The sequence below is a fragment of the Odocoileus virginianus genome, chromosome 14 (assembly GCF_023699985.2).
Source record: "Odocoileus virginianus isolate 20LAN1187 ecotype Illinois chromosome 14, Ovbor_1.2, whole genome shotgun sequence".
NCBI classification, from domain to species: domain Eukaryota; kingdom Metazoa; phylum Chordata; class Mammalia; order Artiodactyla; family Cervidae; genus Odocoileus; species Odocoileus virginianus.
In genome coordinates this window covers 57,387,470-57,531,648 of record NC_069687.1, presented here as the reverse complement: position 1 = coordinate 57,531,648, position 144,179 = coordinate 57,387,470, and the positions used below count along the sequence as shown (strand labels likewise).

The following is a 144,179-nucleotide window of genomic DNA, read 5'->3' as shown; positions in this document are numbered from 1 at the left end:
CCAATAAACTCAATGTAATGAAATATTAAAAAAAATTTGTTTTAAGATATTAAAAATCGTGAGGACTTCCCTGGTGGTCTAGTGGATAGGAATCTGCCTGCCAATGTAGGGTACACCAGTTGGTATTCCTGGTCTGGGAGGATCCTGCATGCCTTAGGACAGCTGAGACCATGTGCCACAACTACTGAGCCTGAACTTCAGAGTCTCTGAGTCCCAGCAAGAGAAGCCACAGCAACGAGAAGGCCATGCACTGCAATGAAGAGGAGTCCCTTGCTTGCTGCAACTAGAGAAAAATCTCCTGCAGCAACGAAGACCCAGTGCAGCCAAAATAAGTCAATAAATTAATAGAATTTTTCTGATACATTTTAGATATTAACCCTTATTAGGGCACATAGAGCTGCCTTCTTCTCTTTAATGGCTGCAAGTATTCTGTTGAATGGATGTACTATAATTTACTTATCAGTCCTCTCTTGATGGATATCAAGGTTGTTTCCATTCTTAGGAGTATTGCTATGAAAAATATAGTACATATGTTTTTGTTTTTTTGTGCAAGAGTACCTAGCATGGGTTGGCAAGCCACAGCCTGTGGGCCAAATTCAAAGTGCCATTTGTCTTTGTAAGTAAAGTTTTGTTGGAACATAGCCACACCCATTTGTTTTCATAATGTCTGCGGCTGCTTTCATGCTACAAGAGCTGAGTGATAGCAGCCGTGATACCTGGTCCTTTAAAGACAAGGTCTGCTCAGCTCTGATCTGTAAGATAAATTCCTATTGGTGAAATTGCTGGATCGAGGGTTTTGCGTTCACACTTGATAGTTCGTAATCCAAGTCTCTTCGTAAAGGTTGTTCTGGTTTACTCCCCACCATCAGCACGCTTTCCCATGTTCACACCAAGGCAGTTCATCGAATTTTTTCATCTTTGCCAATCTGGTATGTAGAAAACAATATTTCTTTTGATTTGTTTTGCACTTCTCTGATTTTGAGTGAAATTAAGCATCTTTTTATGGTTGGAGGAGGGAGGAGCTTATGAGGGAAAGAGAAACCAATGTGAAGTAAATGATCAGCCTCAATTCTTACGTGAGCAACAGAAATTACCCCACTGGACGAATCCAGCAGAGACCCCACTGCTACTGCCCTCCTGGGAGTCTCCACGGCTCTCAGATACTTCCTTTTATTCTGACCAGAAATAATCATTTTGAGCAGCACCTGCTTCTTAGCATTGCTATGTTCTGGGTTTATTACCACATACACTGTGAGTAGGTGCTAGGTGGGAAAAGCAAGTTCTGGTTTCTGTCTTGGGATAGTGGAATTTACACTGTAGGAAATTCCTACCTGCAGTAAGGAAGGTGAGGGTCTTTGAACGGTGTGGGTGAGCTGCAAATAAACACCCCCAACAAGTGCTACCCTGGGGGCACAGAGGGGGCCCCTATCAATGGGAGGGGCAGAGAGGAAATGCTTCTCTTCCCCTTGGTGGTTTAGGCTGTACTGTCCTTGGGAACGTATGAATATTGATTGCTACTTCCCATGTGGCATAGTGGTAAAGAATTTACCTGCAATGTAGGAGACGTGGGTTTGATCCCTGGATTGGGAAAATCTTCTGGAGGTAAAAATGGCAACCCACTCTAGTACTCTTGCCTGGGACAGAGTAGCCTGGCCGGCTACAGCCCATGGAGTTGCAAAGAGTCAGACAGGACCAAACACGTGCACGGGTCTCTGAGAGCTTGGGATCCAGCAGCTTCTTACCAGATTCCCGAGTAGCATCTACTCGTGTTGGTGAGGAGGCAAGTGGTCAAGTCCAGAGATTCTCGGGTTCAAGTGAAGTCTTTGTAGGTCCTGGTTTTTCTCCTGTTTAGAATGGAGATTTTTTTCTTGATCTGGTATTAAAGAGGCTGGTGCTGTGGGGATTGAGGGATAGAAAGGTTAGGAGCCAGCTGAGTCTTTATAGTTTGTCAAATTGAAATATAAATTGTTCTGAGAATAAAACTTTCTTCTCCAAAGATAGCAAGGTTCTAAAGTTTTGTAGCTAATGAAGTTGAAGAAAGACTCCTCAGCCACCAATTAGAAACGGATCATCCTCAACTTCCAGTGGGGTTACATCCCGGTGAACCCATCATAAGTTGAAAACATCATTTGTTGACAATGCATTTTCAACAGTACAGCTTATTCTAGCCTACCTTGAATGAGTTTAGAACACTTCCATTAGCCTATAGTTGGGCAGAATCCTCTAATCTCTCTTACGTGTGTATGCACGCTGTCGCTTCAGTTGTGTCTGACTCTTTGTGACCCCACGGACTATAGCCCTTTAGGCTCCCATGTCCATGGACATCGTCCAGGCAAGAATACTGGAGTGGGTTGCCATGCCCAACTCCAGGTGATCTTCCCCAGCGGGGGATTGAACCCGAGTCTCTTACGTCTCCTGCATCGGCAGGTGGGTTCTTCACTACTAGTGCCACCTGGGAAGCCCAACCTCTCTTATAATAAAGTGTTAAATATCTGATGTAATTTATCGAATAAAGTACTGTACTGAAAGTGAGAAACGGAATGGTTTTATGGGTACAGAATGATTGTAAGTGTGTTGATTCTGATCAGGTGGCTGACTGGAAGCTGAGTTTGCTGCCACTGTCCAGCATTAGAGAGAGCATTGGGTCATATATAGCTAGCCTGGGCAAAGATTAAAATTAGACACTCCAAGCACGAATTCTACTGAATGGTGTATCACTTTCTCACCATTGTAAAGTCAAAAAATCTTAAGTCAGGGACCGTTTGTGCTTAAAGTGTGGTAAGTTGGTAATTGCATTTAGACATGTAAAAATTAGATTTTTAAGTTTTCAGAGAGGAACTGTTGGAAATGACTGTGCTGGAAATGTGCTATATTAATTATAGTAAATCCTCTGAATGGATTAGCATGTGGCTGTTAAAAGAATGCAGCAGATTCATATGTACAGGTGTGGAATCTCTTTCAAGATATTGATAAATGGAAAAGTCAAGGTAAGGGATGGTGAGTGAGTGCCTTGAGTCCGGGTTTTTGAAAGCAAAGACTGAGACAGGGATTCTTGGGCTTTTAGGGGGCATTGCTCCCAGGGGCAGGAGGGCTGGGGTAGGGCAGGAAAAAATGGGGATGATCTCAGTGGATATCAGCTTTAGCCTGATCTCATGTGGGGCCCTGGAGCATGAATTGCACCAGAGTCAACCAGTCATTGCTTGCCCTGTGTTGGCTGGGCATGATGAAGTGTGGGGGTGGGGAGGAAGATTCCCTGTAGAAGGGTGCAACTGAGAGTCATCAGCGGCCAACACGGACAGAAGGTGGGGAATGGATGCACCGGCTGGACAGGGCACCTGGACAGAGCTCCAGCAGCTCCCACTGCAGAAGGCCCGCTGCCATTGGAGGGAAAGCATAGATACCCACACACACACCACTGTACACGCTTGGGAACCGTAAGAGCACAGGCTCTTATCCTGGAGCCTAGAGACCCCTAAAGGCTTCCTGGATAGAATCATATTTCAATGTAATTGGTTTCCTTTGTAATTGTCTGCACTTCATTTTACTTACTTCCAAACATTACTCTGAAATGGTCATCCACAGTGTTGAGTAGATAGCTAAGGAGTCTATGGCACTATTTGCCTTCTTGAGGTGGCAGACAGACAGATACTAGGGAGCTGGAATCAGGAGTGGGAGAGAGATGTCCTATTCTTCTTCTTCTTCTTCTTTTTTTTTTTTTTTTTAATTTTTGGCCATGCTGCGTGGCATGTGGGAATTTAGTTCCCCAACCAGGGATCAAACCTGAGCCCTCTGCCTCGGAAGCGTCGAGTCCCAACCACTGGACCACCACGGAAGTCCCAGAGATTTCCTATTCTTTATATTCCTTTATGTACTATTGGAATTTTTGTGATGTGTGTGGATTATATTTTAATAAGACAAAACAGAAAATGTAGCTTAAAAAATTACCTACTGCTCTAAAGAACTGGGGAAGAAAGAAAAAGAGCAGATATGGGAGAAAGTACCCCTCAAATGAAGCCAGTTTATTCTAGGTTCTCTTTTTACTCTCATTTTCTGGGTTGCTTTTTCTGTTTTATACTGTTTCTCTGATTGCTAGATTTCCTCTTCAGAAAGTCATGTCATTCCTTTATCTCTAACACCTGCATTTAATCTTGAAGCTGTTTCTGTGCACTTGATGGAACCCTGCATAGTTATCTTTTACTAATTTTTGCCCAACTCTTAATCAAATGATAACTAAAATGAAAAATCATGTCTTAGCATCTCTGCATATGTTTACAAAAGAGACTAGTCTGCACGATATTTTCGTGGGTCAAAAGCATGCTTTTAGGTGAAAATATTTCTGTAATGAGAAAAAAATGGGGGGGGTGTTTCATATTTAAGATTCGTTGAGGTTTTTAAATAATCAGATTGAAGGCCATTAGATGACTCCTTTTCACAATATATTTCTCAAATCTCAAGATTTACTCAATTCTGCCTCTCAGGATTTGAAAATGAATGTGCACTCTCCACCACTTTTGTTGCTGAGGGAGCGCGCATCTGCCCTGGAAAACCTTCCCGTGGAGCGTTGTCGGCAGAGATAAATGAGTGAGAGCGGTCCTGAAATAACAGGGCAATTTGGCTTTAGGGTGACATCATCTTTTTGTTGTTCTGTCTGCAGCAGTAAGTTCAGCTTAGCTGGAGAATGAATTACAAGGAGCGTGCACTGGCAAGGCGGAGGAATAAAACGTAACAAATGGAAAATAAAATTAAAAAGAAGGTAGCTTTGCATATACCTATCCATAGATTTATTTTTTTTCTTGTGTGAGGTTTTGATTTAATTACCACATTATAATTTGCCCTCATTTTGGATTATGTGGAAAGATGCAAAGCTTCTTCTTTTCGGCTGCGCTGGGTCCTCGTGGCTTTGTGAGGGCGTTCTCCAGTTGTGGCGAGCTGGTGCCCCTCTTCCCTGCAGGGCTTTGGGCCTCTTTTTGCGGGGCGGCCTCCTCCGTTGCGGTTGCGGAGCAGAAGCTCTAGAGGGCGGACTCAGTGGTTGTGACGCGAAAGGGGAGCTGCACCCGCCCTCGCCCGCATGCATGTGGAATCTTTGCGAATCAGGGATACAATCCTGTTCCCTCTGTTGGCAGGCAGACTCCCATCCGCTGCGCCAGCCGGGAAGTCCGAAGGCTTCTTTCTTACTGGCTGGTTTGCTCTGTATACACGTGGAGCACCAGAGTATAAAGAGGGACGCTGGAATGGATTTCAGTCCTTACGGGGCATGTGAAATGCTGTTGCTAAAATGCCTTAATCAGTTTATCCACTCACTGTGAGTCCACATGCCTCACCGGAACACTTGAAGAGTTTGCTGGGTTTTATTTGAGCACCGAGAGAAGAATGTCACCATCCTTGTTGGTGAACCCCAGGCACAGTTTGTTTCTGGGGAGAAGCAGTCAGTATGTGATGGGGTATGGGTTCTTTGCTGGGAGCTGGGTCAGGATTGCCGTTTTGTTTCTTTTTAAGTAACACCGTTGCTGAGATAGAATTCAAATACCAAAATATTGTTTCTGTTCCCTAAATTTCAAAGTCTCCCTATCGTCTCATATCTTTTTGTCCTCTAATGTTCATGGGCATCAGATAAGTTTGGACAAAGGCATTGATGATGGCTTTGAGGAATAAATATTGCAGACGGATCAAATTAAAAAATGAAATTTCAAAGCTGGATTAAGAGTCATGGAAAAAAAGGAGAAGCAGAAATGAAGGAAAAAGAGAATTACAGCATTAAAACGAGCAGTTGATTATTGAAAGGAAAATCTGTTGTTTGAGTAAAGACCAAACGGTTTTCTTTGTTGGTTTCTCACATGGCTGTCTTTTTTGAACAGCATGTCCCAAGATCTAGAAACCAGAAGGAACTTAAACTTTAATTAGCAGTAATGAAAATTTACTAAACATCAGGAACAAATTTACTAGGCAATTTCATTTCCAACGTGTGCTGGCATATATCATAGGTAAAATGTTTTCAGAAATATCATTTTTAACATAGGACCCTGTTTGCAGAGTTATTTTTGTGGCTTAGGGAACAAGTGGTTCATTGAAACAGAACTTTGCTTATATGGTTTCAAAGAATTCTATGATATGAAAAATCCTGTGGAACAGATGGGGATCAGAAGTCCCTGAACACAGAACGGGCATATTTGGTAATGAAAATACACTTTTGGTGTAGCATTATATATTATGTTCTCCTGCAAGGAACTCAGGCAGGAGGAAAAAGAGGAATTAGGAATAATACATCATAGGTGAATAGGTTCTATGCTTTCCAAAATACTCAGACTCCACCAAAGCCCAGTAGCAGGTACTATTTTCATTTTGTTGGTGAGAAACATGCGTTTAAGAAAGATGTGTTATTGGGTATTCCCTGGTGGTTCAGTGGTTAGGATGCCAAGCTTTCATTGCTGTGGGCTGGGTTGATCTCTGGTTGGGAACCTAAGATCCCACAAGTGCATGCGTGGCCCCCAAAAAACCCCCCAAAACTGTTACAAAGTGACAGAAACTCCAACTCAAGCTGGCTTAAACAATGAAAGATATATGTCTTTCTCTGTGTGTGTGTGTCTCTGTTTTGGCTCACAGAATTGAAAAGTCCAGAATAGGAATTAGCTTTCAATGTTTTTTGAAAGAAACATTCAGTTGATACCATGAGAGTCCAATTTCTCTTGACAGTTCCCAGTTCTTTCTTTCTAGAATATTGTTTTCTTCTAAGACTGTTCCCTGGTTAGGTGACAAAATGGTTGTTAATAGCTCTAAGGTTTCACTCTCAGCTTTAAATCCAGCTAGACAAAACAGAGTACCTCCTTCTCAAGAGTCCCAACAGAAGTCTAGACATTGTATCTCATTGGCTCTAATTGCATCACATGTACATCCCTGAGCCATGGAACAGGGAAGAACAAACCTGACTTCACACTGGTTCTGTTTCCTTTCCTTTAACCTTTGTATTCTACTATTTCTGCTGAAAGTTTAGATTGTTGCCTACAGGGCTTCCCTGGTGGTCTAGTGTTTAGGAGTTCATCTGCCAATGCAGGGGACATGAGTTTGATCCCTAACCTGGGATGATCTCACATGCCTCAGAGCAACTATTGAGCCCCTCACCTCTACCCTCAGAGCCTGAGAGCCTCTGCTAGTGAGCCAGGTGCTGCAAATATTGAAGCGTGCATATCTGGGAGCCCATGCTCTGAAATGGGGGAGTTTGCTGTGGTGAGAAACCCGAGCATTGCATCAGAGTGTTCCCCACTCACCGCAGCTGGAGGGGGCCTGCGCGCATCACTGAAGATCCAGTTTAAAAATAATCAATAAATCAATCTTTTAAGAAAATGTTGCCTATAGCCTAAAATATACAGAAGAGTCCATTCTCAAGGCTCTGACCTTTTAAGGTATAGCATTTTCCCATTAATATAGAGATTAAAAAGTTGCAGAACAGAGAATAACATTTGTCTTGTTGAGGGTTAATAGGAATAGTATGACCAGACCTATGTGGACAGTTGCAAGAATAAAGTATTCCTGCAAAATTCTTATGGGTGTTTGCAACAACCAACCACACTCCTTCCCCTTTTAGTATAAAAGAAGTCTGAATTCTAACTCAGGTATGATGGTTCTTTGGGACACTAGGTCCACCATCTTCTTGGACTGCTGACTTTCTGTTGTTGCCCCAACAACTTGTCTCTTGATTTATTGACCTGTTGTGCAGTGAGCAGTATGAGGTTGGACTTGGTAACAGCAAAAAGGCTGTTGTCCTCTGATTAGCCAGCCTGGAGACAATAACTCATGAACTGAATACATGGGGAGGGGGTAGGGATGGTCCTCTAGAGGTGAAGGGGGACATTCGCTCTCCTTCTCTCATTTTATTGAGATATAATTGGTATGTAACAATTATCAAGTTTTCTCTAGTGCAGTCTGTTAAATAGCTCCAAAGAGATACCATTCACATTATTTTCTCTGTGAATGTTGCCCCACAGAGTTGTGAAACTTGGAGAGCATGCTGATTGAGAGTTAATCTGATACTGACTTGATTTTTTAATTTTTGGCAACCAGTGTCTAGACTTTTTGAAGGTAAGGGTTATATTTTGATGCTTTTTTGTGTCCTTATACACAGTGTTTAACATGATGATTTTCCTTTAATCAAATTTCAGGAAATACTTAATTGAGTTATTAAAATAGCTTTCCTGGTGTGATTATTAAATTAACTTGTATACTGTTATGGGAACAGCTGGATACTGATTCCTTATCCACCACTGGAGATGGGGCTGTAGAATTCATTTTTATAAAGCTCTCCAGGTGGTTCTCTTCAGAGCATTTAAAAATTTTTGTCTCCACCTTATCTTCGATAAAGGAGGCAAGAATATACAATGGAGAAAAGACAACCTCTTTAACAAGTGCTGCTGGGAAAACTGGTCAACCACTTGTAAAAGAATGAAACTAGAACACTTTCTAACACCATACTCAAAAATAAACTCAAAACGGATTAAAGATCTAAATGTAAGACCAGAAACTATAAAATTCTTAGAGGAGAACATAGGCAAAACACTCTCTGACATAAATCACAGCAAGATCCTCTATGACCCACCTCCCAGAATATTGGAAATAAAAGCAAAAATAAACAAATGGGACCTAATTAAACTTACAAAGTTTTTGCACAACAAAGGAAACTATAAGCAAGATGAAAAGACAGCCCTCAGAATGGGAGAAAATAATAGCAAACAAAGCAACAAAGGATTAATCTCAAAAATATACAAGCAACTCCTGCAGCTCAATTCCAGAAAAATAAATGACCCAATCAATAAAATGGGCCAAAGAACTAAACAGACATTTCTCCAAAGAAGACATACAGATGGCTAACAAACACATGAAAAGATGCTCAACATCACTCATTATCAGAGAAATGCAAATCAAAACCACAATGAGGTTCCATTTCATGCCAGTCAGAATGGCTGCTATCCAAAAGTCTACAAGCAATAAATGCTGGAGAGGGTGTGGAGAAAAGGGAACCCTCTTACACTTTTGGTGGGAATGCAAACTAGTACAGGCATTATGGAGAACAGTGTGGAGATTCCTTAAAAAACTGGAAATAGAACTGCCATATGACCCAGCAATCCCACTTCTGGGCATACACACTGAGGAAACCAGAATTGACAGAGACACATGCACCCCAATGTTCATCGCAGCACTGTTTATAATTGCCAGGACATGGAAGCAACCTAGATGCCCATCAGCAGACGAATGGATAAGGGAGCTGTGGTACATGTACACCATGGAATATTACTCAGCCATTAAAAAGAATTCATTTGAATCAGTTCTAATGAGGTGGATGAAACTGGAGCCCATTTACAGAGTGAAGTAAGCAAAAAAGAAAAACACCAATACAGTATACTAACACATATATATGGAATTTAGAAAGATGGTAATGATAACCCTGTATGCAAGATAGAAAAAGAGTCACAGATGTATAGAACAGACTTTTGGACTCTGTGGGAGAAGGTGAGGGTGGGATGATCTGAGAGAATAGCATTGAAACATGTATATTATCAATTGTGAAACAGATCACCAGTCCAGGTTGGATGCATGAGACAAGTGCTTGGGGCTGGTGCACTGGGAAGACCCAGAGGGATGGGATGGGGAGAGAGGTGGGAGGGGTTCCAGGATGGGGAACACATGTAAATCCATGGCTGATTCATGTCAATGTATAGCAAAACCCACTACAATATTGTAAAGTAATTAGCCTCCAACTAATATAAATAAATGAAAAAAATTTTTTTGTCTCAGTATTTCTGCATGTGAATATCAGAAAGCAGGTCGATTGACATAAAATTCTTCAATGTACCCCCCCCCCAAAAAAAAAAGCCAAGGAAGTGATGTTAAAGTTAAGGCCCATTAGAAATCTCTGTAGAATATACTGTATTATGTATGGACTATGCAATACTATAATATAGAATATAATACAACTATACAAACTAAGAATGAGGAAAATCAACAAGAATTAAAATGAAAGAGAAAGACTTTGGCTAATCATTATGTTTTGGTTAGGTAACCAAAAATTCCTGCATAATGAATGACTTCAAAACTGAGTGATTTAAAATGACAACCATTTATTATCTTTTCTTGTATGGATTGCCTGGGCTAAGCTGAGTGTTCTCTCAGACCTGCACGATGTGACAGCAGTCCTCCATGCAGCTCTGCATTCACCTGGAAGTTTGGCTGGAGCTGGAACATCTGAGATGTCTCTTGTGGTTGAAAGCCCAGCTCCTTGCGCTCTCTCTTTGTCCAGTAGTCTAGCCCTAACTTCTTTACAGCATGATGCCTGGCTTCTCAGGGAAGGATACAGAAGATGCCAGTTCTCTTACCGGGGCTGAGATGTCCCAGGATGATACTTCTACATCTATTGAACAAGTCAAGTGACAGGGCAAGCTAGGGAGAGGAGGAGAGGAAATAGACTCCACCCCTCGGCGTAAGGTGTGTGTACAGGGAGGGATACTATCTACTACACATACTCACAGTCACATCTGGCATGCACAGTAAGAAGTAGCTATACCTTTGGGACATCTAAACTTAAGTCTAAAAACAACTACAGGAGAAGTCCCTGGTGCTCCAGTGGTTGGTGCTGTCACTGCTATGATCCCAGGTTTGGTCCCCTGATTGGGGAACTAAAGATCCTGCAAGGTTAGTTTTTTGGCTGTATAGTGCCACCAAAAAAAGACCCAAACAAAGCAAATCAAAAAAGCCAAAAATGACTACAGGATCCATATGATGGAATATTCAGCAATGAAAGGAATGGAATACTGATACATGCTACAGTATGGATAAACCTCAAAAACATCATGCTGAATGAAAGAAGCTAGACACAAAAAACCACATATTGTATGATTATATATTGGATGATTCCATTTTTACAAAATGTCCAGAAAAGGCAACTCCAAGGAGACAAAAAGTAGTCAGTGGTTGCCTGGAGATGGAGGTAAGAACAGGGATTAACTGTCAGTGTGGGGGGACTTTCCTCGTGGTCCAGTGGCTGATACTCTGTGCTCCCAATGCGGGGGACCTGGGTTTGATCCCTGGTCAGGGAACTAGATCCCACATGCTGCTACTAATAGTTTGCATGCCAAAACTAAAAGTCCTGCATGCCACAACTGAAAGATCACATATGCGGCAACGAAGATCAAAGATCCTGAGTGCCTCAACTAAGACCCAGTGCAGTCAGATATTAGAAAATCATCAATGGTCATGAGAAATCTTACTGGGCTGATAAAAATGCTTTAAAACTAGATTATGGGGTGTGTGTGCACATGTGTGCACACACGTGTGTGCTCATGTGTGCTCAGTCGTGTGTGCTCATGTGTGCTCAGTCGTGTTTGACTCTTTGCAACCCCATGGACTGTAACCCACCAGGCTCCTCTGTCCAAGGGATTTCCCAGGTAAGAATACTGTAGTGGGCTGCCATTTCCATCTCCAAGGGATCTTCCAACCCATGGATTGTACTAGCGTCTCTTGTGCCTCCTGCATTGGCAGGCAGATTCTTTACCACGGGTGCCACCTGGGAAGCCTAGATTATGATGAGGGTTACACAATTGAGTAAATTTATTAAAAATCACTGAATTGTACATTAGGAGGATATATAAATTATGTTTCAATAAAACTGTTAAGAAAATACAGGATGGTGGTCTTTAACTCAAGAGAAATATTCCTGAAGGCCTTGAACAATCAAAATCTTCACAATTTAAGACCAATTTTTCCATGGGAATAAGTACAAAGTGGAGGGGATGTATTTGCAAAGTGTAAACCCCCACATCTATGAAGGCCTATTTTTGCTTGAACTGCTTTTTGTTTCTTGGTCTTTAGTCTTTTACACAGTTCTCTCTTCTAATTTCACAGTAGGGCATATCAAGGTTGTTATCTTGATTGCCTCCATAGCTTTTTATCACACTTAACTCCTGGTCCCAAGCTACTGATTTTCCAGTGTGTTTTTCAGTAGTAGATCCATCACTTAAATGAACCTCTGGATGACACTGTTTTTACAAAGATTTTCATCTTAACAACTTTCAAAAAAATTATTTTTAATTGGAGAATAATTGCTTTACAATATTGTGTTGGTTTCTGCTGTACATCAACATGAGTCAGTCATAGGTATACATGTCCTCCCTTCCTCTTGAACCTTCCTCCCACCTCCCACCCCATCCCACCCCTCTAGGTTGTTGTGGAGCACTGGTCTGAGCTCCCTGCATCATACAACACATTCCCACTGGCTATCTATTTTGCATATGATAATGTATATGTTTCCATGCTACTCTCTCAGTTCATCCCACTTTCTCCTCTCCTTCCCCTACTGTGTCCACGAGTCTGTTCTCTATGTCTGCATCTCCACTGCTGCCCTACAAATAGGTTCATCAGAACCATTTTTCTGGGTTCCATATATTTGTGTTAATATACAATGTTTGTTTTTTGCTTTCTGATCTACTTCACTCTGTATAATAGGCGTCAGGTTCAGTCATTAGAACTGACTCAAATGTGTTCCTTTTTATGGCTGAATACTATTCCACTGTATATAAGTACCACAGCTTCTTTATCCATTCATCTGTTGATAGACATCGAGGTTGCTTCCACGTCATAGCTATTGTAAATAGTGCTGCAAAGAACACTGGGGTACATTTATCTTTTTCAATTACGGTTTTATCAGGATACATGCCCAGTAGTGGGATTATTGGGTCACATGATAATTTTTGGGCTTCAGCAGTGGCTCTGTGGTAAAGAACCTGCCTGCGATACAGGAGCTGCAGGAGACATTGGTTTGATCCATGGGTTGAGAAGATCCCCTGGAGGAGGTCATGGCAACTCACTCCAGTATTCTTGCCTGGAGAATCCCATGGACAGAGGAGCCTGGTGGGCTACAACCCATACAGTCACAAAGAATTGTATATGACTGAAGCGACTTAGCACGCTTCACTCATGGTAGTTTCATTCCTAGTTTTTTAAGGAATCTCTATACTGTTCTCCATAGTATCAGTTTGCATTCCCACCAACAGTGCAACAGTCCCTTTTCTCCACACTCTCTCCAGCGTTCATTGTTTGTAGATTTTTTGATGATGGCCAACCAGTTTGAAATGATACCTCATTGTAGTTTTGACTCGCATTTCTCTAAAAACGATCAATGTTCAGCACCTTTTCTTGTGTTTACTAGCCATTTCTATGTCTTCTTTAGAGAAATGTCTGTTTAGGTCTTTTACCCACTTTTTGAGTGGGTTGTTTGTTTTTCTAGTATTGAGCTGCATGAGCTGCTTGCCTATTTTGGAGATTAATCCTTTGTCAGCACAGTCAGATTTGAAATGAGAGCACAATGGCTACTGAAACCACTGGTGGAAGTTTAGATGTCCGTGGATACTAGTGCCTGCTGGTCAAAGATGGCAGTTGTTTCTGATAACCAGTTAAAGGGACATCTTCCTATGGCATTAATAAAACCACAGTTTGTGAGTCAATCAGCCTGCCCATCTTGAAATTTTGCAAGTTTTAACAAATTTTACATTTAATGAGATACACATTGTTTTAAATTTTACTCACAAAGAGGTCCTGTATTATTGTTTATGTATCTGCACTACTTGAAATAGTTCAAATGCACATGAGATGCAAATACATCATTATAGAGTTGATAACAGTGAGAACTTGCCAGCCTGCCTGCCACCCTCATCCCTTGTTATTGACATGGGAAAACCTCAACATTCAGCATGCACATTCCAGATGGCTCATGAGCCCTTAGTATCTGCTGCTATTCAATTTGTAAGGAGTTTGTGTTCCATGAATGTGCCTTAGGTTTCAGGTTAGATGCAATAATCCTAAATACCAAGTGAAATTCTGTCTGATCCATTCAGCCTCTGGAATTTGTCGGAAACTTCAAAATTGGCCTGGGTTTTCTACAAGGATTTATGAATCTGGGCCGAATTTGAGGTTCATAAATAGAGCCAGCCAGGGTTGCTTTTGTCTGGAACTTCAAAAGAAGTGTTTTGCACATTTCTTTATATACACATCAAGCAAACTGCCACTGTCTGCTGTATTTATGTTTTGCTCTTTCAAAATGATGGAGCTACCCATTTTAGGTCGTATTTTTTCACTGATGTTATGGGTTGATTTGTGTCTCTCTCCCCTCACTCCCAAGGTATATGTTGAAGTTCTGACCCCCTGAACCTCAGAATGTGAGACTGGAGATAGGGTTTACGGAGATAATCAAAGAATAATTAAAATGAGGTCATTAGTTGTTTGTTGTTGTTGTTGTTCAGTCACCCAGTCATGTCTGACTCTTTGCAACTCTGCCAGGCTACCCTGTCCTTCACCATCTCCCAGAGTTTGCTAAAATTCATGTCCATTGAGTTGGTGATGCCACCCAACCATCTCATCCTCTGCTGCCCCCTTCTCCTTTTGCCTTCAACCTTTCCTACCATCAGGGTCTTTTTCAGTGTCAGCTCTTTGCATCAAGTGGCCAAAGTATTGGAGCTTCACAGCATCAGTCCTTCCAATGAATATTCAGGCTTGTTTGATTGGTTTGATCTCCTTGCAGTCCAAGGGGCTCTCAAGCGTCTTCTCCAGCACCACAGTTCAAAAGCATCAATTCTTCGGCGCTCAGCCTTCTTTATGGTCCAACTCTCACATCCATGCATGACTACTGGAAAAACCATAGCTTGGACTTGACTAAATTGGACAGTTAAGTCCTAACATTTAACCTTGACTACTTTGTCAGCAAAGTCAAGTCTCCGCTTTTATTTATTTTTGTCTCTGCTTCTTAATACACTGTCTAGGTTTGTCATCGCTTTCCTCCCAAGGAACAAGTGTATTTTAATTTCGTGGCTGTAGTCACTGTCTGTAGTGATTTTGGAACCTGAGAAAACAAAATCTGTCACTGTTTTCACTATTCCCCTTCTATTTGCCATAAAGTGATGGGACTGGATGCCATGATCTTCATTTTTTGTATGTTGAATTTTAAGCCAGTTTTTTCACTCTCTCTTTTCACCCTCCTCAAGATTCTCTTTGGTTCCTCTTCACTTTCCTAATTCAATATGACTCATGTCCTTATAATAAGGGGGAATTTGAACACAGAGATATGCACACAAGGAGAACATCATGTGAACATCAAGGCAGAGGTTGGGGTGATACATCTACAAGATAAGGAACCCCAAAGATTGTCTGCAAACCCCAGAAGCCAGGGTAGAGGACTGGGACAGATTCTTCCTCATAGCTAGCAGAAGGAACGAACCCTGCTGACTCCTTTGGTCTCTGTATGGTCAGGGCACTCAAGATGGCTGCTCTCTTACACTCTGCCAGCGCCCCCTGTCTGACCAGTGCCTGCTTCACCTATATCTTATTCACCAGTCTGACCTTTCTACATATTTGCCTCAGGCCCCAGCTGGTGACTGTTCTCACCAAAGGGGCAGTGAGGGAGCAAGCCCCCTCGTGGGATTCCCTGGTAACTAATGAGCCCACCTGAGGCCAATTCCTCTGTGACTGGCAATCCCCTTGCACTCCCAGCAGACAGCCGCCATGTCCTGCTTGCCCTCGGCGGCCCTCAGCGGCACACAGCGGATGTCACTCCAAGACCTTGCTTCAGACATGTAAGATCCGCCCCCATCCATTAAACTTCTGTTACTGACTTTGGGTTCTTTCCTCCATCCTAAAGCCGGGCAGGCACAGGCCTTGCAGGGACGCAGCCCAGCAGCCGGCGGGGCAGCTGGAGATGGAGGAAACCGCCCTGAACGCTGAGATGTCGGGAGTACAGGGCAGGGAGTGGAAAGCTGTGGGAGCTGACCGCCAGCAGGGGGCCCGAACACTGTGGGTATAACACCAGCGTGGCCGTCCCCTGACACGCGGGGCCTGGCAGTTGTGGAGGTGATCCTGAAAGTTGCGGGGAAAATCCTCTGTTGGCTCTCCACTGGTTTGCGGGGTCCTGTGGTGGTTGTCCTTGCTGACTGGGGGCTGCCAAGAGATCTGAAGAACAATGGCCCCTAAGGACTTTGTTATGGTATCCGAGTGAGCCTCCTGTCATTGGTTAAGCTAAGCTCTCTAGAAGGAATTGGTATTTCTCTTGTGCCTTTGAGATGAGAGTCTATGGTAGCTGGGTTCCAAAAGCAGGTATCCCGACAGAAGCAGGGATTTATGAACTAAACTTGAAAGTACATAGTGTCACCTCCGTTAGTCATAAGTTCTCCCAGATTCAAGCAAAGGAACCCAGACCCCCCCCATATCATGAAGTAAAGAGAGTTAAAAATCACAGGGAAGGTATGTAGCATGGGGCTACTGTTATGACTAGTTTTGAAAACCAAAACCTTTTTTCAAGGGCCTTAAAATAAAGCACCATTTATCTGTGATTGCTCTCAGTTCAGAGAAGGCAATGGCACCCCACTCCAGTGCTCTTGCCTGGAAAATCCCATGGACGGAGGAGCCTGGTGGGCTGCAGACCATGGGGTCGCTAAGAGTCAGACACGACTGAGCGACTTCACTTTCATTTTTCACTTTCATGCGTTGGAGAAGGCAATGGCAACCCACTCCAGTGTTCTTGCCTGGAGAATCCCAGGGACGGGGGAGCCTGGTGGGCTGCCGTCTATGGGGTCGCACAGAGTCGGACACGACTGCAGCGACCGAGCAGCAGCAGCAGCTCTCAGTTTGCTTTTTATACCCTTTCTGAATAAATGTACTTAAAAATATAACTGCATCTCTCTCTTCTTTAATCTACGTTTAAAAATGTAGCTTATTTGTTGTATTTTACCACTAGTGAGTAGTTAAAGAATGAAGTAATCCTTGTTTTACCATCAACTTTTTGACCTTAAGTTTCCTCATCTGTAATAACAATCTGCTTTTGTTGGGATGTTGTAAGAGTTAAATAAATTAATGCAAGTAAAACAATTAGTATGATGCCTGCTTCATGGTGAGCACTCCATATACAATAACTGTTACTGCTTTCATCATCGTAGTCAAGGTATAAGTGGCCTATATAATTTTTTTTTTCCCACAGCAGATATAAGGGGTATCTTGCTTTGATTAAAGAACACTCATTATTGTATTGTTTTAAAATTTCAAATAACCTTAAAGAAAGATGTGGGATAATAAAAAGCTGGTAAAAGAGGTTGGTAGAATGAATTTAACTGGATTTGAGGAATAGTATGTTGAATTGGTGTCAATGAAGTTTTTGAAAAACCCAAATGGAAAGGAAGGCCAGTGGATCTTAAATTGAGAAAATGGGCTTTGGAAGAGTTGATTTTATTTTGAAATGCTCAGTGGTGTCACCTAGGACCCCCATTTCCATTGCGCTAACTCATCTCTTGAAGATTCAGGTGAACTTGGCTCAGACACACCAGCCCCCTTCCCGTGACTCTTCGCATGTCCTGCTTCTTATTAGCCTGGCTCCCTCGTCTCCACTCACATGTCTTTCCAGGGCCATCTATATTTTATCTTTTATATTCTCTTGGAGAAAAACATTGCTTTTTCCAGCTTTTACAAGAAATGGAATCCCACAGAAGACATTTATCACAATTCTTATAGGTCTATTAAAGGCTGGGACTTGTAAAGTTTCACACTGTGAAGCATTTAAGCCCTTATTCTCTGGCTTCCTCATCACCCCTCACTATTTATTAGGTGCAAGGATGGACTCTAGTTTCCAGATCCTCCCAGACTTGGTTAGCCCCCTAGGAGGCATGGCTCAATGTACCAGCTAGAGTAAGTAATAATAAAAAATCAAATAGAATTTGGGAGAAACAAAATAAGATCTTCATATATATGAAACTCAAGAAGACTCTTGAGAGTCCCTTGGACAGCAAGGAAATCAAACCAGTCATTCCTAAAGGAAATCAACCCTGAATATTCATTGGAAGCACTGATGCTGAAGTTCTGATACTTTGGCCACCTGATGCAAAGAGTCAGCCCATTGGAAAAGATCTTGATGCTGGGAAAGACTGAGGGCAAAAGGAGAAGTGGGCCTCAGAGGATGAGATGGTTGGATGACATCACTGACTCAACGGACATGAGTTTGCGCAAATACTGAGATAGTGGAGGACAGGGAAGCCTGGCGTGCTGCAGTTCATGGGATCACAAAGAGTTAGACACAACTTAGCAACTGAGCAGCAACAATGCATTGTTTTAACTGGGGAAATGCAGTTTGACTGGAGGATGCTAAGATAGGCTGTATGTATATTACTTTCGCATTTTATCTTGACACCAGCCCTGCGAAGTGAGTGCTATTATTATGTCCCATTTTACAGATGTGGGAACTGAAGCACAAATCTAGCAGCCAAAGTTACTTGAAGTTGTGGTGTCTTAACTATGGAAACATCACCTTTATTATTCTGTTTTATGTTATTCATAACTCTGTAAGTTCTTTCCCACTCTTAGGCTAAGAAATTTTCAGGCTTCAGTTGCTTTAAAGGAGAGTTGTATATATTCTGTGATCTTCAGGACTCTTTCTCAGCTTTTGGGGAGGTACCTATGAGCCCCTCTATTGAGAAGTTAGTTTTCTCCTAATGTTGCCTTTTTAAAGTGCTTTTCATATACTTACTTAAAATATTTTAATAGAGAAATCAACAATGTGTAAGAGTTATAAATGAATCAATATACCATAAAAGATGTTCATTAGGAAGATAGGACTGCCCTAGTTTTTTGGCAATTATTTTATGATATTTCTGATTAATGACTTCATCTGGGCCATTTCAGTGTTCAGTGGTCTTCATTTGTTAGTGTTGATTATAGGATGCTATGCCTCGTTGGAATCTGAGTCTTTTTGACCAACAAATGTGTATTAAAATCAATACAAATGTCATTAGCATCCCAATATCATGAGAAATAATATAACCATTTCTCATGCATTCAGTTTATTAAAATTTGCTAAAGTGTGAAATATGTAGGACAAGTAATGATGTTTTAATCTTTCACCAAGGTAACAATTGAAAGCTGATTGATTCCATTCAGTAATTATAAAATCAGAATGATGGAAGATTGTAATCAAGAAGGATTCATTCTCCTACTTTGTCACTCCTCCATGCAAGATAAAATTCTCATTTGCATCATCTCTTTTATCTGAAAAGAAATCAAACTTCTATTTGCTTCACTAAATCCAGGAGATAGATAATAGCTTTCCTAACTCTGGAGGGGATGACGAGGCGGCTGCTGCCTACTAATAGGAGAGAGGATGGGACAGTCCTTCTTTAAGGCTAGATTGTCTCAGTGAGAAGGGCCAACTCTGATGGGATCTAAATATTCAAGCAGTTACATTCTTCCAACTTCAGCATGACTTACCAAGTGAGATAGGGGCTTTTCTATTGTGGTCTGGCTCTTTCTATCTTCTTTAAGACAACCCTGGGGGAATGTAGTTGGATAAACGTTTTAGGATTGCAGTCAATTCACTTGGTTTGTAGAGCATCAGAGGTTGGGGAGTGAGGCCTTCTTTTGTTCTCAAAAGGCTGGCATGCGTCCTAATTTCCTTGTCTTTGAACGTGGTTGTCTGTGATCCTGGTGTCTGCCCAAAGTTGCCTTTCTCTCTCAAGGAGCCTGATCTGTGTAAGAACTTGCATTCTTGTTAGAAAGTCTTTTTCCTAGTCGACTCAAACAGATGCCCATCTGTTCTTTGGACATTCCAGTTCCCACTCTACTAGCCACACTGATTAAACATCTATAGGATCTGATTATATAGAGTTTAGAAGTGTGTAATGCATCTCAGAAATTAATCAGGAAATATTTCCATTTTCAGAGGACTTGGAGGCTGTAAATACTGTAACATAGTTGAGGATGGGAAATCTGGGGCCAAGAATCCTTTTAGAGTTCAGTGAGTAAGGAGAGAACATTGGGGGTAATTCAGCTCTTTGCTATGCAAATATCTACTTTTGTTGTTTTGTTGCAGGTACTGACCTTCCAGCAGATTTTCTGTGGGAAGTAGAGCACCGTGGAAAGATGCCAGGCAGACCTGAATTTGAATCTCAGGTCTAATGGTTACCAGCCACGGGCTCTCTCATTTGTGAGCTTAGAAAAACACTGCTTGTTTTTCAGGGTTGTCCTGTGAATTAGATATATTTTGTGTCTATTATGGTGCCTGATATACTGTAAGGGCTAAATATATGGAACATCATGTTGTTTTTGTCCAGTTGCTAAGTCATGTCTGATTCTCTGTGATCCCATGGACTACAGCATGCCAGGCTTCCCTGGCTTTCACCATCTCCCAGATCCTGCTCAAACTCATGTACATTGACTCGGTGATGCCATCCAACCATTTCATCCTCTGTCGTCCCCTTCTTCTCCTGCCTTCAATCTTTCCCAGTATCAGGGTCTTTTCTAATGAGTTGGCTCTTCCTATCAGGTGGCCAAAGTATTGGAGCTTCAGCTTCAGTCCCTCCAATGAATATTCAGGATTGATTTCCTTTAGGACTGACTGGTTTGATCTCCTTGTAGTCCAAGGGACTCTCAAGAGCCTTCTTGAACACCACAGTTCAAAAGCATCAATTCCTCGGTGCTCAGCTTTCTGAGATTGTAACCTCAGGATCTCAGAATGTTCAACTCTCACATCCATATATGACTACTGGAAAAAACACAACTTTGACTATATGGACCTTTGTCGGCAAAGTAATATTTCTGCTTTTTAATACGCTGTCTAGGTTTGTCATAGCTTTTCTTCCAAGGAGCAAGTGTCTTTTCTATAGTGATTTTGGAGCCCAAGAAAATAAAGTCTGTCACTGTTTCCATTGTTTCCCCATCTATTTGCCATGAAGTGATGGGACTGGATGCCGTGATCTTAGTTTTTTGAATGTTGAGTTTTAAGCCAGCTTTTTCACTCTCCTCTTTCACCTTCATCAAGAGGCTCATTAGTTTCTCTTCACTATCTGCTGTAGGGGTGGTGTCATCTGCTTATCTGAGGTTCTTGATATTTCTCCCAGCAATCTTGATTCCAGTTTGTGCCTCTTCCAGCCTGGCATTTCACATGATGTACTCTGCATGTAAGTTAAGTAAGCAGGGTGACAGTATACAGCCTTGACATACTCCTTTCCCAATTTGGAACCAGTCTATTGTTCCATGTCCAGTTCTAACTGTTGCTTCTTGATCTGCATACAGATTTCTCAGAAGGTAGGTCAGGTGGTCTAGTATCCCCATCTCTTTCAGAATTTTCCACAGTTTATTGTGATCCACACAGTCAAGGGCTTTAGTGTAGTCAATGAAGCAAAAATAGATGTTTTTCTGGAATTCTCTTGCTTTTACTATGATCCAGCAGATGTTGGCAATTTGATCTCTGGTTCCTCTGCCTTTTCTAAATCCAGCTTGAACATCTGGAAGTTCTCAGTTCATGCACTGTTGTAGCCTAGCTTGGAGAATTTTGAGCATTACTTTGTAGGCATATGAAATGAGCGCAACTATGTGGCAGTTTGAACATTCTTTGGCATTGCCTTTCTTTGGGATTGGAATGAAAACCGACTAGTGGAACATTGTAGGGAGGATTATTATTGACAAATTTCAAAAAGTAAAAATTGATGGCCACAGAAGCCAGATAATTTACTTTGAGGATCCATGACAAACTGAGATAGTGCTCAAACTATGGATATAGCTGTTTTAAACTCTGTGGGGGTACAGACTTCTCAGAATACTGGACAAAGTTTAAGATTTAAGAACACAGGGCCAGTGACTCTACTTTCTCCAGCAGCCAAGAAATGGCTTTGATGATGAACATATTATTGAACCAGAACTGCTTGGCATTGGAACTCATTTCCTTAGATGGAGGTAGATCAATTGTTCTTGTAAGTTCTAAAACCGCGATGTCAGCCCCAAATTTAGAAGGGCACTAGTTCAGCAAAAATTTGGTGGTTTTCTTACCCTTGGTAGGACCCTTGCTTGCTTGGAGTATGTCTGTAGCTCTATAGGGGAAAGAGAAAAGCTAGACCAAAACACAGCATCTACAGCTATTGCGGGGGAAACTTCCTTTCCGTTAAGGGTTCTTGGCTAAAACAATTTGAAAGGTAAAGCCGGTGTGTCTGAGGGGCTCCCTGCTGCTCCAAACCCTGTGGAAACACTGTCGCCCTCAGCCCAGGAGTTCTCATCCTGGCCTCACATTAGAATCACCAGGGGAGTGTTTAAAGAGGAAAGACTGATGCCTGCATTCCTCTATTAGACCAATTAAATGAAAAATTTTAGGAAAGGGGCCCAAACAGCCATTTTTATTTTTATTTTTATTTATATTTTTCCATTTATTTTTATTAGTTGGAGGCTAATTACTTTACATCATTGCAGTGGTTTCTGTCATACATTGAAATGAACTAGCCATGGATTTACATGTATTCCCCATCCTGGTCCCCCCCTCCCACTTCCCTCTCCACCCGATCCCTCTGGGTCTTCCCAGTGCACCAGGCCCGAGCACTTGTCTCATGCACCCAACCTGGGCTGGTGATCTCAAACAGCCATTTTTAAAAACAACCTCTCTAGGGGATTTGAATGTCCTCTGGTTGAAGATCACTGCTCGCCTAGAACTCTCAGTACTAATCATGCCATAAAATCTCATCTGCTTCCATGGAGGGGCAGCAGCAAATAGAAGGGTGAATAAGACCTAAAACAGCCTGTGTATTTGCTTCGGTATTTGGTTGAGGGCATTGATCCGAGAAATAGGTCTTTTGCTAACATCACCTGGAATAGAGAGCTTATTGTTTTTTCAACCGTTAAAACCCCATAGGAGGTGAAGTGATAGGTTCTGGGAATGAGATGTCGAGATGTGTCATTCTAAATGCTGAGATTTTAGGAAATGCTCTTCTCAGAGCGCCTCCCCTGGGCCTGATGGTTTGGCAGCTTTACATCCAGCACTTAGCTGCCCATCCCACCGGGATCCTCTCTCTGAGCTCAGAATGCCGAAAAGGGCTTTATTGACAAAGGCAGCACTTAAAACCAGTCCTACAGTGAGCTGCTCATCATCCCCACCAAGGTGAGGACCCTGGCAGGTAGGCACCTATCGCACAGGTATTAGCTGAGGCAGTGGACTGGAGGAATCACAATTAGAGAGTGGTTGGACCAGAGGAATTCAAGAGATGTTGTCAGGTTGCTCCTCTTAGTGGGGAGACTGGGGCCCAGAGGGGTAACCCCAGACAGGCACGCAGGGCTAGGCAGTGAGTTACAAAGAGCAGATCTTCATACCCAAGTTAGGACTGTCTCCATCTTATCATCGACTGTTCTTCCCACCTTCTTTATTCTGTTGTCTTTCTGGCCTTCTCTTTCTCTTTCCCTAGCTTTTTATTTGATTATTTTTTCTTTTTCTCTCTATTCCATCTGTATCATTCAGGGTTCTCCAGAGAAACAGATCCAATAAGATATATAAGGAAATACACAGTGTCTTTGATACGGACTTGGGTACTGCTTACCACTGTTTTGTCATCATGTGATGGCTGAAGACAGCATCCTTAAACTGCAGCCCCCACATGAGACTTTTGTACTTTCCTCTGACCGACCCAGAGGTATCCTTTTTAAGTTTTATTTGTTAACATTTATAATGACATATAATGCAAGGTAAATGGAAATGTTCATTGTGATCATAAAATATAAATATATATCTCACTTCAAGTATTCAGGCAGAGAGGGAATTTAAGCTTGCTCTGCCCTTTTGCACTGTCTGTGCCCTCAATGGATTGGATGGTACCTGCCTACGTGACAACGGCTTTCTGCTTACTCAGTTTACTAACTCAAATGCTCATCTCTTCCTGAAACACCCTCATAGACACACCCAGGTAATAATGCCTAACCAGACATCCAGGCATCTTGGGGCCTAGTCAAACTAATATGTAAAATTAACCATGACACCATCTTCTCCTATTTCCTCCGTTTTTCTTTGTGATTTTATTGTCTTGGGTCTTTATGTCTTTAAGCCTGTGTTTTGCCCTGACAGAGGCCCTCAGGCTGGGAAAGATCATTAATTCTTAGACTCAAACACTATCTGTTTCAGTGAATAAAATGACTGTTAAAGTTTGGGATCTGTTGTTCCAAAGTACAAAGAGTTAGGTCAAAAATTAATGGAGAAGTCAATAGAAAGGAAACCCAAAGCTAAACACCTCTGAACTCCATCGATGCTATAAGATGGAGGGGGAGTGAGGCTGGTGCTCTCAAAACTCTTCATAGATGGGAACAGATGATTTTGGACAACTAGGGTGTAGTGTGAAAACTCACTTGAAGAAAACTTCTTGTGGCATCTCAGCAGGAGAACATTTTTAATATCAGTGGGATGGTTATTGCCTGCTTGGTTGGAATTTTTGTTTTCTGCATCATTCTGTTTGAAATCATGAGGATTTGACCAGAGGGTATTTCTTTGCATTTGCAGGACATTTTGTACTTGGGATAATACCTTCTCCCCAAACATTTTAGGATGTCAAAATGTATTAAAGTGATGTGTGTTTTTCATTTAGATCTTACCAGACCAATTCCTATAAAAGCAAAAAAAAAAAAAAAAAAAAAAAAAAACCCGAAAAAAAAAAACAAAAAAAACAAAGGATAAAATGTAGACGTGAATGTATTTTTGTTCAATTTCTTTTCTGTTTTTCTAACTTTCCTGGAGTGAGTTGATTATCATAAAATTCTCTAGAGAGCCAAAGTTGGTGTTCTGGTTTAGGGAAAATGATACCTCTTAAAGGTCTTGTTGACAGGATATAGTGGACATTAGTTTTTATTTGGTGCTTGGCATCTATTCACCCTTTGTTCTATATGCCTATTTCACTTTGTCTCATATTCAAATCCTGCTCTTATATAGGAGTCACTTCTTTCTCATGCTCAGATCATGTACTTAAATGAAGCTGGTCTTACTCTCAGCTCCAGGGATAGACCATAAGACCCAGGCTTAAGCCACTGTGCACACAGCATTCTCCTGCATGTAACTATTGGTTTGAGATTGGCGTGTGACCTTGGTAGCCAATGACACTATTGAGATAGGAGCATGCACTGTTTTTGCATTTGAACTTGAAAGGTTATGGACTGTAACTATAATCAGTCATAAATGGAAAGCTTGAGTGCGAACCAACACAGAAGATGGAACCTGATAGGAAACAGAAAATATTTGCATATACTCAGAGGAGATTTAGACAATTGGAGAGAGCTTGGGAATAAACTGATGAAGATAAACGTGGGTAGAATAGTAACCCCCTAAACATAAATTTGAGGTTCCAACACTTGATACCTGAGAATGTAATCTTATTCAGAAATAATGTCTTTGCAGATGCAATAAAGATGTAAATTAAGGTGAGGTCATATAGGAACAGGGTAGTCCCTTAGTCTTAGATGACTGATGTCTTGATAAAAGAGGAGAAGCAATATAGAGAGACAAAGGCATATGAAGAGGAGTGTGCCATTTGATGATACAGGCATACACAGGAAAAAATGCCATGTACATCAATGTGTAGATGTTTCTGCAAGCCAAGGAATGCCAGGGTTGTTGGCAAACACCAGAAGGTAGGAAGGAGCAGAGAAGGCTGCTCCTCAGAGGCTTCAAAGGGAACATGGTCTTGCCGACACTTCGATTTCAGACTGTGAATAGTAAATTAACAGAACAGTGAGATAATAAATTTCTCTTATTATTTTTTAAAAGAATCTCCCTCCCCCAACCCCTTGAGCTGTAGGTCTCAGCAGTGGACTTATTTATTTATTTGTTGCAGTGAAAGCACAAGAGTTGTAACCCATGAACTTCCAGGGAATTCCCAGTTTCTCTTGCTTAAAGCCACCCAGACAGTGGTACTTTGTTATGGTGGCCCTATGAAATTAATGCATTGGGTGCATGCATGCTAAGTTGCTTCAGTCATGTCCGACTTTTTGCGACCCCATAGACTGCAGCCTGCCAGCCTCCATCTGTCCATGGGATTCTCCAGGCAAGGAAAATGGAGTAGGTTGCCATGCCCTCCTCCGGGGAATGAATACAATAGAAAAATGAGCAGGTGGAAAAAAGAACTTTTTTTTAAAACTCCAAGGAAAATAAAAACTTGTTTGGGAAAGGGAAAGTAAATATGGCATACCACATGACTTCAGTTCAGTCCCTCAGTCATGTCCGACTCTTTGCGACCCCATGGACTGCAGCATGCCAGGCTTCCCTGTCCATCACCAGCTCCCGGAGCCTACATGACTTGGCTGTTAAGAATTTAATAGTCATAGTACTATAAATGTTGGTTTTTAATCTTACCAAAAGTATACTGGAAAGGTATTTGTGTGGTGGGGTCTGTGTGTATATGTGCATGAAATCATCTTCCATAGTGCAAAGTCAATATAAAATGCCTGAGCTGAAATATCAAGAAGTAGCAACATACACACATCATTCAGAAATATGGAGGTAGAGAGTAAAGGATCCAGTTGAAAGACTTGAAAGTAGTTGCCTCTTAGGAGCAGGAAACAAGAGGTAGGCACTGCAGGGACTGCTGGTTTTTGGAATGAGACTTGTAGAACTATTTGACTCTTTAGGCTATGTGCACGAATAACCTTTATATGAAGAAAAACTGCTTTAAAAGGAAAGGAAAATTTGAATCTATGAAGCAAAATACTTTAGAACTAAGGAATGTGATGACCTTGGGCAAAAGTAGAAAATAATACGTGTATTTTGGGGCCTAGGGGTCCATCGATCTACATCTGTTTCCTCAGCAAGGTGGGAGGAGGGCACAGGGGAACGTCAGAGTTCTTTTACAAAGCCTTCACATCTCCCTTTGTCCTGTATTCAAATGCTGCACGTAAAAAGAAATGAGAAAGTTTGTTACCCCAAGTTTGTAATTACAGTCTGGAGCCATAAAGTTCATTTTAACAGAGGTCTTTCGTTAAAACTAAAGGAGATTCTCAAGATGAATGGCATGTATGTATATACATTTCTTGGGAGTGGGAGTTACAGGCACTTTCTTCTGCCACCGGAATTCTGAGTCAGATTTTTTTCCGACTAGTAGTTGAGAGTATTTGGCCTCTCGTAGTGATCTTAAGTGATCTTAGTGATCGTAGTGATCTTAGTGATCACTAAGGCACTCAGCTCTTGACTCCAGCCAGTCCTTAATCCTCCTGGGAGGGAAGAGTCGTCCAGCCTGCACTGCTGCTTTTCACCGTCAGAGGGCAGTAGGGCCCCAAGTGCCCAGGAAAGGAGGGGGAAAGATGCTTAGCACCTGGGGAGTGGGAGGAAGTGTCTTGCTGTGTTTGCACTTAAAGCATCCCAGTAGTTAGATATTGCCTTGGTACAAATGGTGTGTTTTCATCTAAATTTTGTGCCAATCCAAAAAGGCAGGAAGTTTGATTTTAATGCATTTGCCATGGCTATGTATGCCACTAGGACTCAGGAATTTATTAGGGAAACGAAGAGGATTGCAAGAATGTTTAGATTGGCATTTCCCCATTTTCCTACTTGTAGGATAGATTCAGTACCTATTTTGAAAGAACACGGTGTCAGCTGGAATGATGCTCTGCTTTCTTCCCTATTTTTCTAAAATAGATGTGCTTCTTACACGCATGGGTAGACCGCTTACCTCTGAATTGTATCTCAGGGACAAATCTGGCTTATTAGTCCCCTTATTTGTAAACGGCCAACCTGGTTCTCTGTGCTGTTGCTATGCTATCTTGATGGGTTGCTGTGAAAATGTGAAGATGTCTGTCAGGCAGGAAAAATTATGTAAAAATGATGTGGGTTTAGAAAATGGGATCGACAAAATGTAATAAACTCCTCCTGGGCTGAAGAGCAGAGCTGCATATGTAATGAAGTACTTTAGGATTACGTCACCTTTTATATAACATCTGGCAGTGACTTTTATTTCAGAGCTAATTTGAAGAAGCCAGGCTCTTTTCTTTTCCCCTCCCCAAGACGGCCTTTATCTGAAAGAAGAAACAAAGGACTGTTACATTTTGCATGCAAAGAAAGTCGGAGTGGCTAGATAACTCCCTTAGGGTAATGGAGAGAGGAAAAGAAATTGAAAAAGGTCAGGTGAACACAGCAGAAGGAATGAAGAGGTTTGTGTGATTCTTAGTGGAAGTGGACCAGCCTAAGCAACCAGAGAGGTAACCTGGGTGGCTCTCCCCTCCTCTCTTCCCTCCTCTGCCTCTATAGACCTGACCCAAGAGTGTTCTGGGAAGAGTCATTATCTGAAGTAAAAAACTGAGAAAATTATTGAGATCATCTAGAAAAGTCCTAAATTTCTTCCTTTGGCTTTGGAGGAAAAAAAAAGGCTTTCCTCTAAGCCAACACCTTTCTTCCCTAGTAATAGCCAGACTTTCTGAATAATAGATTATTCAGATGGTCAGCTCACCATTTATATCTGTCTATACAGACAGTGGGGGAAGGTGTTCAGTGACATTGAATGGGACTTCATTCCTTTGAAGCCAGGAACCAGGAGGGGAGAAGACCCTCTTTTCACTTCCCCTTTCTCCTCTCTCATAGCATCTCTGTGCGTGCTCTCCTCTGTACAACCTGGACCCTGCTAAGTTATATTTGTCAGTCTCATTGTATTCCTTCATCATGTTGTTTTAAAGTCTCTCATTCTTGCTTCAACCTTAGAAATGCCCTTATCTGCATTTCAAGACCATGTCTGTAATTCAGAAGAGGTGGTGTCTTTACTTTTCCACCTAATGTATTCCCAACAATGTGTTTGAAGGTCATTTGGGTGTTTGAAATTGAACAATAGATTTGCATGCTCTAGGGAAGAATTTGTTCTCAGGGAGCTAAAGAATATGATGAAATCCCTAATTATGGTTTCTGACAGAGCCACCTCCTTCAGGCCTTGGCAACCCTGTGGGTGGGTGAGAACAGGCACATGGGCTGGAGTAGGTGGCAACTGCCAGTCGCTGTGGCTTGGGGAAGTTAATCCAGGAATCTCTCCTTCCAAGACTTGGCTTTTCCTCTTGGCTCAGCCTGGAAGGGCAAGGGCTGCAGTAAGAGAATCTGGTTCTCATCCCACCTCCAAGAACAGCCACATGTGACCGCCGTAAAGTCATGAACATGGGTTTGGTAGAGCAGTGCCATGGATAGGGTTGGTCAGACGATACCCTCAGTGATGGGGATCCTCTGCGAGCTGGCAAACTTCAGGCTCTGTGGCCTGTGGTCTCTGGAGTCCTCAGTGACAGATGATGGCCCTTCACCTTGGCCATGTAGATTCGTCTCTAGTAATTGTAGGAAGAGATGCTAGGGGAGGAGATGGTTCTATTTTCTTAACTTGGACCTGGCTCCTTCTCCCAGTAGTGGTGGTTGCCTGGCATGAGATAACTATCATTTTGAGGTAATTTAGGAAAGACTGAATTTTGAGTATGAACTATTTGAAGATGTCAGTGTTTATTAGCTGATAGCGTGGTAGTCTGGTTACGTGTTGATGCATTTAATTATCTCATAATTCTGTGGGTCAGGAATTCGGGCAGTGCTTGGCTAGGTGGCTCTTCCGCTCCACCCGGCACTGACACAGGTTACTTGGTGCTCTGCAGTTGGTGGCTGGTGTGGGCTGAGGGTTCAGATTATTTTCTCCATGTGCTTGATGTCTTGACAGGAATGGCTTTGGCCCTTCTTCCCTCTCCACGTTGTTTTGGCATCTCCACCTGCTCTCCTTAGGAAGGCAATTGAACTTTTACTCAGTACCTTGCTTAGGACTCTGAAAGGAAAAGGAGGAGACAGTCAGTCTCTTAAAGACTGGACTCAGACTTGGTATGGCACCAATTCTGCTCTATCCCACTGGTCAGAGAAGTCACAGGGCAACCCAGAATCTAGAAGAGTGGAAACAGATCCTACCTCCCAAGGAGAGGTGTGTCAAGAATTTGCAGCCATTCTTGATCCACTACATGTGGGCTGCATAAATGTAGACCATGTGAAGTGGAAGAATAGGGAATACGAGGGTGAGGGGGGACTCTCCCTTGTCTTTGCTCCTTAACTAGGAATCGGTTTTCCCAAGGGAACTGGGCTCACTTGGAGAACTAAATTCACCATTTATGCTGCCACTGAGGAAAATGTACTTCTGGTGAACGAGGGCAGTACTGAGGCTTGAGTCCCCCTTTGTGCTTTTGGTTCAAAGTAAAGCGCTTGTTAAAGTGCTCAGCAACATGATTGGTAGGTGCATTGGTAAAACATCAGTGGATGTTCTGAAGGACACTTTGGAGAGGGTATTGGCAAATTTCCAAAGAAAGAGTTGGAACATTTCTCATTTTCTCCACTGTGTCACACAGCTGTGCCAATGACTAAACAGGCAATGGATTAAGCAGGTTTTGAAAACTTTTCAGATTTTTCTTTTTATATAGAGCAAAGGAGGGGGAAAAGCGAGAATTGTGTTTTTTTTTTTTTCCAGTTTGATGTAACTACTTATAATTTCCTTTGTCTATAAGTTCAATAAAAGATCTTAGCAAAAGCCTTAGTAAACAAGAAAGCAATAGTGTGATTTTCACTATTGTGGTGGTTTAGTCATAGTCATGTCTGACTCTTTGAGACCCCATGGGCTGTGGCCCACCAGACTCCTCTGTCCATGGGATTCTCCAGGCAAGAATACTGGAGTGGGTTTCCATTTCCTTCCCCAGGGGATCTTACCAACCCAGGGATCAAACCCAGGTCTCCTGCACTGCAGGCAGATTCTTTACTTACTGAGCTACGAGAGAAGCCACTGTTGTCGACATGAATCAATACTGGCAGTATGGGGTCCTCTTTCAGACACTCATTTAATGGGACTAATTATTTTATTTTATTGAAGTTCAGTTAATTTATAATGTTATATTAGTTTCAGGTGTACAGCAGACTGACTCAGTTATATACACACATACATATTTATGTTCTTTTTCAGATTCTTTTCCCTTATAGGTTATTACAAAATGTTAACTACAGTTCCCTGTGATATACAGTAGGCCTTTATTGGCTATCTGTTTTATATACACACTAGTGTATATGGGTTAATCCCAACCTCCTAATTTATAGCTAATCAATTTTTGAAAAGATATGCCAATAGTACACATTTTAAGGGAACAAAAGGGCATAGAATAAAAATCTTCCCCACATTCATATCCCTGAGTCTCCTTGAAGGCAGTCATTCTGTTTTGAATGTACTTCTAGAGAGTACAAATACTCCAACATATGTTTGTGTAATTGTAGGATATATAACTAAATACAATGGTGTTTTCCCCCTTATCAGTGGTTTTGATTTCTGAAGTTTCAGTTCCCTGTGGTCAACTGAGGTCCAAAAATATTAAATGGAAAATTCAAGAAATAAGACAATTCATAAGTTTTATGTGTTTATTTATTTTTGGCTGCCCTGGGCCTTCATTGCTGCCTGCAGGCTTTCTCTAGCTGTGGAGAGCCAGGTGACTACTCTCTAGCTGTGGCGCAGAGGCTCTCATTGCAGTGGCTTCTCTTGTTGCAGACCATGGGCCCTAGGGCTCATGGGTGCGTGGGCTTAGTTGCTCTCTGGTGTGTGGGATCTTCCCAAACCAGGGATACAGGGTTGAACCTGGGTCCCCTGCACTGGCAGCTGGTCCCTGCTGGATCACCAGAGAACTCCCAATTTGTAAGTTTTAAATTGTGCACTGTTCTGAGTAGTGTGCTGAAATCTTGCGCTATCCCCTCTGTTCCATGTGGGACGTGAATCATCGCATCCACTCTAGCAGCCATCTTGATATGAAGTAACTGTTGCTGGGTTGCAATGCTCATGTTATTTTACTTAATAATGGGCCCAGAGTGCAAGGATAGCGATGCTGGCAATTCAGGCATGCTGTAAAGCGCTTCCTTTAAGGCATTACACTTATACAATGAGATACTTTGGGGGGGAGAGAGAGAGAGAGAGAGAGAGAGAGAAAGAAAGAAAGAGTGCAGACCACATTCACATAACTTATTTCAATATGTTGTTATAATTATAACTTATTTCAATATGTTGTTAGAATAATTATATTAGTTATTGTTGTTAATCTCTTACTGTGCCTAATTTATCTTTATCATTGTTTTTATACATACATACCTATAGTATGTATGGCATGAATGTATAGGAAAAACATAGTATACAAAGGGTCTGGTATTATCTGTGGTTTCAGGCATCTGGGTGGGGGGACTTCTTTATCCTTTCCCCCCACAAACAGAAGCATGCTGTATACTGTTTTATATCTTGTTTTTTTGTGAAACAGTATGTTAAATATTGTTCCATATTAGTAAATATAAATTAACCTCTTTTTCCTAAGAGCTATGTAATATTTTGTTGCATGAACATAGTATCATATATATATGCATATGTGTGCATGGACTTATATACATATTATATGCATATGTATATATAAATTTAAACCAGTTTCCTATTGATAGATATTTATTTCCTTTTTTTTTTTAATTTATTTTTATTAGTTGGAGGCTAATTACTTTACAATATTGTAGTGGTTTTTGTCATACATTGACATGAATCAGCCATGGATTTACATGTATTCCCCATCCTGATCCCCCCTCCCACCTTCCTCTCCACCCGATTCCTCTGGGTCTTCCCAGTGCACCAGGCCCAAGCACTTGTCTCATGCATCCAGCCTGGGCTGGTGATATTGATAGATATTTAGATTGTCAATCTTATGCTATTATAAGTAACACCACAATGAATAGTCTCGGGTATGCAATAATATTAGTGCATATGTGAGACTGTATGTAGAAATGGAATTGTGGAGTGAGGGATATGGACACTGTAATTTTTATATCTGTTATCAGATGATTCTCCAGGAGTTTCTATTAATTTGTATTCCTCGACCCAGCTCTCATTTTAGATTCTGGAGATTGTCAATGGAATCTGTTCTGAGGAGGTCATAGGTGAGGAAATAGGATGCAAGATTGAACAAGGAAAGATGGACATTTGTGTTTTTATATCAGCCTCATAAAATGAGATTTCTAAATAGTTTACCAAATATTTTTGCAAAATAGCCTGACTGTCAAGCACTCCTCTCTGCTAGGAAGCCTGCCACGTGGAGTAGTGAGAAGATTGGACTTTGCGATAAGAATCTGTTTCCAGTCTGACACCGCCAGTGCTCACTGTGGGATCATGATTAAGCAATCAGCCTTTCTTTGAACTCAGTTTTCTTGTTTTTCAAGTGAGTATTTTGAGTGAATGATCTCTGAAGAATCTTTGAATCCAAAATTATTTAGTTCTATGACACTCCCTTCACTTGTTATAACAGAGGCTCTTATAGAGGAATAGCTATACAATTTGCAAGGCCTCATACAAAATGAAAATGTAGAGCCCCCTATTCAAAGATTATTAAGAATGTCAAGATATCTACAAAGGAGCGTTAAGCTAAGTGTGGGGCCCTTTAAGTGTAGGGACCTTGTGCACCTGTGCGTAAACCCATGAAACCGGTCCTGCTCCTTTAAAGACCCTGCCTCTAAATCAATGGTTTATTTCTGCTTAAGCTTTTGGTGGCAATTTGACTAAGACATGTGCTTGAGACCTCACCCCCCAACCCCGGTCATTCTTTTCTGGAAAAAGTTGCTTTGGTTCATAGCCCCTGACCAAAGAAGTACTCTAAACCATATCATGTGCGGCGGGCACCTGATGATTGGACCGGATGTAGACACCTGACTCAAAGGCAGCCAGTTCATAGGCTGGTGAGCTTGTAGGGTGGCTGACAGGCAACCCTTCTGACCAATGGGAGTTAAGTGATTATGGTGGGACATCTGAGGAATATGGAGAGGATCAGCCAGCCATATTGGGGCTTAGGATGAGAATTGGGGCAGATAGATAGAAAAGGGAGAAGCCACATGTTACCTGTGTAACTGAACCGCGAGCCCTCACGGCTTGAGGTAGCCTAAGTGAAGTTATTTCTGTCCTTTGGAAGCCAAAGAGCATAAGCACCCCAGTGTAAAGCTAGGGCATAGCTTCAGCCTGTTAATGTTTAAGCCACCTAGGGGGTGGGACTTAAGACAGTTAGAAATATGGAAATAGAACAAAAAGCTCCCAAATCCTGTTTTTCCTTCACCTGCCAGCTACTGTGTGGGAATCAGCTGGTGAGTATCCTGTGTGATATGAGGCCGATGAGGTGTGGTCTGAGCTTATTGAGAGCTGCCTTTTTGTCTTACACTGCTTCATTTATTTGTGTCATCGCCAACTTTCTTACATATCCCTAGGACTTTTTTTTTCTCAACTTCTCCTAAGTTATTCTTGACATATTGTTCTACTTCCAGTGGAGTAGCCCTAGGAAAAATGTAGCTGTCAAATGTGTAACAAGACATGCTTTTTCTTGGTATATATCTTTCTTGTTCTGTTGGGCGATGCTAATGGATCCCTGGAGTCTGCAGCAGGCTGAGGCAGGAGGTGTGCTGAATGACCTATCCAGACCTTTCTCAGCTTTGCCATGCCAAGGAGAGGGTTTCAATACAGTCCTGTCCCAACCCTTCACTGCAGAACATCTATATAATCGTTCAATGCTTTTCCCTTTCCTTCATGGTTCACTAGAGGCTGAGTTTGTTGGTCTTCAGATGAATAACCGACTAATTTGGTCTGGAATGTCATATAACATATCATTGACAGTAATTTGCTTTCTGGGATGCATTACAATCTGTGGCGGGTGGGTGCATTACTTATAATAACAGGTACCACACAGAGTGACCTGTGTGGATGAGGCGGGCATAAAGCTGCACTAGGCCAGCTGGATCTGATCCTGGGTCACTAGAATCACGGTAGCTTTGCAGCCTGGGCAAGCACGACTCAGGACTCCCACCTTCCTCCCGGGTGCCCCCCAGCAGGGCCCGGTTTAACTGTGTTTATGGGGTAGACTAGGAAAACAAACCATCAGTTGGCAATAAGTGTGGAGAAAGGGACGTTTCTGTTTGCCTTTGCATTAATGCACTTGCCTCCAATGTCCTGCCCTGAAAAGGCTCAGGTCCAGAAAGCGAAACAAAGGTGAAAAGCCTAAGGTTCTCTGTTCTTCCTTTCCTGGGCCATCAGCTATGCTTTGCCAAGACCCAGTGAATATTTTGGTGAGCGTCAGTGCAGGCTTGAGCTTGTGGGCTATCAGGGAGGTGGGAATATGCTGGAGCCCTGTGTGGGCAGGAAGGGGGAAAATGGACCTGGTTAATATTTCCAGGTTCAGATTTTGCAGTGATTTCTGGGAACCTAAGACTTTACCTCTCTCTGTTTTTTTCCCTCATAAAAGGAGATGCTAACAATGATGGTACCCTTAATGTTGAGACATAATCCCCACACAGATGACTGCAATACTTCTTGTTTCCATGACATATATTCAGGTTTTTGAACATCATAAGTTTTTTTTTTTTTATTAGTTGGAGGCTAATTACTTTACATCATTACAGTAGTTTTTGTTATACATTGAAATGAATTAGCCATGTGAACATCATAAGATTTTTAAAAATAAAATCTGTGTTTCTTTTTCATATCTATTTATTCATTTGACTGCATTGGGTCTTAGCTTCGGGACACAGGCTCTTCACTGTGGCACGTGGGATTTCTTGCTGCTGTGCCTGGCCTTTTCTCTAGCTGTGGGGTGTGGGCTCCAGAGCATGTGGGGGTCCATCATTGCTGCTGTAGGCTTGGTGCTTCACAGCATGTGGGATCCTAGTTCCCCAGCCAGGGATTGAACCTGCGTCCCTTGCACTGGAAAGTGGACTTCTAACCACTGGACCACCAGCGAAGTCCCATAATAAGGATTTTTAATCAGATTTTCTTAGTAGAAGAGTTAGTATGTGGGGAAATCAGGCTGATTGACAAGTAACTCAGAAACACTTATCTAAGTGTGTATGTGTGGGTGTGTATTATTTAAAAAATATTAAGAGGCCACAGTATTAATAGAAGAGTGGGTGGGGTGGACCAGACATTTTAAAGCATTGTCAGTAACATGCCTTCCAAGAACTACAGAAGCAACATGGTAGTAGGAGTGAGAGGAAAAGAACTCTTATGTATCTGGACCTGATTGTCCTGAGGAAGTCCAGAGGGGAAATGAATGACTAAGTCCTGCAATGGAGAGGGATTAAGGGCAACGCTACTAGCATAGTGATCTCTACTAGTAGCAGTTTGGCTTATTTTATCATTTCTGTTTCCCATTGGGTTATGAGAACATTCTCATAAACTTACAGCTTTCACAGCCCACACTAAGTTCTGAAAGCAGTACCATTTACCTTACAGCCAAATATAGACCTGTCATTGAACATTCCCCGTTTATACAAAATCATGGTTCCCTCTGCAAAATCCTCAAAGAGAACAAAATAAATAGCAAAAACAGAACACAGGGTCAAGGTCCCTCGTTTCTGTATGAGGCAGCCATGACTTTGCATCTGGTGAGTAATGAGACTCCCACCCCGGCGAGGCAAGGCTGGTGACAGCCGCCCACGTGGACCACTGGCTCTGGCGTTGACTAGGAGAGAGCGTACAATTTGTGGATTAAATGAAGTGTTTGTGGGCAGTAGAAATTAGGCAAAATTGTGAGATATTCCAGAGGCCAGAATGAATGAGGAAGTTGGGCGGTACGATGGAATAGTCCCTTAAAAATGTGCTCCACTTCCATTTATCCTGGTTCCAAAATGTTCAAACAATTAAAAAAATACTAAATAAATGATACATCCTAACTTCTCATTTCTTGTGATTTTTACTCCTCTTCCCAGAGGTACTCAGTGTTTGGTGTATTTTATTTATTTTTTTGTTTGGTGTATTTTAAAATGTATGGCCCTTTTATACCCCAGTATATGCATGTATTCAAGGGTCTATTTTTTTAAGTAAATGGGATGTTATATACATTGTCTTGTGATTTAGCATTATGTCTTAGAGAATATAAATAGATAAGCTACACTTTAAAAAAATGTAGTGTCAGTTTCCCTTAGGTGGACATTGGCTTTCTCTACTATAAACAGTACTTCAGTGAATATCCTTGTTTATGCTTCTTTGTGCACACTTGCAAGCATTTCTCTAGAAGAGAGGCTTACTGGTAAAATTTCTGGGTAGAATTTTATGTGTATTTACCATAGTGACAGATGTTGCCAAATTGCTTTCCTAAAAGAATACTGATTTTCATTCCCAACATCAGTGTTTGAGAACATTCATTTTTCCTATATCCTTGGCAACTCTGTATATTATCAATCTTGTTAATTTTTGCCAATGTGGTGGATGAAGAGGAATGACTTGGTTGTCTTAATTTATATTTCCTTGATTAGTAAAAGTTATGCACTTTTTCCTGTACTAATTGATCATTTGCATTTGTTCTGTGAAGCGTCTATTCTTTTCCATTGCACTTCTCTTTTCCCTGTGGTGGTGTTATTTTATTTTCTCATAGTCACTCCTTATGTATTTTCTGGCTATGCATAACTTGGAGTTTCAACATTTCACATATTTTACATATTTTGAAATTTGCCTTTTTTCCCCTTTATCCATGGTGTCTTATTTTTCAGAAGTTTATGTCATCGAATCTGTCAGTCCTTTCTTTTATGGATCCATAATTTTATACCTATTCCACATTATAAAAATATTTTCCCTAATATTTTATAGTTTAAAAATTATCTTTTTAATGAATTTACTATATCATTCAGTGTAATGTGTGAGGTAGGAAAACTTTTTTTCTGGAACAAATTCTCTTTCTAGACATACCCAACTCTGATCCATCCCACATATTGCCCTGTGTTGCCTTAGATTTATGGAGCCTTGGGACATCTGTAGGGAGAACCCCTGAAATTGTGTGCAGAATCCTCTGTGATGTGTATAGGTGTATTTTATCCTGTGATGTGAGCCCTTAATTTTTATCAGATTCTTGAAAGGATGCATGATTCAAAAATGTGACAAAGCCTTGTGTTGTCTTTCTTCCACTTTTCATGGCAAAGTCTCAGTGAGGCAACTTTGGGCCTATATTCCTTTCCAAACTTTTCCCTTTTCATTTCCTAAAATCTTCTCATTTAATATTGGTAGCATTTCCCATTAATTCATTCAACAATTGTTAACTGAGCACCTACCACATCAGGCATGGTATCAAAAAGTTCGTTAAGACTAGAAGCTGCCTTCAACTGACTGATAGTCTAGTTGAGAAAACACAAATAGAGCTCAACTTATTAGAATACAGGCTGATAAGTGTCAGGATGATGCTATGCACAGAGCAATGTGAGTCTATAGGAAAAAGCAAATCCTAGATTTTTCTTTCTGCCATACCACACAGCTTGTAGGATCTTAGTTGCAGTGTTAAATTAATCTTAGTTTCACCTCAGCAGTGAAAGCACAGAGTCTTAACTGTTGGACTGCCAGGGAATTCCCTAGATTTGTGTGTGTGTATGCACGTGTGTATGGAGTCATTTCAGAAAGATCATTATGGCATCACTTGGGAGAAAAAAGGGAAAGCAAAGAGACCCATTAGGAAGCTCCTCTATGTTTCCATGGGGGAGAAATGGGAGAAATGTTAGGGACTGAACTGAAGCTGTACAGAGGGCAAGGGAATAGGTATGGGAGATTAAGTTTATAAAATGAAGGTAGAAGAGACTGGAATTATCTGTTGAGCTCATGAGTATGGGAACTAAAGGGGGATTAGAAGTCAGGAATAATTGCTAGTTTTCTGATTGGTTGATAGGTTGGTTGGTAGAGTCATTGCTGAACTAGGAGTTGTGGATCGAGTACAAGATTTAAAAGTTCAGTTTAGTTTTGTACATTTGCAGTACTACATATCGATACAGAGGCAGACAAGCATTCCTAAGTGAGGGTATGGGGAGAGCAAAGATCTGGGGAGCACCAGTGTTAGAGGGGTTTGTGGAGAAAGAAGTTTATAAGGTTGAGGCAGATATGAGAAAAATCAAGAGAAAGTATCACAGAAGGCGCAGGGAGGAGAGAATTTCAAGAAAGAGGAAGTGGTCAACAGGGTGAAACACTGAGGAGAAATCAGTTGAGATAAAGACAGGAAAGGGTCCACTAATTAAGCAATCTGGAAATTATGAGAGCACTTTCAAGCGAGCAATAGGAGTAGATGCTAGTAGGAGATGAGACGCAATAGGGAGGGATAGTGTTGGAAGAGTGAGTGGAACTTGAAGTGGTAAAGGTAGTCCATGTAGACAAGTCTTGCCCAAAGCTATGCTGTGAATGTGATGGTACCTAAAGAGGTACATAGTAGGACTTCCCTGGTGGTCCAGAGGCTAAGACTCCATGCTCTCAATGCAGAGGGCCCGGGTTCAATCCCTGGTCAGGGTTCTAGATCCCACATGCCGCAACTAAAAGATTCTGCATGCCACAGCCAAGTGCCACTAAATAAACAAGTAATAAATATTTGAAAAATATTTTTAAATAGCAGAAAGCTGCTATTTATTTCTTATTTAATGGAGTTAATGTTGTAAGGCTTTTAATGAAGCTCTATTGAAGTTAGGGGCTTCCCAGGTGGAGTTAGTGGTAAAGAACCTACCTGTCAGTGCAGGAGATATAAGAGACATGGGCTCGATCCCTGGGTCAGGAAGATCCCCTGGAGGAGGACACGGCAACCCACTCCGGTCTTCTTGCCTGGAAAATCCTATGGACAGAGGAGCCTGGAGGGCTACAGTCCATGGGATCACAAAGAGTAGGACACGACTGAGCGACTAACACTGCTATTGAAGTTAACCCCAGAGCGAATCAATCAGCTATCTGGTAGATATGTTTCATTCTTTTTAAAAAATTTATTTTATTGAAGTATTTTATAATTGATTTACAATGTTGTGTTAATTTCTGCTGTACAGTGAAGTGGTTCATTTATATGTATACGTGCATTCTTTTTCATATTCTTTTCCATTATGGCTTATCATAGGATATTGAATACAGTTCCTGTGCTATACAGTAGGAACTTGCTGTTTATCCATCTTCTATATAATAGTTTGCATCTGCTAATCCCAGACTCCCAATCCATCCCTTCCTCACCCCCAACTATCAACCACAACTCTGTTTTCTGTGTCTGTGAATCTGTTTTGTAGGTAAGTTCATTTGTGTCATATTTAAATTCCACATGTAAGTGATATCATATGGTATGTCTTCCTCTTTCTGACATTCTTCACTTAATATGATAATCTCTAAGTCCATCCATGTTGCTGCAAATGACATTGTTTCATTTTTTTTTGAGGCTGAGTAATACTCCCTTGTGTACATACAACCACATCTTTATCCATTCGTTTGTCGATGGATGTTTAGGTTGTTTCCGTGTCTTGGCTGTTGTATTTCAGTTCAGCTCTCTTCAGTTGCTTAGTCGTGTCTGACTCTTTGTGACCCCATGGACTGCAGCATGCCAGGCTTCCCTGTCCATCACCAGCTCCCAGAGCTTGCTCAAACTCATGTCCAGTGAGTCAATGATGCCATCCAACTGCCTCATCCTCTGTTGTCCCCTTCTCCTCCTGCCGTCAGTCTTTCCCAGCATCAGGATCTTTTCCAGTGAGTCAGTTCTCTCCATCAGGTCACTAAACTATTAGAGTTTCAGCTTCAGCATTGGTTCTTCCAATGAATATTCAGGACTGATTTCCTTTAGGACTGACTGGTTTGATCTCCTTGCAGTCCAAGGGACTCTCAAGAGTCTTCTCCAACACCACAGTTCAAAAGCATCAATTCTTCAGCGTTCAGCTTTCTTTACAGTCCAACTATCACATCCATACATGACTACTGGAAAAACCATAGCTTTGACTAGATGTACCTTTGTAGGCAAAGTAATGTGTTTGCTTTTTAATATGCTGTCTAGGTTGGTCATAGCTTTTCTTCCAAGGAGCAAGTATCTTTTAATTTCAAGGCTGCAGTTACCATCTGCAGTGATTTTGGAGCCCAAGAAAATAAAGTCTGTCACTGTTTCCACTGTTTCCCCATCTATTTGCCATTAAGTGATGGGACTGGATGCCATGATCTTAGTTTTTTGAATGTTGTTTTAAGCCAGCTTTTTCACTCTCCTCTTTCACTTTCATCAAGAGGCTCTTTAGTTCTTCTTCGTTTTCTGCCATAAGGGTGGTGTCATCTGCATATCTGAGGTCATTGATATTTCTCCTGGCAATCTTGATTCCAGATTGTGCTTCATCCAGCCCAGCGTTTCATGTGATGTACTCTGCATGTAAGTTAAATAAGCAGGGTGACAGTATACAGCCTTGACGTACTCCTTTCCCAATTTGGAATCAGTCCGTTGTTCCATGTCTGGTTCTAACTGTTGCTTCTTGACCTGCATACAGATTTCTCAGGAGGCAGGTCAGGTGGTCTGGTATTCCCATCTCTTTCAGAAATTTCCACAGTTTTTTGTGATCTACATAGTCAAGGCTTTGGCTCAGTCAATAAAGCAGAAGTAGATGTTTTTCTGGAACTCTCTTGTTTTCCTATGATACAACAGATGTTGGCAATTTGACCTCTGGTTCCTCTGCCTTTTCTAAATCCAGCTTGAACGTCTGGAAGTTCACGGTTCATGTACTGTTGAAGCCTGGCTTGGAGAATTTTGAGCATTGCTTTGCTAGTGTATGAGATGATTGCAATTTTTTGTGTGATAGTTTGAGCATTCTTTAGCATTGCCTTTCTTTGGGATTGGAATGAAAGCTGACCTTTTCCAGTCCCATGACCACTGCTGAGTTTTCCAAATTTGCTGGCATATTGAATATAGCACTTTAACAGCATCATCTTTTAGGATTTGAAATAGCTCAACTGGAATTCCATCACCACTAAATTTGCTCATAGTGATGCTTCCTAAAGCCCACTTGACTTCACATTCCAAGATGTTGCTCTAGGTGAGTTTTATCTAGGTGAGTTTATCATGTGTTTATTCTTGAAACACTTGATAGCTGAGCTTGATAAAGATTTTATTTAACTTATATTCAGTGTGTTAAAAAATATGTAACAGCTGAGGTGACCAATCATGATAGAAGCTGTAATCTATCAGAACAGATGCTGGCTGAAAACAACTGGTCAGACTATCCCAATGATTACCAGTCCTGTCCCTATTTCCAAGGACAACCTACCATGTACACATGGATATTTTTTTTTTCAGAAATACCTAGATCAAAGGAAATTATTTTCAAGATTTAATTAGTAGGACTTTTAGGGCCTCTGAAAGACCAGATCACAGAAATTATAACTAGCATTGCAAATTGTATGCAAAACTTTTTAAAAAAATTTATTTTTAATTGAAGGATAATTGCTTTACAATACTGTGTTGGTTTCTGCCATACATCAACATGAATCAGCCATAGGTATACATATGTCCCCTCTCTCTTGAATCTCCATCCCACCTCCCACCCTATTCCCCGACTCTAGGTTGTCACAGAGCACCCAGTTTGAGCTCCCTGCCTCATATAGCAAATTCCCACTGGCTATCTATTTTACGTATGGTCATGTGTATGTTTCAATGCTACTCTCTTAATTTATTCCACCTTCTCCTTCCCCCACTATGTCCACAGTCTGTTCTCTTTGTCTGTGTTTCCACTGCTACCCTGCAAATAGGTTCATTAGTACCATCTTTCTAGATTCCGTGGTGGTGGTTTAGTCATTAAGCCATGTCTGACTCTTTTGTAACCCCGTGGACTGTAGGCTTCTCTGTCCGTGGGATTTCCCAGGCAAGAATACTGGAGTGGGTTACCATTTCCTTCTCCAGGGGATCTTCCTGACCTAGGGATTGAACCTGCATCTCCTGACTTGCAGGCAGATTCTTTACCATTGAACCACCAAGGAAGCATAGATTCCATATATATGCATTAATATATGATCAAAATTCATGCAAAACTCTTCTGCTAAATTTGATTGAGGGCCACATTTGTATTCAAGAGCCTTGCAGGCACAAAGGATAGAAAAGCAAACAGGAACACTGAAAAATTTTGTTTTTCTTCCCTTAAAAACTAAGATTAACAATATGTGACAAGTTGCAGAGGAAGAACAAAATGAATGCAGCACATTCCAAGTAAGAGTTATAAGGGTAAGACAGATTTTAGTTTCGAATAGTAATTTCATTTTGAGCTGTAAGGTTAGGAACAAAATGAACTTTTCCTGTCACAGAGCACATGTGATAGGGGGTTTTTCTGTTTCGGCTGGTGTTCCCTCAGTGACCAGGACTAGTGTTAGAATTAAGATGATGTGAACCGGATCCCTCTTGTGTGTACTCTTGTGTTTTTTGGTAGGACAGGGATTGCAGGGGAAGAGGCCTTCGGCTTAAAGATGATGTACTTTATTATTTTAGCTCAAGACTCCTCCTCATTTTTTCCCCCTTTTTGGTAAGTGTACCATGTTGCACTATCCCAGGAAATTTTTTTTTTTTCAAATAGGAACTGTGGCATATTTTTTCTTTTCTTGTGACAAATGGCATGTAGATAAACCTCTCAGTGTAATTGGTCCTCTTTCAAAGATTTTCATATGGAATATTTATAGTGAAATATAAGTCTGTCTGGTATATAAACAGAGCTAATTACAGTGATTATACTCTCCTTTACACTTCTCAATGATTGCTTAGAATGTCACGTTTTGGTACACTTTTGAGAAAATAGGGACTTAAAAGTTTGTTTTAAAAAGAAGGCTGAAAAAAATGAGAGTTCTATGGGATGGATAAAGTGTTTAATGTTCTCTTGGTGTGTAGAGCCAATAATATTACTTTTCTTGAGTAAAGAGGAAGAAAACTCTGTTCATTAACCTGAATTCCATGCCTGTCATTGGTTTATTTTATCTTACTTTTTGTAAAGTTCTTTTATTTTAGTTGTGTATTGCAGTTGACTATAAATCAGAAATAGGCTCCATTGGTGCCATATCTTAGATAGGCTGTGCAAATGTTCTTACCAAGAAAGTATAACAGAAGGAAGAAATACCCAGAATCAGAATATCATCTGTAGATAATAGTACTGATACTTGACAATGTTTTTAACTCTCTTTTCCCAGGTTACATAAGTCTGAAAGGAGAGGCTTGGAACATCAAGGTGAGGGTGATGGTCACATACGATTTTGACCTTGAACACTTACTGGACAAAATCATCAGGACCTTGGCCTTTCCCTGTCTTTTCCTCTCTCCAAGCTCCCTCCCTTTCTTTGGCCTGGTCCTGATTGATGCCCACAGTCTCTGTGGAGACTCAGCCTCTCAGACATCTGTTCTGCTGTTGCCCCTGCTCATCTTTGTTGGTGGCTGGTAGGCTTCCCCTGGGAATTCCTGCCCACCACCTTCATCACCTCGTGCCTACCTACTCACCCTTTTCACTCTGTTTCTTCACCCATGTTACAGTTCTCTAAGTGAAGAACGTCCCAAGGGGTAGACTGGATCTTTCTGTCCTTCTAAAACTCTTGGTTTTTTTTTTTTGGCTGGGTGGTATGTGGGATCCCAGTTTCCCCACCAGGGATGGAACCCAAGCCCCATGCAGTGAAAGTGTGGAGTCTTAACCATTGGACCATCAGGGAAGTCCCTTAAAACTCTTGGTTTTAAGGAAATTTAGACAGCCAATCCCAAGGATGGGTTAAGGACATTTGAATGGCATCACACAGTGCTACAAAATGTCATGTTTTTATTAGCATCAAACCAGTGACCCAGGAAGACATCTAAGTGCCTTTTAACCCTCTGCTTCAGCAAGAGAATTTACCTACCCAAACACAGTTCTCTTAGAGATGGGGGAAGGGATGGAGGCAGAGTTTTAGAGATTCTGCCAATTGGTTCTCTTGGCTGGGAAATCCACAAATTCTTCAGGTACAAAGGACTCCCTGAGCTGATTCTGCTCTGATGTTGCTCAGGAGGTGGCCATGCTAATGCACTCCCACTTCTGAAGATCTTTGGAAGCATTTTAAAAAAGGAAATACTTTCACAAATGTGCTGACCTGATATTCCACTTAAATATCTAGAGTCTTAATTAAACCATTTTTTTTTAGCCATTTTCTAAAGCGGTTCTCTAGGGCTATCAATAGCTCTCTCTACTTTCTGCAAATGATAATGAGGTCAGAGAAATTAAACTTCATAAGAAACCTGACCATATCTCTACTCCTAGCACAATCTCATCTTAAACTTTTACTTTGCATCCCCAGAACTTGCATTAGGCCATCCTAGCTTTGTCCATTGCTTCTCACCATGGCCTTCCTCAGTCAAGAGTGTTTATTGAGTGTCCACGTAGCTAGGATCAATCTGTAAGTAATTACTAAGTACTGTGAGAAATTATGAGTCTCTGCTCTTAAAATCCTTGCAGTGAAGTTGATGTTGTTGGGTCAGGTAGAGGCTAGGGTTTTGCCCTCAGGACATCAGAGGTCACAAGAGTTTACAGAGACTTGAAAGATAGACTTTGGGGGTCCAGCGTTTCAGGAGGGAGGTATGTAGTATTATAATCTTTCAGAGCATGGACTTTTTTGTTTATTTTTTTAAAAAATATTTAGTTTTAGTTGAAGGACAACTGCTTTATAATATTGTGTTGATTTCTGCCGTACATCAGCATAAGTCAGCCATAGGTATACGTATGTCCCCTCCCTTTTGAACCTCCCTCCCACCTCCCTCCCCATCCTTTCCTTAGGTTGTCACGGAGCACCAGCTTGATTTCCCTGAGTGATACAGCGAATTTCCACTGGTTCGCTATTTACATATGGTAGTGTATATGTTTTCCAGAGCATGGACTTTTAAGTCAGATAGTTGTTGTTCAGTTTCTAAGTTGTGTCTGACTCTTTGCAGCTCCATGGACTGCAGCACATCAGGCTTCCCTGTCCTTCACTATCTCCTGGAGTTTGCTCCGGTTCATGTCCCCTGAGTCAGCGATATCTAACCATCTCAGCCTCTGTTGTCAGATAGATCTGGGTCCAAATTTTGGCTCCACCATCTGTTAGCTGTGTGCCCTTACACAAATTTGATTACCTCTTCACACCTTTGCTTCTTATTTTGTAAAAGAGGAGTGATAATAAAATACTTGCCTTATGTAGACTTGTGTTGAGGTTTAAATTAAAAATGGCTTAGCCCAGAGCCTGGGACACAATAAGTGCCTAATAAATGATAGCCTTCATATTAAAAGCATTCCCTGGTGGCTCAGATGGTAAAAGCGTCTGCCTACAATGTGGGAGATCCTGGTTCAATCCCTGGGTCGGGAAGATTCCCTGGAGAAGGAAATGGCAACCCACTCCAGTACTCTTGCCTGGAGAATCACATGGACGGGGGGCCTGGTGGGCTGCAGTCCATGGGATCGCAAAGAGTCAGACACGACTGAGCAACTTCACTTTCACATTAAATGGCCTATTGGCTTCTTTTTGGAAACCACTTCTCAAGAAGGGCCCAAAGACAGAAATAAGTACAGAGATATTGAACATTCAGACTATACCAAGGGAGAAGTGTATATATATATTTTTTCTATTGAGAGATACTGACCCCTAGCATCCTGTTTCTCTGATGGCATTATCATTCTAAGGAATGTCTAGATGATGAAGAATTTCATTGTATATTGGGCTTATGTAATATCCGATGGAATGTTAATGACATGATAGGGTGCAGCCATAGAGATGGTTCAGTTGGATTTGGAGATATTTCTGATGAGCGAGTATATTGTTGATTGGATGTTGAGGAGGAATGAAGGTAAAAAGAGTTCAAGCTTTTGATTCAAATACTGACAGATGGTGATATATCTATTGGTGGGTAGCCTTTGGACATGCTGATTATTGCCAGAAAATCTGAGTGTAGTGCTATTGGTCGGACTCAGGAAGTGTGAGGCTGAGGATATAAATTGGAGTTTCATATTTCAAGATTTTTGGATTGGAGAGATCATCTAGAATGGAGTTTATAAGGTGAAGAATGTGATTATTAATGCATTCTTTTAAGGCTAGGAGAGGTATCAGCTACACACGAGACTCAGGATTAGTTGCTTGTGGAATGTGTGAAGACATGGCGTTACTCAAATTTTTAAAAAATATATTATTGCTGGTGGTTTTGATGTGGATTAGGATCTTTGATTTCCTTGTATGTGATGTGAGATCTGTTCCTAATAGGGGTCAACTTGCCCCTTGCATTGGAGTGTGGAGTCTTGGCCACTGGACACAGGAAGACCTGGCTACTTGGTTTAGTAGTATTTCATAAAATCTTTTTATGGGAAAATTGATATGTATGTGGCTGGAGTTGAGGTCAGTGGGGTTAGGATGTTGTACCAAAGTAGTGTCAAATGATTAGTGATTTGAAGATTGTGGAAATCCCTGAGGAGTCTGTACACTTCAGTTTTGCTGGAGATTTTCCCTGGATGGAGGAGCTGGAGTTACAGTCCATGGTACAAGAGGACCTTGCAGCATGCTTGAGGAGGACTTGTCTTGTGCCTGTGTCATGACTGCTTGAAAAAAACCTCTTAGTAAAGATTTGTCAGACTTGCGTGATATAAGTAGAGGTACACTGACCCCTGATAGAAAAGGATCAATTGAAGACCTTGTTAAAAAAACTAATTTATTTTTTTCCCCTCTGGGAAATATAAAATATTGAATCTACCTACTTTTAAGAACATGGAACATAGCTCTTTACTCAATAAATAACTTGCATAGATTTCTAGACCTTTAAGGAACCTCAGAGACCATCTGTATAATCTCTTTATTTAATAGATGAGGCAGCTGAGGGCCAGAAATATAAACTGACTGTCATAATTACCTCCTTCACCATGATAGACCATAGGAAGAGATGCTTACAAGTAACTGCTAGCATTTTCCGCTATAATGTGTGCCTACTTGTTCAGTTAAGCAAGAGGGAAAGGAAGAGAGACAAGATATTGAGAAGAGGGAGAGTAAAGGTAAAAGAGTTAGAAGATGGAGGGAGATTCACGAGGAGGAAAGTACAGAGTGCATAAGGAAAGGAAGGAACAAGATCGTCACTTCCAACAGCAGTGGAGTTCCATTAAATGCACATCATGTCAAGCTATCCTTTTCTTCTTTGATGAGGCTTATCATTCTAAAGGAATGTCTAGATGAATGACAGAATTTCATTGTCATTTGGGCATCTATGACAATAATCCAGATGAGAAATGTTAATGACATGAACTAGGGTGGCAGCCATAGACATGGTTCCAGAGGTTGGATTTGGGAGATATTTCAGAGAGACAGAGATATATATTATTGGATTGGATGTTGGGAGGAAGGGAATGGAAGGGTAAAGAAGGAGTTCAAAGCTTTTGATTCAAATAACTAGACAGATGGTGATAATCATCTATTGAGATGGGTAAGCCTTTGGACATGCTGTATTTGATTGCCCAGAAAAATTCTGAGTGTACAGTTGGCTATTTGAGTCAGGAACTCAGGAAAGAGTGAGGCTGAAGATATAAATTTTGGAGTTGTCAGTATAAAGATATTTCTGGGATTGGATGAGATCATCTAGAGATGGAGTGACTATAGAAAGGAGAAGAATGCTGAGTCTATAAATGCATCTTTTATAGGCTAGGAGAGGAAAAGGCTAGCACACGAGACTCAGGAGTAGTTGGTGTGGGAAGTGCTGAAGACATGGGTTACTCAAATTTTTAAAAAAATATTTATTTGGCTGTGCTGGGTCTTTAGTTGTGGCATGTAGGATCTTTGATCTTCCTTGTGGCATGTGAGATCTTTAGTTGCAGCATGTGAGATCTAGTTCCCTGACCAGGGTTCAAACCGAGGCCCCCTGCATTGGGAGTGTGGAGTCTTGGCCACTGGACCACTAGGGAAGACCCTGGGCTACTTGAGCTTTAGCTAGTAGTTTCATAAAATCATTTCTATGGGAAAAATGGAATATGGATGAATGTGGGCTAGAGAGAGGTACAGGTAGGTGGGTTAGAACTGTGTGTACCAAAGTAGTGTCAAGCAATGGATTAGTGGGAATTTGAAGATCTGTAGGAAGATCCCCTGGAGGAAGGCATGCTACCCACTCCAGTATTCTTGCCTGGAGAATCCCATGGATGGAGGAGCCTGGCAGGTTACAGTCCATGGGGTCACAAAGAAGTGACTTAGCACGCATGCTTGCAGGAGAGGACTTTAGTTCTTGTGCCTGTGTCATGAACCTGCTTGAAAAAAACCCTCTTAAGTAGAAAGAATTTGGGTCAGACTTGCAGTGATATGAAGATGAAGAGATGGTTACCAGATCAGATTGATTAGTAGGTTTTAAAAGACCTGGTGAACCATAGTAGATGTTCTATGTCTGTTGTGCTGAACCAAGCACGGGTTGAGGGGGGCCTGGCCTAGGATGGTGGTTTTGAGAGTGAAGGATTGGAATCTAGACACATTTGAAAAGAAAGTGGTGGCAGGATTTTATGACTTATATAAGTGACTGGTTATATGTGATGAGATCAAATTGCCAACATTGGTTGGATCATAGAAAAAGCAAGAGAATTCCAGAAAAACATCTACTTCTGCTTTATTGACTATGCTAAAGCCTTTGACTGTGTGGATCACAACAGACTGTGGAAAATTCTTTAAGAGGTGGGAATACCAGATCACCTGACCTGCCTCCTAAGAAACCTGTATATAGGTCAAGAAGCAACAGTTAAAACCAGACATGGAACAATGGACTGGTTCCAAATTGGGAGAGGAGACATCAAGGCTGTATATTGTCACCCTGCTTATTTAACTTATATGCAGAGTACATCATGTGAAATGCCGGGCTGGATGAAGCACAATCTGGAATCAAGATTGCCAGGAGAAATATCAATAATCTCAGATATGCAGATGATACTACCCTTATGGCAGAAAGTGAAGAGGAACTAAAGAGCCTCGATGAAAGTGAAAGAGTGAAAGAGCTGGCTTAAAACTCAACATTCAGAAAACTAAGATCATGGCATCTGGTCCCATCACTTCATGGCAAATAGACGGGGAAACAGTGGAAACACTGACAGACTTTATTTTCTTGGGCCCCAAAATCACTGCAGATGGTGACCACAGCCATGAAATTGAAAGACACTTGCTCCTTGGAAGAAAAGCTATGACCAACCTAGACAGCATGTTAAAAAGCAGAGACATTACTTTGCCGACAAAGGTCCATATAGTTTTTGCTATGGTTTTTCCAGTAGTCATGTATGGATGTGAGAGTTGGACCATAAAGAAAGCTGAACACTGAAGAATTGATGCTTTTGAACTGTGGTGTTGGAGAAGACTCTCTAGAGTCCCTTGGACTGCAAGGAGATCAAACAAGTTAATCCTAAAGGAAATCAGTCCTGAATATTCATTAAAAGGACTGATGCTGAAGCTGCAATACTTTGGCCACCTGATGCAAAGAGTTGACTCTTTAGAAAAGATCCTGATGCTGGGAAAGATTGAAGGCAGGAGGAGAAGAGGACAACAGAAGATGAGATGGTTGGATGGCATCACAGACTCGATGGACATGAATTTGAGCATGCTCTGGGAATTAGTGATGGACAGGGAAGCCTGGTGTGCTGCAGTCCATGGGGTCACAAAGAGTTGGACATGGCTGAGCGACTGAACTGATGGATTTGTGGTGAGGGAGAGGGAAGAGGCCCATCTGATTCAAGGGTGCAACATTAGATATGTTTTTACTGTAGGAAGGAAGAGTAATTAAAAAAAAACAACAACATTAGCTAGTAACTTATTCTTTATCAGAACCATCAGTAACTCATGGTTTGAATTTATATAGTTGTTTCGTATATGGAAGGGATGATAAAAATTTAGTAAAATTAATATTGATAGCAAATTGACTTTTCCATCCTTAAAAGATTACTAATTAACCAATTAATGTGTTTCTGTTTACATAAAGCTGAGAGCTGAAGCCTAATGGCATAATAAGATCAGTTCAGACATCACTTTTTGATGGTTTGCCAGTTGAATATTGATACGACTGCATTTATTTATGAGGTTGCTGATGATTTGAATTGCCCTGTGAGGGCTTGAGTTATTTTACAGAACCATTCTCTCCTGCTTAACTAAATGACATTACTCTTACCTCTGTGAAAGCACTGACTTCTGGCCAAGCAGGGATTTCTGTCCTACATTGAAGGTGCTCTTAGTGATGGGGCTTGCGAGCGTGCCATGCCTGAAAGGCCTGCAGCTTTCCCCACCCCTTAGAGACTTTGCTAGACTCTTGGATGGTGTCCAGGAAGTGGGAGGAGGTATGTTCAACTTTCTTAAGGGAAAAACGCTTTCAAACATTTATTTAAGCACTCATTTACATATAATCACTTTCCTCATCCTACTTTGAACTCAGGTATGTCCTTGAAGGGAATGAATATCATTGCTTTAAAAACTCTCAAATTTTGACTAGATAGTACTCCCTAAGAAATTAGTCCAAGTTCATAAGTTTTACTACATATGTTATTTCGTGCGCTTTATGCCTGATTTGCTGATGTAAGAACATCAGCCACTTAAACTGAGAGAAGAGTTTTTATCTCTTCTTGCCACGTTCTGAACATGATGACATATATTTAGATTAGTTTAATAAGTATTAGAATATTAGGAATTTAGAGCTGGAATAGAAATTAGATATTATCTCATCTACTTCCTTTTTCATATGGAGGAAAAGAGATCTAAAGAAGTGAGTTATTTGATCAAGTTCATATACTTAACATACAGAAAACAGTATAGAGCATCCTCAAAAAATTAAAAATAGAAATACCTATTTTAGAAATTAAAAATAGTACAACATGGTGATTATTACAACATGGTTAACAGTACTGTACTGTGTACTTGAAATTTGCTAGGAAAGTAATTCTTAACTGTTCTAGCCAAATGCATACACACACACAGTAACTATGTGAGATGATAGATGTATTAATTAACTTGATAGTGGTAGTCCTTCACAAGGTACATGTATATCAAATCATAACATTGCACACTTTAAGTATATACATTTTATTTGTCAACTATACCTCAATATAAAGCTTGAGAAAATAACCAAAAAGGCAAAACTACCTGTGAAGAAATATTAAATGTATATCTATCTAGAATGGAGAACAATCCAGTCCTGTTTACTGTATTTCAGCTCAATCACTCTGCATTTCCTTTCTTAATTTCTAATTGCTTCTTTAAAAATCCACCTATTCTTTTTTATTATTTTTATGTGTTTTCGTTGAACAGTTTTGTATTCATCCTCTTTAAAAAGTGGAGGTTATGCTGCATGGTCTTTCTCTCCCTTTTTTTTTTTTTGAAGAGCTCAATTTAAAGTCTTTGTGAAGCTGTCTATGAAATTAATTTCCCCGAGTGAATACTTGATTGTTGTTTGTGTTACTTTTCTTTCTTAGCAGCCATTTATTGTTTTGGAATTTTGCTTTACCAGCAATTTTAGAAGAGACATTTTTGTTCTTCATTTTTTTTTCCTCCCATTTTTCTCCATCTGCCTCTGTGTCCAGCATTTTGGCAGTCCCCTCCACTGCAACCATTCTTCACATCCTTCATCTGTAATCAGGCTTTTTTTTTTTTTTTTTTTTTTTAAATTTTTATTAGTTGGAGGCTAATTACTTTACATCATTACAGTAGTTTTTGTTATACATTGATATGAATTAGCCATGGATTTACATGTATTCCCCATCCCAGTCCCCCCTGTAATCAGGCTTTAAATTGCTCACTGGGGCTCCTTCCACATAGTGATGGTGGAGTACCAAGAGCCAGTCAAATGGTCAGTTAGCAGTATGGCTCAATTCTTATTGGTAAGGTAGTGGGTTTTAAAACTACATCGCATGCATTTGCCCTCAATAAGGTGAAAACTGAATCTTGGAGGGTGAAAAATCTTAGATATTATAGTGGCCCTTCAAAACTCAACCCTTATTCCTTAGCATGTAATTTTTCTCTTTAGGGAAAATTTAAATTAAAATTTTCCTGGGACTTCCCTGGCAGTCCAGCCAATAAGACTGTGCTTCCATTGCAGGGGCACAGGTTTGATCCTTGGTTGGGGAACTTAGATCCCACATGCTGCAAGGTGCTGCCCCCACCAAAAAAAAAAAACAAAAAACAAAAAAATATTTTTCATTAGGGGGTAATAATGAAAAATAAGTTGACAAACATGATTACAGCTCTAGGCAGAAGTCAGCTACGTTTTGTTGAGGCTCTTAGCCTTATTCCCCATCATCTATACAGCTATTTATTTATTTATTGAAGTATAGTTGATTTACAATGTTGTGTTAATTATTGATGTAGAACAGAGTGATTCAGCTATACGTTCATATATGTATATATCAATATATGCATTCTTATTAAGAATTCTTTTACATTATGGTTTATCATAGGTTGTTGCATATAGTTCTTTGTGCCATATAATAGGACCTTGTTGATTATCCATTCTGTATATAAAAGCTTACAACTGCTATTTCCCACTTCATCCCTCCCTCAAATCTTTTTCCCTTAGCAACCTCCAGTCTCTTCTCTATGTCTGATATTCTGTTTCTGTTTTATAGATACATTTGTGTATCTATACACAAATGTATATTTGTGTTCATTTGTGTCATATTTTAGATTCCACATTAAGTGATATCATATGGTATTTGTCTTTCTCTTTCTGACTCAATTAGTATGATTCCCCTCTAGTTACATTGATATTGCCGCAAATGGCATTATTTTATTCTTTTTTAAAATGGTTGTGTAGAATTTCTATGGGGCTTTTCAAACTCTTTGACTCCGGAAGAGCTGAGCTCCTGGTTAGCACAGACAGAGCTTCAGCCTGCCTCTCCACTTTGCTTATCTGTTCAGTGGAAATGTTTTCTTATTTTCAAAACTGAAACTTTTTTCTCTTTTTATATTTTATCACATATTACTATATATTAGGAGCATAAAGGGGCTAATTAGAGCATAAACTCTTTACATCATCTTGACTGGAAGTCAGTATTTGTTATTTTATTTACCAACTACTACTCTAAAGTCTTTATAACTTTTTCTTGTAACTTGTATACCTATATAGACTTAAAATATTTATATAGATGTAGGACAGAAACAGTCAGCTGATAGATGTCAATTACATTCACTCATCTATCTGTGCTTTACTTTCTAGGTTAGCATTTTTGAGGTTTCTGAAGAATGCAGATCCTTTTCAGCTAGTATCATCTTCTCTGGGAGGTTCTGGTCTTCCAAGGTCTCATTGTCCTGCAGCTGGAAATTGATGGTCGAATCCCTTTAGGGTATCATTCAGTGCATTCATAGTCTGCTCTCTGGTAACATTTGCAATCACTCTCCAAAAATGCTTCTCTTGTTATTTAAATCTGGATAGCTCTATGCATCAAGCGTTCATGTTTCATATGGCAGTATAGCCTAGTGGTATAAAGGGACAGACTGTTCAGTCTTGGGACCTCTGTTTCTATCCCTTGGATTTCATGTATTTGGTTTTTGGAAGAGGTGCTCTCAAACTTTAGTAAGATTTTCAGTGACTAACAAGACAATGGAGTTGGTTCTTTTGATAGAGAAAATTGTTCCACAGATTTTTTTTGTTGTTTTCACATATCCATAATCATCTAGAAAAACATTAGAAAATACAGACAAAGCAAAATGAAAGCAAAGTAATTCACAATTTTGTCACCTATTTTGGTGTGTATTCTTTTAGGTCCTCAGACGTACCTATATGCTTGTAAATAATATACTACTATAAAAGTGGTGATGTGGTTATCAGTCTGTGAGATGTGTGTATTTCTTGTTTGTTTTAAAAATTTATTTGGCTGTGTGGAGTCTTAGTTGCGGTATGTGAGCTCTTTGTTGTATTACGTGGAATCTTTTTCGATGCAGTGCACAGACTCTCTAGCTGTGGCATGTTGGGCTCAGTACTTTTGGCATGTGGGCTCTGGAGCACGTGGGCTTCAGTAGTTGTGGCACCTGGGCTCTCCACTTGTGGTGTGGGCTCAGTAGTTGTAATGCATGGGCTTAGGTGCTCCGCAGCATGTAGGATCTTAGTTCCCCAACCAGGGATCAAACCTGTGTCCTCTGCATTGCAAGGCAGATTCTTTACCACTGGGCCACCAGGAACGTCCCTATTTTTCTCATTGATTAATGCAAGGTGAATCTGTTTCTGGGTCAATAACTCTGGGCCTTTCTATCAATTAGCTATGTTTTTATTCTTTCTGTTCTGCTACTTCAAATGATACCTAAGTAAACACACTTATACATATGTTTTTGCTCATTTGTTAGTGTTGGAGGAGGTCATTGAGAGGATGTGACTACTGGTTGACCCCTGACCTGGAACCAGGCAGTTGGAGGCTCCTCTCCTGTCCCCTGTCTGCCCACCATTCCCATAGCTTCAGATTCAGCCTGGAGAGAGTAGATATTGTTGAGACCATCTAGACTGATACATGACTGAACTCTGATAGGGTGTCTTTATAAACTTTAAGATCCTGGCAGGTGGGTGTGGAAATCTACTTATCTTACAGCCCCCTACCAGACAAGCCTCTAAGCAGGCTCGTTTGCCCATTAAACCCGCCACCTGCCAATCTGGAGTGGTCTGCCTATGTCTTTGGTCTCTCCTTCCCCTCCGTGTATGAGGACCAGTTTGTGAACCAAGAGAAAAAATTTTAACAAACTTTCTAAAGGCCCTTTGATTATCTTCAGACAGAGAGAGAGAGCTGAGGGAAGGGCTGCTGTGACCACACCCCAGGAAATGCCAGGCAGGTAATAGGACCTGGTAACTGTGGGTAAGCGCCACTAAATGAACAAAGGGGCAGGCATTTTGTTAAGATGGAAGGGAAAACAAATAGCTCTGAAATCTGAGGAGACAACTGGGAAACACAACTTTGTGTCCCTAAAGAAGAGTTTTTAAAGCTTGAAAACCTGGAAGCATGTTTCATAGCAACAAGTCTTGCCCTTTTATTCAGTTTAGCCCTGAAACAAAATAAAATTTTATTTTTATGATTGAATGAGTTCAGAATACATTATGCCCACTCTTATGTCTGGAATCATCTTTATCTCCTTTTATTACATTAGCTCCAAATGAACTTTTCCAATTTTCCATTATGTACTTGGATAGTCTTTTTTTTTTTTACCCTCTGATTGAGGTCATGGAACAGGGTTGAAGTGAGGAGGTAAATACTTAAAAATTTAGAGCAACCAGTCAGCTAGGGAAGACAAGAAAATATAAAAATCTTCCTCTTGATCTCTTTCTCTATTAACAAAAATTTCCAATCTTTTCTTCCCAGTCCTCTCAAGTCACCTACTTATTCTCAAAAGGTTATTACAAGGTTATTAATTTTTTATTGATGTATAGTTTATTTATAAGGTATTAGTTTCACATGTACCACTAAGTGATTCAGCTATATATATATATATATATATATATATATATATGTATACACACACACACATACATATATATATATATATATAATTTTTCAGACTGTTCCATTATAAGTTATTATAAAATATTGAATATAGTTCTCTGGGTTATACAATAGGAACTTGTTTATCTATTTTATATATAGATGTGTATATGTTAATTGCAAACTCCTAATTTATCTTCCCCCATCCTCTGTGGTAACCTTAAGTTTGTTCTCTATGTCTGTGAGTCTATTTCTATCTTGTAAGTAAGTTCATTTATAACATTTTTAGATTCCACATATAAGTGATATATGATATTTTGTCTTTGGCAAACTTCACTTAGTATGACAATCTCTAGGCCCATCCATATTGCTGCAAATAGCATTATTTCATTCTTTTTTATGGCTGAATAATATTCCATTTTGTGTGTGTGTGCGTGTGTGTACGTGTGATATTTTCTTTATCTAGTCATCTATTGATGGATATTTAGGTTGCTTCCATGTCTTGGCTATTATAAATAGTGCTGTTATGAATATTATGAACACTGGGATGCATGTATCTTTTCAAGTTAGAGTTTTCTCCAGATATATGTCCAGGAGTGGGATTGCAGGATCATATGGCAACTCTGGTTTTAGTGTCTTAAGGAATCTCCATATTATTCTCCATAGTGGTTGTACCAATTTATATCCCAACCAACAGTGTAGGAGGGTTCCCTTTCCTCTACACATTTTCCAGCATTTATTAGGAAAGTTATTAATTTATTTATAGTTCCGAGCTATGAATTGAAATGTAGTGAAAGCTTCAACTTTCTGAAATGTCTGTTTTGAATCATCTGTTCAGAACACACAACCAGGAAGGTGGCCCATAAAGCTCAGAGCAGCCAATATAGGCAGCAGCAAATTGATGAACTAAGGTGTGAGCATTTTATTCATGGGTGAAGCCCTCAAACCCTACTCTTAGTAATGTACAGAAGCTAACAAATTTTGATCAGTAGCAATGGAGAAAAGGGAGAAAAGGGAGCTGGGAAGGCTGGAGGAAAGCAGAAACATTGAGCTCCTCAAATAAAAGAAACAGAAAAACTAAAAGCTCAGAAGAAAGAAGTGTGGCAACAATAAATCTACAAGCAGAGTGCTACCCAGTGCAACAGTCCCCATGGAGGCAGTCAGTGATGTGCATGAAGACGTGTCATCAAGAAGGTGTTCAGTTCAGTGTAATCTGTTTAAGAGAGCAGAGAGCAGAGACTATAATGAAGAATGATTTCCATTCAAAACCATGAGTGTCCTAAAAAGTTCTGAAGCTTAAAGGACTAGGACTTGCAATCATGTATCAGGTTTGGCTTTTCTTAAGGGATTCTGAGTGGCCGAAGTCTTACTAGGTCAGACTGGTTCTTCTCCTGGTTTACAGACCTTAAATCTGGTGAGATATGCAGATATGGGTCCCTGACAATGACATCTTTGGTTTGGATGGAAAGGAGAAAGGGGATGAGGTGGAGAGTAGGGAAAGCAGATGTGAAAAATGACTCCAATGCGAAAGGAGGTGTGGAGGTGCCTGGTACCGGGCTTGGAATGGGTTGAACGCATATGTGTGAAATGAAGGGAGATTCTTTTTAAGACAGACATTCATCCAGTGCTTTGGCCGTCATACCGGGAGTGTGATGGAGGGTGGCTGAGGATGGAGGGGGAAACGGTGGCCTGGGGAGTTGGGCAGGACCAGGTTCTAAGCTAAGAGTCTCTGAAGTGGAACCTGTTCATAGGAGCCCCCGCTGCCCTGGTAAGGGAGGTTTCGTGTGGCATTTTGAGCCTAGAGGTTCTTCCTGCAGGCGGGGAGACTGGCTGCATATGGAGAAGACTGACCATGCCTGAGTGGCCTGCCGCTGCCCGTGTAGGGCCGGACTGGCACCTTAGCAGCCGGGTCAGACGCTCCTTGTCTTGCCTGCCCTCCTGGGCCACCGTGACTGAGTAGCTAGCGAAGCACTAGGCGCCTTGAGGTTTTTATTTTGATAAACCAAGTTCTCATTTCGCTTAAAAAGAAAAGCTGAACTATTTAAGTTATTGATGTAGATAGGTTTCTTTTTTTCTTGAATCATCCATGGAGAACCATTTCATAATAATTCACTGAATATAAGATAAACTTCGGCTTAGTTTTTTTTTTTAAATAAAGAGATTTTTAGAGTTTTAAAAGATATAAATTCCACTAAAATTTCAACTATTTGTTGACAAGGTATCATTCCTTCTAAAATCTTTGCTATGAAAACTGCATAAAGATCATATAATCATTTATTGTATAATTTAGTACCATTGTTATTCATTTATAAAGCACTTCTTTATTGGAAAATTTTTAACGATTTATAAGAGCCTTGTGAGGAAACCGATACTACTCCTATATTAGAGATAAGAATGAAGCTCACCAGACTGAAATGAGAGGCCCCTAGGATTACCAGAAAAGGTAATGTTCTGAAAGAAAAGATAAAAGTTCTCTGTAGTTTCCTCTCCTTATCTAGAGATTTAAAAAGTTGACATTTTGGTGAACCTTCTCTAAGGTTTTTTCTTTGCTGTAAATGTAAACTGTTATCATCATATTTGGTCAGTATTTTCTTATATTAGTCAATCGTCTCTGAAAACATGATTTTTTTTTTGTTTTTTGTTTTCCATTTATTTTTATTAGTTGGAGGCTAATTACCTTACAACTTTGCAGTGGTTCTTGTCATACATTGAAATGAATTAGCCATGGATTTACATTCATTCCCCATCCAGGTCCCCCCTCCCACCTCCCTCTCCACCCGATCCCTCTGGGTCTTCCCAGTGCACCAGGCCCGAGCACTTGTCTCATGCATCCAACCTGGGCTGGTGATCTGTTTCACCCTAGATAATATACATGATTTGATGCTGTTCTCTTGAAACATCCCACCCTTGCCTTCTCCCACAGAGTCCAAAAGTCTGTTCTATACATCTGAGTCTCTTTTTCTGTTTTGCATATAGGGTTATCGTTACCATCTTTCTAAATTCCATGTATATGTGTTAGTATACTGTAATGGTCTTTATCTTTCTGGCTTACTTCACTCTGTAAAATGGGCTCCAGTTTCATCCATCTCATTAGAACTGATTCAAATGAATTCTTTTTAATGGCTGAGTAATATTCCATGGTGTATATGTACCACAGCTTCCTCATCCATTCGTCTGCTGATGGGCATCTAGGCTGCTTCCATGTCCTGGCTATGATAAACAGTGCTGTGATGAACATTGGGGTGCACGTGTCTCTTTCAGATCTGGTTTCCTCAGTGTGTATGCCCAGAAGTGGGATTGCTGGGTCATATGGCAGTTCTATTTCCAGCTTTTTAAGAAATCTCCACACTGTTTTCCATAGTGGCTATACTAATTTGCATTCCCACCAACAGTGTAAGAGGGTTCCCTTTTCTCCACACCCTCTCCAGCATTTATTGCTTGTAGACTTTTGGATAGCAGCCATCCTGACTGGCATGTAATGGTACCTCATTGTGGTTTTGATTTGCATTTCTCTGATAATGAGTGATGTTGAGCATCTTTTCATGTGTTTTTTTGCCATCTGTATGTCTTCCTTGGAGAAATGTCTGTTTAGTTCTTTGGCCCATTTTTTGATTGGGTCATTTATTTTTCTGGAGTTGAGCTGGAGGAGTTGCTTGTATATTTTTGAGATTAATCCTTTGTCTGTTGCTTTGTTTGCTATTATTTTCTCCCAATCTGAGGGCTGTCTTTTCACCTTGCTTATAGTGAAAACATGATTTTTAAGAGTTGTGTAACATCCCCTCATGCAGTGCCCCACAGTTTACGTGACTTCTTCCCTGTGGGATATTCGGGTTGCTTCCTGTTTGTTCTCATAGAGGATGTTGTGAGAAACATGTTTGTCACAACATATTGTGAGAAACATATTTTAGTCCATGTATTTTACAGGCAGGGAGCAGATATTTTCTAGAAAAACCTAGAGACTATCAAGCTACTGTCAACAAGCCTGGAATGTACAAAAAACTCTTCTAGGCCTGGGGGTACAAAGATGGAAAAGGCATACTCTGTAAATAAATAATTTGATTAACATTTCGAGTTTATGTGAGTATATATGAAAGATAATAATATCAAGCAATAATCAAACCCAGAGGTATGGAATGAGCAGCTGCACGTGCTGTCATGCTGTGTAGAGAGCTGATTCTAAAAAATATCGATTGCTTTGTTTGAGTTTGCAAGAGCTTGGACCAATGAGGATGTAGAAGTTGAGCTGGGCCCCGTAGGACAGTTTAGTATGGTGTGGATTTATAATAAAATAGATCTGGCTTCAGCTCTTAGTTCTGCTAATTCCTAGCAATATAAACTTGGACGAGTTACTTGCCCTCTTATGACCCCAGTTTTCTCATCTGCAAAATGGGAAGAATAATTGTATCACTGTCACTGAGGATTAAATGAAATAATGACCACGAAGGACTTTCTAATGTTATTATTACAAATGGAAACTTCAGAAAATTGACTGGAATTTTTATTTCATTTTACAGTTACAGTTTACCTCATAGAAAAGTATCTTGCCCCCCAGTGTTTGAAACATTACAGCAGCAAGGAGTTGGGAGACAGCCGTAGAAAGTTTCAGAACTGTTGTGTTCTAAAGTGGTGGCAGACCCAGAGAGGAATGAAGAGTGCACGTCAAACACTGTATCTCATTCTCCTTTTGAAATGGTCTTTCATCTAGAATATTTGCAGGTCAGAGCTCCAGGGACACTAAATGTCTTGTTGGCAGCCCCAAATGTTGGTCTCATAGTGGTTCTGTGTCCTCCAGGGCTGATGAGGAAATGTGCTTATACTCATCCTTAGAGGGTGCCTGCTCTCCTAGGTAGATGGAAGATTGTGCCTCTTTCTAGTCAGAAATCAAATTACAGGAGATTCTTTATTCACTGGGTAAGCAGAGAGGCTGGAAGCATAAGTAGAATGGAAAAACAATCTTTCCTTCTTGAGGTCTGGAGGAAGAGAACATCTTTGTCGTGAGGGCGACTCAATGGAAGACTGAATTGGACAGCGTGGAGCATATTTAGGAGCAAGTGGGTTGGATGAGATAGAAATATAAGTCCCCATATTTCATTTGGGAAAGGTGTGTGCCTAGAGAGGAGGTCCTGTGAATGGGCAAGGGAGAGCAGGCCTGCGAGGTCCAGGGATCCTTGGGCTGGGGTGTCACAGGGCCAGCACTGGGGGCTGTGTCAGAGAGAACGCTGGAGCCAGAGGAAGCCATCGCTATGTGTATGAGTGTGGAAGTATGTGTGAAAATGTTTACCAGTGTGTGGGAATATATGTTTACGAGTGTATTGAGAATGGAAGATTCTATGTACAGGAGTGTGTGAGAATATTTGAACATATGTGACTCCGAGGATACGAGTGTATGTTTGTGTGTGTGACTGTGGATGAGAAGGGGTGAGTGTGTGTGTGTGTAAGGGCGTGTGTGTTGGTCCAGTCAAAAGCTCATGTTGAGACCACTAGTAAAGGGCTTCTCCAGACTTTTACTTGGGGCCCCCGAGGTTTTAACGTACAACCCTCTCTGCTGCCAGTTTTGCTGTGTTGGAGAACTTTTCTCCCGGGCAGCTGAGTAGCTGTGTTAAGTGTGGAAACTCTGGTATCAGCCTTGCTGGAGCCTTTTCTGTGCAAACTTGGGAAAGTAACTTAACGTCTCTGTTGCTTAGTTTCCTCTTCTCTAGAATGTGGATGCAAGACTGCAGAGTGACTGGGAGGGTTAAATAAATAAGTTAATACTTGTAACATGTTTAACACAGTGCATGGCACATAAGAAGTGTTAAAGATAAACTAGTATTAAAATGTTGAGTAAAGGAAATCTGCATGCCCATTCAGGTTGTCGTTTGAAAAACCATCCACTTAATGTTCTGACTAGTTAAAAGGTTTATTCACATCAGAGGTCAAAATATGTAACAAAGTGAAAGTTTCTCCTCACCCCTGTCCACCATTCCTATAAAGTGTAACCACTGTTACTAGTTTCTTGTTCAAACTTCCAGAAATATTTTACTTTCTGCATGTAGAAGCAAATATAAATCTATTTTTAGTTTTACACAAATGGTAGTGTATTATATATATGGTTTCCGTATTTTGCTTTTTTTGTTTTTGATTTTTTAAAACTTTTTATTTTATACTGGAGTGTAGCCAGTTAACAGTGTTGTGATAGCTTCGGGTGGACCGCCAAGGGACCCAGCCATACATATACATGTATCCTTTCTCCAGACTCCCTACATACCCAGGCTGCGGCATATCCTTGAGCAGAGTTCCACGTGCTATACCGTAGGCCCTTGTTGGTTATCCATATGCATTTTGCTTTTCCTCTTAAACTAAAAGATTTGGAACTCTTTCCATACAGGGATAGAATAAGCTTTCTCACTTTTCTTGAGCCGCATAATATTCCATTGTTTAAATGTGCAGTAACTTATTTTCTCATCTGCTCTTGATGGATATTTGGGTTATTTGCAATCACTTTCAAACTGTCTGATGGGATACCTTTACAGCCGAAATACTGGGTGGAGCCCTGTCTCTACGTGAAATACTTCTAGAAGATTATCCATGTATTAGGGAGGAGAGAAAGTTCTTGCACCTCTTTTTAGCCCCTCTGTTTGCTGTAGTAAACTGTAACTAGGCCAGCTGAGAGGATTTCAGGGGCTCGGGGTTTTGTAACATCAACCTTCATCAGTTCTTACCCACATCTGTACCTAGCAAGGATGAAAACAGCCATTTGAAAATAACTGACACAGAAGCGTGTTGTTTAGCCTCCATATGTTTGAATTTTTAATAATTTTCTTTCCTGTAATTGAGATCTAATCTTACTGCACTGTGGTCAGAAAAGATGACTGGAATGATTTCAGTTTTTTTGAATTTATCAAGACTAGATTTATGGCCCAGGATGTGATCTATTCTGGAGAAGGTTCCGTGTGCACTTGAGAAAAAGGTGAAGTTGATTGTTTTGGGGGTGAAACGTCCTATAGATGTCAATTAGGTCTAACTGGTCCATTGTGTCCTTTAAAGTTTGTGTTTCCTTGTTCATTTTCTGTTTAGTTGATCTATCCATAGTTGTGAGTGAGGTATTAAAGTCTCCTACTATTATTGTGTTACTATGAATTTCCTCTTTCATACTCGTTAGTGTTTGCCTTACATATTGCGGTGCTCCTATGTTGGGTGCATATATATTTATAATTGTTATATCTTCTTCTTGGATTGATCCTTTGATCATTATGTAGTGTCCATCTTTGTCTCTTTTCACAGCCTTTATTTGAAAGTCTATTTTATCTGATATGAGTATTGCGACTCCTGCTTTCTTTTGGTCTCTGTTTGCGTGGAATATTTTACAGAACTAGAACAAATAATTTCACAATTTGTATGGAAATACAAAAAACCTCGAATAGCCAAAGTAACCTTGAGAAAGAAGAATGGAACTGGAGGAATCAACCTGCCTGACTTCAGACTCTACTACAAAGCCACAGTCATCAAGACAGTTTGGTACTGGCACAAAGACAGAAATATAGATCAATGGAACAGAAGAGAAAGCCCAGAGATAAATCCACGAACCTATGGTCACCTTATCTTCGACAAAGGAGGCAAGGATATACAATGGAAAAAAGACAACCTCTTTAACAAGTGGTGCTGGGAAAACTGGTCAACCACCTGTAAAAGAATGAAACTAGAACACTTTCTAACACCATACACAAAAATAAACTCAAAATGGATTAAAGATCTAAATGTAAGACCAGAAACTAGAAAACTCCTAGAGGAGAACATAGGCAAAACACTCTCCGACATAAATCACAGCAGGATCCTCTATGACCCACATCCCAGAATTTTAGAAACAAAAGCAAAAATAAACAAATGGGACCTAATGAAACTTAAAAGCTTTTGCACAACAAAGGAAACTATAAGCAAGGTGAAAAGACAGCCCTCAGATTGGGAGAAAATAATAGCAAAAGAAGCAACAGACAAAGGATTAATCTCAAAAATATACAAGCAACTCCTCCAGCTCAACTCCAGAAAAATAAATGACCCAATCAAAAAATGGGCCAAAGAACTAAACAGACATTTCTCCAAGGAAGACATACAGATGGCAAAAAAACACATGAAAAGATGCTCAACATCACTCATTATCAGAGAAATGCAAATCAAAACCACAATGAGGTACCATTACACGCCAGTCAGGATGGCTGCTATCCAAAAGTCTACAAGCAATAAATGCTGGAGAGGGTGTGGAGAAAAGGGAACCCTCTTACACTGTTGGTGGGAATGCAAATTAGTACAGCCACTATGGAGAACAGTGTGGAGATTTCTTAAAAAGCTGGAAATAGAACTGCCATATGACCCAGCAATCCCACTTCTGGGCATACACACCAAGGAAACCAGATCTGAAAGAGACACGTGCACCCCAATGTTCATCGCAGCACTGTTTATCATAACCAGGACATGGAAGCAACCTAGATGCCCATCAGCAGACGAATGGATGAGGAAGCTGTGGTACATATACACCATGGAATATTACTCAGCCATTAAAAAGAATTCATTTGAATCAGTTCTAATGAGATGGATGAAACTGGAGCCCATTATACAGAGCGAAGTAAGCCAGAAAGATAAAGACCATTACAGTATACTAACACATATATATGGAATTTAGAAAGATGGTAACGATAACCGTATATGCAAAACAGAAAAAGAGACTCAGATGTATAGAACAGACTTGTGGACTCTGTGGGAGAAGGCGAGGGTGGGATGTTTCGAGAGAACAGCATCAAAACATGTATATTATCTAGGGTGAAACAGACCACCAGCCCAGGTTGGATGCATGAGAGAAGTGCTCGGGCCTGGTGCACTGGGAAGACCCAGAGGGATCGGGTGGAGAGGGAGGTGGGAGGGGGGACCGGGATGGGGAATACATGTAAATCCATGGCTAATTCATTTCAATGTATGACAAAAACCACTGCAATGTTGTAAAGTAATTAGCCTCCAACTAATAAAAATAAATGGAAAAAAAAAAAAAAGAAAATAACTGACACGTTCTGCTACCCTAAAAGGAGGCACCAGCCCCTAACGTCGTCTAACACAGATGCCCTTCCCCAGCAGCATGCTAATTCGCCAGTAGAGGGCGCTCTCCTTTAGCGAAAAATAAATGTCTGCGGGAAAGATTTTAAGCACAATTAATACCCAGACACAGTGTGGTGTTTCTCTGCTCTGTAGTTGGATGGTGTGTCTACCCCTGAATATTTAGGGATTAACTGAATCTGCCTTTGTCAGTTTTCAGGGTGTGTTTATGAGTGAAGAGCTGTGGGGAGGAAGCGGGTTCCCAAGGGGATTTAGGGGAAGGCCTGTGATCTGACCCAGACTAGGGGATTATAGCTTTTTCCTGCTTTAGGATGTGAGGCAGCCCGGTCTTGTTCTGTATTTCAAGGTTAGAAACCCCTCACTGCTATGTTGGGGTCTCTGGACCATGCCTGTGAGACCTGTTAACAGGGCATGTAACCCCTGGGTATCAAGCCCTGTTTGTGTAACCCCTGGTGTTGGTTCTTGGAGGCTGGGGCTCCCATCAGGCAGGTGAGTGTCCACCTGGGCACTTCAGAGGGGACCAGGAGGAGAGCCGGTGTTCAGGAGCAGCTCCTGTGGTAGGTGGGGCCTAGTTAGGCCCCGAGGCCCTGTTTCCCTTCATTCCCACCTGATGGTCATTATGCAGGGAACCAAGGCTCAAGAGGGTGAGGTGTGCTTCCCAGAGTCACACAGCTAGGAACGGCCACGCAGGAGCTAGCAAGTTCCCTGGCTAGGAGTGCACGGCTGGCCCAACGTGACACAGAATCCAAGCTTTGTTTTCCACCGGGACAGCCTCCTGCCTGCCTGCAGGAACAGCTTCACTCTGGTTTGAGGAGGTTGAGATTCCTGACCCAGCTTCGGTGAGGAAGGTTCCCCCTATTTCTAACCTCTGGCCCCATTTGCAAATCAACTCAAATCACTTTTCTTCTTCAGATCAAGGTAGAATGATGGCTATGAATTCCTCTTTCTTTTCTGTAGGCACACCTAGGCTAATAGTGAACCAGCTCCAAGACACATGAGGTTTGAGAAACTGACCGCTAGAACTTGATTACGGAGAAACCGGCTCTTCTCAGCCCCAGGTCTTGAGGCACAGATGTCCCCACGGCTGTGTTCCTGTCCTCTGGGCACAGGTTTTCCAGCTGGAGGGAGTGGGGCAACCTCAGCCTAATGGGCTTTTTCTAGGCCAAACTGGGTGCCTCAGTCTTGTTTTGTTTAAGAAAAGTTAGTGGCATAGGATGAAAAAAAAATGGAGGCAAGCTGTTCAGATGCCAGTCAGGTGAATACCCCAGGGGCTCTTCGTAGCATTCCCTGTAATTTTGCACAAGAATGGAGCAGACGGAGGCTTCCTAGGTGGCACTAGTGGTAAAGAACCTGCCTGCCAATTCAGGAGATGTAAGAGACGTGGGTTCGATCCCTGGGTTGGGAAGATCCCCTGGATAAGCGCATGGCAACCCACTCCATATTCTTGTCTGGAGAATCCCATGGACAAAGAAGCCTGGCGGGCTACAGTCTATGGGGTTGCACAGAGTCAGACATGACTGAAGAGACTGGGTACCAAGCACGCCCCAGGAGCTGATGCATGGCCGCTGGTCAGGTGTGGCCGGCTTAGATAGCCTTCCCCTGCCTCCACACTTTAAACTCAAGCATACGCATTACATGGCTTTTACACTCAGCCGTGTTAGACTGCCTTACAGGCTTTTGAGAAACTACCTTCTGCATTGATTCCCTCATTTGCATTCACAATGCTGCACACCTGTCAAGCACGTGCCAACAATGTTCCTATGTCCGCAGCTCCCTAGAATTAGTGAAATCACGTGGAAGTTTCTAACTGAAAAGGACTTATTTCAGGAATGGAAGTTATTAAAAAGCAGCTACTACTGACCTGTTATCAAAACTTGAAGAATCTGTGCTGATGGCTTGGTTTGGTGTTCTGTTTTGAGTGTGCACCGGAATCACACAGAGGGCTTGTTAAAATGTACCAAGCTGGGCCCTGCCCAGAGTTTCTGATTCTTTCAAGTCTGGAGTAAGACCCCAATTTTGCAATTTTCAGCAAGTTTCCTGAGGGATGCTGCTGCAGTTGGTCTGGGGACCATGCATTAAGACTTACTCAGCACTGTGAGGTGGTAAAACTCAAAATGGTGGGAATATCATTGCTTTATATCTGGTAGGAGAAAATAGTGGTTAAAAGGGCAAGTTTTGGATTCTGAGAATCTTGCTGGGATTCCTCCTCCAACACTATCAACTATGTGAGCTTGGCTAATTTATTTAAATTTTATGTACCTCAGTTTTCTCACTTTAAAAATGGGGATAATAGCTTCTAGTTTAGTGGATTGTTAAGAGGAGGGAGATGATGTATATAATTGGTTTAGAACATAGGCAGACATGTAGCATGTATACATGAAATGGTAGCTCTTCTTTCTAAGAGTTCTTGTGTATCTCTGAAGTATCTTATTAGGTTTACCAAGAATAGACCAAACTAAAAAGAATGAAGTATTAAGCATGATTACTTTAAATAACTGGGGAGGTAGGTTTCTTTTCTTTTTTAAAGATGCACTGAAACCCCCCACTCATAAGGTAGAGCCCAGGCATTACCAACCACTGTTATCACCTGAGGTTAAAAGGAAGTTGGAGGCTGCTGAGCAGATCAGTAGTGAGGAGGTGTGGAAAAAGTTAGAAAGGAGATTACATGGTAGCTTTTAAAACATGAAACTCTAAACCTTCCCAGCTGTAGGAATAGGCAAGGCTGTTTTTAAGGTTTTAAATTTGGTCTTGAAATTCCCACCCCTTGCAAAATTGCCTCCTTCCTCGCCTGCCAGTGTAATGGAAATTCCCACTCCTTTGGTTTGAGGCCCTGTGTCTCTGGAATGCAAATTGTATTTTCTAGGAGTAATAGCGCATTAATCCAATAATACTCACTAACGCTTTCAGATTAGATTGTATTAGATTAGCTAGGTGTTACCTTGGAAAATGCCGTGCTCTGCCTGAGGGACTAAGGCACAAAAGAAGCTGACTTGGAGGAAGGATGCAGGGACTTTGGGCAGTCAGGGGCACTGGGGGGCAGGAGAGAGCCGCTGGTGGCCCACGTGGACTCTGCTCGGGCTGCAGGGGAGACCTCCGGCCGGCTCACCAGCTCCCTGCAGCCTGTGGTCCCTCAGTTTGTTCTGTGTGAGGCTGTGTGCTGACGGTCTGCGACAGTGCCATCTGGGACGATGGGCTTTCCTGGTAGCGCTCAGATGGTTAAGAGTCCGCCTGCAATGCTGGAGACCTGGGTTCGATCCCTGGGTCAGGAAGATCCCCTGGAGAAGGGAATGGCTACCCACTGCAGTGTTCTTGCCTGGGAAATCCCACGGACAGAGAAGCCTGGTGGATTACAGTCCATGGGGTTGTGAAGGGTTGGACATGACCGAGCCCTGGGAGGATGGTTTCCGCTGCAGAGTTCTCAGCGGCCGTGGTGGTGCCCCCTACTCTCTGGTAGTCCTTCCCCATTTCTAGTGTGAAGAGAAGCTCCTCCTGAAAGAAAAAAAAAGAAGGAAAAGAAAAAACCCCTTGCTGCTTTAGTTAAGCCCAGCCAAGTGGTGGCTGCTTTGGGGCATTTAGGCAGAGATAACCCAGTAAGGTTTGCCCCCCAGCCCCTATGCCCCAGTCTTCACTCGTGATGATGACTAAGTCACCTGAAGCCAATGTTACATAAGCCTTAGCCTCCTATCATGGGAAATCCTGAGATGACACAAAGATAAGACTTACTAAAGAGCAAGCTCTGACTTTGTTTCATTTTAATAGCTGGCGGCGCTGACTGGGAATCTTAAAACAATTTCCACTGAATGTTTTTAGTGACATTTTCCTGGCTAACCTATCAGACGGACTTAGAACACCGGACCAGCTTCTCACTGTAGCAGAATCACACAGGCTCTCCTAGCCTCATGATGGAAGCACCAGGCTTCACATGTTTGACTGGAAAGCCGGGAGGTCGAATTCCCTTCTGTAGCCCCTTTTGGGCTCTCAGGCTTTGCTGCAGGCTGGTTACAACCTGCGAGGTGTCCTCTTTCCTCCCAGACCCCGGCAGCCAGGAGGCCTTCCACCTCAAGTTTAAAGTCTACTAATGTCCATGTGCAATGCCCCGTTCCAGATGGGGTGATGGGACTGAAGGGCAGGGCCAGGCTAAGTTCAGGTTCAGCTGGTCTGGTTTTAGACTTCAGCCCAGTCGTGTCCTCCCTTGGCGAGTGATGGGGGGCATGGGAAGGCCATCTCTGTGGCCAGTGTCCTCAGCCCTCAGTGCATTTGTATCTTGAAGATGAGCTGCTGTTGCAGCCTGAGGAGAGGGCCTGGTGGAGAGAGAGACGGACAAGAGGGTTTGCTGACTGTTCAGGGGGATAAGCCGCTTATGGCCGTGCTCTGGTTGTGTGCATATTAAAAGAGTACATTAATATAAAATGTGGACACTGACAAGTCATAATAGAATGAGAAGATTAGAGAAACTGAAGACATTCTGAATGAGCCACTTAGTGGCTCCTGATCCTATTGTGTTTATATCCAACTGTCCTCTGGGCACTTTCTGGAAATAACTTCCCCAGACCCAGGTCTGTATAAGGAAGCCCTGTGTCAGCTTCCTTATACAGGAAGACACTGACCAGTGGGCTTAGAGTTGGGGGTCAGAGCAGGTGGGCAATGCGTTTCTTGAAAACTCTAAAATTCCCTGGATTATTCCAGATTTGAAGGCTGAAACTTTCTAAGCACCTTTGCAGGGAACTGTACAAATGACATTGCTCACTGTTGCCGCCTCTCCTTCTTGAGAATGTTTTTGATGTCCAGAGTCACTGCAGAATTCAACGTGGATGGGCTCTCTTGGGCAAATCTTTTAGAGAAACTGGGGGCAATTTGGTTGAGTCTTTATGTACTGTTACTGGATGTGACTCTGACATGCTAATCAGGGTCAGGCAGGATGTTATTGCCCTTGAGTCATTCTTCCTGGAGGAAGAATCTTCTTTACTTAAAGCAGAAGGGTTCATCATTGGTCATAAGAAACATCTTAAATAAGTCTCACAAAAGGAAAAGATCACTGAAATGGCTTTCTATGTACTTCTTAGAATAAAAAAAATCTCACTTATGACGTAGCTTGAATCCTGAGGATTGGGGAAAGTAGGTTTTCAATGGAAATATTTTATTACATGTGAAGAAGGGATGGTTCCAAATGCTATTCTTGCTTCTCATGTCACCCTCACAGAGACCATCTATCTCAACACGAAATCTTGCAAATGCTTAAGAACTACATATATATGTGTATGTGTGTGTGTATAAAATTCAATCCTCATAGAATTACTGTGAGGTGGATTTTGTTGATTCTTTTTTACTGATGAAGTTCAGAGAAGTGTCTTGTCCCAGGTTCTACAGTCATAGAGTTCCTTTTCCCTTCCCCAGGCCCCTCTTAAGTCCCATTGGCTCTGACCATTCTGCTTCCACCATCTCTGCCCTTCCCCCAGCCTGAACCTAATTCCAGTTCAATTCCTGGTTGGGGAACTGAGATCCTGAAAGGTGCACAGCATGGTCAAAAAAATAAAAAAGGGTTGATGATGTCTATCTTGCATAGATTGGTTGTGAAGGTTAAATCTGTTAATATATCTTTGAGAAACACAATTGGCAAATACAATAAGTTCCCTACATATGAACAAGTTTCCTTTCAAGAACGCGTTCATAAGTCCAATTCATTTCTAAGTCCAACAAAGTTAGCCTAGGTACCCAACTCACTCAATTGGCTATATAGGACTGTACTGTAATGGGTTTCCCTGACAGCTCAGTTGGTAAAGAATCCACCTACAATGCAGGAGACCCCGGTTCGATTCCTGGGTTGGGAAGATCCCCTGGAGAAGGAATAGGCTACCCACCCCAATATTCTTGGGCTTCCCTGTGGCTCAGCTGGTAAAGAATCTGCCTGCAATGTGGGAGAGCTGGGTTCGATCCCAGGGATGGGAAGATCCCCTGGAGAAGGGAAAGGCTACCCACTCTAGTATTCTGGCCTGAGGTTGCAAAGAGTCGGACACGACTGAGTGACTTTCAGTCGCTTTTTTTATGTTTGTAATACTTTTCACACAAATAATACATAAAAACACCCAAAAAACTGTGCATTTTTAATCTTATAGAACCTTGAAAAGTGCAGTAGTACAGAACAATAGCTGGCACACGGGGGCTGGCACTGAGTGAACGGGCAAGAAGAGTTACTGGCTGCAGGAGGGAGAGGCAGTGGGCGATGGAAGAGCTGACGGACCGTCAGCTTGGCAAGCTGCGATTTCACTCCTGTTGGACATTCATGGCACAGGTTCTGGTTCCTTGTTGTAGCTTCTGCGTCTTGGAAGTTCACGGCTTGAAGGCAAAGGAATTACTATAGTAGACACTTCGTTCATTTTAGTCTTCACATTTCTTGATTTTGGCTTTAGAAATACTATTCTTTTATTCAGCAGATAACCAGAAATCTTTTAAACCTAGTCTATCCGATCAGACACCCACACTCCTTCACATTTCTGCTTGTGTGTGCCATGCTATGTCCTCACTCTGCATGGCCCCTGGTCCCAGGCCCTCTGTGCTTTTGATGCTACTGATTTGGGAGTTTGCCCCTGTTTCAGCTACAGCCCTTCTTTCTTCCCCGTGTCTTCTAGGCTCATCTCCATGCCAGTTGTGCAGGTCTTGCTGCCATAGCCAGGTGCAGACTGTAATACCTACTTTGCATACCTCAGGGATTATTGTGAGGATCAAAGGGGTGATTTATGTGATGAAAGTGCTTTGAAAAGTAACATGGACTGCATTCACGTGGGCTGTGATGATGGTGATGATTATCACCCCTGGACTATCTTCAGATGACTAAAAATACCCACCCAGCCTGGCTCTTCTCAGTATGTTCTTCTCTCTCCTGGTCTTCCCCACACTGTTTGAGAAGTCTGACAGTTTAAGCAATGGAAGAACTTGCTGGTGGACAGCAAGGTTGAAGGTGAAGAATGCCTGGGTAATGAATTGCTTCTTTAGGGTCCCGATGGGAAATCTGGTACCCTGGAAAGTGTTAATTTACCTCACTTGAGTGAATGCTTTAGACCCAGCCAGCTTTTCATTTGCCCAGGCAGCCCATCGTGATGATGACATTAAATAATCATTATCATTAGGTGGAACTCCTGTCACCTTGGGGATTTATAAAGTGTTTCTCAAGTCACATACACAAAAGCAACCGAAATAAGCAGAATGTTCATCTAGAAGAAAGTCATCGTGAAGACAACATTTGTTTGTAATTGTCAGCATTTGGCAAAGGCAGGAAATGAAAGAATGAAATGAACCACAGCTTTGGATTCCTTCCAGTGTTTTTTTTCCAACCCCAAATCATCAAGACTAGGGAGGAAAGCCTTCCTGTCGCAGACTGTGAGTTCTGGGGAGGAGGATAGGAGCCTTCAACTCCCTCACCCCTTCTGTCCAGGAAGTCATTTCAAAGGGAGCTGCCTCCAGGGAAAAGCAAGAGCCCATTGGCCAATATTTATTTATAGTCTTATACCCTGTAAACTTATCTTCTTTTTCAAAATTAAGAGCAAAAAAAGTATTTGGTTCTTGTTTGTTTGGACAACCTCCAGGCAGTTGTATCTGTTTTCTTTATTTCTGTGCTGGTTGCTCAACATCTTTGGTCTTGATGGAACTGGTTTTATTCCTAGGCCCTCCCTTATTATGAATGTTCTTATTATTGGTTAGTTCTTCTGTGTTTGCAGTGTCCTTGACAATCTTTTTTTATTAGCTGGTCTTTACAACAATGCAGTAAGGTGGGTCAGTCTTATTGAATATATATATAACAAGCTGTCAAACATTTTCTTTTGTTGGCTTTTGTTAGGATTTATTGCAACCATTTTGTCTTTCTAATAGTTGCCCTTCTGCAAGACACTTACTTCATGCTTTTTCTTGTGAGGCTCCACGAGTCCGGGGCTTCCATCATCTGCTTTCAATCTGTATTTGGTTTCTTCCTGGCCTTCCTGGCTTTTTCACCCTCCTCAAAATGATTGTTGCCTCTCCTATTCATGCAAATGGTGTTCAACTCATCCAAGGCAGGTGTGAGCAAAGGGTTTCCGTTTTGCTTTCTTGGCATGTGGTACATCTCTGGGTGGCCACAGGCTGTCAGTTCTTTAGCACATGATTTGTTACCACATAGTTGGTCACTGCTAATATTTTGTGGTTGTTGTTTGCTGTGGTTGTGTGTATATTGGCTCTATGGTGAACCAATGGATTGTCTGGCTAGGAAGAGAGATGTTTCCAGGATAGTTGGGAGTTGGTACTATACCAGGATATGACATCAATTCTTTCAAGCAAGAAATGCCCAAGTCTTCCAAAATCTGCCATCATTACACTTCTTCCACCACCAGATCTTCCACTTTGATAGCTACCACCCTCAGTCTTGCACTGCCATCAAAAATATTTTGTTTCTGTCTATGCAATATACCTAGATATGCCTGGTGTCTCGGAGCTTATAGATAAACAGAATTTCCCCAAGTACCAATTTTAATTTTGAATACTTAAATATGTCTGTTTTCTTATACCTACCCCTACACATTTATATTTCTCTATTGCACATATTGTGATTATTGCTAACTTTTCTTTCTCACCCACTAGACTCTAGATTTCTTAAGGGCAAAGACCATATTTTATTCTTCATCCACTAAGCCCTAAGCTAGGCGACAGGGAAATCTATTAGGTCAATAATTTTCATTGGCTGAATATTAAAATCATTTTATTAAATGAGAAAATGCTTTTATAAACCATAAAATGTTTTATAAATTAGTAAGGACTGTACAAATGCAACTTTTAAAAAACTTACAATTACATTATTTTTCTATGCAGCAATGAAGGATAGGTTTGAATCTTGTGAAGCTAGAAAAAAAAATACCCATTTTATAGAATAAGAATGATTGCTGTTTGACTGAATTTGCAAAAGATTAAAAGAGCAGCCATATTATTCTGATCGATGTCTGATTTGGCAAACCCTACAGTGGAGGAAGGAGAACTTTGGAGTGTGTTTAAAATTCATTAAAAATTTTTTCTTCCATGTAGATAGATTTTACAAAATGTTCTAAGCAACTGACATGGGTTCTGGATACAGACAGTTCTGGGAAGCTATGTGTTATTCTGTGTCATACCAGATTTAAGCAATGAAATAGAACTTGCCAAAGTAATTCACTGTAGCTTGCAGTTTGAAAGTGCCTCGGAGCTTCAGAACTCCCCTCCCCATGGAACTTATCTGAGGGGCTGTAAAGAAAGGAGAAATGTAGTTTCCTCTTTTTTCTCTCCCCACCCACTGTCTCGTGGGGTACTTCTTCCAAACATTGGACTGATTATTTCTGCAGATCAGACGTTCTGCTGCTGCTGCTGCTAAGTCGCTTCAGTCGTGTCCGACTCTGTGCGACCCCATAGATGGCAGCCCACCAGGCTCCCCCGTCCCTGGGATTCTCCAGACAAGAACACTGGAGTGGGTTGCCATTTCCTCCTCCAATGCATGAAAGTGAAAAGCGAAGGTGAAGTCGCTCAGTTATGTCCAACTCTTCACAACCCCAGGGACTGCAGCCTACCAGGCTCCTCCGTGCATGGGATTTTCCAGGCAAGAGTACTGGAGTGGGGTGCCATTGCCTTCTCCGGATCAAATGTTATAATTAATGCTTAAAAAATAAATTCTACTTACCAGTCAGGCACATTTCAGGTACTTAATAAATACTCAGTGAATAAATAAATGAATTTAACCTTATTCCAGCTGTCCAAAGAGCTTAACATCTGCATGGGAAAAAAGCCCCACGGATGAATTTTCTGGCTTTTACCAAAAGGTACCCTGGGATCAGTCAGCAGCAACAGGGGAAGAACTCTGAATTTGGGCCAAGTTCACTTACAAGAAGCCACTTTTGATAAAAGCTCAGTTCTCTTATCAATATTCCTTCAACTCTTTCTGTAGCCCTGGCAGTCTCCTTTTGAAAAGCAAATGCACTGTAGGCAGAGACTGAATCAGAAAGTCAAAATGCAAGTTTCAGTCCCAGTTGGGCAGCAAGACATCCCAAATCAACCCTTTGGTACATTTTGGTGGGATGGATATACAAAAGGTTGACAGCCCTTTTGAGTCTATATATAGAAACATTAGATTGGTTGCCAGAGGTTAAAAAAAGAATCAGTCTATTAGAATTTACTTATGATAAATGGAGTTGCCAAGAGGCTGCACTGTACGATTCTGGCTTTTCATGAGTCCTACTCAATGAGTGGCCAGTGTTAGAAACAGAACTTGTTGACACTGGGATCTAGTAATTGTCTTAAATTAGTGCCTCAAGGACACAGAACTACTTTCTTTCTTTACTGCCTACTTTTCTGTCCCTCATTTTTATTATTGACTCTGGTTTCTCTCCTTCATGTGCGAATCTCTTTGTTTGGCAGGAACCAGGCATCAGAAGATTTTTTTTTTGTCTACTGAATTCTTTAGGTGCTGAAGCTTTAGCTAACTGGGAATTGAATGGAGTCAAGCAGGGAGATTTGTGCATGAAATGGATTTTTTTGTTCCTCTGAGGATTTGTTGTAAGCAGATATAAAGTGTCTTTCTCCCTCAGAGTACCTCCAAGGGCTTTCATAAATCAATTAGTCACTGGCAGAGCAAGAGAGAGGAGGGGGCGAATAAGCCATGTGGTGACAGCCAGAGACCCTGGCTGCTCTCTCTCTCTCAGGCGTGCTGTCCTTGATCATTAGACAACCACGGTGACACTTCACCCCCTGGAGACTGTTTCCATTACAGTCAGAACTTCAGAGCAAGGGGAAGGCTTTCAGGATCTCACTCTGCTCCACTAATAAACAAACACCCACAAGAAGAGACTGAGGAAAAGGGAGGCTGGCCATCCCTTTGAGACACAAAGCCAAGAAAATGAAATGAAAAGAAATCAAACTTTGATTTGCTCACTTGGGCTCCAGAATACTTATGTATTCTCTGGAACGTTCAGTCTTTGACCCTCAGTGATGGAATTTGGATGTTTCTCTCAGTTCAGTAGACGAGACCAGCGAGTCTTCATTCTAAGAGGATAAGGCTCTTGACACAGTACTTCTAAGCTTACAAAGTAGGTGCAACATGTCTCCTGCCAGCGACTCAGCAGGCAGAGCCTACAGCATATGTCTTAGGGACCCAAGAGGTACAGAGTGAGGGTGACTCTGAGGACCACCTAAAAATGTGTGCAGCTGAGCTGTCAGAACAGTTCTCCATCAGTCACTCTGCAGGAACAAATGCACGTCATTTTAGGCACATGTTCTGGACTTGGAGTTCCTGGCTTGTGGATGTGAAGGCTGTGGGGGAGGTGGGAGTCAGGATGGGAGAACAGGGTGACCATTGCAAAGGGTTCAAGAGAGTAAAGGTGAATCCCATCGTTTATAAGATCTGGAGTCTTTCAGGCTACTCTGCAAGCAGAGGATTGGAAAGAAAAAAAATGCTTCTTATATAATAGCTGAGAGCTCTTATCTCATTCTTGGGAACAAGCTGGGGGGTAGGTGGCAACTATTTCGGTCTTCGCTTTCACTGTTGGCAGAGCTGAGATATGGGGAAGAGAGTTGGTCTGTCTGCCCACTGAGCCAGATGTTCATGCCAAGAGTCCCTATAGAATCCTCCGTCGATGTCGTTCACAACCTCTGCCCCGAGTCCTCTGGCAGCCTCCTAGAGACAGAGAACCTACAGCATCATTGAGGTCACCTGACAGGCTTGGAGGCAGAAGACCTGAGCTTGAATTCTGGCTCTTCTACTTACTAGCTCTGGGGTCAGGCAAGTTTCTTAATCCATCTGCAGCAAATCTCTCAATTTGCTTCTCTTTAAAATGAGGATGACAATAACATAGGGCATTGGGAGAATTAAAAGTGCTTGAAAGCACTTAACCCCCCTGTCTCATATAACTCAGTAAATGCTAAGTGGATCTGAAATTAAAGAAGTAAAACGAGCCCAGATTTCCTTTTCTCACTTCTTTCGATCTCACATATGAGCAGGCTGCAGCTTCACTGATGCTCATAGGTTTCCCCATGCCTGTGACTCTCAAAGTGCGCTTTCTGGACCACAAGCCTCAGAGGTGCAGACAGACCTGTGAGAAAGTGCACATTCTCAGACCCCATCCTAGGGGGTCTGAATCAGAAACCTTGGGGGGTGAGTGGAGGGCAGCAATCTATATTTTAAGAAATCTTCAGGTGATTTGAATGCATACTCAAGTTTGAGAACCACTGCCCTATATTAACTTCACAGTGGCAGGAATAAAACACTTGTGGGGCAACAGGCATAATCATTTCTGCAATGTGCCTGACAGCTTGAGCTCAGGCATTTATTGGTTATACCTCTGTATCTCTTCTGTCCTTGGCCATTTGTTGAGACAAAGATAGCAAAAGGAATTTGCTAATAGTGATCATCCTTGTGAACTTTTAAAACATTCTGCTTTCTGCTTTTGTTTTCTGGTGCAGGGGATAGAATTGACAGTTTGGTGATGGGTCTGCACGAACATGGAGCTAGTAGAATTGTCAAGGACAATCCCAAACCTCCACAATCCTTGTATTGTTGGAGTGTGCAGACACACAACACTCTGAAATAAAACACTCAGGGAAGTGTTGTGCTCTGACATATAAACTCTGCAGGAAGATGCTAAAATTTATTAGATATTCAGAAGGAATCTGAGAGTGTTGACAAGTTTTGAAACAACTTTGAAAGTACTTTGAAACTTGAATATGTGATGTAAAGCTTGGATATTTTAGAGTTGTGGAGAAGATGAACCTTTCTCTTCATCTCTCCCATGGAGGGTAGGAGGCTCTGTCACTTGAGTGACTCCTCATTTATTCTGTGTAACTTCTTTTATTTATTTATTAAAATTTTCTGGACTTTTTTTTTTCCAGTTGAAGTATAGTTGACTTACCAGATTCTTCTTTTTCCTAATAGGTTATTGCAAAATATCAAGCCTAGTTCCTTCATAGTGACTTCCCAAGAGCTTCATAGCAAGAATGGCTACTGAGCCCTTCTCCCTCCCTGCGCTGCTCCGACTCCTTCTCCATCACTTTTATTCCTTTCCAGAAAAGGTTAGAAACTCCCCTTACCTTTTAGGGGGATGGCCTTGGTTGAGTTCCCTTAGTACCACCTGATAGCATAAAATATTTAAATCCTAAGACCTCTTGGCATACTGTAGTGCAACATTTTCATTTTGCAGATTACAAAATTGAAGTCCAAAGATGGAACTGTCTGGCTCCAATTTCCAGATTCTTTAAACTACTCCCTAATGGAAGTGTCTCCACACAGTCTGCGAGTTTAGTAATCATGGGGCGTGGCAAGGAACAGGGGAGTCATCAAGTAAGAAGTTCTGTCCCCACCCCTAGTTTTTCAAGTATCACACCTGTTAAAAAGGTCAAACTATACACGGGTCATACCGTGGTTTTCCACCTTTGTTTGTATAAATGAGGAACATGATGTTTGGCCCATTTTTAATTGTGGCCACTGGGGAAGTCAAAACCAAACAAGCCCCATGAAGTCTCTAATTTATCTTTTTAATGGAAGAACTCATCATTGGCAAGCCCTTAGCTTTTAATTGCTGCCAGAGTCACGCTCTTCACTTCCATGGGGGAAGAGTGGGTGGGTCCCCATCCTTCACATCGTATTTATAGGTTTTGCTCATAACACTTGAGTTTCCAGGCCCAATCACTATTTTCTCCCTCTGAAGTAGCTTTAAAATAGGAACAAAGTGCTCTCTTTCCCTTTAGCATTAGGAATATCAGGTGTTTACTCAATATTCCTTAAATTTTGCTTGGCGTGCTTCATGCTGACATTCTGAAGTGCCCAGGCAATAAGTCAGGTGATTTCTTAGATGTTCAGGGAACAGTGCATACAGCCAATGAATAATTTTTCAGGATAATGGAAGAAAATCTTGGCCTGGGTTCCTTCTAACTAGACAGATCATCAAAATAAAAAAGGAGTATGTGTGTGTGTATTTCGCTTTTATTTTCTTTCTGACACTGTGGTGAGGATATAATTGAATGTTCGCTATATGCTCACATAATGATAGTACTGGACACTTACTTACTGATCACTTATTAGGTACCAGGATTTGTATGCACTTGTGTTTATAGTATCTCATGTATTTCTCACTACTCTCGGTAGAACAAATTTTATCCGTACTTTGTAGACTCAGTGAAGTAGTTTGTCACAGTTTCTGTGGGGAGTAAGAGGAATTTGAATTGAATTGAAGCCGGGCTTCAAACCCAGGCTACCTGGCTTAATACTGCTTTGCAAAGTCTAATCTTTGCTTTTTGTTCTCATTTGCTGGTGGGCGTAGAGTGTTGCCACGAGGCAAGGTAGGACCTAATCCTTTTGTAAATGACAAATTGTGGGTCAGTTAGGTGAGGAAAAAGCTTGGGCCAAATGTCTTTCTGGAAGAACCTAAATCTGAACGGTCAGAGCTGAGGGGATTAAGCATCTGTGGGAAAGAAAATGGAAGGCAGACTTTAGGAAGAGACTGTTGAAAGGGCGGGTGAGGTCAGGAGATGCTTGGGGTCAGTCTCTGTGAGAAGGGTGTGGGAGAACGATTTAATCTGGAGCCGCGTTGGGCTGTAGAATGAATGACCCCACCCCTCTGTGCCATACTCCGCTTCCCCGTTCTCCACTGCAGCAAGAACAGCCATCTCCAGTGCACCCTGGAAAGTGGCGATGCCTGGCTTTTAACCCCTTAAAGGGGTTTCTTTCTTTTTTTTTTTTTTCAGGGGTTTCTTATTACACTTAAATATAATCTGAAGTCTTCACCTTTGTCTGCAAGGCTGTAGCAGTTACTGTTGGTTTTCTGCCCTTACCTCCTCGGGACTCATTGTATCTGTGAACTGGGGCAGTTTTCTTCTGCAATCACTTGCAGCTCTCTGTTTGAGGTTCTGTTTTGGACTGCAGTTGGCTGGGCAGGATGCTCCTGGGAGTTAGTGCCCTAGGTCTCAACCAGTGATGGACGAGAGTTGGTACATAAATACCCCGACTCTCCTGGTCCTCAGCTGATGGAACTCTGAGGTGTGCTCTGCATGCTTCGGAGGATTTCTCTCCCGATTCCTCACTACCCCCACCTGGAGCCCCGGGACTGAGCCTGGTTGCCCACAGCAGTGAACTGCTCCCTCAGGCACCCTATGCTGCCTCTCTTCCCTGCCTGTCTCCCTTTCCTGCTCCCCGAGTATGATTCCTACACAGAACAACTTGCATTCAGATCCTTGCTCACGGCCTGACTCAGGAGGACACAGCATAAGCCAAAGATCTTGTTTGCTCTGGTCTCTGCCCACGTCTCCCTCTGGAGCCACTAGAACCCACAAACTGTTTTCAGACCCCGTGGCTCTTCTTTATGTTTCCTAAACATTCTGGGCTTCTTTGCATGTGCTGTCCTATAGGTCCCAGGCCTGGTTCCTCATTGCTTAGGCTTCAGCTTCAATATCACCTCCTGAAGAGACCTTCCCTCACATCCTAGAAAAGAGCTGGAAGTCCTGGCTCTCCCGGATGTGGCCCCAAATGCTGTGAGATGCAGCACGGCGGAGTGATGGATGTAATGGCCATGCCCTGCCCCCAGTCATTGCCTGTCTTTGGTTACCTGGCTTCTCCACAGCCCTAGTCTAAGATGTGTCAGGCTTGGCTCATTCACTGTGTGCTGTGGGCTTCTCCTTAGTGTTCCCAGGTACTGGGTTAAGAGGCTTAAAACAGGAGGAGGAAAGGGTGACTACTTGGCTAGTGGGAGAGACTGTGGGGGCTGGAGATTCAGAAAACCTGACACACCTCAGAGAAACTTGAAATTATGGATGTATATCTGCATTGTTTTCAGTATCTTCTGAGTCCTGTTCATCAATAACTGTCCTTTATATTCTACATTGATTTCTCTCACAAAATCTTTCTAAGGGGCAATTCTTTCCTTTTTTGTTGAAGTTGGCTTTGCTGCTATCATTCAGATGAGAGAGACGAATAGGAAATTATAGACCCTCTTGTATCTGGGCTTGACATTCTCTTAGCAGATAGGCTGGTACCCAAAGGTACCTTTTTGTTAAACTTTGCTTTTCCTTTCAAAGGAGCCCAGAACATTCCTTTGAGTGCATTAAGAAGAGGCACTCTGGGCATGGCGGGAGGGGGAGTCTGCACCCTCTGTGCACACACGAGGCGGGAGTAGCAGCCTCTGCTCTCCATGTCTGGGACCTACCATGTACAGCTTAGGGGGAAACCCGAGTCTGGAGATGGTGTCGGGGGGGCCCCACAACTAACAGCTCTAGCTTCCAGAAATGTGCCTTTGCACCTAATGCCATTCCTGGGTGATTGCAGTTTGCCATCTCCTTCTCTTGAGTTTGATTGGATCATGACATACCAGCGCTAGGAGCTCTAGAGAGCATGAGTACCAGTCTTTCACTTCACCCAGGAGGAGACTAAGGCTTACAGCCATTTAACGACTTATTCAAAGCCGCACTGCTGATCTGTGGCACATTTGAGATGAAAATGGGCTGAATGTCATGGGGAAAATTCTTTAAAGCCAGTAGCCATCTAAAAGGTTCTTGTACTTCTCCGGAAATTCACCAAAGAGTCTGATGAACTGTGAGGACGTATAGTGACCATTGGCCTTATAGGAAGGTCTCTTTGCACTCTGGAGTCTCAAAATTAAAAATTTGGCCACTGAGTAGTTCTCTCTTTGAAAATGTTTGCAGAATTGTGGTGTTTGCTGTGAAACAGAATGCAGATGTGAAGTAAAAAATTGATGTCAATCCTCAGATCTTATTTTATTTTTTCAAATCTTATTTTAGGTTAACACTGTTGAAGCCTTTAGCTCACTATCATTTGAGTAGTCCTTTTTTTTTTTTTTCTTTTTTTGGTTAGGGCCTGAAATAACTCAGTAACTAAAACTTTTCACTAAAAAAATAGGAAAGAAAAATGTTTTGTCTGTTGGAATAAATTAATCCTCACAGACTTGCGGTGAAATGAGCTTCTGTTTGGGTCTATAGGATTATTATTAAGTATTGAAGAATGAATTCACTTCTTTCAGGCTCATGTGAAATTGGGAATAAAATCCCTTCAACATCAGCACCTCCTTTCACCCAGCATGTACTGGACACTCCCAAAACATTGTCACTACCATTCATCTAGTTAATCATCAAATACTCATCAAACGCATATTTTGTTATTCACTGGATTATTATGTCCTATCATTCCAAGGAAAAGAGACTTTAAGAGCTTATATGCACAAACCACTAGTCTATAGAAATAAAATAAAAAGAATAGCACATCTCAAATGAATATGAAAATCACTCTTCATAGAAAATGGCGGATTTATGTTTATTGCATTGTTTCTATAATGGGACTGATGGTTTGTGCTGAATAATTCATGCTATTTTGCCCAACCCCCTTGAAAGCACTGGTATATCTCTGAGGGACAGCTGGCTAAAATTAAAGCATAGACTGTTGTCACAGACTTGAATATTGCCAGGTAGCCTCCTGGTATTCTTTTTGTAGTCACATTTGAGAGGGCTGGCCATGAAATTAAGCAGACCTGAGTTCAAATCCTAGCTTTACCCTTTGACTTGGGCAAGGAATCTAGTCTTTTTCAGTCTCAATTCCTCATATACAAAATGAAGCTAAAAATTCATTGTCATTGGGATTCATACATGTAGTGTTATAGGAACCAAAATTTCATTTTTTAAAATGAAAGCTCTTTTCCAAGGAGGGTGAGTCTGGTTAAAGGGAAGCCCCTTGTTTTGCTAGTGCCTTGGGTTGTCAAAGTCTAGGAATGGGAATTAGGGGAGAAGTGAAAGAAGGATTTGTTTTCGAAAGAGGGAGAAGAATGGGGCGAGGAGAGAAGAAAGGCAAGAGGTGAGAGGCACCAAGAGGAAGGAGGGAGGCAGAAAGGCCACGAGGCTGGTGGAGTGGCAAGGGCGTGCTGGCACAGGTGGCGGAGGGCCCGAGGGTGTGTAAGAACCAGGATGCTCCCTGATTGGTTAAACTGGTGTGTGTGTGAAGCTGTGAAGGTCTCCATTTTCCATGTTCTTGGCTGGCCTACTTGCCTGCTGCTGCTCCTGGCTCAATTTTTGATAATGCTGGCTATAGTCACTAGTATTTCATGGAAGTTAGGATGTGGGTATATTATGCAGGTGGAGGGGATCTGGATCAATGAGATGACACAGATGCTCAGGAGACAGATGAGAATGGGAGCCCTTGGGAACTTGTAGAAAGCTGGTGAGAACTTTGGATTTTCATAGGTCTTACTGGTAGACAATATTTATTAAGCTTTTACTCTGTACCCAAGGCTGATATGTGAACATGGTGATGCATTATCTCCTTCCATCCACTCAACAAATATTTATTGAGGGGCTAGTTGAGTCCTCTCAACAAATCAATTAAGTTCTTGCTTTTCAGTCGCTCAGTCATGTCCAACTCTTTGCGACCTCTGGACTGCAGCATGCCAGGTTTCCCTGTCCCAGAGCTTGCTTAAACTCATGCCCATTGAGTCGCTGATGCCATCCAACCATCTGTCCTCTGTCGTCCCCTTCTTCTTCTGGCTTCGATCTTTCCCAGCATCAGGGTCTTTTAATGAAGCAGCTCTAAGCATCAGGTGGCCAGAGTATTGGAGTTTCAGCTTCAGCATCAGTCCTTCCAATGAACATTCAGGATTGATTTCCTGTAGGATTGACTGGTTGGATTTCCTTGCTGTTCAAGGGACTCTCAAGAGTCTTCTCCAACACCACAGTTCAAAAGCATCAATTCTCTGGTGCTCAGCTTTCTTTATGGTCCAACTCTCACATCCATACGTGACTACTGGGAAAACCATTGCTTTGATTAGATGGGCCTTTGTCAGCATAGTAATGTCTCTGCTTTTTAATATGCTGTCTAGGTTGGTCATAGCTTTTCTTCTAAGAAGCAAGTGTCTTTCAATTTCATGGCTTCAGTCACCATCTGCAGTGATTTTGGAGCCCAAGAAAATAAAGTTTGTCTCTATTTCCATTGTTTCCCCATCTATTTGTCATGAAGTTATGGGACCAGATGCCATGATCTTAGTTTTCTGAATGTTGAATTATAACCAGCTTTTTCACTCTCCTCTTTCACCTTCATCAAGAAGTTCTTTAGTTCTTCTCTTTCTGCCATAAGGGTGGTGTCATCTGCATATCTGAGGTTGTTGATATTTCTCCCGGCAATCTTGATTCCAGCTTGTGCTTCTTCCAGCCTGGCATTTCGCATGATGTACTCTGCATGTATGTTAAATAAACAGGTGACAATATATGTAAGAAAGGACTACTCCTTTCCCAATCTGGAACCAGTCTGTTGTTCCATGTCTGGTTCTAACTGTTGCTTCTTGACCTGCATACAGGTTTCACAAGAGACAAGTAAGGTAGTCTGGTATTCCCATTTCTTTAAGAATTTTCCACAGTTTGTTGTGATCCACACAGTCAAAGACTTTGGTGTAGTCAAAGAAGAAAAAGTAGATACTTTTCTGGAGTTCTCTTGTTTTTTTTATGATCCAGCAGACGTTGGCAATTTGATCTCTGGTTCCTCTGCCTTTTCTAAATCTAGCTTGAACATCTAGAAGATTTCGGTTCACGTACTATTGAAGCCTGGCTTGGAGAATTTTGAGCATTACTTTGCTAGCATATGAAATGAGTGCAGTTATGCAGTAGTTTGAACATTCTGTGGCATTGCTCTTCTTTGAGACTGATATGAAAACTGACCTTTTCCAGTCCTGTGGCCACTTTGAGTTTTCCAAATGTGCTGGCATATTGAGTGAAGCACTTTAACAGCATTATCTTTTAGGATGTGAACTGGCTCAACTGGGATTCCATCACCTCCCTAACTTTGTTCATAGTGATGCTTCCTAAGGCCCACTTGACTTTGCACTCTTAGATGTCTGGCTCTAGGTGAGTGATCACACCATCATGGTTATCTGGGTCATTAAGATCTTTTTTTGGTAATTATGTAAGTAAGTTTAAGAGGACCATAATTAGTTCCATTTTATGGATGAAGGAGCTGAGTTCAAGAGAGGTTATATAACTGGCCTAAGGTTATTCTGCTAATATATACATATATTTTAAACTCACAAGTTGAGATAAGATATATCTTATTTTAAAGTCAATGCTGTTAATTGTTATGATCGCTCACCTCCAACCTAAACTGCATTATGTCATGAGAACTGAAGAATGAAGATTGGTGCTTAAAGTCATGTTCCCTAGAAGTAGAACCATTGTGGGGATTCTTCTTTAAGGGATTTACTGGGGGATTGTTCTCGGGAGAAGACATATGAGTGAAAAAAAATAAAGCAGGTGTAGTGGTGAATTGTATGTCAGTTGAGTAGGCTGCAGGGTGACCAGATATTTGGCTAAACATTATTCTGTGTGTGCCTGTGAGGGTGTTTCTGGGTGAGATTAATATTTGATTGGGTAACTGAGTAAAAACAGAGTGCCCTCCCCAGTGGAGGTGGACCTCACCCAATCTGTTGAAGGCCTAAATAGAATAAAAAGGCTGAGTAAGGGAGAATTTGCTTTTTCTGCCTTACAATCTTTGAGTTGGGACACCAGTCTTCTATCTTCAGACTCAGACTCGGAATGGATCTGAACCATCGGATCTACTGGCTTTCCAGCTTGGCAAATGCAGAACTTGGGACATCTCAGCCTCCACAGTTGTATGAGCCAAGTCCTTATAGTAAAAAATTTCTTTCTCTCTGCTCCCTGGAGAACCCTGACTAATACATTGTGGGGAAGGTTAAGCAAAGATGTAGTCTGAATGGACATCAGCCTCAGCAGGATCCCATGGGGAGCTCCAGAGCATAATTATACCACAGAGTCTGCCCCACCTTGAGGTCAGGGGCTGGCCTTTATATTCCCATTTGTCAGTTCATGAGCTCTGCTCCTAGGGAGGTGTGAGGGCACTGAAGCAGCTCCTGGGAGAAGGAGACTGCTGTGAGGTTTCTGCTGACAGTCATAGACATGGGGGAATGGGAGCATCCCCTGCAGTATGCAAATACTAGCGGCCATTACTATTCTCAAATTTTGATTTATTTCTCACCCAATAATATATTAGCTATAAAGGAAACAAGCCAAAATACAAAAAATTGTTGACAGTCTCACACTCCAAAATTAATAAATCACTTTTTCGCCAATCCATGTGTAATCATTTTTTAAACCTAGGTATAATAATAGTATAAAGTCTTAAAGTCATTGACAGTATAAAGGTAATAGTGCTAATTGTGAAAAGTTCCTACAGCATAGAAGGATATAGAATGGACTTTAGTTTTCCTTCACTTTCATGTTCTTCTCCTCCCTAGACCAAACTCCTATCCACCTTAAGTGTGTAACCTTTCAGACCTTTGAGTCCATACACTCACTCTGTATAGAGTCATACGTGCACACTTACACACATACTCCAGCTGGATTTAATGGGGTATTATTTCATATATTGTTCTATGGCTTATACTTTCTACCTAACAAATATCTTGGAGACCTTCTCATGTCAGTGCATTTAGATCTTCCTTATTCTTTTTCATGGGGCTGCATAATTTTGCTAGCATGTATGTATCATCATGTATTTTAACTGTTGGTAGCATTTAGATTTCCCATTGTTTCTTTTACAAACCAGGCAGTAAAGAACTGGATAACATTTTGTGTTCTGTTTTTTCCTTCTCTGGTAGCTCAGCTGGTAAAGAATCTGCCTGCAATGCAGGAGACCCCATTGGATTCCTGGGTCAGGAAGATTCCCTGGAGAAGGAATAGACTACCCACTCCAGTATTGTTGGGCTTTCCTGGTGGCTCAGATGATAAAGCATCTGCCTGCAATGTGGGAGACCTGGGTTTGACCCCTGGGTTGGGAAGATCCCCTGGAGGAGGGCATGGCAACCGACTCCAGTATTATTGCCTAGAGAATCCCCATGGGCAGAGGAGCCTGGTGGGCTGCAGTCCATGGGGTTGCAAAGAGTCGGACATGACTGAGCAACTAAGCACGGCAACTATGTTGTTACACAGTCATAATTATTTTTAAATTACATCATACTGTTCTATTAAGTTGATATATCATCATTTATCTAATTATCTCCCTATTGCTGGTTGCATAGGCAACATATGTTTGTATATATATGAACATATATATATGTGTGTGTGTGTTTACCCTGTCTCCTTTCTTAAATCATGTTCTTCTCTATGGCTGCTCTGGCTCTTTGTTGCTGTCCTCAGGCTTTCTGTAGCTGTGTAAGTGGGGGCTGTTCTTTGGCGCGCGGGCTCCAGGCACGTGGGCTTCAGTAGTGGTGGCAGGTGGGCTCAGCGGCTGTCCCTCGCGGGCCCTAGAGTGCAGGTTCAGGAGCTGTGGTGCACAGGTTAATTGGTCCCCAGCATGTGGGATCCTCCCGGACCAGGGACAAAACCTGTGTCCCCTGCATTGGCAGGCAGATTCTTTACCACTGAGCCCCTTGAAGTATTTTCTTATTCTCAGAAGTAGGACTAGTAGGTCAACTCCACTGAGATTGGTGTCCTTTGTATTATGCTAAGCAATCTACTAGACAGCCTCAGCCTGAATGCCGTAGAGGTGCCTCCATTGTGTTGATCGTTCTATTGTATTAAGAGTAAGCACAGTATCTGCTGTGAGAGTCAGTGCATCTTCAGGAAATAGGTCCTAAAGCCAGTGGCAAAGCCTGTGCTGGATGATTGTAAAGCTGCACTGGCATTTGCTGTTCACACAAGCATGTTTGCGTGGGTGGAAACTAAGAAGCAAATAGGTAAAGGTGGAGAGATCTGAAGTGTTGGCATTTCTCTGGACTTTCCTGGTGGCTCACTGGTAAAGAACCTGCCTGCCAATGCAGGAGACATGAGTTCGATCCCTGGGTTGGGAAGAGTGCCTGGAGAAGGAAATGGCAACCCACTCCAGTATTCTTGAATTTCTCAAGCAGAATCAATGTGTGGTGCAGCAGCAACACACATTATGAAAATTAGCAACTGTCTGTATAAAGAACAATAATTCATAGTCACCCATAGAATAGCTTTGGCTATATGCATTCTGGGATGATAATAATATTGAAATCAATATTATTATAGCTATAATCAATATTATTAATATTAATGTTGTTGTGTTCAGTCACTCAGTCATGTCTGACTCTTTGTGACCTGATGGACTGCAGCACGCCAGGCTTCCCTGTCCTTCACTATTTCCTGGAGTTTGCTCAAACTCATGTCCATTGAGTCAATGATTCCGTCCAACCATCACATCTTCTGTCACCCCTTGTCCTCCTGCCCTCAATCTTTCATAGCGTCAGAGTTTTTTCCAATGAGTGTGCTCTTTGCATCAGGTAGCCAAAGTATTTGGAGAAGGAAATGGCAAACCACCCCAGTATTCTTTCCTCAAGAATCCATAGAGAGAGAAGTCTGCCCTGGCAGGCTATATGCCAAGTATAGGAGCTTCAGCTTCAGCGTAAGTCCTTCGAATGAATATTTGAGGTTGATTTCCTGTAGGATTGACTAGTTTGATCTCCCTGCTGTCCAAGGGACTCTAAAGAGTCTTCTCCAACACCACAGTTTGAAAGTACCAGTTCTTTGGTGCTCAGCCTTCTTTATGGTTCAACTCTCCCATTTGTACATGACTACTGGAAAAACCATAGCAAAAAGCGTATGGACATTTGTTAGTAAAGTGATGTCTCTGCTTTTTAATACTATGTCTAGGTTTGTCATTGCTTTTCTTCCAAGGAGCAAGTGTCTTTTAATTTCATGGCTGCAGTCACTATCTGCAGTGAGTTTGGAGCCCAGGAAAATAAAGTCTGTCACTGTTTCCATTGTTTACCCATCTATTTGCCATGAAGTGATGGGATTGAATGTGAAGATCTTAGTCTTTTGAATGTTGAGTTTTAAGCCAGCTTTTTCATTCTCCTCTTTCACTTTCATCAAGTGGCTCTTTAGTTCCTCTTTGCTTCCTGCCATAACGGTGGTGTCATCTGCATATCTGAGGCTATTGATATTTCTCCTGGCAATCTTGATTCCAACTTGTGCTTTATCCAGCCTGGAATTTTGCATGATGTATTCTGTGTATAAGTTAAATAAGCAGGGTGACAGTACACAGCCTTGACGTACCCCTTTCCCAATTTGGAGTCAGTCTGTTGTTCCATGTCTGGTTCTTGTTGCTTCTTGTCCTGCATACAGGCTTCACAGGAGGCAGGTAAGGTGATCTGGTATTCCATTTCTTTAAGAATTTTTCACGGTTTGTTGTGATCCACACAGTTAAAAGCTTTAGTGTAGTCAGTGAAGCAAAAGTAGAGGATTTGGGGAAATTCCTTTCCTTTTCCTGTGATCTAACGGATGTTAGCAATTTGATCTCTAGTTCCTCTGCCTTTTCTAAATCTGCACTTGAGTTAAAATATGAGCGTTTGCTATGTGTCAGGCACTGATTTAAGTGTTTTATTTAGCACATTTAAAATCTACATAGCAGTTCTTTGAGGTGCATGCTAACTCGCTTCAGTCTTATCAGACTCTTTGCAACCTCATGCCAGGCTTCTCTGCACATGGGATTCTCCAGGAAGGAATACTAAAGTGGGTTGCCATGTCCTCCTCCAGAGGATCTTCCCTACCTAGGGACTGAATCTGTGTCTCTTAAGTCTCTTGCATTGTAGATGAGTTCTTTACCACTAGCACTACCTGGGAAGTCCTCTTTGAAGTGAGTTCTTTGATATTGCTTTTTAATAGATAAAGAAACAGAAGAAATAAGGCAACTTGGTCAGATCTTCCAGTTAGTAGATGGCAGAGCTGGGATATGACCAGACTTGGTCTGATTTCTTGACCACAGCGCTTTGTATCCTTTTGGTAAAGGATCATCTAACGCCTACTTATGTGTTTGATTTTCAACCAAGTAACCATCATTCAAGGGGACAAATACTGGATGATATTAAAGCCAACACTGTAGCAGAGATCCTGTACAAAGAAAGAGTCGCTAGTTGAACTGCTTTGTAGACAATTTGTATGGGACTCAGGCTGTCAACTTTGAGGAGAGGTGGTCATAGAAGAAAATGAATCGGTTTTAAGCTTATTGTAATTCCAAAGGAAAAGCCATAAAATTATTGATGTGGCTGCATGTCTTATTTTTTTTTTTTAGAATTACAATTTTTTATTTTTTTATTATTTTTTTTTTAGTTTATTATTTTTATTTTTTTTAACCGTTTATTTTTATTAGTTGGAGGCTAATTACTTTACATCATCACAGTAGTTTTTGTCATACATTGAAATGAATTAGCCATGGATTTACATGTATTCCCCATCCCGGTCCCCCCCTCCCACCTCCCACTCCACCCGATCCCTCTGGGTCTTCCCAGTGCACCAGGCCCGAGCACTTGTCTCATGCACCCAACCTGGGCTGGTGATCTGTTTCACCCTAGATAATATACATGTTTCAATGCTGTTCTCTTGAAACATCCCACCCTCGCCTTCTCCCAGAGTCCACAAGTCTGTTCTATACATCTGAGTCTCTTTTTCTGTTTTGCATATAGGGCTATCGTTACCATCTTTCTATATTCCATATATATGTGTTAGTATACTGTAATGGTCTTTATCTTTCTGGCTTACTTCACTCTGTATAATGGGCTCCAGTTTCATCCATCTCAATAGAACTGATTCAAATGAATTCTTTTTAATGGCTGAGTAATATTCCATGGTGTATATGTACCACAGCTTCCTCATCCATTCGTCTGCTGATGGGCATCTGGGTTGCTTCCATGTCCTGGCTATTATAAACAGTGCTGCGATGAACATTGGGGTGCACGTGTCTCTTTCAGATCTGGTTTCCTTGGTGTGTATGCCCAGAAGTGGGGTTGCTGGGTCATATGGCAGTTCTATTTCCAGCTTTTTAAGAAATCTCCACACTGTTTTCCATAGTGGCTGTACTAATTTGCATTCCCACCAACAGTGTAAGAGGGTTCCCTTTTCTCCACACCCTCTCCAGCATTTATTGCTTGTAGACTTTTGGATAGCAGCCATCCTGACTGGCGTGTAATGGTACCTCATTGTGGTTTTGATTTGCATTTCTCTGATAATGAGTGATGTTGAGCATCTTTTCATGTGTTTGTTAGCCATCTGTATGTCTTCCTTGGTTGCAACAAAAAGAATAAAATACTTAGGAGTATATCTACCTAAAGAAACAGAAGACCTATACATAGAAAACTATAAAACACTGATGAAAGAAATCAAAGAGGACACAAACAGATGGAGAAATATACCATGTTCATGGATTGGAAGAATCAATATTGTCAAAATGGCTATACTACCCAAAGCGATCTATAGATTCAATGCAATCCCTATCAAACTACCAACGGTATTTTTCACAGAACTAGAACAAATAATTTCACAATTTGTATGGAAATACAAAAAACCTCGAATAGCCAAAGTAATCCTGAGAAAGAAGAATGGAACTGGAGGAATCAATCTGCCTGACTTCAGACTCTACTACAAAGCCACAGTCATCAAGACAGTATGGTACTGGCACAAAGACAGAAATATAGATCAATGGAACAGAATAGAAAGCCCAGAGATAAATCCACGAACCTATGGTCACCTTATCTTCGACAAAGGAGGCAAGGATATACAATGGAAAAAAGATAACCTCTTTAACAAGTGGTGCTGGGAAAACTGGTCAACCACCTGTAAAAGAATGAAACTAGAACACTTTCTAACACCATACACAAAAATAAACTCAAAATGGATTAAAGATCTAAATGTAAGACCAGAAACTATCAAACTCCTAGAGGAGAACATAGGCAAAACACTCTCTGACATAAATCACAGCAGGATCCTCTATGACCCACATCCCAGAATTTCAGAAATAAAAGCAAAAATAAACAAATGGGACCTAATGAAACTTAAAAGCTTTTGCACAACAAAGGAAACTATAAGCAAGGTGAAAAGACAGCCCTCAGATTGGGAGAAAATAATAGCAAACGAAGCAACAGACAAAGGATTAATCTCAAACATATACAAGCAACTCCTCCAGCTCAACTCCAGAAAAATAAATGACCCAATCAAAAAATGGGCCAAAGAACTCAACAGGCTGCATGTCTTTTAGAACAGATGAGTTAATGAGAGATTTCTGATAAAAAGACTTAAAAGCTAAAAACTACCAGTTCTGCATTCACTTACCTCATGTGGGAGGGAGATTTCTGAAAGAGCAATATCTTTCTTTACTACTTCATTCCAGGTGGCTTGCCCTGTGTGGAAATGAGCAAGTAATGATGGTTCATTATGGCAAAGAAAGAAAGAACACAAGAAAGAAAGAAAGAAAGAAAGAGTAAACCCATTGTGGGGAGTAGGTGGTGGAAAATTGGGGATTATGCCTATTAAAAAATTAATACTAAGTAGTTTGATAGTCATAAAAGGGTTATTTTCTAGGAGTAATTTGAATCTGGAAAAGGGAAAGATATTGCCATACTTTTGAGTGATGCTAAACATCAAGAAATTAATTTGAAAATAGTATCAGCTCTATAGCCACTGGGTCAGAGATGTTTATGCTGTCATATCTCATGCAGGCTTGAGAAGTCATCCAAAAACATAGGAATTCATCTCATTAGAATCTCTTCTCCATATGCAGTTTCTAGGTGCCCAAAGAAGATTTATTTCCGACAAATGAGTGATAATATCTAACGTCACTGGCAGTGATAGTCTTACACTCTGAAACACATCTTGGAAGATAGAAATTTAATTAGATGCTCTCCCTTCTGTGGTTAGGGGGCTGAATTGGGCTGGTGAGGTGCCTGCCCAGGTATGCCTTGCTTCTCTTCCTGTAACTTTAACAACACTCCAAGTTCAATGTACCTACATTGCAGCTGGGTCCCCCTAGGAACTTTGCTACAAGAGGAGATTTATCCTTTTAGTTGTACATGGTTCCACTAGCGCCACCACAGCCATCACTGCTCTATGTGTTTGCCAAGGCCAGGTCCCCTGCTAAATGCCTTCTGAGGCCCATCTGCTTTAATCTTCCCACACTCAGGAGGGAGGGAGACGCCAAAGTCAAGTTTCCCAGTGCGTGTAGGGAGCGGGTTCTGTTTCTTGTGTTGTTGCTCATTGACTGGAGGGGAGCGGGTCAGTGAACTGTTAGGGGAATCGACTTTCGCCCCTGAAGCTTTCCTTCTCTTCTAGTGTGTACCTGCTTGCTGTTTCTTAGGATTTTTCTGAAAATTCTAGCTGGTCACGAGCCATTCAGACTTATTTTTCAAAGAACGGAGTTCTGAACATCACCATTCCCACAAATATATTTTTTGAAAGGGCTTATAGCTCTCTGAGCACTCTGGATGCTAACTGAAGGGGTCTGAAGATTCTCTCTTGGATATATTTGAAGATCATAGAGCCAGCAGTTCTCGAGTCAGGATTATTGATCAGGGCTCATCTCTTCTAAGTTGCTTTCCTGGTGGCTCAGACGGTAAGGAATTCACATGCAGATGGTAAAGAATTTGCCTGCAATGCAGGAGACCTGGGTTTGATCCCTGGGTTGGGAAGATCCCCTGGAGAAGGAAATGGCAACCTGCTCCGTTATTTTTGCCTGGAGAATCCCATGGACAGAGAAGCCTGGCGGGCTACAGTCCATGAAATTACAGAGTCGGACACAACTGAGCGACTAACACTTTCACTCTCTCTTATAAAATGGGATAACCCACCCTAGTATCTTCTTATGGAGAAGGCAGTGGCAACCCACCCCAGTGTTCTTGCCTGGAGAATCCCAGGGACGGCAGAGCCTGGTGGGCTGCTGTCTATGGGGTCACACAGAGTCAGACAGTCAGACTGAGGCGACTTAGCAGCAGCAGCAGCAGCAGCATCTTCTTATGTGTATTCTGCAAAAACTAGCCCTGTGAGATACTCAACAAAAAAAGGGGCTTCAAGGGCAAGCTTGTATTGCAGATAGGAATCTTAGTGTGTATGGGGAAATAAATTGCAATTCCTTATTTGCTGTCAATCAATTTGATTTTAACTCTTATCTGCCATCTTTCCAGATTGATAGGAAATTGTAACTTGGACGTATTAATATTTGGAGTTAATAAAGGAGTTCTTTCCTTTCCTCCTTTCCAGGAGTTGTATCAGGATTCTGTGGTCTCACAGATGTTTAGGCATTGGGGTGATGTCTGGGATAGTGGTGCCCGCTTCCCCAACCTTCACCATCCCTTCAGGTGGGGTCTGGGCTGCTGCTGTACTCTGCTTGGGGCATGGGGTCTTCGGTGAGGTGGGAAACTCAACTACCTGACTCTGGGGGCTGGGAGGGAATAGTGATCATGTGTTCTAGCTCTTGGGATCCCTAAACCTCTCTTTTCTCTAATCCTGTTGGATTTGGAAATAGCATCAAGAAACACTGCCACGGTTCTTTCCTGCCACGGCAGGAAAGAGTAGAACCTGCTTTTCCGTCTGATGCAGAAGGGAAAAGAGAAAAGATAGGGAGAAAATATGAACTTGCATTCTACAGAGTCATCTTGTAAGTTTGGGAAACTTTGAATATCCTGTTACTTTCTTGGATTTCTACAGTATGTGGTAACATATCAAAGGTTCTGAGAAATCCTATAATAGGAAAATACGTTTGCATTTATTTAAACCAAAGGGTCCAAAATTTATTTGATTACTGACTCTATGAACAGTCCACAGAGCTCATGTTCTGACGATGCACTTGAGGAAATCTTTAGTAGCCCTGTGAGGACCCTTATTGTCCATGTCTAGGAGATCATAAGAGCAGATTCTGGTGACTTCTCACGGAGGGACAATTCTGATTTCTGTCCTGTAGATCTTAACTCTTCCGTGTCTCCATTCCCCACAACCTTCCTAATGTTACAGAACTGTGCTTTCCAACGTTCCTGAAATGGTTATCCTTTCCTTAGTGCTTCCCATGGACTTCTAGGTGACTTTGATCCTTCCATTAGGCATCAAGAACATAGGCAAATCACTTGGCGTTATCAATGCAAGGAGCCCAGAGGCGCAAAGCTCGTGAGGTCTATTCCTAGAGTACACTCCTTGAATACACACACGACTGTTACACCCGTACAGAGAGATCGACCAAGTCTGGGATAATAGCCAAGAGTGGAGATGAGCACTAGGATAGGTCTGAGAGACCTACAGTAGCCTCATCACTGCTAGAAATCAAGGTCTCAGGTTCTAAGTTCAGCAAACAGGGTACTCAGAGGACCTTTTATTACATAATGAATGAGAAGGGAAACAAGCTTGGGCCACAAGAGTAAGACAGTAGTCATGCTCTATCACTACTTGTGTGTATCAGTATGTTCTTTTAATGATGCTTGTGTGAAGTTTTAGTTCCTCTTCTGTCCTTTGGAATCTCTGCTGCTAAGGTATCCAGTGACCAATTGCCCAGTCCCAGGTCCTGTTTTCCTCCATATTCCTTTGTTCCACTTATGATCCCTACCCCATCAGAGTTCCCACTACTGCTGTATCCTCAGCCAGGTAAGGGAAACCAAGCTGAGTAAACAAAACCGTGCAGAGATGGGAGATGCCAAGGATTCAGAGCCTGCATTGCATTCTCATGGTACCAGTCTGCATGCCTCTCTAATTAGGAGAATTTCAGAGAGGAAACTTTAGGCAGGAGGCTTTTTCTGGAATCACATCTCTTGATATTTTCCTTCAATTTGGTCTGGCTTTAAGAAGGGAGTGGTAAAGGACAGCTGAGGCCACAGTCCTTCGCAAACCCACTTCTGGTCTCTTCAGTGGTGAAGGAAGGGGTTAGTCCTGCTTCCTTCTGCTTTCACAAGCTTCTGGTCCAAAGTCCGAGGCCTGGGCTAATTTTGTTGACTTTTGTTATTTTCCTCCGTAAATGGAAGAAAACCCCAGTCCCTGAAGGAAACCAAGTTTACGACGGTAAACCTCAGCAGTGTCAGAATCGGAAGCATTGCAGGGGTTGGGGTGAGTCTGGTTGTCTGCTTGGGGCTCCTGGGAAACAAAAGAGAGAGGATGACTCCAAGAGGGCAAGGAAAGGCTTGGGTTCCTCTGTGCTAGCTTTCAGTTGGGCCAACTTCATTCTTCTTTCTCCACTTAGCTGACCCTAAAAATCTGGGCTTAACTGCAGAGCTGTATCAATTACAATAATTTACATGAATTATTTACCAATTATTCTTAATTACCAGCCTGCATGATAATGATTATGCAGATCATCAAACATGTGCCCGATCAACTTGGTTGTAAGATTTATTCAATTCCAATACTAATCACCATGCCCATCTGCTTAGGCTCACAGAGCATGGGCATTTCCTCACACCTTGAGGACAATGGAGTTTTCATTGTAAGACACTTGCTGTTCACTGATGGGTTGAGGGAAGAGAGAAAGTAAGCAAAGATGATTAGTATCTGCTCCCCAAACCCACAAATCTAGATGACTCATTTTAAAGATAAACTAAGGCCAACTATGGGGCTTCCCTGGTGGCTCAATGGCAAAGAACCCACCTGCCAATGCAGGTTAGATGTTAAGACATGTCAGTTCAAGCCCTCGTCCAGGAAAATCCCCTGGAGGAGAAAATGGCAACCTAGCCCAGGATTCTTGCCTGGAGAACTCCATGAGCTAAGGAGCCTGGGGGGTGATGTCCATGGAGTCAAAAAACGTCAGACACAACTTAGCAACGGAACAACAACAAAGTCAATTGTACTTCATTAGAATATGTTCCTATCCTCAGTAATGTGAATTTACGCCTTATTCCCATTTCTGCTGTAACCTCTAACATAGCAGGAATTCAATAAACATTTCTTGAATTGAGTTGAACAGAATTTGTAGTGGCACTAGGCTGTATTTCATGGTCCAAGATATCAACTGTCATCACAAAGTGATATACTGAGACTATTTCTTCCGTTATCCTGAAGGTTCATAAGATCGCACACAGGATTTAATGGAGGGATTACAAAATATCACCCACAGAATGAAATCTGTAACGGTGTGGCTTGAGTTCATGACACCTGTGGCCCTTATCACGCTACAGGGGTAATGTCACATTTCCTGCAAAGGGGAGCTGAGCTTGTCTACTGCTTAAACACACGTAACAATGAGTTAGGCCAGTGTTAATGCAAAAGCTGTGTGTGCTGCGCTGTGTTGCTCAGTCGTGTCTGACTCTTTGCGACCCCATGGATTGTAGCCCGCCAGGCTCCTCGGTCCATGGGATTATCCAGGCAAGAATACTGGCGTGGGTTGCCATGCCCTCCTCCAGGGATCTTCCCAACCCAGGGATTGAACCCAGGTCTCCCGCACTGCAGGTGGATTCTTTACTGTCTGAGCCACCAAGGAAGCCCAAGAATACTGCAGTGGGCAGCCTATCCCTTCTCCAGGGGATCTTCTGACCCAGGAATTGAACCAGGCTCTCCTCCTTTGCAGGAGGGTTCTCTACCAGCTGAGCTACCAGGAAAGCTCCAAAAGCTGTGTGTATGTAGTACCAAATAACCCATGTTTGTTAAGTTGTTAGAAAAAATGTTCTGAGAATGGCATTTACACGTGGTATAATTTCAAGCAGTACAGTTGAAACTGTGCAATAATGAAATTGTACAGTAGTGAAAGGTAAACCTTGCTTGCTCCCTCACCCACACCCCCAGTTCCACTCTCCCAAGTCACATATTGTCAATAGTTTCTGTTGATTCTGTCCATGAATTTCCTATGCATATATTTGTATATATGTAGATACGTATATCTACATATGTATATATGTTTGAAAATTAAGCTATTAGTAATTAGGTAATATTTGAGACATACAAAAAGTATGTCATTTATGAATAATGTCACAAACATATGTGTTCCCACCCTTCAATTTAATAAGGTGAATAAGTATAAATGCCCTTTATACTTATGCATCTTTACCCTTACTACTCTTGTCATGCAAGCATTTTAATACTTTCTTCTGATTGTATCTCCTTCTAAGAGGTAACTGCTCTTCTAAATTTATCCCTTGCTCACTTTTTATACCTTTATGATTATATTTATGCATCCTAAGCAAGACATAGTAATGCTTTTAAACAGTATGCTTGTGAAATCATATCATATATGTTTTTCTGTCATGATTTTTCACTCAGTTTTGTAAAAATAATTCATATGGATACATATAACTATAGTTTATTCATTGTCATAGCTGCCTGATATTCCATTATATGAATATATCACAATGTGTACATTAATTCTCTTTCTGACATATAGATTGTTTTTAGTTTTTGTCACCACAGACTATTATGAGCAGTCTTGTACATGCCTTCTCATGGAATTGTGTGAGTTTCTCTAAGGCATTGATGTATATATTCTGCCATGAAACTGCTCAGTCATGGGAAATGCATATTTTAAGCTTTTCTAAATATTGCCAAATAGTTCTTCAAAGTGGCTATATGTATCCTTTTAACATTTATTTTTAAATAATGAAAAGAACTTGTCCCAGGGTTCTATATATGTATAATAGGCAATCAATAGGTTTTAGAATTGTATTGCTTTACTTATCAACATCTATTTCTTTTCTGAAGGTGTGTTTCCAGCAAGAGGATGGGCTGAGATTTAAACCTAGGACTTCTACCTCAAACCTCTGCGCTTCCTGTTGCTTTATGTCCTGTCTCCTCTTTACCTGAGGTACAGAACCTCCTTGCATGTATGTCTTGCGATGGCAGAAATCTGAGCCTAAATGTGAATATGAGTCCATGTGTAGCTTGGGCTGTTCTTTGTTTATGGGGCAGTAATGAAGAACCTAGTTCTTTAGTTTCCTTTAGTCTTAGCTGCAATGTCATGTTTCTTCTTCTCTTCCTCCTTTTCCTCCTCCTCCTTCTAAACCTTAATACCATTTTTTGGAGGCTTAAGTAATACAGGTCCCCCATCCAAATCTTTGCACCCCATACTCATTTTACTCCTCAGACTAACTACCGTGAAGTGTGGGAAGTCATCCTTCCCGTTTCTTGTGAAGACATTCCTTGAGACCATGTCACACTCTGCTTCTCACCCAACTATTACCTGCTAGTTTTAACCTCATCGATGATTCCCACCTAAAACAGTTATTACTGTAGTGGTTGCCAGTTAGTGATGTAAACTCTTATGTAGACCTCAAAATGACCTCAAGAAATGGACTCTATTATTAAGATTGTGAGAATAAACAAAGCAGTAAGGGAATTAATGACCATGAAGGGCTAGTTGTTATCATTTAACATCTGAATTCTGACTCAATATACAAAAAAAAAAAAATCCCTAAAAGCAAACAACCCAATCTATTGGAATTAGATTAATCCACCATTGCAATGGGCTAACGCTGGAAGTATTCAATTTAAGATTAAAAGTTGTAGAAGGGGTACTAAAGTCTCTTTTCCCATCTTCAAGAATATGACTGTATGAGAATTTAAAGATGTGTGCCTATTATTCTGTACCTTTAAAAAAAAGCACAGCATGATTCAGCATAACACTGTTCCAACAACTTGTACTTCATCCGAAAGAATTTATTTTGCTGAAGTTGTTAAAAAAAAAACATCTTCAGAGGTTTTCAGTAGTAGAAAGGCCTGTCGGTATCTTCTGGACCCAAGATCCAAACTCAAAAAGGCCTAAGTTGATATTTTATTCTAATAGGACCTGTGGGGGTCAACTTCTCTTGAAAAGGAAGGTTATAATTTCACTGTGCATCAAGAGACGTGTTCCTGCTTCTAATCCTTATGTTTTAAAAACATGTATATTGGGGGAGAGAATGCTTCATGTCCTTATCAAGTAGGGCATAGCAAAATTGGAAATTGGTTCATGATTTATTGCACCTCCAGTGACATACTGAAGTGTGTAGTAACATTAACTTTGGGTCTAACAGTAGCTGCTTGCACAGCATGGCTGAAGAAAGACCCTGTGAGCAGGAGAGGTCGCAGATGAATGAGGCTAGAAATGGAAAACTTCCACCAGCGCAGGCAGCACAGATGCGTGTTGTTTGCATTTGCATTCCGTCTTTGTGGCTAGTAGGAACAGAGACTCAGAAGGCCCTGAAGGTCCCTTTCTCTTCCTTCCTCCAGCCACCTGGACCCATGAAAGTCCACCTGATACAAGGGTCTCTTTGTTGGTTGTCAAGTCAGGGCTGCTACCGGTCGGCAAGCAAAGCCAGTCAAGCCCAAGTCCAGGCTGCTGTGGCACAAGGCCATATTGTTGCAGCCTCAGGCTCGGGAGGCCTTTCTTGGCAAGCAGGACGCTTTGAACACCCACAGGAGCCCCGGGGTTGTGGACATAGACGAGGATGGGGAAAATATTTGATAGCAGAGTCCTTTCTGGAAACTCCCACGTGGTGAACAAGGATGTGCAGTGTAATTCTGGTTTCATGTTCAAATTCCTTGAAGCAGGCTTTAGGACTGTATCGGGTTCTCAGATCCTTCCTCTTAATGAAATCGCCAAATGCAACACGCTAGCGTTAGGATTCCATCACAGTAATGTAAACCAGAAAGGGGCTAATTTACATCTGTGCCCACACCACTAATGGAATTGGTTATTAGCTATTTATGCAAAGGAGCAGCAATATAAAACATAAAGGTAGTTTTATTAACTACATTTTGCCCTCTGAAATCTGCTGTGCATGGAGTTTACATTCAGTGACTTTTTTCCCCCTGCTCTATGCATTATGGCATTTACACTGCCTAATTAGCATATTTATTAACAAATTACTGCCCCTTCTGCAATTTGCATTTGATACAATAACACATCAACCACAATGAAGTTAACAAGACCATGCTCTGCTCTACTGATTCTTCTGGAATGTTGCATTAGCCTTTTTAGTCTTGTTTTCATCTCTTTTTAGGTAATTAAAGAAAAATGGCATTTACAATCAGTGATAAAGCAGGAATAATGGGGATGTAAGTGAGTTTCGGCATATCCTGCTTTTTTGTTTTTGAGACTATGATGAGCAGGTGTGAGCAGGGATGAGATTGGGGAGGAACCAAACCTTGTGTCTCATCCTTGCCTCAGTGAGGTTTCTTGCTACCACTCTGGGAAACATTTTGCCTCCAGCAAGAGACTCACTTTTTTCTCTCATCCTGATCACTCTAGGATGCAGAAACCTTAAGTTAGAAGTCAAGAGCAAAGAGATGTGGGAACAGTCCTTGGGAAATTAAAAAAGAATACATTTATGTACATATTTGTTATCAAAACTTCCTGAACTGAGTTTCTCAAATAAACAGTACTGATGCCTGGGTATCAGGCATCAAAATAAAACTTTTGAAAAGTAGATCCCAGGAGATGCCAACTGCAATCAGGGTTGAGAACTGTTGACTGCTTTACAGGTTAGGAAATCTCAAATCTTTTGGTGTGGCAACTCTCTTTTAGTTTATTTTTTATGATAACCACCTAATGGAGTGTATGTGAAGCTATTTAAATGAATTCTTAAAGTTAATAAAATGAAAATAGTTTAAGAATTTGGAGTGGAACTTAATCTAAGGCCTTGAAATAATTGGAGTCCGTATATAAAGGTTATCCATTCTGGGCAGGGACTCATCAAAGCCTTACCTTTCCACAAATGGCTTCACTTTAAATTCCACCCTCAAAGCAATATTCACAGAAGGACTTTTTGATGCTTCATGGACTTAGGAGGACAGGTTGCTTCCAGCACACCTGTTAGTTTCACCTTCTTGTCTCCTTTATGCTCCCTTATTGCCCCTTTTCTCTTGTTCTATGATTAGATCTTATTTCTTGACTGTATATCTAATATTTCCTTGCAATTGGCTTGAAATACCATAAAAATACATGCAAATAACCAGAGTCATTTAGAGAGATCTGACAGCTAAAAAGAGAGGTGGGAGGGAGATGTTACTGTGGATATAATATTAAAGAATTTTGTTGGTAATAAGTATGCTTTTCCTGGGGCTTCCCCAGTGGCTCAAAGGTGAAGAATCTGCCTGCAGTGCAGGAGATGTGGGTTCAATTTCTGGGTCGGGAAGATCCCCTGGAGAAGGGAATGGTAATCCACTCCTGTATTCTTGTCTGGGAATCCCATGGACAGAGGAGCCTGGTGGGCTGAGGTCTGTGGGGTTGCAAAGAGTTGAACATGACTGAAGCAACTGGGTGCGCAGCACAGACGCTTTCCCTGGGGAAGCTGTCATCCTCCTCTCGTAATTTTATCCTGGGCAGAGACAGCACTGTAGGGAATGGGCACCATAGTCCCAGATTCTTCCTCTACGCTTCTCTGACCTCTTTCATCACCCATGATTTCTTCATAGTTGACTTAAATCCATGTCAGGAAGAGGAGAAACACCTAAGTCAACTGCTTAAAGTGTCTGAAACAAAGGGCCCTAAAGAAGGGAGAATCCTTTCATGGATCTCCACTGTTTTGAATGCTGAAGGAGGTTAAAGGTGAGAAGTCCCACCGTGTGTGATGAGTACACTTTGACTCCATGACCCTCAGGTGCAATTAAAAAACCCCATATTCCTTTTTGTTTAAAAAGTCAAATTAGATATGGCTTAAAAATGTGTTTTAGCACCTCTGACATCTGCAACCTTGGGGAGATACCCTTACCATCACCCTGTTCTCAGGGGAGGGGCAGCCCCAAGCCTGGGTTCTCGATATAGGAGTCGCCTCTCCCGGCCAGGTGTGCTTAAGACACGTATCAGCACAGAGACAGGAGACAGAACAAACTAGTTCATCAGAGTAAGACTTAGATGGCCAGTCTAGTGATAATTCCATGGAACTGTATTATTTCTTATCAAGCTCATAACTGCTCAAGAATGATACTCAGACCAGGGTCCAGGTGTCATCTGTCCTGGCATAGCCCAGTATACACAGTAACATTAATAAGCAACACCCTACATTGATTTAGCACTTAAACTGTGGAAGGGAAGTTAGTTAATTTAATAAAAAACCACTTTATTGATATATGATAGACATGTGAGAAGCCATATGGATCCAACCTGATGAATCTGGGGTTAAGTGTTTACTCGGGACACCACCACCACCTTCAAGGTCATAAACATATCCCTCTCCTCCCAATGTTTCCTCCCACTTTTTTATTAGTTTTTTTGGCAGTAAGAATGCTTAACATAAAATCCATCCTTTTAGCAAATTTTAAATATACAATACAGAATTGCTAGCTAGAGACACTGTGCTGAATAGTAGGTCTCTAGAACTCATCCTGTGTAACTGAAACTTGTGCCTTTGACCATCACCTCCTTGTTGCTCTTCCCCCAATCCCTGGCAGCCACCATTCTATCTGCTGCTTCTGTGAGTTCAACTACTTCAGATTCTACATATATATGAGCTCATACAGTATTTGTATTCCTGAGAAGCCAGTTAATGTTAATCTTGAGCATCAAGGAAAAGCAAAAAGACCTTAAAGCAGGTTTCTTGGTCTGAAATTAGTTCATAGGTCCACTAGGGGTCTGGCTGGGCTTTGATAGGTTTGCCTACCTCTTGAAATTGAATGAAAAAAAATTAGAGCAAATTTTGAACACACTTTTTGGATAGCAGGTTTGAGACAGCAACTAGATTTTCGTGGCGATTCTGGCCTTGTGTTGTTACTAGCTGCTCAGTCATATCCGACTCTTTGCAACCCCATGAGCTGCAGCCTTCCAGGCTCCTCTGTCCATGGAATTCTCCAAGTAAGAATACTGGAATGGCTTGTCAAGGCCTCCTCCAGGGGATCTTCCCAACGCAGGGATCAAACCCAGGTCTCCCGCATTGTGGGGGGATTCTTTACCGACTGAACCACCAGGGAAGCCCAAGAATACTGGAGTGAGTAGCCTATTCCTTCTCTATGGGATATTCCTAACCCAGGAATCAAACCGGGGTCTCCTGCATTGCAGGCAGACTTTGCACACTCTTTACCAGCTGACCTACCAGGGAAGCCCGATTTTGGTCTTAAATGGGTTAATGGGTAAGGGTAAGCACACATGCTTGCTAAATCACTTCAGTCATGTCCGACTCTATGCGACCCTTTGGACTGCAGCATGCCAGGCTTCTCTGTCCGTGGAATTTTCCAGGCAAGAATACTAGAGTGAGTTGCCATTTCCTTCTCCAGGGGATCTTCCTGACCCAGGGATCGAACCTGTGTCTCTTATGTCTCCTGCATTAGCAGGTGGGTTCTTTACCACTAGTGCCACCTGGGAAGCCCACTACTGATTTTGGAATTTAGGATTACGAGAAAGGTGTATTATGCGGACAGGATGGGATCTTCACATAAGCCTTTACAAACAAATATTTGCAGCCACCACATATGTGCTAAACTATAGAAGGTTGACTCTTTGGTTCTAAAGCCTCCTCCTGTTCTTGTTCCCTTGGGTGTCAGGTTGCTCAGAATAGGAACCCAAGAGAGCCAAATGAATGCAGGGAAAATAAGGCATCAATAGCAAGCCAGGCATCTCCTAGGCTCAACCTGCCCTGGCCTTGAGCAGAGCCAAACAATTTAGGGTGAAACTGAGGGGCTGGGTGCTCTGGTGGAGCTGGAGAGGCAGGAGCTATGGGCATGGTATTCCATGACTTGTGATGTGTTTCCCTGTTGGTACAAGCGAATCTTTAGTAGTCCTGGAAAATGTGAGTAGAAACTACTGATTTCTTCATCCTGTAAAATAACGGACTGAGGAGTTTCTTTGAGGAAAGAGAGCCACATGGTGCTACATAAATTTCATTACTCTTATTATCATCACTCTGATTTTAATTTGATTTAAAAATTTTATTGGTCCTAATTGTAGCAGTTATGAATGTTGATGTTATTTGCTGCCATTTCTAATTTCTATAAAGAATACAGATCCTTGCTTCTTAATAATTGAAAATGACTGCTGCTTAATGGATTCATGTGTTCATAGGGAATTTCAATCTTTGACGTTAAGGGGTAGTATGTATTATCAGTTCCTTTAAAAATTATGTTTTCTAAGTCTAGTCATGTCAGATCTGTATGATCTAATAGTCTGATGTTTTTCATTATGGAGGAAAATTAGTCAATTTGGAATAAAAAATCTAAATAAACATTTTTATATGAAAGATAAGAATGTTCTTAATGAGATTTAGCTATTGGCTTTTGCTAAAGATTTTTTTTTTTTTCCATTTGGAGTAATGCCAGTTGGCTGTCTACAGATAAAGGGTAAGAGTGTGTATTTGACTATACGAGGCACACTTTTGGGTCCTAAAGAGTTAAAACATATTTGGATCACTCTTATTAAAGCCTGCAATATTAGGAAGACTTGTATAAATACCCAGGAAAGGCCTTGGGAGAACATAACCTACTGCATTCTATTTGTGTTATGTGTTACTGATGCATAAGCTAATTTTAAATATTAAACTCTAATTATAAAAGACCAGTTTCCTGAGGCAGGGGCCACTGGGGCAGAGGGTGGTACGGACCTGAGGGGTGAGTCACAGGACCGAATGAGTGAGTGGGTGGGGATCGCAACTGGCCAGAGGGTATAGGATCATTCCTTAGGTTGCAAAGATTCTAGGGGAGAAACTCAGAACTGGGTTTGTTCTTGTGGTTTATAACCTAGATGTACGTGGATGTAGCTCCACAGACAGCCCTCATATTATGAGGAATACTAATAAGCTGCAATTTTCATCTAGGGGCAGGGAAATCCATAGAGAAGAACCCTAAGAAAGTAATATGAGGGTACATTGCACTAAGTGGTCTGTGGTTCAAGAACAGTTACTGGAGGAGAGGAGCTATGGGTTCATACTTTTGTTGAGATTCTTGGGGTAAGTTTCCTTTATATAACTGATTGATCCTGTGTGCATTTTCTTTACTCGTTTCCCCCAGCTCTTTAGTTTTTTTTTTTTTTGCCAGTAAATGCTGCTTGAATCCAACTGCTTACCTCCACTGTACTAAGGGAAACAAGAAAAGGATATTGGTTCCAGACTTGGACCCAGAAAAGAGTGGACTCATTTGGGTAGTCCAGGACTATTTTCCTATTTTCAGGTCAACTGATTAGGAAACTTAATTCTTTGCCATAGGCACATGTTCTGGGGATGCAGACATGGGCATGTTTGGAAGGCCATTATTCTGCCTACCAATGATGGAAATATTCAACGTCAATGCTGTCTAATCCAGCAGCCGCTAGCCACATGTGGCTATTTAAATTTAATTAAAAGAAAAACATCTAGTTATGTTACTGAAATCACAGGTCCCTGTGCCTGACACACAGTGATGTCCATCAATACTAAACATAACAGTTCGGAACAGAGAAAGGTTTATTACAGATTCATTCAAAGAGGTGGGTGGCTCATGACCTCAGAACCCCAAAGTTACTGAAAGCTTTCAGCAAGTCCCTTCAAAAGCAAAAGGGGAGGGATGGGCATGGTGAATTTTTGCAGACTTCTCGGGGTCAGATCCTTTGTTCTTGAGGTCCAGTCATAGTTAGGTAATGATGGTCCTGTAAATCTCTACCAGGTGAATGTTATTCTTTATCCTGACCAGAAAGGGCCAAGTCCCAGGGTACAGCTTTCACCCTCCAAGGTCCCAGTCCTGGCTAAGACGAGCAGATCTCAGCTGGCAGCTCCTTCAGGGCCAGGTTCCCCTCAGTCTCCTCAGACTGCCCAAATGGGGAGACCAGGTTTCATAGACTGTGACCAGCCAGCCAGCCACTGCCAGTGGGCTGCAGAGACAGGGATGGGGGAGAGGCCCACCGCTCCTAAGGCCTGGGCCACGGCTAGTAGAGGGCCTTGGGGAGGGCCCCGGAGCCCTGCAGGACGTAGTCCCCGGTCCCCCCAGCTCACCCGCTGGCCCAAGGCTGGGTAAGCGGAGGGCCTCCAGGAGAAGGCCTGAATCTGCCTCTTACCTCACTCTCCGCCTGATGACCACCGTACCACCGACCCTTGACTGAATCACTTCCCCAGCGGCCGCTCACTGACAGTTACCTGTGGGCAGGGTCCCCGCTGTGCTGAACAGTAGCTGAGCAGGAAAGCTGACCTTCGCTCATTGAGTTTGTAGCTTGTGGGCGGGGCCCACTGAGGCGCTGAGCAATGGCTGAGCAAGACCTGTTGCCTAGTAACAGGGTGCAGGGTACCGAGGCGCAGCAACGCTGCCTGCTGAGGGCCGGGCTCATCCTGCTGTTAGTTTCTCAGACATGTTAGCCACGGGGCAGCTCTCAATAGCTTCATGTAGTTATTGGTTAGCATAATGGGCTGTGCCACGCTAGAGAGGCAGGCAGGGCCAGAAAATGTAGGTCCTGGTACTGCTCAACCTCTTCCACTAAAGAGCACTTGAGAGTGGATGAATCTGCACCCATGCAACAGGAGATATGGAGTAGCCCAATAAGACCCAATTCAAATACCAACATTAAAAAAAATGTTATTTGATTGATTGAAGTATAGTTAATTTGGGGCTTCTCCGGTGGCTCAGATGATAAAGAATCTGCCTGCAGTGTGGGAGACAGGCTCAATCCCTGGGTCGGAAGATCCCCTGGGGAAGGGAATGGCTACCCACTCCAGTATTCTGGCCTGAAGAATTCCATGGACAGAGGAGTTAATTTACAGTGTTGTATTAGTTTCTGGTGTACAGCAAAATGGTTAAGTTATATGTATTTAACTTATGGGCTTCCCTAATGACTCAGCAGTAAAGAATCTGCCTGCCAGTAGACATGAAGGGGGATGGCTCCCTGAGTTGGAAAGATCCCCTGGAGAAGGAAATGGCAACCCACTCCAGTATTCTTGCCTGGGAAATCCCATGGACAGAGACTTCTGACAAGCTATAGTCCATGGGGTTGCAAAGAGTCGGACATGACTCATTGACTTAACAATACCAACAATACACACACACACACACACACACACACACAACAAACACATTCTTTTTCATTATAGTTTTTTTTAATAAGAAATTGAATGTAATATAGTTCCCTTACTGTTAATCTATGTTATAGATGATAGTTTGTATCTGCTAATCCCAAACTCCTATTTATCCCTTCACAACTCCCTTTCCCCTTTGGGTAACCATAAATTTGTTTTCTATGTCTGTGAGTCTGTTTCTGTTTTGTAAATAAGTTCATTTAGGTCAGTTTTTAGATTCTGCAGATAAGTGATATCATATGATATTTATCTTTCTCTGAGTATGATAAGCTATAGGTTCATCCATTTGCTGCAAATGGCATTATTTCATTCTTTCTATGGCTGGATAATATTCCATTGTTTCTGGATACAGTACCACGTCTTCTGTTCATCTGTTGATGGACATTTAGGTTGCCTTCATACCTTGGCTATTGTGAATAGTGCTGCAGTGGACTTTGGGATGTGTGTATCCTTTTTGTTTTTGGCTTCCCTGGGTCTTTGTTTGTGGCATGTCGGCTTTTTGATGCGGTACGTGGGCTTTCTCTAGTGCAGTCTTTGGGCTTCTCCTATTGTAGAGCACGGGCTCTCTGGTGGCCGTACAGCATATGGAATCTTATTTCTCTGATCAGGGATCAAATCTGTGTCCCCTGCATTGGAAGGCAGATTCCTAAACACTGGGCCATCAGGAAACTTCCAGGGTATGTGTACCTTTTTGAGTTATATGGCCTGAATTATTCTGAATATATGCCCACCCAGGAGTGGGATTTCTGGATCACATGGTAACTCTAATTTTAGGTTTTTAAGGAACCTCCCTACTGTTTTCTATAATGGTTGTACCAATTTACATTCCCACCACCAGTGTAGACCTTTTCTTCACATCCTCTCCAGCTTTTATTATTTGTAGAGTTTTTCATACTGTCCATTCTGACATTATGAATGATACTTCATTGCAGTTTTGGTATGCATTTCTCTAATAATTAGAAGTTGAACATCTTTTCATGTTCTTATTGGACATCTTATGGCTTCTTTGGAGAAATGTCTATATAGGTCTTCTGCCTATTTTTTTTTTTCCATTGGTTTTCTGCCTATTTTTTAACTGGGTCAAACACCAATATTTTTGAGACTCTTACTAATTTTTATTTAGTCAATAATATACTCAAGTTTATTTTAATTAAAAATATATTTCTAAATCTACAAGTCAAATCAGCATTCTGGAAAAGTCACCATGTTTACTCCAGAACTCCCCAGGCCTATTGCCACACACTCCAGGACTGATACACGTAACAACAGGAGAAGCCCAGCTGTAGAAATTTCTGGGCATAGGAGAATATGGCAAATTGGAAGAGGGCCCCGGAGAACAATGGGGGAGATGGCTTTGATGGGAAGTAGATTAGAGATAAGGAGCCCAGCCATCCATAAGATGATTATATATCCTTGTCCTTTTTAACCCAGGTGACATTATGTGACTTGCTTTGGCCAATGAAAAATGGTCCAAAGTGACACATGTCACTTTGGGGCTGCTGCTGATTCTGCTAAGTCGCTTCAGTCGTGTCCGACTCTGTGTGACCCCATAGACGGCAGCCCACCAGGCTCCCCTGTCCCTGGGATTCTCCAGGCAAGAACACTGGAGTGGGTTGCCATTTCCTTCTCCAATGCATGAAAGTGAAAAGTGTAAGTGAAGTTGCTTGGTTGTGTTTGACTCTTTGCGACCCCGTGGACTGCAGCCTACCAGGCTCCTCCGTCCATGGGATTTTCCAGGCAAGAGTACTGGAGTGGGGTGCCACTGCCTTCTCCGCACTTTGGGGCAGAAGCTTTGAAAACCAGTTCCTTTGCCTCTTTGTAATGTAATGCCTTTTAATGCCTTGTAATGCCTTTTTCCCCCAACAAGAAATAATGTGTCAAATGAAGGCTGCTCTGTCAGCCTTGATCTCATTATGAAGACAGCGGGGAGCAGAGCTGCAGCTGACCTATAATAGGCATACAGTGTGAGTAAGAAATTAATTTATATTTTTGTCAGTCATTGAGACTGTGGGATTACTCATTACCTTAGCAGATCTTAGACTATCCTGATTGATACAGAAATGGTGCAAGACACTTGAAAGAGGCCTTGGCTGTGTAAAATGTTAAGTAAGAGATATGTTAACATAAAAGTGGCTACAGCTCATGGGGGATCCTAAGCCTGAAGCTTTATTTATGCTGTTTGCTAATCCTTATACAACAGCCATTTAGAATTCAAGTTAAGTTTTTTGTTTTTTTGCTATTTAATTTATACTTTAGACAAATTGAATTATATAGTGTTAAGATGAAAATACTCTGATTGGATTTACGTTTCAAAAACAGAGCATTGAGGGAATTTAGTAGAGACATAAGATTTTCTGTTAACTAGAATTGTTGGGAATTGAGGAGATGGGTTTATTTCTTTTAGATCACTTTTCTCCCTGGTTTATTCCATTGAGCAGTCCTTAGTTTGAGATTGCCCTTCCAAACCCAAAGCCAAAAATAGATACAACTTTGGTAGCTATTTTTATAAAGAGTTGAGCACTAAAAACAAGTTAATAGTTGATTTGAATCTTTTTTCCTTGCTCTAATCAATAATAACTGATACTATCTGCTTCCTCAGAGAAATAAATAATAGTACTGTTACATCTGATAAAATATATGCCAGAGTCCTAAATTGGAATATATTCCCCAAGATGGAGATTTTAATAGTTAGAAGAGACTCAGTAGCAGCATGGAAAAAAATGCTATGAATCATCCACAGTAGTTATGTGACTTGACCTTTTTGTGTGTATAAATAAAGACTTGGAAAGGGAGTGGAGTACTGGTTGGGGAAGGAGAGCAGTTTTATTAAAATAGGTATCATGAGGCAGAGGGTTTATAATGACTTGACTGAAGTCCATTGTTCACCTGGATAGGTTTCTGTTTCCTTTTCTTATTTCCTCTAGTATAAAAATACCCTTTGTTCCTCTTTATTGGCCCAGTGTATGAATCTTAAAAACTAGAGAAGCCACAAGCCATGTACTTTCCGTGGACCATGAGATGGTGATGCTGAGGGAAAGATGAGGGTAAACAAGGCTGCCGTGTTACTTCATCAGGACACCAAGTGATGTTTACCTCTGTTGACAAAATTCTTCCCTTGTCAAGGAAAAAAACGTCAGGGAGGAAGGCTTATTAGGTGGTGTCTTTGTTCTTTATAGGCCTTTTCTGAAAGGGGACAGGAAAACTCATGCCTTTCTAGGGGATCAGGCTATGGGTATTCAATTTCATAAACCATGTATTTTTGATGTGTATTATTATTAGGTGCACTCAGCACCCAGAACAGAGTTGACATTTTCCCCTTAGCAAGGGAAGAATTTTATCAATAGGAGCTTTTCTATGCAATAAACCAGGTAACCTCATAGCAGAGTAGAATGTCTTAAACTGTCATAAAGAGTATCGTATTTCCTCCTAGGAGCCATAGTAATTTTAAATATTATCTTTCTGACTGAAGAGTTGATAGCAAATAAATCATAGAAATATAAGTATATTGTAGAGGTGAGACACAGGTGTAAACTTCAGAAATAATTTAAATAGCAAATTAATGAAATAATAAAATGGGTTTAAATCCCCAAGGAGCAGCCAATGAATGTAAAGTACATGCACAACATAGAAACAACTCAGGCATCATGAATTTGACCCAAAATTAAAGATAGCTGTTACAAATATTGATTAAACATTAAATTCCCCACAATTTCACTTGCCTACACAGGACTGACTTACATGCCTCCTTGGGAGTGATGTTCTGGACCTTTAATAGAGGCAATCCAATGTAGTTTTAACCAGTGTTTCCTTTTTCTGTTACAGTAAGTTTCCAGGTAGAAGACAGGCACTGTTGACCTTTACTACTGATCTTAAAATAGTAGGTGTTTCAAAAATGAGTATTATTGTCAATTATGGGGCTTCTTCTTCCTCTAAAAATTATCTCCTAAAAAGAGGCTGATTATTCCATTCATAATAGCACAAAAGTATGAATTCCATAGGGATAATCTTAATAAGAAATGTTTAGTTTCAATATGAAGAAAACTAAAAATTTTAAGGGAAATAAGAGAAGATTTTATTCCTTTGTCAGGGTAGGGTTAAATGTCTTAAAGAGATGAATTATGCTTTTTTGAAATGAGTTTACTAGAATCCTAATTATATTCATGTAAGATATTTTGGGGGCATAGAAATTATTCCAAAATTGTTCTGGGAGTGAAAATAAAGAATGGCCAAAGATTTCTTTGATAAAGAATCATAATGAGAGAGCACTGGTACTATCATGTATTAAAGTGTGATACGGTACTTCACATCAGGAGGGTGGCTAGTGTGAAAAAAGAAAACAAGAGTTAGTGTGCTTGAAGAGAAATTAGAATCCTTGTTGATTGCTGGTGGGAATGTCAGTTGTTGCAGCTATGGAAAACAATATGGCAGCTCCTCAAAGATTAAACATAGAATTATCATTTAATCTAGCAATTTCACTTCTGGATGTAGACACCAAAGAATTGAAGGTAGGGACTCAAATACTTGTACACCAGTGTTCATAGCAGCATTATTCATAATAGCCAAAAGGTCAAGACAACCCAAATGTTTTTCAGAAGATGAATGAGTAAACAAAATGTGGTATATGGGAATATCATTCAGTCTTAAAAAGAAATGAAGAGACTCCGCTGGTGGTCCAGTAGCTAAGACTCTATGTTCCCAAGGCAGGGGGCCTGGAGTTCTATCCCTGTTGGTTGGGGAACTAGATCCATGTGCCACGACTAAGAGTTTGCATGCTGCAACTAAAAAAAAGAACAAAAATCCTGTGTGCTGCAACTAAGACCCAGTGCAGTAAAAAAAAAAGGAAATTAAGTTCCAACACAGGCTACAATATGGATGAACCTTGATAAAATAGGGTGGATATAAAAGGACAAATGTTGTATGATTCCATTTAATATGAGGTACCTAGAACTGTCAAATTCATAGAGGCAGAAAATAGAACAGTGATTGCCAGGAGCTGGGAGGAAGAGGAAGTGTAATGAGTACAGAGTTTCAGTTTGGGAAGATGAAAATGTTTTGGAGATGGATGGTGGTTAGGGTTGTACAACATTGTGAATGTGCTTAATGCCACTGAATGGTACACTTAAATAGTTAAAATAAATTTTATAATGTTACACATGTTTTACCATAGTAAAAAATGTCCCCAAACCGTATTATAAAGTTATAGTAGCAGAGTCATGGCTCAAGATTAGTATTCAGTTCAACATGACCACATGGATATGCAAGAAACTCTATGATGTTGTGAATTTAATATCTGATATAAATAGCTATTGGTTTAAATTGAAAAAAATTTAATGAATACTGGGACAATTAGTAAACTCTTTTGGGTAAAAATGCATACTTAGCTCTTATTATAATCTAAAATACAAGATGGATCAAAGTGTTCAGTCAAAAAATGAAAATACAAGAATATTTTGTAATCTTAGGATGGGTGAAAAGTGAAAGTGAAAGTCACTCAGTTGTGTCCAACTCTTTGTGACCCCATGGACTGTCCATGGAATTCTCCAGGCTAGAATACTGGAGTGGGTAGCCTTTCCCTTCTCCAGGGGATCTTCCCAACCCAGGGATCGAATCCAGGTCTCCCGCATTGCAGGCAGATTCTTTACCAGCAGAACCACAAGGTGGGTAAGGACTTTCTAAAAGTAAAATTAATAGCATTATAAAGAAAAATTTGATAGGCTTCATGCGTAAAAATACTTCTACGTATAAAAACACTCATAAACTAACAAAAAGCCAGTGAGAACCAGAAAAAATATTTATAGACCAAAGGTTTGCTAACATCATCCTGTACACAGTTAATCCCAAAATAGTTTAAAGAAGAAAAAGGGTTGATACTAATGTTTAGTCTTGCTAGAAATCTAAGAGTTGTAGTTTTTTTTTGCCTGTCTGTGAACAAAGCTATACTTTTTAAAAAATGGAAGTGTAGTTGATTTACGATGCTGTGTTAGTTTCAGGCGTACAGTGAAGTGATTCAGTTTTATATCTATCTATCTGTAGATATAGGATATGTATAAATTTCTCTTTCAGCTTCTCTTTCATTATGGGTCATTACAAGATATTGAGTAGAAGTCCGTGGTGCTTTACAGTAGATTCTTGTTGCTTATCTATTTTACATACAGTCGTGTGTATCTCTTAAGGTGGGTACTTTGGTTTGGGAGCTACCTGCAGTTTTAGAAGGGTAGCAGGGAGAATCTCTCAAAAAGTGAAAATTAAATCAACAAATTGAAAGACTAGTTTGGGGACATGAAAAAAGCAGACACAACCAGGCTCTAAGTGAACAAACAACTGTTACAAAGATCTTTGGGCCAGTCTGTGTGTGTTTGAGGTTCATGCTGCCAGTTTGAATGGGGTTGTTAATTGTTGGAGGTTGGGGTTCTCGGTGGGATTTCAGAAATACAATAGACAAAGTGAAGACAGCTGTGACATCCCATGGGGATCTGTTGTGATTCATGTGGGAAAGGTTGTGTCAGCTATCCCAAAGTCCTGGGATGACCTCATAGCAGGAATTTTAGGTATGCATTCCTACTGGTCTCTCTGTGCAGTCCCGGCTGCCACGCAGGCCCTCCAAGGCCATGCAGCCCCTTGTCAGGGGAGCTGGTATTTCTAGGAGCCACCATCAACCCTGACTTGGCCACATCCTGACTTTGTTCTCGAAGGGACTAGTGAAAGTTTTCTTCAGTTGATTGCTGTCAGGATTTGAAGATCCCATCTAGATACATTTAGAAATCAAACTAAGGCTGGAGTGATAAAAATTGGAGTGAGTTGTTAAAGAAAGAAGAAAATTTCGATTGGCACTGATGTTGGCATGTGTGGGAGAGGGGAGCAAGCCTTTCTTCTAAGTCTCCCAATTTTGTGATTTAATATTGGAAGAGAACCAACTTTAAACCACATTTCAGATATGATAGCTGATGGAGTAGAAGATGTTGGAGGTGAGAATACTTTTGCTTAGCTCTTCGGTAAGCTGGGTATAAACAGTTAAGTGACATGAGGCCACAGCTTCTCTAGCGTCACTGCCAAGTTCCTGCACTGTTGTCAGGCATGCTCTTATGGTGTGGTGGAAAGATGAACAGGATTTGAACTTAGAGCACTGAAGCTTGTGTTTTAGCTCAGCTATTTGTCAGCACTGTGAATTGTCTGTGGCTTAAGTTTTCCATCAGTGACTGGAGGGATTTTTGCTTCCTAATTGCCGTCCCTTTTTGTATTAATTCTTTATAGAATTTTAGGTTAAGTAGTCTTTTTTTTTTTTTTAAACAAAAGTAGCCTTAGAAGTCATGAGTTTTAGAGTTAAATGATCCTCTGCTCTCCTCTCTTCCCGAGGCGTTGACACTGAATGTGTCTACTGGTGAAATAGAAGAGAACGATGGCCTTGGGGGAAAGTTTAGACATGTTAAACTTTGAAACTCTTCTTGTTCTCTCCATCTTCCAAATGGTTTAATTTTAACATAAATAATATACTTTCACAATGGATTGTAAAAGGTACTTGAGTCTATTTTTGTGATGTATTGTCTTCTGCAGTATTAAAAGGAAAGAATGTCAATGTGTATCGTCCTATCTTGCTAGTATATAATGTCACCAGCAGTGTTAACCTAATTGTGATCTGCTTACCCTTGGAAATGCAGGACCTTATAGTAATGTGCTATAAAATAAAATATGGACTGACTCCCAGGAAACCAAAACAACCATCCTGGAATCAGTTTGAATCTGTAAAAGGAGGAGAGAAAGGGGAAAAAAATTATGATGCCAATGATTATGACGATGAAGATGATGTTACCTGTCACTAGTCTATTTTGAGCTGGGGGAAGGGATGAGAAGGGATGGGGTTGAGTGGGAAGGCAGAGGTAGTAATCTGAGGTGGAAGAAAAAGATCATGTAATCAGCTTTACCCTGGCTAGGTGATGGTGGCAACAAGTTTTGTTACTAAAGATCTCTCCGGTGTCCCTAGGTGTTGGGGACTGGGGGATGTAGTGGGGAGTGATCTACTTCCTTCCCTCTGATGAGTTAACACAAGCACATAAACTCCAAAGAAACATCTTTCAGTTCCTAACTTCAAGTTTGTGATGTTGGGAATTCCCTGGTGGTCCAGTGGTTAGGACTCAGTGCTCTCACTGCTGAGGGCCTGGGTTTGATCTGTGGTTGGGGAACTAAAATCCCACAAACTATGTGGTGGGGCCAAAGAAGAAAAAGTTAGTGATGTTAAAGTGTAAGGGTGCAGTGGGGATGAAGGTGAAATGTGAGGAGCTGCAATCTGAGTTTGGCTGACTCATCTCTGTACACCAGGAAGAGCTTTCCCGAGCAGACCTTGGGGATGTTCCCTTGTGGATATTCTCTTGGTTGATAGGAATATTCAGCCCAGACCCCTCCCTTTCTTCCAGAAGCCTCCATCTCTCTTCTTCCTCTGATGCTTCAAACATCCTCATTCCTGTATTAGACTTTTGAATCCCAGCTAGTCTCTCCCCAGCCTTTCCTTTGCTGAAGCTCAAGACATGGGACAGAGGGAGATGAAGGGTGATGGGTGGTCTTGACTTCCTTTTTAATTTTCCTCTTCTGTTTTTCCTTTATACTGCCTTCTGAGATCTTAAAAAAAAAAAAAAAATCAGATTTAATACCATGAGAGTTACTTTCTGAATGGATTTACTGAGAGTCCTTTCATCTGATAGCCTAAATCTTAGCCAGTATGTGCCAAAAAAAGAAAAAAAAAAGTAACCTTTGTTGTTTGCTGCCCATGATCAAATCTATTTTTATTAACTTTTTTTCTGGAAGTAATACCCACTTCTTTTTTCCTGGTTTCTGTGTCTTTCTTAGTTGTATTTGGTAAGAGGGCCTGAAGTCATGAAGTAATGGTGGTATATATAATATATGCCAGGTTTTGCCAAAGGGGAGTCTGGACATGCCTGGGCTTGTCTGTTGAACTGGTAGGGCAGGGACGCCAGATGGCTGTGTGTATAAGGGTTAAGGATTCTTGGGGGAAGGATTTCTGCAGGAAGAAAGGAGGAGTCAGGCCCACTAAGCCTGGCCCAATAACCAATCTTAGGTTTCAGTTCACCAGAGAGTGGTGGTGAGTTATGTCTCTAATCAGATGTTTCTTCTCAGATCATCCTGTTGTTGACTGAAAAATAATGCACAACATGAGGGGTGTGAGTTAAGTTCTATTTCAAAATGAGGCGCAAAATGAGGCGTCTAGCTTGGGAGATAGCCGCTTTCGTAGCTCTGAGGAACTGGCTCTGCAGAGGGAGAGGAGAAGGGTTGGTACAGAGATGACTTTAGTGAGGCCAGGTACGTGCAGTCAGGCACACATGTCGGCAGAGGTTTGCTGCTGGTCATGAGGAACAGATGTCTCGTTAATGATTTCAGTGCTTTTCTAGATATGAGACGATGCAAGAGTTTGGACTCATAAAATCTTCTCCTGAAATTGTCTAACTATCTGAAGCCCTGTTCTGCCAGTTTTTCCCAGAGCACAGAGTGCCTCATTCCTGATGTCTACCCTGAGCTCCTTTCAGGTGTGCTGAAGGTCAGTCATTTACTCCTTATAGAGGCAGATAAGGGAAGTTGCTCAGTCGTATCCAACTCTTTGTGACCCCATGAACTGTAGCCTACCAGGCTCTTCCATCCATGGGATTTTCTAGGCAAGAACACTGGAGTGGGTTGCCATTTCCTTCTCCAGGGGATCTTCCCGACCCAGGGATTGAACCCAGGTCTCCTGCATTGCAGGTAGATGCTTTACCATCTGAGCCACCTGGGAAACCCCTATAGAGGCAGATGGCAAGTGACAATTTTTATTTTAGACTAACTAAACTGACACTACATCTCTGCCCCACCTCCGCCCTTCTTGCTTCTGTTTCTCTTTAAAATTTGTCTTCGTGGGGCTAATTATCATCTATGGTGATCATTCTCATTGCTTTTTGCTTATTTACCATCTTACTCCTCATTGACTAGAAAGAATGTTTTATGATGTCAGGAATTTTTCCTTCTTTATTTCTGTTTAGGTCCCTGGGCCTAGCACAGAGCAGGTATGCAGTGAGAGAATGATGTTGAATGGGGAAGGAATTGTTTCTGCTTCTTCCCTGATTCTGCCTTATGAATTTAGGTGTGTATCCTAAGAGATAAGTTTATAAGTAAAAATTGAAAGACTAATTTTATAAAACTGGAACCTGTGGAGCACCTTAAGAAATCCTCAGCTTAATCTTAAAACATGGTTGTAGCCCCATAACCTGTTTCTTCTTTGCTCTTTGTAATCTCCACACCACCCAGCTGAGATCAGCATGAGAGCTGCCTGAAATGGGCCTCCTGCAGGGACCTGTAGTTGTTAAGGCATGCTCCTTCCTTTGACAGACATTTAGGATGATGGTGTTTAGGAATCGCAGTCTTCTGACCAGAGGTGCTTAAGTCATGTTTGCGTTTCCATGGCCCCCTTTCTCACTCTAGGTTTTGATCATAAGTCAGAGAGAATGCCGTGGTCTCTCTGTTGTCATCTGGGGGATCTCTTGGGGCGAAAGCATTGTGTAGACACACTACAGCATAAAGAGGCAGTGAGCAGTAGAAGATATTAGACTTGGATGTTGGTGGTGATGATAGGAGTGCTAGTTCTTTCATTTGATAGCTTTGAAAAGTACTCAAAGTATTAACTCTTCTAAGTCACAGTTTTATCATCTGTCAAATGGAGATATGACTTGCCGTAAATTTGTAATACTTTATTTTTTAATTTTTAAATTGAAATGTACTTCAGTTAGAGTTCATTTACAATGTCGTGTTAGTTTTGTACACCAAAGTGATTCAGTTATATACATACGTATTCACATATACATGTATTTTTCATATTCTTTCCCCTTATGGTTTATTACAGGATTTCTTAAAAAAAACTTTTCTTTTGTATTGTATACAAATACAATATAGTCGATTAGCAATACTGTGACAGTTTCAGGCGAACAGTGAAGGGACTCAGCCATACATATGCATGTATCCATTTGGCCTCCAAACTTGCCTCCCATTCAGGCTGCCAACAGTGAGCAGAGTTCCACGTGTTATACAGTAGGTCCTGGTTGGTTATCCATTTTACTTATTTATTTATTTTTGGTTATCCATTTTAAATATAGCAGTGTGTACATGTCCTTTCCAAACTCCCTAACTGTCCCTTCCCCCAATCCTTCCCCCTGGTAACCATAAATTCATCCTTTAATTCTTTAAGTGAGTCTATTTCTGTTTTGTAAGTTAAGTTGTATCATTTCTTTTGAGATTCCACATATAAGGGATATCACTATTTCTCCTTCTGTATTACAGGATATTGAATATGGTTCCCTGTATTATATAGTAGGATCTTGTTGTTTATCTGTTTTATATATACAGTAATTTGTATCTGCTAATCTCTGAAGTGTGCCTCCTAATTTATCCCTTTCCCCCTTCCCCTTTGGTAACTGAAACTTTTGTTTTTTGTCTGTAAATCTATTTCTGTTCTGTAAATAAATTCATTTGTATCAGTTTTCAGATTCTACATAAAAGTGATATCAAATGACATTTATCTGTCTCTCTGACTTCACCTAGTTAGATAATCTCTAGGTCCTTCCATGTTGCTGCAAATGACATTCTTTCTTTTTTTAATGTCTGAGTAGTATTCTGTTTATACGTACCATATCTTCTTTATCCATTCATCTGTTGATGGACAATTAGGTTGTATCCATGTCTTGGCTATTGTAAATAGTGCTGCTATGAACATTGGGGTGCATGTATCTTTTCAAATTAGAGTTTTCCATGAATATATGCCCAGAAGAGAGATTGATGGATCATATGGTAACTCTATTTTTAGTTTTTTGGGGAACCTCCATACTGTTTTACATAGTGGCACCAATTTTCATTCCCATCAACAGTATAGGAGGGTTCCTTTTTCTCCATATTCTCTTCAGCAGTCATTATTTGTACAATTTTTAATGGTGGTCATTCTGACTAGTAAGAGGTGGTACCTCATTATAGTTTTGATTTGCATTTCTCTAGTAATTAGTGAAGTTGAGCATCTTTTCACATGCCCTTTGATCATCTGTATGTCTTCTTTGGAGAAATGTCTGTTTAGGTTTTCTGCCCATTTTTTGATTGGATTGTTTGTTCTTATTGAATTATATGAGCTGTCTGTATATTTTGGAAATTAAGCTTTTGTTAGTCAAATTGTTTGTAAATATTTTTGCCCGGTACATAGGTTGTATTTTCATTTTACTTATGGTTGCCTTTGCTGTGCAAAAGCTTATATGTTTGAATATAAGCTTTTGTATCATTTATTTTTGCTTTTATTTCCATTGCCTTGGGACACTGATGTAAGAAAATGTTGCTATGATTTATGTCAAAGAATGTTTTGCCTATGTTCTGTTCTTGGAGTTTTATAGTGTTATGTCTCTCAATCTTTAAGCCATTTTGCATTTATTTTTATATATGGTGTGAGGGTGTGTTCTAACTTGATTGATTTACATGTGGCTGTCCAGTTTTCCCACTTGCTAAAAGAGACTGTCTTTTTTTCCATTGCTTTATTCTTATTTGTTGAAGATTAATTGACCATAGGTGCGTGGGTTTATTTCTGGGCTCTTTAGTCTGTTACATTGATCCATATATCTCTTTTTGTGCCAATACCATGCTGTTTTCAGAGAAGGCAATGGCACCCCACTCTAGTACTCTTGCCTGGAGAATCCCATGGATGGAGGAGCCTGGTAGGCTGCAGTCCATGGATTCGCTAAGAGTCGGCCACGACTGAAGCAACTTAGCAGCAGCAGCAGCAGCATGCTGTTTTGATTATTGTAGCTTTGTAGTATTGTCTAAAGTCTGGAAAGGTAATATCTCCAACTTTGTTCTTTTTCTGCAGGCTTGCTTTGGCAATTCTGGATCTTTTCTGGTCTCATAAATTTTAGAATTATTCTAGTTCTGTGAAAATTATCATAGATAATTTGATAGGGGTCTCATTAAATTTGTAGATTGTTTTGGGTAGTATGACCATTTTAAAAATATAAGTTCTTCTAGTCCCAAGAGCATTGGATATCTTCCCTGAGATTCTGAAAGTTTGAAGAGGATGAAATACTCTCAAAGTCATTTTATGAAGCCACCATCATCCTGATACCAAAAGAAGACTAAGGTTCTACCAAAAAAGAAAATTACAGGTTCATATCTTTGATGAATACAGAGGTGAAAATTCTCAACAAAATATTAGCAAACCAAATTCAATAGCACATAAGGAAGATCATACACTGTGATTAAACTGGATTCATCCCAGGGTCACAAGGATGGTTCAACACATGCAAGTCAGTCAGTGTAATACACCACATCAGCAAAAGGAAAGACAAAAAGATGACATGATCATCTTAATAGATGCAAAAAAAGCATTTGATAAAATCCAACATTCATTCATAATAAAAATTCTTACCAAACTGGATAGAGGGAGCATAGCTCAACAGATAAAAGCTATTTATGACAAACTCACAGCCAATACAGTACCCAATGCTAAACGCCTTTCTGCTAAAATCTTGAAAAAGACAAGGATGCCTACTGTCACCACTTCTATTCAATATAGTATTGAAACTCCTAGCCACAGCAATCAAACAAGAAAAAGAAATAAAAGGTATCCAAATTGGAAAGGAAGAGGTAAAATTGTCATTATATTCAGATGACATAATACTGTATATACAAAACTCTTAAGACTCCACACAAAATCTACTCAAACTGATCAATGGATTTAGCAAGGTAGCAGAATACAAGATTAACATAGAGAAATCAGTTGTATTTCTTTACACTAACAATGAAATGCCAGAAAATGAAAGCAAAAAAAAAAAAAAAAAAAATCCCTTTTAAGATTGCATCATAAAAACCAACAAATAAAAAAACTTGGGAATAAATCTAACCAAGGAAGTGAAAGATCTATATGCTGAGAACTCTAAAATATTGATAGAGGGAATTGAAGATGATTCACAGAAATGCAGTACTTTCTTATAGCCTGTGATTTTGTCCATGGTCTTGCTCCTCATGCTGCTACATGGAATGGCTCCTAATTAAAGACTCACAGTAGAAGCCCATGGAAAGCAGTGACTGTCAGCTGGCGCAAGTGAGCCTGAGGACTAGAGTCTCTTGTTGAAGCATAATCAGATCATCTTCCTTTCCTACCCACCACCAAGATAAAGCCTAGGGATGCCCATCTAGCTTTTCAAGGGCCTCCCAATTATACTTCTATTATGCCTTCTCTCCTCTAAGTGTGCTCTTAATGATCATTCAATTTAGTTTTAAATCAGGGAAGTGGTAGTGTTTTTTAAATCTCTTTAGCTTTAGCACATAGCATGCAGCTTGACACAAGGGAGACAGTTATTGCCTACTGAACTCAAATCAACTTTGTTGGCCCTACACAGCTTGCCCTCAGGGTTGGGTTATCTTCCCATTGTATTTTAGCTTGGACTTCTTCCCTGTCTAATCTTCTATGCCTGACCTCAGGCACCATCTCAATAAAGGGAAAGGTCTAGAGGCCAGAATTCCTTCCCTTTAAACTCTTCACTTGTGCTATTGGACACTTTGCTTTCCTCCTGACACATTTTAGATAGAATTACATCTAAAGTTTGAAAACACTTAAGGAGTAATCAGTCACACTATTCATAAATATGCTGTGTAGGTCCCGTTTTCGAAGTTTCACAAGTTTATTGACTACAGAGAACTCAGTCTAATCTACCATTCCTGAATTTGTCAACATTGCTTGAGTTTTTAGTGTTTTGAGGTTTTATACCTGAACTCTTATTTCAACATTTCCGTGTGTTTATGACTATGGAAATTTTCCCTACTTTGAAATCAGTAACAGTTAAATGTGTCTGGGCCAGATCTTGATTCAGTTGTCTGTTTTAAGATTGCTTAATTCTAATCTGTGCTGGAATTTATTCCTGTGAAGATTGCATTATTGCAGTAATTTCAAACTAATGTTCTTAAGGAACAGTGTTGTTATATGAGTAGGACAACTGGTTCAGGGAAAAGTCAAATAATAGTGGTTGTTTTCCCACTTTTAAGAAAAAGTGAATTAATAGATTATTTTTTCAATTTAAAAGTTTCTTGTATTGGATTATATTGCTTCACTGGTAGTAAGGACTAGCTTGTGAGTAAAGTAGGCAAAAACAGAGTAGAAAACTCAAACCTGAAAAGTAATATCTTAAAAGTTTATGGTGTTATTGTTTCTTGAATGCAGAAATACAAATATGCATCTTATAACCAGATTTTACTGCTAGTAAAATTATTTATAATTTATGTGGTAGAATTAAATATATCAATCTTTCATGATATATTGCTGTAACTCTATCACAGGTCTCCCCATGAATAAATCTGAGGATCGCTGCAACCAGAGTTGAGTGCTCAGTATGAATTTTTGTCCAATGAATTTCCTCAAAAAATGATCTGAGTGCTTTCTGTAGGATAGGAATTGTGCTTCATCTGGGTAGATGGAATATGATGTGACTAAGAGTCTCCTTAAGGAACTATTGATTACGTTTTCTTCAAGGTGGGTGAAGAGAGTTAATCTACATTCCATGCTGCTTATCTTAATGGGGGAAAGATCAAGCAGTTCAAACCAATCAATTGTCATGAATGTGTTTAGAGATATCCAGCGATTCTTTCAGGGGCGGACAGCAGTCAACTCACCTAACCTGCCCTTTTCTCCCTCTGCGGCCTGGTTCAATACCCACCACCCTACTCTGAGTCCAGAGACTTAAATTCAGTGAAAAACTTTACTGTAAATGATGTGACCTTGGGAACATGCCTGGTCTGGTCTTTAGTTCTTTCATCTATTTACTAAGGGGTAGATCTCAAGGGTTTCTTCCAGTTCTTAAGCTATATGAGTTGATTTTTACTGTCTAAAAAGGCTGCTAACATAGTTGAAGGAAGCTGGAGGGGAGGTTTCTGTTGCTGTGGTGATAGTTTTAGGGCTAGGGAACCAGGAATAGTTAAATCACCTACCTCTCCTCCTCTCGGTTTTCTAGTTGAGGGAGAAGTTTAAGAACAGTAGCTGAATTGATATTAATATCTGACCAGCAAGTACTGACCACCAAAGCGTGGCTCTGATAGAAACTGAGTTGGGGAATCCAGCGAAGGCCTGGAGATTGATGTGAAGCTTCCAGGCCCTCCTTTAATCTAGGTGGCTGCCACCTCTGTGGAGCAGGCAGGGCTCAGCCCAGGGGCAGGTGAGGAGAAGCCCACGTAGAAAGAGAGAGAGAAAAGCTGGTCAGGCTCATCTCCTCAGACAGGCCGGGGCCCACAACAGCGAGAGTTTAGTTTGGGTTCCCAGAAGCAGACCCTGAGGCTGTTGTACAGATGCCAGCAAACACTTCCGGAAGTGCCCTCAGGGGAGGCTGCAAGGGAATGGGCAGGGAGATCAGGGAAGATGGAGCCCAGCAAGGGGACCATTCCAGGAGGACCCCCAGACTCTGGATGTTGTGGGGTACTCCAAGTAAAGCTGATGCCTCAGTCACCTGGGGTCGTGGGCTGTGGTGGGAGGAGAGGGAGGGGACAGGAACTCCTGGGCACCCACATCTGTAAGTACATCCAGGTGAAGTGGTTACTGGCTAATCCTCTGAAGAAGGACCCAGACTGGGTCATGAGGGGCAAAGCAGCCCCCAGAAGCTGGAGGACGGTGCACAGAACTGGTACAGGGGCTTCTGGGGGCCTGGGTGGAGCTGTCATAGCATCTCCTTGGAGAGCAAGAGAAAAGAGGATATTTAAAACACCCCAAACTTAAGGACACGACTAAGGATCTAAAAACTGAGCTGGGCTCCCCACACAGGTGCAGAAAGTGAAAGGGTGACATGGTGCCGACCTCCCACTCCCTGCTGGTGAAATGTCCTTGGTGATTGCCCTGCTGTTTCTCGTCTTCTGGGAAAAGGAGGGCTATGGATGGGAGGGAAAGATGGGAGGTCGGCAGAGGGTAGAAGCATCAGGAAGGAGGGTGGAAGGCCCGTCTACAACAGCCATCTCTGCCTTCCTCAGGGATTGCTTGTTACTGGAGAGTTGTTCAGTCGCTCAGTCATGTCTGACAGTTTGCAAGCCCATGGACTGCAGCACGCCAGGCGTCCCTGTCCATCACCATCTCCCGGAGCTTTCTCAAACTCAAGTCCATTGAGTTGGTGATGCCATCCAACCATCTTGTCCTGTGTTGTCCCCTTCTCCTCCTGCCTTCAATCTTGCCCAGCATCAGGATCTTTTCTAATGAGTAAGCTTTTTGCATCAGGTGGCCAAGGTATTGGAGTTTCAGCTTCAGCCTCAGTCTGAAGAGTAGAAAATCCTCTGGAGAGTAGAAAATGCTAAATAAGGTCAGCTGTTGTGAATCAGCAATTTGCCTGAATTATATAATATTGATGGATCAGAGGTCAGATTTTGTGACTGGAAGTTTAAGGATGTTTTCCTTGGATTATATGGTCCCCCTTATCGTTAATTCTCTGTAAGCTAGGACAGGGAAAATAAACTTTGCAGTGGTTATTTTTTGACTTAATTTTATAGCTTTAATGACTTAATTCTATAGCTTCTCCCACCCTAAGACTGAGTAGCCTCTCAAAAGTTTTAAGTTTCACTGCTTATGGTGTAATAGTTTTGCCGGAATATAAACAGCTGTGTTTTTTCTTTCTCTCTCTCTCTCTCTCTTTTTTTTTTTATTAACCACGGTGTTTGGGACCATTGAATGTAAGAGCTATCTCACGGACTGGATAACAAAGGCAGAAGTTCTCTGGTTTCTAGTTGGTGGCAAGGGTGGTGTCATCTGTGGTACTGGAATATATGACCCAGAGACCAAATTTCTTAAGCAAAGCATTAGACCATATGACCTATGGTCTAAGGACCATTGCATAGAATGTTTGAAATTGGAACTAACCTAGGATATATATATAATACATAATCCCCTTAAACTGTTGTTTATCAAACTTAAAAAAAAAACAAACTAAAACCTATATCAAGAAATATATTTAGGAGAGGTGGGCTGATGCCTGTGTGTGCACACGTGCTGTGATCAGTCATGGCTGCCTCTTTGTGACCCCATAGGCTGCTGCCTCCTGGGTTCCACTGTCCATGGAATTTTCCAGGCAAGAATACCGGAGTGAGTAGCCATTTCCTTTTCCAGGGGATCTTTCCAATCTAGGGAACGAGCCTCTGTCTCTTCTGTCTCCTGCCTTGGCAGGCAAATGCTTCACCACTGGCAGTATTAAGGCCACAGACTCTAGGGTAGGGTTTGTTGTTCTGTTTAGTCACTAAGTTGTGTCTGACTCTTTTGCAACCCCGTGAACTGTAGCCTGCCAAGGCTCCTCTGTCAACAGGACTTCCTCAGGTAAGAGTGTTGGAGTGGGTTGCCATTTCCTTCTCCAGAGTGGGGTTACTTAGGTCCAAATCCTGTCTGCTGTTTGCTAACTGGACCATCATGGGTACATCACCTAAATTCTCTGTGCCTTAGTTCATTCAACTGTAAAACTGGGGTAAAAAAGAATCCTATCTCATCTGATGATCTTGAAGATTAAATGAGTTTATGCATGTGAATTCCCCTGGTATACTCCCTGGTACAAATCAAGCATTATATGAGTGTTTGCTAATAATAAGCTTATTATTATTAGCACATATTTCCACACACATAATATCTGAAATAGAAATGGATTATGGATAACACAATTTAGTATTTTCTACTTTATACTATTCTAGTTTATTTCATTAAAAACATATAATCCAGCATCCTCTAATGGATTTTGAATTACACTTTCAAAAATAGTGTCTTGTGTATAGCTGTCAGCATCCTTAGAGGCAGCAGTGCTATTAAATAGGAGACTTTGCAAATGTTTACGATATGATTTACTTTCCCTCCTTTGATAAATTAATTAACTATTAAGACTTCTAGAACCAAGGAAGGAGACAGGCTAAAGCTTAGAACACTAAGGTAGTGGCTTGGAACACTAGGTATTTAAAAGTTGGAAAGTGGTGGGACTCAGCTGTTGGAACTTGGGGTTGGATAATTCCGAGGGACTTGAGAGGAAGAAAGTGAGACTTTCCAAGATTCCTGCTGTGTCCCTTGAACTTCTGCTCTCAGAAAGTACATTTAATAATATCACTCTCCAGCCCCTCTGTCTCCTGCCCTTTCCTGAGGAAATATGTTGTTGGCTGGACCTCAGTGAGCTGAAATGGCAGATAAATGAAGACCTTGTTCCTGTCCCCACCGCCACCCCCCCCCCCCCACCGCCCCCACCCCAGGTAAATCATCTAAGTGCAAACAAATGCCTTTGTGTTTATTAGGATGAGGTGATTTGTTTCCAAATGGGAAAGAGGTTATGCTTTCATTTGTGAAATGTCTTTTTTTCTCTCCTTCTGGTGATTATAAGTGCATCTAGAGGCGAAGTGAGGCTATAAACCTAATTCATAAACAGTGTGAATCCACAATAAAATTATATGCATCTTTAAAAATGGCCTCCCTTCATATAATTGCCCTGATGCAATGCTATAAACTTCTGACTTGAGATATTAAATGAGTGAAAAAGAAACCATGTCACACTAATTCAAATGTGTTAGGCTGATTAAAAATGAATTTCTGATGAGGAGGTATGTCAGTAAAATCGTAATTAAAATAGTGCTTCCCATGATCAGGACTTGCTTTTATTTTATATTTTTTGTGGCATAGTATTTCCCAGAAGGTTATGACTGCATATGGCAAAGATGGAAAATGAAGACATGAAAATGAGGTCATGTCCAAGTGGGTGAGAGGCGATCACCATCAGCAGCCAAGCCAGATCTGCTTCCTATGCAAATGATGGCCCAAGGGCTGGCAGGAGAGCCATTAAGGTCTTTGTTAAGTCCTGACTCATCGCCATCTGCTATCAAGTAGCACTGTACTAAATGTGCAATGTTGTAACATCTGGGGTAGAGAGTTTCTTCAGTGTGTTCTGATTTCAGATGGTCAAGCAGGTTCTGTCTGATTAAAAAATGGTTTAAAGTTTTCTCATTTCTCGAATCACTTTCCCTCCCCCTTCTTTTCATATCTAATTAAAAGTTTTGCTTCATAGGGTCTCTTTAGCTTTCAATAGAAAAGGAGGACGCTTGGGATAATGGTGTTCAGAACTGAGATTAGGGATAAGCATACAGTTTATATTCATTCTTGTTTTTATCATGAATCTAGAGATTCTCTTGGGATTTCTGGTACACTTATTCATTCATTGTTGGTTTACTCAACACATTCACTGAGCATCTACATATGTGCAGGAGATTGTGATAGGGCTATAGAATGACTAGTGAACAAAATCAAAGAGGCCTTGGCCCTCCTGAGAATATTCTCAGTGGGGATGATGGAAAATAATAAGCAAACACAGTTATATTTTGTTTTGCTAAGACTATTAAGAGATGAAACAAGTCATCGAGAGAGAATTTTGGTGGTGTGAAGGTGATGGGAAGGATAACGGCCAACCTATTTTAGATGGCTTGATCATGAAGGTCATAGGTCAGGTTGCTAAAAGTCAATTAATTGAAAGCCAATTTGCCTAAAACGAATTTGTTTCATGGCCATTTTCACTGAAGGACAAATACACCAAGTTTATTTATGTCATTAATACTATTTAGTTTTGGTTCTCGTTTTGATTTTCTAACAGAATTTTAAGGTGTTTTCAACAACTTGAGGTACAGAAAGCAGGGGAAATTGAGAGGTGTGGGTGAACGGTGCTGAGGACCACAAAATATTTTACTAAGGATACATTCTTCAAAGGAAAGATTGTTATAAATACATTTTTCATTGTTATTACTCATAAGGATGATACATTAATGTGAACTCCTCACATTGAAGAATATAAGCAAGAAGTCACCATTTACAAAGAATATATTCATAAAAGAATATTTTTCTTGAATACATTCCTAAAACAATATATTCATGAGGAGAATATATTCATAAGAATGCATTCAATTTTTCTCTGTTCCTGCTCCCTGCTGTTGCTGCTGGAGATGGGGACAGAATTAGAAGGAGATGGGGGAGACTGAGGCACAGACAAAGAGGAAGACTAAGAGACGTGAGTTTCCAGTTCAAGTGTTACAGAGCTGGGGAAGAGACAGTCTAAACATCTCTTAAAGTGGTATTATGAACTACGAAGTTAAAACACTTAATCACATCAAGCAAATTGGTCATTTGGGGAACAGGTCATTCAAGAAATTGGTTATTTGGAAAATTAATAGATTGACTAATTTATCATCTAAACTGGGACGCTTTTGAGAGTGAAAGGGGTACTGCTGATAATTGTGCTGGAACAATAGACATAAATTAGAACAATGCTAAAGCAAACTGCAACGTGAGGTCATCCTGCTTCCCTGTCTCCTGGTCCAGACTGGTCTCTGGTGCCTGTGTTTGAGTAAGACGGGGCATGCACAAACCTGAGGAACACTTGGGATCTGCTTGGTTTTGCAATATGGCTACATGGCTGGTTTGAGATTGAATATGTGGATTGTTTCTCAACATGAATACCATCTTCTGTTTGAAAGATCCAAAGCTGTAGGGTATTAGGATAAGTTTTGAGGAAAGCTGTGATTTCTTGGATGGCATCCATGGCAGTTATTACCTCTTGATGGATGACTTCCAATTTTCGACCTCTAGGCCAAGCTCCAAACTCACATTTCCAAATGCAAGCTAGACATCTCCTGCAGGCACCTCAAATCCAACATGTGCCAAATAGAACTCCTAGGAAGAGAGTGTAGAGAGATGAAAGAAGAACTTTGGGAAGGATTTTTTGCTGTCATTTGTTCATGCCATGCTTGAATATATTTTTAAAGACCCAAGAGAACTTTCTCCCTCTTCTTTCTTACTCAAAACCTACCTACTCGTTAGAGCCCAGCTTAAATCTTACCTCTCTGTGGTGTCATCTTACGAAATAGCCACATTTCTCTCTCCATTATCTGAATTACTGATTGTTTATCTATGACAGCAATTCAAGGTGGTCCTAAGTAAGGTCTGTGTTAGTTTGCCTTTAGTTTGGATTGTTGTTCAGTCACCAAGTCATGTCCATCTCTTCACAACCCCATGGATTGCAGCATACCAGGCTTGCCCGTCCCTCACCATCTCACAGAGTTTGCCCAAATTCATGTTCATTGAATTGGTGATGCCATCCGATCATTTCATCTTCTGTTGCCCTCTTCTCTTTCTGCTTTAATCTTTCCCAGCATCAGGGTCTTTTCCAATGAGTCAGGTGTTTGGAATTGCATTTTTTTTTTTTTAATTTATTTTTAATTGGAGGATAATTGCTTTATAATGTGTTGGCTTCTGCCCTGCAACAGCTAGAATCAGTCACAAGGATACATATATCCCTTCCCTTGAGCCACCCTCCCATCCCCTCCACCCCACTCCTCTAGGTTGTCACAGAGCACCAGGTTGAACTCCCTGCAACTTCACATCGGTCATCTATTCTATACAAGGCATGCGTATATTTCAATATTACTCTCTCAATGCATTGTTTTCTAAATATTCCAAGTGTCCCAGATATTTTCACCATGTTGCTCTGCAGCTTGCTAAGCAGATAACAGGAGTTCATTTACTCGTAAATTCTTTTATGGAATATTTATTGAGTGTCATCTTATGCACCAGGTACTCTTCTACTTTCTAGGGAGAGAGCAGTCAACAAAATAGAGGCCCTGATGTCCAGGAGCTCATACTTTAGTGGAGAAGACAGACAAAGAACAAAGAACTCATTTTCAAGATGAGAAAAATTAAACCTTGAAGTGAAGGGGTGTGTTCAAGGACACAAGGAATCTAGTGTAGGAGTCAGAAGTTGAACCTGATCTACTTGCTGGTGCAGTGTGATTTCCCAGCAAACCAAACCAAGTGCTCTGTGTAACGTCGTGGAGGAGGCTCTCCAAGTGCCGGGCACTGTGGGAGTTTGCCTGCCCTCTCATAGCTGAATTTCTGGGCAGTCAAGAGGGAGCCTGAGAGTCCCACTTGCTGCCGGTAAGAAGATGATCCTTGGACTTTCTTGGATCCATCCTTACAGATGGACTCCCCCATGTGCAGTTGTGAAAAGGGGCCCCGGAGTTCTGTGTGTTCCTGGCAGACCGCTCAGATAACTCTCCATCCAACGCATAGAGCTTCACCACTGTTTGTCTTGAGGACCTCAGGAGTAATCGCATCACATACCTTACCATGGTTTCCACTGGTCATCACAAGAAGCCCAGAACCAAACGAATGCCGAATGATTTCTCTTGTATGAGATCTCTAGAGTAATCAAATTCATACTGATACAAGGTAGAGGGGTGGCCACTGGGGGCTGGGAGGATGGAGGTCTAGGGAGTTGTTTAAAGGAAAGCGAGTTTTAGGTTTGCAAGACAAGAAGAGTTTTGGAGATTGGTTGCACAACACTGAATGTGCTTAATACTACTGACCTGTACACTTAAAAGTGGTGAAGATGGTAAGTTTTATGTTCTGTGTATTTACTACAGGTAAAAAATTAAAGAAGCCTAGGACCCAGGGTCATCTTTCAGCCCCTTGTTGCTCACCCCCATCCTTGGACATGACTTTAGAGCTACTCCTTACTCCACAATCCTAGCCATGCCACTCCCGCTCTCTCCTTCCCCACGGCATTTAGGACCATCTGACTTCCTGCCTGTGTTGTTTGCCCATCTCTCCCCGGCTTAACTAGAATATTTGCTTCGCTGGAGCAAAGATTTTTGTGGTTCTGTTCACTGCTGTCATCCCAGCCCCCATCACAGTGCTTGCACAGAGTAGGTGCTCCACACATGTTTGCTGATTGGCTGCTGGATGGTGAGCTGTGCATGGATCTCACCGGGGAACATGCAGTGGATATGGCCAGGCAGAGGAAAGGAGCAGCAGTTATGCCACCATCTTTCCATGTCACATAATTTGACATCGCCCCAGAAAATATCTTGCATGACACGTTGCATTAAAAAAAAGTAGGATTAACTATTTCAAAGCATTTGCTTTGAAACATAGCTAGGAAAAGGTGTGGGGGAGCTTTTCTGTTCTAGGCAGCCTACATGTTGCTGCCTGTAGTGTTTCCTTTTGGGGTACCCCTTCTGTCGCCCTATTTTAAAATTTAGTGACATTGTTTCACGGCTGGTTTTCACCTTCATTTTTCATTAAAAATATAGACTCTCTTCATTCACTCCCTCGAACCTATCCTTCACTCGTCATGTGTACGTTCTGGTGCTTTGAAAATTGCTGCAATCATAGGTAATCCATAGAATTCTACCTTATTAACAGCACAGCCAGGAGCTACTCAGAAGTCTTCATTTGCCCAACACATTTCACATCCCTCCAGGAGCAATTGTTCCATCACTTGCTGTCTTCTTTTTCCTCCGCCTGGTTTTTCATTCTGAATTCATTTGGTTTTTCTGCTCCTTTTAGGATCTTTCCGTTTGAGCTTTCTTGCTGCATGCAGCCCACATGCTTGGACTGCTTTATCTGACTTGACCATCCATTTAATTAATTATCTAGTCAGTTTCATCAAAAACATTAAATTCCCTTTTTTAAAAAGACAACATTGAACTCCCTGATCAATTTGAATAATAAATTCAGTCTGAACATTCTTAATAGCCATCAAATGATGGCTTGTCTTCCTTTTTTCTCCAATCTTTCCTTCATTTCCTTTTTATTCAATGCTTTCCCTTTCCTTTTGCGTTAAACTAATCTTGGAGTTCCTTTTCAGGTATGGACTTTTCTTGAATATTGGAGAAGATTATGCTTTACATTTTATTACAGACTCCTGTTGCTTGAAGGGACAGCAAGGATTTTCTCATTTCTTAATCTCTGCCTAATGGTAAAACAAGGAAAAAGTATGTGTGTGTGTGTGTGTGTATGTTTATATGTGCTATAGACAAGTCTGTCTATAACTTCATGAAATTTATGCTTGTCTGTTTTTGGTGTCTTTGAACTTCAGGTGTTTTGATATAATCAAATTGGGGTAAATGATTCAGTTAATCTTAAATGATTTACTGTTGATAAACTTTTTTCTTTCTTTTTAAAAACTGGGTATAAATTATAATAAGAGATATTTTATAATCGTTTCCCCAACCCTCAGCCTAATCTGGCCCTTATATTAGTTATCAGTATCACAAGTCACATAGGGGTACCACTTCTGAGTTTTGAATCTGGAAATATTAGAAATTCTTCAAATGACTCAAATCCATGATGGAGGTTTATATAGCCATTTCCTGCTTCTTATACCTTTCCTCTGCTATTCCTGCTTCCCACATAGACAGAGATACACAAAATGCATGCAACATATATACTCTCTGAGGATTTCTTTCATATGAAATATGCCTTATACCTTGTACTATGCATCACATTACAGTAAAACCTCGAGATCCTGGCATGGCTTGGCATAAAGTATTTGGATGATTGTTATTGTGGATAACTTGATTTAACTCACGAAACCTTTCCCCCAACTTTTTGTTTTAAATGGAAATTTTCTAAAATAAATTCTGTACTCTATATCCTAGTCTTAGAGTATATAAAATATAGTTGAACCTTTTCTTCATGATGTAGGCCTTCCATCACAGAAAGTTGGTGGGTTGTACAGGCAGTGTTTTTGGAGATGGATTTTGATTCAGTCAGAATTCTTGGTTGGAAGCAACAGAAATGGACTTTGGCTTATCAAGGATAGAGGGTACTCAAACAATTGTATGGAGGGCTGAAGAAATCCGGTCTTTTTAAAAATTTTGAATTTAATTTTATATTTTATACAATTTTAAAGGTTATATTTTGTTTACAGTTATTATAAGAATAAGCCATATCCCCCATGTTGTAGAATACATTCTTGTAGCTAACTGATACCCAGTGGTGTGTACATCTCACTCCTCCACCACCATATTGCTCCTACCCCCAGTCCCCATTGGTGACCACTAGTTTGTTTTCTAAATCTGTGAGTCTACTTCGGTTGTAGATTCTACAAATAAGTGATACCACACAGTATTTATCTTTCTCTGACTTATTTCACTTAGCGTGATAACTTCCAGTCCATCCATGTTGTTGCAAACAGTATTATTTCATTCTTTTTATGAGTAGTATTCCATTTATATGTATATACCACATCTTCTTGATCCATTCATCTGTTGATGGACACTTAGGTTGCTTCTGTATTTTGGCAATTATAAATAATGCTGCTATGAACATTGGGGTGCATGTATCTCTTTGAATTAATGTTTTTTTCCCCTGAGTATATACCCAGGAGTGGAATTCCTGGGTCAAATGGTAGTTCTGTTTTTAGTATTTTGAGGAACCTGCATACTGTTTTTCACAGTGGCTGCACCAATTTACATTCCTATTAACAATGTGTCAGGGTTCCCTTTTCTCCAAATCCTCACCAACATTTGTTTGTTGTTCTTTTTGATGATAGCCATTCTGACAAGAGATACCCAGTCTTGAGGGTAAGCTCACAGAAATATTATTAATACTTTAAGAGAGGTCAAAGACCTGTCCCTGTATGGAAAGCTCCATTGCAGCTATTGGGTAGCTCTGTTTTAAATGTAACTTCTGTGCTGGGAACTTCATCTTGCAGCTTCAGCTGTTGTCAGCGTGTGAGAAAGCAAGAGGAAGATGGAGAAGAGAGAAAGAAAAAGAGAGAAAGAAGGATTGAGAATGCTCATTGTGAGGGAGATTTTGATACTGAGTCTGAAGTGATGCTCTGAAGCTTTGCTTCATGGATGTGCCCTCATGGGAGGGATAGCTAACATTTTCATCTCCTTTATGGGGTTGTCTGTTACCCACCAGCACTCATAATGTGTGCAATTCCCCCCAAAGAGAAAGGGCTCCCTATCGGAAAGCTAAGATAAAATGTCAGATGCCCACTTAGGGTTAAGCTCAGTCGTGTCCAACTCTTTGGGACCCCATGGTCTGGGGCACCAGGCTCCTCTATCCATGGAATTCTCCAGGCATGAATACTGGAGTGGGTTGCCATTCCCTTCTCCAAAGAATCTTCCTGACCCAGAGACTGAACCCAGTTCTCCTACGTTGCAGGCAAATTCTTTACCTACTGAGTCACTAGGAAATCCCCTAAGCATGTAATATCCCAGGACAAATCTTGGCACTGACTTCCTTGCATCTGCTCTGATATGAGCCCAATTCCTTGTTTCTTTCTAAGAAAGTTGAGGGCAGCCTGAGCAATTGCAGTGTAAGGTAGTTCTTTCTGCAGTGTCAAAATCAAAACCTCTGGGGTGTTCTCTTGTCCTCAGTAAAATTCTTTAATACTCTTATCATTGAAGTGTGGCTATTTTGGCACTATTAAAAATAAGGAACATCCAGAGTTATTTGTTTTAGCTTCACAGAAATCTTTTTTTTTGGAGGGGGGCAATTTTTGAGAATTTCAGGATTTTTACCCTTAGTCTATTAAAGACAGGTGGCATTGTTACAACTGCAGACATAGTTGGGCATTCTATTTTCTGGATTTCTTTTTCCAAATTTTTTTAATTTTGGCTGCACTGGGTCATAGTTGTAGTGTGTGAGCTTCTCTAGTTGTAACATGTGGACTTAGCTGCCTCACGGCATTTGGGAATTTAGTTCCTTGACCAGGAATAGAACCCAAATCCCCTGCATTGGAAGGTGGATTCTTAACCACTGGACTACCTGGGAAGTCCTCTGTTTTCTGGGTTTCTTTAGTTCCAGATACAGTTGACCCTTGAAAAACACAAGTTTGAACTACATGGGTCCACTTATATGTGGATTCTTTTCACTAAGTACTACTGCAGTACTCCACGATCTGTGGTGGGGTGAAATGATGGTTGCTGAGTTGTGCATGTGCAGGAAGTGCAGACATGCAGGTTACATATATGGTTTTTTGACTGAGTGGAGGGTTTGTACCTCTAACAATACCTCCCCACCCCTTGCCCCATCGTGTTGTTCAAGTGTTAACAATAATCATGAAGTTTGGAGTTTCAGATATAGGTTAATTCAGGTTTACTGTTGTCTACTTATGAAGAAGTTGGGATAGAATTCATTGTGTAAATCCAGATGATTGAGTCTCAGTTTACTGTTCTATGAGTGGACATGATCCTGCTTGGGTTGGACTCCTTGGTTCTGGGAGAGTGGATGAGATGATGAGGAAAGAGGAGAGATAGACATGGAGGAGGAAACTGGAGTCGCCTGACTCCTGGACACTGTGGCCATGCTTCCTACCTCCAAAACCACTATCCAGAAATCCAGCTACCCAAGCTCTTGACTTTCAGTCTTTTCTGTATTTATTGTACCTGCCTATCAGCTATTTTTTAAAAATGATTTTTAGAAGCATTGGTAGTAGATTTTTGATGGAAAGGAAGAGACATTCAAAAGTATTATCTAAAATTCAAATGATATATTTCAGAGCAATAGATTTGGCTCAGACCCAGAGCCCACATTGACTGTGTGTACTTGGGGAAGTTACTCAACTTCTCTGATCTCCAGTGTTTTTCTCAGCAAAGTAGGAATAACAGTGCTTGTGTTGTATAGCCAGTGAAGATTAAATGAGATCAAAAGGTAAAATGCCACTTATAAAGTACTCAGTAAATGTTGCATCCCTGCTTGTATGGAGTTTATGTACATGGACCCTGTCCCCATTGTGGTGACCTCAGTATCTTTGTATAGCATTGCTGGTAGAGCATGCTGTCAATTGAGGGTTTGGGAGCCTCTCACTCTGATATAAGTTAAATGACATCCTGAAATCATAATGAACTTTCCAAAATTATATATTTTTGCATAACCTGATGGGGCTAGAGAATTATGACTATTCTGGAAGAATTCCAGCATAGAAGCTATACACTGGAAGTGAAATTCTGGCAAATACATTTTCCAAGGAATTAATTTTGTCTTTTGGAGGATTACTACATATATTTTGCTTTTTATTTCCTAAACTGTATTTATCTCTTTATTTATAAGTAATGCGATACTTTAAAGAAAGCACCATCTTGGCTTATATTCTTCCCCCTCCCCCCCGCCATAGACAATGGCTTTCTTCATTAGAATGTTTCATTTAAACAGTAGTATTTGTGCTTTCTCTGCCAACCTTCCAAAAAATTCACTGCTGGGCAGAGAAAGAGGTTGATAAATAAAAAGTAATTTGTTCATAAAATTTATAAGCTGCTGGAAATCAGGGCCCAGGAAGAAAGTGCCAAGTCAGCTTTAAAAGGAGATAATAATCAAAACAGCAAATGTACGAGTGCATTATGGTGAGAATAAATCAACTGGTGAGGCTCAATATGAACAATATGGAAAAACAGCCAAGTGAAGAAATGTCAAATGAAGGATTATCTTTACTTGTGAAGAATCTATTTACATCATAAATTTAGTGCTGGATTTCTGCTTCGCAAAGCCTTAAGCAGCAACAACAAAACAAAACAGCAAAACCCTTTGTTTTCTAACCAACTTCTAACAGTTTTGTGTCTTAGAGACAGACTTTTTCAATGGCCTGCCTTTCATTGCAAATTTAACCCTGAAAGAAGGGCTCCCACAGGGTTTGCTTGGGGTTGGAGGTATAGATCATTAATTGGCCATAAGTTTACTTCTTTAACTGGCCTTTGCTATAAAGGGCAATGGTTGACCATTTGAGTCTTAAACTCTAAAAGCAAATGTTCTATGGCACAAACATGACTTTATAACAATGAAATAACTTTATTGCTTTTCTTCTATTGGCCCTTTATACTTATTCTGTGTTCGCTCTTCTCTGCCCCTGGATGAAAGATAAAATTTAGGGCAAATCCTAGGAGCTTTCTGGCCACTTTCAATGGTCAGTCAGTCAGTTCAGTCACTCAGTCGTGTCCGACTCTTTGTGACCCCCATGGACTGCAGCATGCCAAGCCTCCCTGTCCATCACCAACTCCTGGAGATTATGCAAACTCATGTCTGTCAAGTCATTGATGCCATCCAACCATCTCATCTTCTGTCATCCCCTTCTCCTCCTGCCCTCAATCTTTCCCAGCATCAGGGTCTTTTCCAATGAGTCATTTCTTCACATCAGGTGACCAAAGTATTGGAGTTTCAGCTTCAGCATCAGTCCTTCCAATGAACACCCAGGACTTATCTCCTTTAGGATGGACTGGTTGGATCTCCTTGCAGTCCAAGGGACTCTCAAGGTCAGTCCAGTATAATAATAGAATCAGTACATTTCATTATAGTTTAGTATTTTCCCTCCCCCCGTAGCTCAGGTCTGCTCAAGCCTGGATGGAGGCATTGAGCAAAAGGGGATCTGGTTGGCTTTTCTTTTTTCTCTAATATGCACCATACCCTTCCTTCCTTATTTTGAGATGAAATCCACTATTTCAGATCAATTTCAAGGTAGAAGGAGGGAGGGGCTGTGGAACAGCGGGATGGAGCCAGGAAAGGTCTCACTTGATGAGTGCTGTCATCAGAAGGCAGCTGACTCCACAGATGGGCCCACTTGATTTTGGGCACTTTCTGGATTCTCTTAGTATCCACCTCTGGGAAGCTCTTACTTGCAATCCATCATTAAATCTGTTCTGCCTTCAAAAACTAGTCCAAGTCTAACCAATTAGTGTCTCTTCCACTGCTCTGTGTGCTCCAAGCCACTGCCAGCTCTCTCCTAGGTTACAGCAGTGGTCTCCTAGCTGAGTTCCCTGTTTCTGCTCCCATGTTCCCCAGTCTTTTTTATATGTAGTAGCTAGAGGAATTCTTTTCCCATCTAGTGCAAATCATGTTATTCCTTTGTTCAGGTTGTCTGGTGGTTTCCTAGCTCACTCAAAGTCCTTGAATAGATTACAGGCTGTGTGGTTTACCCTTCATCACACATTTAGGGCCTTTGCATTTGCTGTTCTCATTACTTAGGATGCTTTCCCTCAGATAGCCATGTCTTACTCCCTCATCAACTTCATTCTTTGTACAAATGTCTCTTTCTTAGTAAGCTTTTCCCTGACCATTCTACTGAAAACTGCAAACCTGCCTTTCCCCCAGCACTTCCCATCCTGTTTTCCTCCTGTTTTATTTTTCTCCCTAACATGACCGTTTTGACCTACTGTATATTTCTTACTCATATATTTTGTTTTTTTTCCTCTCTTAGTATAAACTTCATAAAGGCAGAACTTTTATGAGTTTTGTTCACAGTTGTATCCCGGACACATAGAACAGGACTTGACATGTAGTCAGTGTTCCATGTTATTTTGAATCAATGAGTGAATGATTGATGATACTTACCATGTTTTATTGTAATTCATCTGTTCATACAACTATATCTCCCTTTAGACTCTTTGAGTGAGTGAAATTCTCTCAGTTGTGTCTGACTCTTTGTGATCTCATGGACTATACAGTTCATGGAATTCTCCATGCCAGAATATTGGAGTGGGTAGCTGTTCCCTTCTCCAGGGGATCTTCCCAATCCAGGGATTGAACCCAGGTCGCCTACAGTGCAGGCGGATTCTTTACCAGCTGAGCCACCTTTAGTGAGGTCCAGATCTGGGTCATTTTGTGTTCCCTATATATCCAATTCAGTACGTGGTACAGTATAAATTCTCAATAAATATTTGTTGAATAAATTAAATAATGAGTGAATCAAAGATTGTTGGAGAGGAGGGAAAAAGGATTTGAGGAGTAAGTTATCATAGAAGATTGGGAAGGAGAAAGTTTCAAGACAAAGGAAAGCAGTCATATATTAAAGGCAGGGGAAGCCACGGCGCTTGGTGGGGTAGGGATTATGGGCCTTTGAGGGATGGTGGAAGGGAGAGTGCAGGACAGGTTGTTGGGGGATGAGCGGGGAGGTGGAGGTGACTGAGAAGAGCTGCAGGATATGCAGGACTCTGTCCAGAAGAAGCTTGTGAGGGGGTGAAATGGAATTTAGCCTGAGGGGAAATTGGTTGGGGGAATTTTGTGTGTATATTAGCACAGAGGAGAATTGAAGATGTTTGTAGGCTGAATTTCTTGTTGAGAGAGAGATTAAAATTCAGTAGAGAGGGGATAGATGCTGGCACAGATTTGGAGGGGACAGCAGGAAGTGGGATCAAGAGGACAAGGGAAGATCCAGTCCTGGGGAGAGGTAAGGTTCTTATCTGAAGCAGGAGCTATCGTTGGTCCTGGCTTGGATGCACAGGTATAGGGGGAGGGAGGCAGGAAACAGCTGACTGATCTACCTACCTACCCACTCGCCTACCTTCCTGTCTCTGTCTTTCTAGTCATCCATTCATCTGTTCATCCATCTGTCCTCTCACCCACCTGTTCATCTATAGAATTTTTCTTAGAAGCCAGACTCATTTGTTAGTTACTTCCAAGTGCTTTTCCCCAGGGATGCTGGGGACGTCTGTAGTATTCTGAGGTGGGACCAAGGTATGGAAAACTTTTCTCGAGTTATATATGGTTGGGTAAACTAGGAGTTTTGAATTGCCCCACCCAGTGATTGCCCTAGCCACTTTGATCACTTTGAGGTCAGATACACACAATGTAAGATGAAAAACAACAGCTCACTAATCTTTAGAAACTTTATAGTTTTCAGAGTCTTTTAAAATCCAAAATGTTCTACCTACTTGTTTCTTTCCACTTACTTCTCTGCAGACTAGGCAAGATGATTGTAGTTAAATAATTTCCACCTCTCTGTATGATATTGAGTAAAAGGAATTGAGAAATGTTTTTTTTTTTCTTTCAATAATTGCCACTTCTATTTATGAACAATGGAAGAGAACAAAATAAAGAGTAAATGGAGAGAGGAAAAAAATAAATCCACCCTGACTTGACACTCTGTCCAGTTAATGAACCCTACAGAAGAACCACATTAACACTGCCACGGTTTTTAATGATGGAATAACTCAATATGTGCACTCATTCAGGACATTTATAGATTATTAATTACCCATACACACAGTATTCAAGCTATGAATGTAATTACCCGGAGCCTGTCTTTCCTTGCTAATCCAGCATCTTAGATTTGTTTCCTGAATCACCCTCGGGTATGTGAAGCCCCAGATGAAGCCTCTATACTCCTTGGAATCATTTTGGGCACGTCCCCGTTAACCTCTGCTTGTATTGACCTGTCAGGCACCTTCAGCTAAGTACCTGCTTTTAAGTGTTGATTCTCAGGGCAAAGATGTTATGATGATTATAACACCCCCATCATCCTCATGTTCACAGAGGGGACATGGAAGCAGATTACGGGACTGATTTATTTCAGGAACTTAGGATGTGTCGTGGTTGCCCTTGCCTCTGAATCTGAGCTTAAAAACAGTTTAAAAATGATGAGGGCTGTTAACAAGAGATAGAGACATGCCGAGCAGATGCTCCATCAGAGGCCAAGAGCCGAAACTGATGGAGAACCAGCGTGGAGGCTGGGAAAGGGGGCTTCCTTAGGGAAACGTATTTCTTGTTCCCAGATGTGGAGTAGTTAATTCAGTAGCAATAAAGGTGACCTTAAAGAGGGGCCAATCTGTGCTGTGACTCAAGGCTCAGGCATGTGGAAGTTTTGCAAAGCAAGGTTTGCACAGAACTATCTAGTTTTTGTTCTAATCCCATGGCTTTGTCTCCTTGAGGAGCCAGTGAGGTGGGGCATGGACTCTGCCTTCATTAGGGAGCAGGGGACACAGCGTCCCTCTTTCTCTCTTCTCACAATGTGCTAGTAGTATTTTTCTGATTATAAACATCAGATATGCTGATTATAGAATACTAAGCATTTTAGATATAAACAAAACAGAAAGTGAAATTCCTTTTAATTTTAACCCACAGACATGACCATTGCTATAATTTATGTATGGTTTTCCAGAAATCTTTTGATGTGTCTAATAAACACATGTATTAGTACAGATAAATCTTATAGATAAATCATATTAGATCCACTCTTCTATAAATTTTTTCAACCTAAAATATTTCATGGACATCTTTCTATGCTAATACGTATAGATTTCTTTTTCTTTTTCTTTTCCAGTGCTTAAGAGTATGCAGTTATGTGGCTGTAGTACAATTTATTTAATTTGTCATTTGGATATAATTAAAACTTTTAAAATAAGCTAACCTGGAAAAAGAAATAATGTATATTAATTTTTGTTCATTTGTTTATTTCTACAAGCTTATCAGCTAGGTCAAAAGGAATATTTATGTAAAATGTTGGTGGGAATGGCTATCCACTCCAGTATTCTTGTCTGGAGAATTCCTTGGACAGAGGTGCCTGGTGGGCTACAGTCCATGGGATCGCAGAGTCTGACATGACTGAGCAATTAACACTTTTTTTGGTGTGCATTGTCTCACTTATTACCTCCCAAAAGTTAAACTAATGCATACTTCACAAGTAGAGTATTTGTACCATCACCAACTTTTGCAAATCTTAGGGTGGAAAATGATATTCCATTGTTATTTTAATTTTCATTTCTTGATTACTAATCAGGTTGAATACCTTTTCATGTATTTTTTTGGCAGTTTGTTTCTTCTTTTGAAATTGTGCTGTTCATGAGTCTTCACTTACTTTTGGGGAAGAGGAGATTACTTCTCTCTTTTTAAATTGATATGGAGGAGAACATAGGCAAAACACTCTCCGACATAAATCACAGCAGGATCCTCTATGACCCACCTTTCAGAATATTGGAAATAAAAGCAAAAATAAACAAATGGGACCTAATGAAACTTAAAAGCTTTTGCACAACAAAGGAAACTATAAGCAAGGTGAAAAGACAGCCCTCAGATTGGGAGAAAATAATAGCAAACAAAGCAACAGACAAAGGATTAATCTCAAAAATATACAAGCAACTCCTCCAGCTCAACTCCAGAAAACTAAATGACCCAATCAAAAAATGGGCCAAAGAACTAAACAGACATTTCTCCAAGGAAGACATACAGATGGCTAAGAAACACATGAAAAGATGCTCAACATCACTCATTATCAGAGAAATGCAAATCAAAACCACAATGAGGTACAATTACACGCCAGTCAGGATGGCTGCTAACCAAAAGTCAAGCAATAAATGCTGGAGAGGGTGTGGAGAAAAGGGAACCCGCTTATACTGTTGGTGGGAATGCAAACTAGTACAGCCGCTATGGAGGACAGTGTGGAGATTTCTTAAAAAGCTGGAAATAGAACTGCCATATGACCCAGCAATCCCACTTCTGGGCATACACACCGAGGAAACCAGATCTGAAAGAGACATGTGCACCCCAATGTTCATTGCAGCACTGTTTATAATAGCCAGGACATGGAAGCAACCTAGATGCCCATCAGCAGACGAATGGATGAGGAAGCTGTGGTACATATACACCATGGAATATTACTCAGCCATTAAAAAGAATTCATTTGAATCAGTTCTAATGAGATGGATGAAACTGGAGCCCATTATACAGAGTGAAGTAAGCCAGAAAGATAAAGACCAATACAGTATACTAACACATATACATGGAATTTAGAAAGATGGTAACGATAACCCTATATGCAAAACAGAAAAAGAGACACAGATGTAGAGAACAGACTTTTGGACTCTGTGGGAGAAGGCGAGGGTGGGATGTTTCAAGAGAACAGCATCGAAACATGTATATTATCTAGGGTGAAACAGATCACCAGCCCAGGTTGGATGCATGAGACAAGTGCTCGGGCCTGGGGCACTGGGAAGACCCAGAGGGATTGGGTAGAGAGGGAGGTGGGAGGGGTATGACAAAACCAACTACAATATTGTAAAGTAATTAGCCTCCAACTAATAAAAATAAATGAAAAAAAAATTGATATATAAGAATTCTTCAGAAAATAGAGATACTAACTTCTTACTGCTCTGTACGTTGCATATTTTCTTCGCCAAATATATTTTATTGCTGCCTTTATTTATAATTATTTTTTAAACCAAGGATGTGATAAAATTTCACTCATATGTGATGGGTAACTTTCATTTCTTTTAAATAAAGAACAAGTCACTCAAAAATTTTTTTGCAGTTACTATGGACTTTTTAGAGACTGTTATTGATTTAAAAAAAATGTTCTGTGTCATATTACAGAAATTCTTCCATTCTTAGTTTACCTATAGATTTAACCTGGAGTTGCATATAGAATTTTATAAACTACATTTTCTGCATTTATCAAAGTGATCATTTGGCTTTTTATTTTAATTTGTTAATCTTGTGAATAACATTGATAGATTTTCTAATCTTGATCCATCCTTGAATTCTGGAAATAAATCTTGGTTACAGGCACTATATTGTTTTTTAATGTGTGGTTGATTCTATATATTTGCTAATACTATATTTAGGATATATATATGTGTGTGTGTGTGTTCATCTGAATTTGACTATAGGTTACTTTTTCCCTACTATTTTGGCCATTTTGATGTCAGAGTTAAACTAACCTTGCGAATTGAGTTCTTGAAAGCTTTACTAGTATTTTTATGAAGACAGCATCTGGAACTTTTTTAGGGATTTGAGTTTGCTAATTCTTTCAGTTCCTGTTCTTAAAAAAAAATCAAGTAGTTTCTCAAAATTTTTTTTATTTTTTGGCTTTCATATTATTGGCATAAAGTGATAAGTAGTAGTATTTTAATAAGAATAGTCTCTTCTCTGTCGGTAGTTATATTTTATAATT

The 144,179-nt window shown here is 41.1% G+C and overlaps 1 long non-coding RNA gene across 1 annotated transcript; it reads right to left on the bottom strand.

The window, feature by feature from the left end:
* Positions 1 to 29,183: 29,183 nt before the first annotated feature.
* LOC139038200 (uncharacterized) lies at positions 29,184 to 106,852 on the bottom strand. Its single transcript, XR_011491126.1, has 4 exons — positions 106,698 to 106,852; positions 92,144 to 92,211; positions 57,100 to 57,179; positions 29,184 to 29,567 (listed from the first exon to the last, which is right to left on the bottom strand). It is a non-coding gene; the product is annotated as an uncharacterized lncRNA (long non-coding RNA).
* Between the last annotated feature and the right edge of the window lie 37,327 nt (positions 106,853 to 144,179).